The following is a 144,179-nucleotide window of genomic DNA, read 5'->3' on the forward strand; positions in this document are numbered from 1 at the left end:
TGTCTTTGCCCTGAAGCTGAGTCTAATTTAGAATGCTCTCCGTTCCCATAATGCCTTGTGTTCTCCTATTTAATTAATCTCTCATCAAGTAATTTAGCAGTACATTCAGTAAGCTTGCTTCAATTAAATCCACTGGATACAGGATCTATATAGTGGCTTGTCAGCTTTCATTACATGGAGGAGCACTGATCATGTAATAAGTAATAGAAACCAGCAGTGAAACTGTTACATGATGTGTATAGTCTGTGATTTGTGAATGCTGAGGATTAACAGCTCCATGCTCTGTTGAAAGTGCCTGGAGAGCAGAGGCGGGGGGAGCAGGGAGACGGCAGATAAGTATATGACACAGCTTTTGGTGAAGAGAGAGACATTCTGAAGTCTGGGATGCAGGTACTGATAGAGAAGAGGAGATATCTTGTACCTTATTATTCTGTGTAGAAGATTTCTGAATCAATGTATTTACAGTGAAACTGTTCTGTAAACAACTGTATAGACTCACAGGGATAATAAGCACAGCCAAGACATTGACACAGCCATGTACAATGACTTTGTATGTGAGGGGCTCCAATTTCTAACAATTCCTTCACTTTTGATGGCAGGTGGTTTGTCCATAAGACCAGTACCACCATGAGTACTCCCGTTGCGTGTTCCCTTGCTAACATCTTTTTGGTCTGTTTTGAGGGCGGTTATGTATTCTACCTGGACAACCCATACGCCACATACGTGAAGGTGTTCCACAGATTTGTGGACAACATATTTATTGTCTGGGTTGATTCCAAACCCACTTTCTTAGATTTTGTTGCTTACCTTAATCACATTAATGAGATGAATATGCGATATACTTGCTATCTTTGTAGGGAACTTGAGTTCTTGGATGTAAAGGTTGAAGAAATAGAAGGCGGATTATGTACTTTGGCTTTTAGAAAGCCCACAGCCACGAACTCCTCCATTCTACAAGCTTCCATCCCAGTCACACAGAAGAAAGCTTACCATCTAGCCAGTTCTTACGGATGAGAAGGCTTAATAGGGAAGAGGCACGATTCCATGCACAAGCGGAGGACCATAAGTCCAGGTTGACCTTAAAATCAGGGTTATCCTTTACCCTAATTAGGGTTGCAACAATATCACAGAATAATCTGTTGAGAGCTAAGAACAAAGAATGGAAGGATAAGTATTTTGCCTTTTCCTTCATGAGATGGCTTTCGGGACGGCAATCAATAAGAATTGGCACATCTTGAGACAGGATCAGCAACTTGCAGATCTTACTGTTTCTAGACCGATAATATAATTTAGGGGATCTACTACCCTACAGCACTGTTTGGCCCATAATAGATATTCTCCCAAACCTAAACCCCCCCCGGTCCCACTGTGATACGTGGCTCCAGAGAGAGACTCCCAAGGGGAATTATAAATGTGGAACGTGTCATTAGTGTAGATTTAACAGTCAAGCAAAAGCCATCAATTTCAGTGGGGTAACTCAGTCAGTTATTGCCTATAACATATAACATGTAGATCCAGCACCTTTGTCTGTATGTTGTATTCTGTCCTTGTGAAAGATAATACATTGGAAAAACGATCAGAAACTTGTTTACCCATTTTAGGGAACATAGCAGGTCTATCACTACGGAAAACGGTTGTCCCTGTTTGATTGAACACGTTAGACAGCATCATAATGGAGATGTACTGTAGATGTGTTAAGATTTGTGGGTATAGAAAAGGCGGACTGTATCCCAGAAGGAGGGGATCGTTCCCTCAATTTATTGGGTTGTGTGATGTGAAGCATCCTTTATGTGTTAGATATATTTGGCTGAATGTAAGGCCACGGGAGCTGAAGAGCTGAAAGCGGGCGTGTTTTAGCAATGTTAGTTGTAACCATGGCAAGGTGTGCCAATGCCGCTATATCCGGCGGCGCACACGCGCCATCACTGCCTTGAGAAAGCTTTGCGGCTCTGTGTACCCCCATATGTTTGCTTCATACCAATAGAGTAGATTTTGTTCACCATCTTGCCCTTCTTATCTTGATTATGCCTTTATGTTGGTTCTATGAAGTTGGCACAACCTAAGTGCATGTTGGCGGCTTCCAATCCCTCTATCCTATCTGCCATATGGTGAAGACTTGTCCGGCTTATTAGCCATGCCCGTACGTTCCTCTATGATATTGATTGAGCCACATATGTGTCTTTAATACCTGTGCAAGCAGTTTGCACATGAAAGAACGTGGAAAGTCCGACAGAAAACTGGTGCAGCGGCCCTTCGTAAATTTGCCCAAATGTGTCAAACACTTACCACAAGGTGTTCCTTTACATTCTAAGATTCCTTATCTCAAGCACCAGTGTAAGACCACATGACCATCTCCGGAAGAACAGTTCAGGTCTTCCCACCTGCCATTATTCCCATTACCTGAGCTATATTCCTGTTCCGTGTTCTTTAAAATGACATATTAGGCAGATAACGCATAATACAAACATTACACAATCTCCATTGGCTCAAAATGTAAAATAAGTGGAGCAAAAACTTTGACAAGAATTAAACTAAGACTGTGTTGCGATACGTTGCCAATGCCGGTGCATAGGAGCAGCCGCCGTGTGCTGTAGCCGGGTTTCTCGCAGTGAAGCTTAGCGTTTCGCCTTTGTGTTATACATTGGCACAGTCCGTGTTTCGTTCCATGCTGGGATCTCTAACTGTAAGCTCTAGAGAAGCATCATCCCTTGTCATCGGCATCATTTGTTGTAATTAAATGCTCTGGCTAAGCCGCCAGCTCTGGGCATCCCAGGAATGTGCGCACTTTCCTTCCAAATAACTCCTCAGGGCTTCCCACAGTTTACAGATCCTCCTGGTGGCCAATGAGCCGGCAACGAGCAGCTGGGTGACAGGACGGGGATGCAGAATCATAATTATTTAATGTGTTCACTCAGCATGTCCTGGAGGAATGTGGCATTATACAGGTGGAGCTGGCATCCCTTCTGTGTTTACTATGCAGACGCTGATCCTCCCCGGATAGAAGAGGGAAAACTGTGACATTTTAGGAAAATTTACACAATTTTATTAAGATGATAAACAAGAAAGTGCTTCTTGTGGAGAACATGGAAGGACGAAGAAAGATGCAGGTAGGGGGTCACATAACAATGCATAGGGTCTTTTTTTTACAAAACTAATATTTCATGAGTAATAGTTTGAGTTGCCACTTTCCTTGAGAGGAAAACTATAACCTAACATAGAATCTTGCCCTAAAACATGACACGCATTTCAAATGTAAATGAGGGAATATCCACTCCATGTAAAACATAGATTCCCATTGAAAGTCTAGACTGATTTGGTATAGGACCACTCCTGAGGGCATTGACTAAGTGGTCTTCTGGTTTCGACCTTGGTCTTCAGTGTGAGGAACCACAAGGTTGTTACCTCAGGAGTAGTGATTGGCGGGTTTGGCACCCATGGACCCAAAGACCCAAAGTGCTGCATTTCGGGATCAAGGTCCAAGTTCAGGAAAAACAGAAACAAACATTAAGAAATCACAAGATGTCCTCTGTAGGTATGCCTGTGATGGCCAATTTGGACATTTGACTGCAGTTTTTTATTTTTTGATTATTTTATTTATGTTATTCCCACCAATTTCAGCCCTCTAGTCTTTACTACACCCATTTCACAGCCATTTTTGGATGTTAGAAACATCTGCAGGTCATAAAACACATTTAGGAACTGGGGCATAGGCTTCCCGCTTGGTCTTGGCTACTGGGATCTTAGTTGTTCGGATTCTCTATTAAGAGAACAAAGGAGAGGCATTAGGAAGAACAGATGAGAGACAAAAAGAAGAGCAAGGGAGAGACATAAAGCAGAGGAGAGACACTAAAAGGAGCACAGTAGAAACATTAAGAGCAGCAGAGGAGATCCATTAAGAGCAACAGAGGAGAAACACCAAGAGCAGCAGAGGAGAGACACCAAGAGCAGCAGAGGAGAGACACCAAGAGCAGCAGAGGAGAGACACCAAGAGCAGCAGAGGAGAGACACTAAGAGGAGCAGAGGAGAGACACCAAGAGCAGCAGAGGAGAGACACTAAGAGGAGCAGAGGAGAGACACCAAGACCAGCAAAGGAGAGACACCAAGAGAAACAGAGGAGAGACACTAAGAGGAGCAGAGGTTAGACAATAAGAGGAGCAGAGGAGAGACACCAAGAGCAGCAGAGGAGAGACACCAAGAGCAGCAGAGGAAGAGACACCAAGAGCAGCAGAGGAGAGACACCAAGAGCAGCAGAGGAGAGACACTAAGAGGAGCAGAGGTTAGACAATAAGAGGAGCAGAGGAGACCCACCAAGATCAGCAGAGGAGATCCACCAAGAGCAGCAGAGGAGAGACACTAAGAGGAGCAGAGGAGAGACAATAAGAGGAGCAGAGGAGAGACACCAAGAGGAGCAGAGGAGATCCACCAAGAGCAGCAGAGGAGATCCACCAAGAGAAGCAGAGAAGAGACACTAAGAGGAGCAGAGGAGAGACAATAAGAGGAGCAGAGGAGGGACACCAAGAGGAGCAGAGGAGATCCACCAAGAGCAGCAGAGGAGATCCACCAAGAGAAGCAGAGAAGAGACACTAAGAGGAGCAGAGGAGAGACAATAAGAGGAGCAGAGGAGAGACACCAAGAGCAGCAGAGGAGAGACACTAAGAGGAGCAGAGGAGAGACATTAAGAGTAGCAGAGGAGAGACACTAAGAGGAGCAGAGGAGAGACAATAAGAGGAGCAGAGGAGAGACACCAAGAGCAGCAGAGGAGAGACACTAAGAGGAGCAGAGGAGAGACATTAAGAGTAGCAGAGGAGAGACAATAAGAGGAGCAGAGGAGAGACACCAAGAGCAGCAGAGGAGAGACACTAAGAGGAGCAAAGGAGAGACAATAAGAGGAGCAGAGGAGAGACACCAAGAGGAGCAGAGGAGATCCACCGAGAGCAGCAGAGGAAGAGACACCCAGAGCAACAGAGGAGAGACACCAAGAGGAGCAGAGGAGAGACAATAAGAAGAGCAGAGGAGAGACAATAAGAGGAGCAGAGGAGAGGCACCAAGAGCAGCAGAGGAGAGACACCAAGAGGAGCAGAGGAGAGACAATAAGAGCAGCCGAGGAGAGACACCAAGAGGAGCAGAGGAGAGACACCAAGAGCAGCAGAGGAGAGACACCAAGAGGAGCATAGGAGAGACACTAAGAGGAGCAGAGGAGAGACAATAAGAGGAGCAGAGGAGATGCACCAAGAGCAGCAGAGGAGAGACACCAAGAGGAGCAGAGGAGAGACACCAAGAGCAACAGAGGAGAGACACCAAGAGCAGCAGAGGAGAGACACTAAGAGGAGCAGAGGAGAGACAATAAAAGGAGCAGAAGAGAGAAACCAAGAGGAGCAGAGGAGAGACACCAAGAGCAGCAGAGGAGAGACACCAAGAGCAGCAGAGGAGATCCACCAAGAGCAGCAGAGGAGAGACACTAAGAGGAGCAGAGGAGAGACAATAAGAGGAGCAGAGGAGAGACACGAAGAGGAGAAGAGGAGATCCACCAAGAGCAGCAGAAGAGATCCACCAAGAGGAGCAGAGGAGAGACAATAAAAGGAGCAAAGGAGAGGCACCAATAGCAGCAGAGGAGAGGCACCAATAGCAGCAGAGGAGAGACACCAAGAGGAGCAGAGGAGAGACACCGAGAGCAGCAGAGGAGATCCACCAAGAGCAACAGATGAGAGACACCAAGAGGAGCAGAGGAGAGACACTAAGAGGAGCAGAGGAGAGACAATAAGAGGAGCAGAGGAGAGGCACCAAGAGAAGCAGAGGAGAGACACCAAGAGGAGAAGAGGAGAGACACCAAGAGGAGCAGAGGAGAGATACTAAGAGGAGCAGAGGAGAGACAATAAGAGGAGCAGAGGAGGGACACCAAGAGGAGCAGAGGAGAGACACCAAGAGCAGCAGAGGAGATCCACCAAGAGCAGAAGAGGAGAGACACTAAGAGGAGCAGAGGAGAGACAATAAGAGGAGCAGAGGAGAGACACCAAGAGCAGCAGAGGAGATCCACTGAGAGCAGCAGAGGAGATCCACCAAGAGCAACAGATGAGATACACCAAGAGGAGCAGAGGAGAGACACTAAGAGGAGCAGAGTAGAGACAATAAGAGGAGCAGAGGAGAGGCACCAAGAGAAGCAGAGGAGAGACACCAAGAGGAGCAGAGGATAGATACTAAGAGGAGCAGAGGAGAGACAATAAGAGGAGCAGAGGAGAGACACCAAGAGGAGCAGAGGAGAGACACCAAGAGGAGCAGAGGAGAGACACCAAGAGGAGCAGAGGAGATCCACCAAGAGCAGCAGAGGAGATCCACCAAGAGCAGCAGAGGAGAGACTCTAAGAGGAGCAGAGGAGAGACAATAAGAGGAGCAGAGGAGAGACACCAAGAGCAGCAGAGGAGACACACTAAGAGGAGCAGAGGAGAGACATTACGAGTAGCAGAGGAGAGACACTAAGAGGAGCAGAGGAGAGACACCAAGAGCAGCAGAGGAGAGACACTAAGAGGAGCAGAGGAGAGACAATAAGAGGAGCAGAGGAGAGACACCAAGAGGAGCAGAGGAGATCCACCGAGAGCAGCAGAGGAGATCCACCAAGAGCAACAGATGAGAGACACCAAGAGCAGCAGAGGAGAGACACTAAGAGGAGCAGAGGAGAGACAATAAGAGGAGCAGAGGAGAGGCACCAAGAGAAGCAGAGGAGAGACACCAAGAGGAGCAGAGGAGAGACACCAAGAGGAGCAGAGGAGAGATACTAAGAGGAGCAGAGGAGAGACAATAAGAGGAGCAGAGGAGAGACACCAAGAGGAGCAGAGGAGAGACACCAAGAGGAGCAGAGGAGATCCACCAAGAGCAGCAGAGGAGATCCACCAAGAGCAGCAGAGGAGAGACACTAAGAGGAGCAGAGGAGAGACAATAAGAGGAGCAGAGGAGAGACACCAAGAGCAGCAGAGGAAATACACCAAGAGGAGCAGAGGAGAGACATTAAGAGTAGCAGAGGAGAGACACTAAGAGGAGCAGAGGAGAGACAATAAGATGAGCAGAGGAGAGACACCAAGAGCAGCAGAGGAGAGACACTAAGAGGAGCAGAGGAGAGACAATAAGAGGAGCAGAGGAGAGACACCAAGAGGAGCAGAGGAGAGACACCAAGAGGAGCAGAGGAGATCCACCAAGAGCAACAGATGAGAGACACCAAGAGGAGCAGAGGAGAGACACTAAGAGGAGTAGAGGAGAGGCACCAAGAGAAGCAGAGTAGAGACACCAAGAGGAGCAGAGGAGAGACACCAAGAGCAGCAGAGGAGAGACACCAAGAGGAGCATAGGAGAGACACTAAGAGGAGCAGAGGAGAGACAATAAGAGGAGCAGAGGAGAGGCACCAAGAGCAGCAGAGGAGAGACACCAAGAGGAGCAGAGGAGAGATACCAAGAGCAACAGATGAGAGACACCAAGAGCAGCAGAGGAGAGACACTAAGAGGAGCAGAGGAGAGACAATAAATGGAGCAGAAGAGAGACACCAAGAGGAGCAGAGGAGAGACACCAAGAGCAGCCAGCAGAGGAGATCCACCAAGAGCAGCAGAGGAGAGACACTAAGAGGAGCAGAGGAGAGACAATAAGAGGAGCAGAGGAGAGACACCAAGAGGAGCAGAGGAGATCCACCAAGAGGAGCAGAGGAGAGACAATAAGAGGAGCAGAGGAGAGGCACCAATAGCAGCAGAGGAGAGACACCAAGAGGAGCAGAGGAGAGACACCAAGAGAAACAGAGGAGAGGCACCAAGAGCAGCAGAGGAGAGACACTAAGAGGAGCAGAGGAGAGACAATAAGAGGAGCAGAGGAGAGACACCAAGAGGAGCAGAGGAGATCCACCAAGAGCAGCAGAGGAGATCCACCAAGAGCAGCAGAGGAGATCCACCAAGAGGAGCAGAGGAGAGACAATAAGAGGAGCAGAGGAGAGGCACCAATAGCAGCAGAGGAGAGACACCAAGAGGAGCAGAGGAGAGACACTAAGAGGAGCAGAGGAGAGACAATAAGAGGAGCAGAGGAGAGACACCAAGAGGAGCAGAGGAGAGACACCAAGAGGAGCAGAGGAGATCCACCAAGAGGAGCAGAGGAGAGACACCAAGAGAAACAGAGGAGAGACACCAAGAGCAGCAGAGGAGAGACACTAAGAGGAGCAGAGGAGAGACAATAAGAGGAGCAGAGGAGAGACACCAAGAGGAGCAGAGGAGAGATACTAAGAGGAGCAGAGGAGAGACAATAAGAGGAGCAGAGGAGAGACACCAAGAGCAGCAGAGGAGATACACCAAGAGCAGAAGAGGAGAGGAGGCTACTGGGAACTTAGTTGTTCGGATTCTCTATTAAGAGAAAAAAGGAGAGGCATAAGGAAGAACAGATGAGAGACAACGAGAATAACAAGGGAGAAACATAAAGCAGAGGAGAGACACTAAAAGGAGCAAAGTAGAAACATTAAGAGCAGCAGAGGAGAGGCACTAAGAGGAACAGAGGAGAGACACCAAGAGCAGCAGAGGAGAGACACTAAGAGGAGCAGAGGAGAGACAATAAGAGGAGCAGAGGAGAGACACCAAGAGGAGCAGAGGAGAGAAACCAAGAGCAGCAGAAGAGAGACACCAAGAGCAGCAGAGGAGAGAAACTAAGAGGAGCAGAGGAGAGACAATAAGAGGAGCAGAGGAGAGACACCAAGAGGAGCAGAGGAGAGAAACCAAGAGCAGCAGAAGAGAGACACCAAGAGCAGCAGAGGAGAGACACCAAGAGGAGCAGAGGAGAGACACCAAGAGGAGCAGAGGAGAGACATTAAGAGCAGCAGAGGAGAGACATTAAGAGCAGCAGAGGAGATCCATTAAGGGCAGCAGAGGAGAGACACTAAGAGGAGCAGAGGAGAGACAATAAGAGGAGCAGAGGAGAGACACCAAGAGGAGCAGAGGAGAGAAACCAAGAGCAGCAGAAGAGAGACACCAAGAGCAGCAGAGGAGAGACACCAAGAGGAGCAGAGGAGAGACATTAAGAGCAGCAGAGGAGAGACATTAAGAGCAGCAGCGGAGATCCATTAAGGGCAGCAGAGGAGAGACACTAAGAGGAGCAGAGGAGAGACAATAAGAGGAGCAGAGGAGAGGCACCAAGAGGAGCAGAGGAGAGACACCAAGAGCAGCAGAAGAGAGACACCAAGAGAAGCAGAGGAGAGACACCAAGAGGAGCAGAGGAGAGACAATAAGAGGAGCAGAGGAGAGAAACCAAGAGCAGCAGAAGAGAGACACCAAGAGCAGCAGAGGAGAGAAACTAAGAGGAGCAGAGGAGAGACGATAAGAGGAGCAGAGGAGAGACACCAAGAGGAGCAGAGGAGAGAAACCAAGAGCAGCAGAAGAGAGACACCAAGAGCAGCAGAGGAGAGACACCAAGAGGAGCAGAGGAGAGACACCAAGAGGAGCAGAGGAGAGACATTAAGAGCAGCAGAGGAGAGACATTAAGAGCAGCAGAGGAGATCCATTAAGGGCAGCAGAGGAGAGACAATAAGAGGAGCAGAGGAGAGACACCAAGAGGAGCAGAGGAGAGAAACCAAGAGCAGCAGAAGAGAGACACCAAGAGCAGCAGAGGAGAGACACCAAGAGGAGCAGAGGAGAGACATTAAGAGCAGCAGAGGAGAGACATTAAGAGCAGCAGAGGAGATCCATTAAGGGCAGCAGAGGAGAGACACTAAGAGGAGCAGAGGAGAGACAATAAGAGGAGCAGAGGAGAGACACCAAGAGGAGCAGAGGAGAGACACCAAGAGCAGCAGAAGAGAGACACCAAGAGTAGCAGAGGAGAGACACCAAGAGGAGCAGATGAGAGACACCTAGAGGAGCAGAGGAGAGACATTAAGGGCAGCAGAGGAGAGACACTAAGAGGAGCAGAGGAGAGACATTAAGGGCAGCAGAGGAGATCCATTAAGGGCAGCAGAGGAGAGACACTAAGAGGAGCAGAGGAGAGACAATAAGAGGAGCAGAGGAGAGGCACCAAGAGCAGCAGAGGAGAGACAATAAGAGGAGCAGAGGAGAGACACTAAAAGGAGCAAAGTAGAAACATTAAGAGCAGCAGAGGAGAGACACAAAGGGCAGCAGAGGAGAGACATTAAGGGGAGCAGAGGAGAAACATTAAGGGGAGCAGAGGAGAGACATTAAGGGGAGCAGAGGAGAAATTAAGAGGAGCAGAGGAGAAACATTAAGGGGGAGCATAGAAGAAACATTAAGAGCAGCAGAGGAGAGACATTAAGAGGAGCAGAGGAGAGTCAATAAGAGCAGAAAAGTAAAGACAGTAAGAGCAGCATTAAAAGGAGAAGTAAAGAGAAAACAAAAATGAGGAGAGACATTATGAAAGAAAAGGAGAGACATTTGGAGTGGAGGGCTATGGATGAAAATAAAATCAAGCACTGCTAAAAAAAAAGTTAAGTATGGTAACAGGTATGCCTAACAAAAGTCTCACCCATACTAGACTATACATCAATCTTCTATGTTCATTGCTGGCTTCAGATGTTCTGGGTCTTTTGCAGTTTAGATCATTTCATAGAACTGAAGGAGACATTTATGAGATGTTTTAGTTAGTGATGTAAAGGAGATAACTACATATACTCAGTCATTGTCTTTTCCATTTGAATGGAAGAGTTAGATCCATTTATGACCCTTTCAAAGGAACATTAACCTTTATTTTCTTAAGGGCACTTAGTAGTTTCTTAATGAAATTTATAGAGATTTCTCTTATACTCTAAATGCTTGTAAAAGACCTTCCTGTGAATGCCAGCGCTTGTCTAGCTTACACCTTCCCCGGCTCTCTGGAAATCTTTCCTCTGTTGGCAGTGCAAGGAAAGGAAATCTCATGCATTTGTGAGATTTCAGAGAGAGCTGGTGACATCACCGGCTCTCAAAGCGGGCCCTAGGGGGTGCGGCCTGTTTGGGTGGAGCCTCGTAGAGCTCTGCAGCTGATTAGCATATTTTTAAAACTCTAATTTTTAAAACTGAGCACTGGACGGGGAAGTGAGCAATAAACATCTACCATCAGGCAATCTGATGTCCTTTAAATATTTACTTTTGCTAAAATATTAGATCTGGCGTGTTGCCATCATATGGAAGGGAATTGCCTGCCAGAATCTTTGGGGTTCCACACTACAGACACTTCTGTGTTTTGGCTTTCTATCTGTAGGATACAGTTTTCCTTATGTTGCACCCTAAACTGTCCCTACTTACTGACCTATCCTATGAAAAGGTCATTAATAGACTTTGTCTCTTTTAAGGGACGGACATTAACATCCTGAGAAACTGACTCATTGTGGCAGATTTACTTACCGACGAGGATTCGGGTCCGACGCGATTCATGAAGATCGTGCGCCCGAGTTCATGCATCTGTCGCTTCCCCGCCAAGGTCCGCCGGAGTTCACCTTCTTCTTCCTGGTGCATGTGAGTGCTGAGCTTGCAACACAATTGCGTTTTTAAATTCTGCATTTTGTCCAAATCCATCGGGTTGTCCAACGGCCCGCCCCTCCATTTCTGTCGCGTGCAAGCCGACGCCGACGCAATCCTATCGTGTGCGCCAAAATCCCGGGGCAATTCGGAGCAAAACCGAAACCGTTGGGAAACCAGACGAAAATGCGTCCGACGGACCCTTAGTAAATGGGCCCCATTGTGATACTACTATGTGAGATTATTTTCCTCCTTTTGGAGAAGACAACAGTGGCTCGGAGAGAAGGAAAAATCTATGAATTTGCAGCTCGAACATTTTCAAATTGAATTTAACTATGAATTGACAGAAGATTTCTCCTCTACCAGTCTTGTTACCGGTCTTGATAATGAGACAGGAATGGGAGAGAAATTTCCTATGCAGATCAGCTGGAAAATTTACCCAAAAATAGCTAATTTTTATCCCAATTTAACTGTGGATCCTCAGAGGACTCTTTTTGGTGCAAAAACAAGTTGCATTGAGAGAAGAAAACTGTTTTATAGCTTTAACCATAGATTCTTAGAGGATGTGAATCATCAGGTTTTAGGTATCTTAAAGGGGTTGGTTATTTACTACTTAATCAAGGGGGTAAATGGAATGAACAACTTGCACGGAGGGGAGAAAAACTCTGCTAAGCCACGGTAAAATGTAGCGCTGCACAGACCCAATCAGTCCCTGTCCCCATGGGGCTCACAATCTAAAAAACCTACCAGAATGTTTTTGGAGTGTGGGAGGAAACCCATGCAATCACGGAGAGAACATGCAAACTCTTTGCAGATGTTGACCTGGGTGGGACTTGAACCCAAGACACAGCGCTGCAAGGCTGTAGTGCTACCCACTGAGCCACCGTGCTGCTCATTGACTTTTCCTCATACTTTAAACATTTACAAGTGGTTGGACGTTTACTTACGTAGAAACTACCTCCAGTTTTTATCCTATTGGTGAAGAAATGAATTTAATGGAGCAAAGAAAACTGTAGATTTTTGTTATCAACCATAGATTCACAAAGGATTTTTTTTCTACCGGTCATGTTTCAAGGCATTTTTATGGGTCGGACATTTACTTACAGAAATGCTACAAGTTACAACTTTCTTTCTTTTGGAGGAGAGATAAGTTGCATGGGGAATAACTGTTATCAAGTAGATCTGGGGACGGCAGAGGAATGGAAACCTTTAGAGGGTAACGCTACCATCGTATTATATCGCTGTACATCTCCGAACTGGTCTAAAAGTCATTGTATGGTACATTCACCTGCCCTAGATCTTAAGGGAACAACAAAAGTTCTCAGGTCAAATCCTGACAAAATGAACGATCATCGGTTGGCAGATTCCAGTTGTTTTGTTGCTCCATATTCTATTCAATTTCCTCTCTGATTATGATAGCGCTGTACCGGAGTATTATACAGCGACTGGAGCCGCGCCAGCTGTCTATTCTAGTTTACTATTCTGTGATATTATGTTCTCTTCTCCCTTGACATGTTGTGGGTTTTTGAGGACGGATTCCGCCACTCCTTATTCCGAGAATATTAAATGAATTGCGGAAGGTGTCCCCGGCAGACAGCTGCGCCGGCACGGCAGGTAATATCATTTCATTATTCGCCTTGATAGAAGAATATATTTCATATAGGGGGAACGCTGCGAGCTTACAATAATATGGCACCCAGACGGAGGATCTGACGAGACGTACAAAAAATATACTTCAAAAAAACACGCCCCGCCGCTTCGAGACCTCCAAAAAAGATAGAATCTCCTCCTCTACGTTATCTTGTCTTCGGCACCTAGACGAGCCAGACGGGTGGGGCGCCGCTCGTGTCATACCGTCACAGTGTAACAAAGACTGCTTCGGGTTTTTTTTCCCAATTTTTTTTCTGTTCTGAAAACTTCACCGTGGGAGAAAGCAGACGGAAAGCGAAATTGTTGAGAAATGATATTGCTTTTCTGTCAAAGAGCAATAGATTAAGAAGCTTGTTAAAAATTCATCTAAAGGAGGCGAGGTAGATGGGGCATATCTGAATGAATATTTATAAAGTGCGCGGCTTTTCTGTGTCACTCATTAAAAAAAAAAGCACAGAAGCAAAATGCAAAGGTGTCACCAGCAAGTGGGACAATGCGAGCCGGTCTGCCGCGTGGAAGTAGCTGGGATTTCCAATCAGAGGCTCGGTGCAGATAAGGGCAGGCTAAACTGCTTCAACTTCACTTTCCATGCCTGGGTAAGCAGAACGAGCAGTCACTTCTCCACTATCAAGGAAAGAGGAAGGAGAATTACCATCTGCTCTCGCTGTCATCAGGCATAGTAACTGGAGGAATGTATAACGCTAACGGGTCTATGCGCTGCCCAATCCGGGCATATTCCAAGCTGGTGGCCATATTCCCATGTGCCCTATTAGGGTGATAAGCGGCTCTTGCTTCAGCATTGCTGCCCTACTGACTGGGGTGAGCCTAAACTCTCCACTGCCTGAGGCGAACTATAAAACGGCGCCCTCTCTGTCCCATCCAATAGAAATATATCAGGTTATTTATTTTACTAAGTGAGTTCTCCATGAAGTGTCTCATACCCATATTGGGTATATCAGGTGTAAAGAAACAATATTTTTAAGCAGAAGATCCTGCTTTGAATCAGATAACTACACCCCCTGATGCTGCCCCACCCCAATCTTGCTGCAGGTGGTGCCGCCTGAGGAGAAAGGCTCAACTCACATTATGGCTCATGCACCCCTAGTACAGGATTGGCCATTCATCTAGCTGTTCATATATAGTTGGTTGTTCTGCACATTTGGTTGCACAGTAACACTACTATACTTTTCAATAAAGTAAAAAAAAATTTCTTTACCCATGGTGATGATTTTTGAAAATGTTTGCATTCATTCCTACAAATGTGCAGATACTGTCCATGCAAAAGTGAGAAATGGGATTATTCATTCTATTTAATCAATTTTACACATATGGCAGGCAGCAATGTTATTTGGTCTTAAGGGGGTATACAGGAACAACAATCAGTTTGGACAGATTCTATCTGGACCCCAACTGAATATTTTGTCCAAAAATTGTCAAAGTTTCCATACTGCTGACACCTGACAGCTGCCGACTCCGTTCATGAGGTGGTGCCAGAAGCAGGACATATAGCGCCTTCCCGCACGGATGTACTATTATGGGACATACTATAGGAAGGGGTTAATAATGCTCAGAGAGAAGAAGAAGTGAGTTAGTAATAATGTTAAAAAAGCACTGAGGTCCAACCTCAACAGTGCCAATGCCATGTACTTCTTCTATTTTCTAATAATTGCGCCCACAGTTGTCTTCTCACCAAGCTGCTGCCTATCCCAGTCTTTTGCAATTTAGTCCCTGGTGTCCTTAGACAGCTCTCTGCTCTTGTCCTTGGTGCAGAGGTTGTAGTGTGATTTATTGTGTGGACAGATGTCTTTTATACAGGTGACAAGATCAAACAGATGCAATTAGTACAGGAAATAAGGGCAGAGTAGGAGGAGCTTCTTAAAGCAAAAGTGAGGGGGCGTCCACACGTTGCAGTTGAAACTGCATCGATATCAGTTTTGAGGGGGTTTGAGGTGCAGTTTGTTATTTTAACAAGTGACAGACATGAACTGAATAGGTTAAATTAACAAAACTGCAACTAAAACCACATCAAAACTGATATTGATTTCCGTTTTTAACTGCAATGTGTGGACGTAACCTCAGAGGTCTGAGAGAGACAGAATTCTTGCTGGTTGGTACCACCGTGAGCGATGACATAAGCCGACACCTGGGACCGGAGTTTAAGTGGCACCTGGTTTTCACCAGAGCCCGCAATGTGGGACGGACTTGCTGCGGCAGGGTACCACCAGGGCGCGACTTTGCCTGCGGTGGTGGCCAAGGCATGGTACAAACTCGTCAGGCAGAATCGTGGTCAGGGACAGGCAAGAGGTCAAAGCAGGCAGCACGGAGTCAAAATCGGGAACGGAACTGGGGTCACAACAGGAAATCAGCAGGAAGCACAAGGTAACAAAGCTTTCTCTGAGGCATGAAGCACAAAGATCCAGCGGGGAATGCAGGAAGTGGCCGGCTTTTATAAAATTCCTGGAAATGGCCAGTACCAATTAGCGGTGCACTGGCCCCTTAAATCTTCGAGTGTCGGCGAGCGGGATCCGTAGGTCTGCTCCTTAGATGAAGACTCCTCACTCCATTTTTTACCATATCTTACTCTAAACCCACAGTCTCCCCAACCCATGACTATTTCTTGGACAAATCCCACTTTCTTTTTCAAGATGATCTGGCATTGCTAATGAAGAGCAAGGTCTTGGTGATCTGCATACATCGTTGGGAAACTTCTTAAAGTCTCCTTGGCTTACTTGATGACCAACGACTATAAAGTTAAAAAATCCATGACCCAATGTAACCCTTGTCATTCTTCAGGGCATACTAAATCTGTCTTGAGTTTCAATTAAAAGAAATTTAATTTTATCAAATGTTGGATGTTGTCTTTTAAATAGAGATGAGTTGACTCATGGGGGCAGTTTTACTTACCCGGTCCATTCGCGATCCAGCGGCGCGTTCTCTGCACTGGATTCGGGTCTGGCCGGGATTCATTAAGGTAGTTCCTCCGCAGTCCACCAGGTGGCGCTGCTGCGCTGAAAAGCATTGGAATGCGCTGGAGTTCACCGAGTCGGGCTGAGTGAAGGTAAGTGCAAGCTTCGCAACAGATTTTTTTTTTAAAATGCGGCGGTTTTTCCGAATCCGTCGGGTTTTCGTTCGGCCATGCCCCCCGATTTCCGTCGCGTGCATGCCAGCGCCGATGCGCCACAATCCCATCACGCGAAACACATTTTATAATCTAATCCAGACAAGCAATTCATAGAACACATGGATCTTCCTATTTAGAGTTCAATTAAAGGGGATCTACACTCCTGCAGGGAAGAGGGAATAATTTGGAAGAAGGAACACTACACAAAGCCAACACAATCTCAAGTTCTTTGTTTAGTATTGAGCAGACAGTGTGGGGCATCAACGACTTAGGGAAGTTCCCTCAAAGTCACAAAGTTTTTGGACCAGGATGAAGTAATGTGATCTTGATCAGTGTATTTTGACTGCTAAATTGGGGATCAAAATTTAGGAGCATGGAGAGGTAAGGAAATACCGGGGGGGGGGGGGGGAGCTGGTAGCCGCAGGGGAGCTGGGGACCAGAGTGAAGCACGGGTGTGCCCGCGACCCAGGATGTGGGCCTCGGGTACACCAGTGACAAATTATTTAGTGCAATATTTGTCTTTTAGATTATGTCTTTCACGGTTGTAATGTGCCTACGATAAAAATGACAGACCTCTCCATCCTTTGCTGGCGGGAAAACTTGAAATCGTCAGTCAAATACTTATTTTCCTGACTGTAGCTCATGGGAGATAGAAGATAGAAGACACCTGAAGGAGACATTTCGCGACAGCTCTAAGATGGTGCGAGGGCCATTGACTTTCTGGAGTACATCACTCCGGAGTGAGTTTGCTGAACATCTTGTCTTCTACAGCGATTCATCTTCTCACTGAATTCTTGAAGGGCTCTCTCGTCTATCCAAAGAACATCACTTCAGTCGGAGAATTCACTCCACTTCTAGGCAGGATTTCTGAGCAGTCACATGGAAGAGAGTGCTTATCATTACTTGAGATGTACCATATGGCTCCCAAGTACAATGGCATTGCCAAAGCAAGGAGCGCTCCATACATGGACACTCTTTGTTCCTGTTCCCATATGGTGCTGTCAGTTACGTTGTTCCTGCCATTGTAAGTTGTAGTGAGGAGCCACTTAATATCTGTTAATGTTATCCAAGAGGGCCATATGGTGCTGTCAGATACAATGCTACCCCCAGGGCAGAAAGTGCTGTTCATATCGTGCTAAGGGGCTATTAATATGTTAAGCCAAGCCTTGAATATCCGTATGTATTATAATAAATGATCACGAGGAGATGACAATACATCTTCGTAGTTGAGTCCCGTCAGCGGAAAGCATCGTTCTGTTTGGTGTCATTTCTAAGAGACAGAACAGCTGGTGAAAACTTTCTGGAAGATCTGAAGTTATTAGGAAAATCCAAAAATTATTTAATTAATAGAAGTTATAGGGGAAACTTTGGTTCTCGGGTTCCCAGAGAAAACCTCTTTAAAGCCCACAAAGCCAAGATTCTTAAATATACTCAGGATAACAAAAACACATTCTCTAATTCACTGTTATTAACAATATCTATCTATCTATCTATCTATCTATCTATCTATCTATCTATCTATATCATCTACCAATATCATCTATCTATCTCTTATTGTCACGGGTGACCCCACGATCCATGTCTCAGATCGCGGGGGCACCCGTGTCCCTGTCTGCCGCGCGTTCCCTGGTCCGTTCCTGTCATAGGTGTCCCCGCGATCCATGTTACGGATCGTGGGTGCGCTCGTGCTCTGCTGCCGCAGCCCCGCTGCCCCCGGGTCAGTACTTACCTGTCCTGGCTCCTGATGGCTCCATCGCTGTCCCGTCCAGGCTGCAGGTCTGTCTCCTGTGTAGGCCGCACACTTCCGCTGCTAGGCCGATCTCGCCAACTAAGAATTTAAAGGGCCAGCATCCTCCTTATTGGCGCTGGCATTCCTGGCTCTGCTATATAGCTTGGCTACTCCCAGCACCCCCTGCCAGATCTTCATGTCCTGTTACTGAAGAGAAAGCCCTCCATGTTCCCGAGCGTTTCCAGACGCCTCAGTGTATTCTGTGATTCCCGTGTTCCGTGGTGTTCCTGTGTTCCATGGTGTTCCCGTGTTCCGTGGTGTTCCCGTGTTCCATGGTGTTCCCATGTTCCGTAGTGCCCGGTGGTGGTCTTGGTGTCCTGTGGTGGTCCCAGTATCCTATGGCGATCCTGGTATCCTGCAGCAGTTCCGGTATCCTGTGGCGGTCCGGTAATCCTTCCAGCCATCCGAGATCCTGCCAGCCATCGAGGTCCTGCCAGCCTTCCTGTGGTCCTGCTTTCCCATGGTCCTGCCTTCCTGTGGTCCTGCCTTCCTTAGTCCCCGTGTCCCTACCTTGGCTGCCACCACGGGCCTAGTCGCACCCACGGAGCGACCTGGTGACTCCCCGCCGCAGCAAGACCATCCCACTTTGCGGCGGGCTCTGGCGAAGACCAGGCGTTCACTAAGACTCTGCTCCCGGGTTGCGGCTAGTATTGTTATCTCCTGCGGTGGTCCAGGGAGTCCACTGACTTAGTCCTGAGGGACTATCCCCGACATTGTGACAGTAAGATCTGCCATGGACTCCCCCAAGGTCATGATCTCTGCAAAAGCCATGGACAGTGTCAAGGATCCGTACCAGCTTCTGGGTGACCTTCCCAACACTATTGCCCAGCAGTCCCAAGAGATTGCTGCGCAAAAAGAACTCTTGGATAAACTCTCTGCCACCCTGAGGATTCTTGCCTCTCAGCAGCAGGCTCCTGCGACTCCTCCTGTTGCTTCTGTCTCCCAGCCATGTTTTTCAGCAGCAGACTCTGGACCAGATTTTTTGATGCCTAACAAATTTGATGGCAACCCCAATTTTGCAGGAGTTTTGTTGTCCAATGCTTGTTGTACATCAAACTGATGTCCTCCCAGTCCACCCCCGAACGCACTACTCCCGTGGCTCCGCAGCTTGCCAGTGCTGCTCCCGTGGCTCTGCAGCTTCCTAGTGCTGCTCCAGTGGCTACTCAGCTTCCCAGTGCTGCTTCAGAGGCTCCGCAGCTTACCAGTGCTGCTTCAGAGGCTCCGCAGCTTACCAGTGCTGCTCCAGTGGCTCTGCAGCTTCCCGCAGCTGCTCCAGTGGCTCCGCAGCTTTCCAGTGCTGCTCTCATGGCTCTGCAGCTTCCCAGTGCTGCTCCAGTGGCTCCGCAACTTCCCAGTGCTACTTCAGAGGCTCCGCAGCTTCCCAGTGCTGCTCCAGAGGCTCCGCAGCTTCCCGCAACTGCTCCAGTGGCTCTGCAGCTTCCCGCAGCTGCTCCAGGGGCTCCACAGCTTCCCGCAGTGGCTCCGCAGCTTCCCAGTGCTGCTCCCATGGCTCTGCAGCTTCCCATTACTGCTCCCATGGCTCCGCAGCTTCCCAGTGCTGCTCCAGCAGCTCCGCAGCTTCCCAGTGCTGCTTCAGAGGCTCCGCAGCTTACAGTGCTGCTCCAGAGGCTCTGCAGCTTCCCTCAGCTGCTCCAGAGGCTCCGCAGCTTCCCAATGCTGCTCCAGTGGCTCCACAGCTTCCAGCAGTGGCTCCACAGCTTCCCGCAGTGGCTCCTCAGCTTCCCAGTGCTGCTTCCGTGGCTCCGCAGCTTTCCAGTGCTGCTTCCGTGGCTCCGCAGCTTTCCAGTGCTGCTTCAGAGGCTCGGCAGCTTCCCAGTGCTGCTCCAGAGGCTCTGCAGCTTCCCACAGCTGCTCCAGTGGCTCCGCAGTTTCCCTCAGCTGCTCCAATGGCTCCGCAGCTTACCAGTGCTGCTCCCGTGGCTCCGCAGCTTACCAGTGCTGCTCCAGTGGCTCCGCAGCTTCCCAGTGCTGCTCCAGAGACTCCGCAGCTTCCTAGTGCTGCTCCAGAGACTCTGCAGCTTCCCAGTGCTTTTCCAGAGACTCCAAAGCTTCCCAATGCTGCTCAAGAGACTCTGCAGCTTGCCAGTGCTGCTCCAGTGGTGCCCCAGCCTTCGCAGCTCCCCTGAGGCCACTCCAGAGTCTCCACCGGCCTCCCCTGAGGCCGCTCCAGAGTCTCCACCGGCCTCCCCTGAGGCTGCTCCGGTGTGCCAAGAGCTGACCCAGCCTGCTGCTTCCCAGGTCTTCTCGGTGCCTGCTTTTCTCCTAAGGTGTCTTATCACCAAGAAGAATTGGAGGAGGCAAAGAAGCAAGAACAGCAGGCTGAAGAAGAAGAAAAGAGGGGCCCTAAGGAAGGGGGGGTTCTGTCACGGTGACCCCGCGATCCATGTCTCGGATCGCAGGGACACCCGTGCTCTGCTGCCGCAGCCCCTCTTCCCCCGGGTCAGTACTTACCTGTCCCAGCTCCTGATGGCTCCATCGCGGTCCCGTCCAGGCTGCAGGTCTGTCTCCTGTGTAGGCTGTGCGCTCCCGCTGCTAGGGCGCGCACGCGCCTACTCTCTAAGAATTTAAAGGGTCAGCGTCCTCCTTATTGATGCTGGCATTCCTGGCTCTGCTATATAGCCTGGCTACTCCCAGCATCCCCTGCCGGATCTTCATGTCCTGTTACTGAAGAGAAAGCCCTCCGTGTTCCCAAGCGTTTTTAGACATCTGCCGTGTTCCGTGCTGTTCCCGTGTTCCATGGTGTTCCCGTGTTCCATGGTGTCCTGTGGCGCTCCTGGTGTCCTGTGGCGGTCCTGGTGTCCTGTGGCAGTCCTGGTATCCTGTGGCGATCCTGGTATCCTGTGGCGATCCTGGTATCCTGTGGTGGTTCCGGTATCCTCTGGTGGTCTGGTAATCCTGCCAGCCTTTCGAGGTCCTGCCAGCCATCCGAGATCCTGCCTAGTCGTACCCGTGAAGCGACCTGGTGACTCCCCGCCGCAGCAAGACCATCCCGCTTTGCGGTGGGCTCTGGCGAAGACCAAGAGTTTACTTAGACTCCACTCCCAGGTTGCGGATAGTATTGTTATCTCCCGCGGTGGTCCAGGGAGTCCACTGACTTAGTCCTAAGGGACTATCCCTGAGATTGTGACACTTATCTATATCATCTACCTATATCAGCTATCTATCTATTTCATAAATGACTATCTATTTGCCTGTTTACCTATCTAGGTATAATTTCAACCTGTCTCTATCCCAATGTATACAATTTCGATCGCATCGGGATCAGACCACAAATCTTCTGACTATGGTCGGGCAGGGAAGATTTTTTTCATAAATAGCTTTTCCTATCTGCACAGTGTAGTGCTCTTTGCCTCCTGCCCTTCCCCCCTGCCCTTACAAGACTAGCTCAGACACAGGCACTTCCTGCCGGAAAGCAACAGTGTGCAGAGTTTACTCTACAAGCTACAGATAAGGTCTTTATCCAGGTTGCACTCCAGACAGAGGAAGGCTGTCTGTATGTGTTATAGCTGAGATGTAGCAGGGCTGACAAAGTGTCATTGTGTGTTAGATCCATCTTATGGATCTCTCATCTCTCTTTTTCTATGTATCAGATAATAGTAGAATGTTCAGAAACTAAATAAAATTGTAGATAAACCCTGTACCCTGATAATCTAAGTACATTGTCAGCACACAGCATCTCATTGCACAGAGGGATCATAAACGTGAGAGAGTCTCCACCCACATTTTACACTGACCATCAGTGAGTGATAGCAGCTAAAACAGCAATAACACTGAGTAATATTGTGAAGTAAGGGGTTAAAATGATCTTTATTTGGGGAACATCACTAGGGGATTGAAATTTCAGAACTTTCTTTCATGGGCAAATCTTTTTTTTAAAGGAATATATTTTAAGAGGTTATGTTGTCTCTCATAATATGTAAGTCATAACTAGTCATGGGGGGCAAGAGTAGGGCTGAGCAACTATATAGGGAATTTTTGAAGTTGGGCTACAGAAAATAGGAGACGATAAGTAGAAGGGCCAACAAAAAGTAAGGTATGGTAAGGATAGGGCTTATAAATTATAAATAGGGGTATTATGAAAGGGGTAGCTACAGGACAAGGAGTATTAGTGGGGGGGGGTGACTGCAGAAAATGGTGGCAATATGTGTGGGGGCTAAAATGAAGTTGGGGCCTTATAAATGATTGGTGTCCATGTGACTGGTGGCATTATACAGTGGGGGCCATAAGTAAGGGGCAATATACAGTGAGGGGTATTACAGGAAGGGGAATTGTATAGTTTGGGGGATAGTAAAGGAGTATTATACTATGTGACCCATTAAGGGGCGGGGTAAGGGGTGTGGCAAGGGGCATGACTCAGCATAACACTTCTGTCCTTCTTGCTATTCAGTGCTAAGAGGATTGAAAGGGGCACCACAGAATAGACATCTCAAGGTGCAAAAAAACCAATTTTTGGAAAATTCAACTCCAGTTTTCAAAAAACAAAAAAGGAAATAGATAAAAAAAAAACCCTGGTATTCTGATGTCACCAAAGGGTAAAACCATCAGCATGAAAGTGAGTGAACTTCTCGGCTCTTTGTGACGGTAATCTATTGACATCTGTTACTTCGCATGTTACCGTCTCCCGAACTGTCTGCGAGCATTTAAAAAGGCGATCCGAACCATCCGCCACGTCTCCAGCCGCCGGGGGCCGGGAACACCAACAATCTGGAAGTTTATTGGACAAATAATGAAATTCCCCTATAATTTAGCACTAATTAAGGTGCAGGATTTTTCTACAAACACATCGTCATGCTCTCAGCAAAGGCAAAACACAGCTGTGCCGGGATGTGAGCAGCGACACAACGGGGGTCTTATTGCTTATCTACGTGTATATCTATCATTTCATATCTAATTATCCATCTTTCATCTCTTCTCATATCTATCTATTTTCTATCTATCTCTCTCATTTCTATCTATCTATCTATCTCTATCTATTTATCTATCTCTCTCATATCTATCTATCAACTGCCTAAAGCAGATAAGACCGCCTGATGAGGGTGAAGCTTCTATCAGAAACCTAACTAATGGACCCTAGGAGACCCTACAAGGATGATGGAGCAGACAGGTAACAAGAAGTCATAGATAGACCAGAGTACACACAAGGCCACAGAGGGACAAACAACAAATACAGACAAACAAGCAAAGTCAGACAGAGTCGGGTCAAAACCAAGATGGCAGCGAAGGCACAGAATCAAATCATTGGAGAGAGGTTGAGTAAACATAGCAGAAGATGGATACACAGAAAGTAATAACACAACGTAAAAGGGAACCGGTATGTGGAGACTAGTAGAACCAGAAAGGTGTAATGGTATATAAAGGAATTCCTGGACGCCGCCCCCAAGCTGATTGGAATGGCTGTCCATCACTTTAGTAACTCTTGCCGGGCTGCAGAAGAACGGCTTGTGGGTCAAATAATCCCAACTCAAGTAATCAACGCCTTTTAAGCCTAAATCTTCAGTGGACAAAGGACGATGCCGAGACAGATGTAGGACGCAGGATGGGTTGTAAAGTGGAGACCTATGCGAGTGACATGCCTCACATTACAAGGAGAGAGTAATATGCATGAGCTCGCTGGCACATTTTATACGCCGTAGCTGCATGCATTACAATAAAGCGCAGACGTCAAACCACTTGATATGGAAATAGCTCACACAGGGTTATTACAGTGAAGTTTATTAATGCGGAGTGGAGCGTAATCTTAGGATTACAGAACAAAGATGCTTTACCGTCCTGGAATCTAATAAATGATTTACTGTCCAGATGACGAGCATTGCTCTGCACGACGCCTACTGCTCTGGAAGTTGTCATGAAATGTAATGTAATATTACCATCAATATCCCTATAACATCCAGGACCTTATGGATTACATACTGTATTAGCCTTCTAATTTCCTTTCCGAAGGGGATGCAGGGGTAGCCATCCTACCATGTGGAGCTCTGGAGCCACCTCCGAGATGTAATGTTGTAGGTGAGGGATCTTATGTATGTTTTGTATGGGGTTCCAAAACTTTGATTTACCTCTTGTGAAATTTAGAAATTTGCTCGAAAAGTATTAATATAGACCCTACAGGAAATGAGTATTAGGAGCATATGGAGGATCTGTGTGCCACATAAAAGAGACCATTGATTTTGAAGGAGAAGGTGTAGGGCCAAAATTGTTTCACCGGATGAACAACAGGTTCTCTTCAAGTCTAACTGTTTGCCTGAGGTTCTAGAAATAAGTCCTTCAGCAAAGTCTATGCACTGTCCAACTCTTCATGGTCCATGCAGGTTCATGCACTCTTTCAGACAGAATAGCAACTGAACCAAAGGAAGCAAAGATGATTTGAAGAATCTGATCCTTAAATGTAAGCAGTTCTGGTTGGTTAGTTTGCCCGAATTCTCAAATCAGGTTCCTTTTTAGTTATGGAACCACTCTGCTTCATTGAGAGTGAATAACATGTCTCTAGGGGAAACGTCATGGTAGAAGAGGTTGTCCAAAACAGTCAACTTCTTGGAGATGACTCAACAAAAATGCCTTAAGAAGTGGTCTACTAGAAAAGAAGGGTGTGGTCTCATCAAATACATAATATATGGTGTTAAGGTCAAAGGAATTTTTTGGATGTTAAAAAAAATGTTCTCTATCCAGAGGACTGGGATAAATATCTGATAACTAGGGGCACATGCACAGAAACCCTCAATGGTCATGAGAAACCAATGTATAATCCCTTTGACTATGATCGGCTACCCCTTAGATAACATGTATGGGTCTTCTAGGGTTGTGATCTTCAGTAGTCCCATCAAAGTGAATGGAGTAGAATACGTGCCACGTTTCCAATAACATAGAACATTCATGAGCCTTTTGGTTCTGGGGTCCCAAATTCCAAATAAACGTACTCTTTTAATGAAATCAGTAGGTAGTAGAGGTGACCTCTATCCACAAGAGTGGGATACATATTTGTGTTAAACTGCAGGGACCCCCAATGATCATGAGACTCATGAGTGGTGGACAATCAATAGAGTGGTGGAAAGCAATGGAGGTGGAGATATGGGGGCAGATCATGAGATCTCAACTCAACTTCATTTAAGAGGTTTTACTAATGGATTCTTGGGGGTCTAAACACCAAAGTTCACAAGAACAAAAGCCCACAAGTGACATAGATTGTCCTCCCGTTAACTGACTGGTGGTTCCTTTGCTAAGCCACCACTTCACTCACTGATGATCACCTTAGCAGAACTATAGAAGTAGATTTAGTAGAAGTGGCCTAGTGTAGGCAACACCAATCTATTCAAAGCGTGGGAAATTCTATGTCTCTTATGGCCTCTTGTTCTTGGTAACCTTGGAGCTTAAAGTGGTTAGACCTCCAGCCAACCTTTAGGGGACCTTTTGAATGATCCACCCTCAGGGGCGGATTAAGGTTGCCACAGTCCCTGAGCTGTATGAATGTTATAGCCCCTACAAATCTGGAGTCAATTCCTACATCTGGTACCAGAATAAAGCTTCAAGGAGAACCTTGAAGGTCCTAAAATGGCTTCATGTGTATTGAGATCATGAAATGATGTACAGAATTTCATGGCTGAAAATTAGTGGGTGAGCACCAAAAGTTGGGCACCCAAACCCCTCCCTTATATTGTAACCCACTAATGTCCCCCCAACACCTCTGCCTCTGTTCAGATACGGAGACAAGTGTAAAATATAAGTAAGTAAATCTGCAAAAATTGAAACCGGTATAAATCTCCTCCGACATGGTGGTGAGCGCTGCGCGATGGAAAGTCACCGTAGGGACGTCTGTGCTAAATGGCGCCACCGAGGGCAATGAATATTTTTTTAAATCATGTTGCACTGTGTAACAGCAAATAATAAGCCTCGAGGCTTCCAGTATTAACAGCGAGCGGCTTGGCTTAGTCTGACTGTGATCCTCCTCATGTGGAACTAATTGTAATTGTACAACCCGCCAGCTCGATTTTGTGATCTGCACTTTCTCAATTGTGGTGGTTTTTTACCTGTTTTCATGATTTTTTTTTTTATGATTTGGTTTTTGCAGTTTGTACCCCACTGCAATGTGGGCTGAGAAAATCCCTTAAAGGGAACCTGTCAGCAGAAATTGACCTTATAAACCACTACAGGCATGTTGTCCAGCAGATTAACCCCTTCTAGATCATGTTTCTTTCATGGCCCAGTGTAGTGGCACCATGCAGAAAACCATCTTTGAAGTGAGATTTGAATTGGTTATAAAGAGGAGGATAATTTAGCACTGAAGTCAAGCTCTCCTCACATCAGAACAAGCAAAGTACTGTGATTGACATCTTGAATCAGATATTAAGAGAGACATTCAATGATCTTATGTGACAACGGGCTGTCAATAACAGCAAAGGGGATGTTCTAGGTAAGGGAGAGCTTGACTTCAGTTCTAAACTCCCCACCCCCAAGGCTTTATATAATCTGTTTTCAAGCGTGATTTTATGGATGATGCCACCACGCTGGGCCATGAAAAAAATGTGGTCTGAATGTTCTTAGCAGCGTAGAGTTTTACAAGGTCAATTGATGCCAATAGGTTCCCCATAAAGAAGACCTTCAATAAATCCTTGCAGCCTTGTAATGACCCAGTGGGCTGTAATGACCCAGCGGGCATTGCTAAATTGTTATAATTATTGTGATGTAGTGTATGGATATTTAATGCAATAGTCATGCCAAATGTAATATTTACCCCTAGTGGCTGCTTATTATTACTACAGGCTGATGAGATTTGAATGGATGGGTACCACATTCTTATTGGCTGAGTCCAGAAAGTGGGAGGGGTTTTTACGAAGCGATACTGCGTGGGGGGTTTTAATGAGAGGATGGGGGGCGGGTGATAATGGCTCCTGTATATATTAAGGGGATTGGGGTGGAGGGTTATGTCTCCAATATATAATTAGGGAATGGGGGAGGAGGTAGTGGCTCCTGTATATAATAAGGGTGTGTGTTTGGGGGGATAATGGTTTCTGTATATAAGGGGTTGCGGGGGGTAATAATGGCTCCTGTATATAAGAGGTAAGGCTGCTGAACAGTGTATTAACTAAATAAACTAGTAAGAGGATCAGCCACTAGTATAACCACCATCATCCTCATCACCTCATTCCTGATTATACCATCGCCCCTCTCTGTGCTGTTGAGGCATAGCTGCTGCGCCTCACTTGTCTCTATGTGAAGCCCTGCACTTCTATTACACTTTCTTTACTAAATACAACCTTCACTCTGCTTTCTTTTTTTTTAGAATTGTGTCGCAAGACATGAACTTACAAGCACCGGGAAGAAGCAGGTGAACTCCTGCGAACCTCAGCGCAGAAGCAACGGATGCAGTAACTCGGGCACACGATCTTAGTGAATCACGGCAGACCCGAATCCTCGTCAGACAACGCACCGCGGGATCGCAACAGGACCGAGTAAGTAAATCTGCCCCAATATGTAAATTATGGTGCACATTCTCCATTCTTTGGTATTTCAGGTTAGATGCTGGGGCCCCCTGACAATGTGGGCCCCATAGCAGCCACTATGGGCCACCACCATTCCTATGGAATTATTGCTATTAGTTGTCACACTGTGTATATTTCTATAGTCAGGGGGCAGTGTTGAGCTGACGGTCGCAACCCAAGAGTAACCAATTGACAGTAGGGAGTCTAATAAGAATTCGGGGGTTGCAAAACTAACTACCTCGATTGCAGGGAGTTGGTAAAGGCTAGAGGAAAAATTCTAACTGCACTGAAATCAGAGGAGCAGCACCGAATAAAAGAGTTGGAATTCGCAACATTGATGAATAACCTGCTTTAGGCCTTTGTTATGTGGCCCTAAAGTGAAATTATTCATATTTATATGGATCAATATAAGTAATATCCCTATGATCAGGACCCCTGAAAATATAACAATTGTCCCCAGTCACTACCTGCCAGGTCATCCATGCAAAAGAGTCTTAAGACTCAGATTATGATTATCCCACTTCTGCAAAATTTCATTCTTGAGTACATCTTCAAGGCTATTTTCACTTAAAGGGAAGTAAAACTGCGACAAAACCAAAGTGTTACTTGGGAAAAGTGATAATTAACTTGTAACTTGTGTGTTCTGCTCTGTGGGTGTAATCAGATGTAGAGGCGAAGGCAAATTAACAACACAAAAAGTTTATCATGAGTAAAACTGGAACATATAGAAGTTTAATGTTAAAAGCTTAAAGGAACAGTCCAGGTAAAATTGGTTCATTGTGATGCAATGTGCCCATCACCAACACCACCAACATAATATAGGAGCCAAGACAATGCTAAATACATTTCTCGCAGTCCACTCACGGAAGGTGAAACTTGACTAGAGATTCTAGGCTCCTCCCATGCTTAGGGGACCTCCCATGAGGATCCAATCACTGTACATTTACAACACACTATACAAAGATACATGACTATGATATGATTTCCAGCTATAGAATCTACCCAATCGAAGCAGCTTCATTCAGTCTATTCAATTATACATAAAGGACTTAGATGCATGCTAAAATATCTGAAGGAAATGATATTAGAAGATATCGGATTGCTAGAAGTTGACAACCAGCACCAACAACACATTGTGGGTCATTTACTAAGGGCCCGAATCAGTATTTTTCTTCGGGTTTCCCGAAAATTACCGGATTGTAGCGCATCGGCATCGGCATTCACGTGACAGAAATCGGGGGGCGTGGCCGTCGGAAAATCCGACAGATTCGGAAAAAACGCCGTATTTTTTAAAAAAATGTGTTGCTCGACACGCGCTTACCTGCACCCAGCAACGGATGGTGAACTCCAGTGAACTCTGACAGACTTCAGCGCAGCAGCGTCACCTGGTAGACATCGGGCGCACTACCTTAGTGAATCGCTGGAAGACCCGAATCCTCGACGGAGAATTCGCCGCTGGATTGCGAATGGACCGGGTAAGTAAATCTGCCCCATTAACTGTACTCAGAATCTGATAAACAGAATCAGTAGGTAGATAGTGCCAAGCTCTTTGTAGTGGATTATCTGAGTCACTGTAGATTATTTCTTATTATAATAAAATGCACTGACCACTACATAGACAGTGGAGCTGTCTACTCCCTGTTTTATTTTCTATTTAGCAGTTGCTGGGAACTGCTGGTCTGCAGGGGTGCTTGGTGTTGGACTCCCACCATTTTGATATTGAAGAACGATTCTATAGATATCACATTAATATCTTTAACAGGCACCCCCCCCTTAAATAGGGAATTGCAAAGTTTACAAGTACTAACAGGTGGTGTTGTCAGAGGGATGTTTTATGATGGACTAAACTTGTAAGGAGTCTATAAATATCCATGCACAGGTCCATCCATCCGCAGTCCAAGTCTACCAATGGGTCTCATCTATAGGGTAGAGGTTGAATGGAGGATAAGAGGATATGTTGGACTCCATTGTCCCATCTTCGATTTATTTCAGTACCTAAGATGGGAAACCCCTTTAATGATGATGTCATCAGGTTTGTGTTCGGCAGAGTTGGTACCAGAATCCAGACGCTTGACCCTACTGTTAATCTTCAAATGCTACTGACAAATCCACAATCCTCTGGAAAATTCTGGTGCACCCCAACACCGATCATGGGGGTTAAGGGTGAGGGGGTGAGCCAAATCACAAGCCAGGAGACTCTGCACTCCACCCAGCATGACGTGGTACCCTTACACGTCGATAGCAGTGGTTGGCTGGCCAGATCAGGTGACCCTGGGATAGACTAGCCGCTGCCCGCGCTGCTCGGATCATTCTGTGTCTGGATGCCGCTAGGGAGAGAGCTGCTGCTGGTCAGGGAAAGCGTTAGGCTGTTATATTAGAATAGTGTTAGGCAGGAGTGAGTCTACAAGAACCCAACAGCCCTTCTTAGGACTACAATAACGTTATACATTTTTTTTTTAATTTGCTTGTGGCTGGGCTTGCTGGCACTAGTAGTGCAGCTAGTACCATATTGTGAGGAATTTGCAGGGAGACTTGCGACCGTTGTGTTTAGCTCTTAGTGACACACATATCCACCTCAAACACCGAAGTGGGACAATTTATTAGGGGTTTGATTTGAATTAGGCACAGTCTGCTGATTTTTTTTTTTTTTACGTTTATTTACTTTTATAACTCAAACTCATCAGGCACAGCACAAAATCCAGTTGTGTGCTGTCAGTGTAGGTTAGAAACTAGCCATAGCAATAGGATAGCATCGTTTTGTTTAAAAAAAAAAAACACAAAAAAACAAAAAAAAATGTACAGTTTACACTTTAATTTTGAAAATGTTTAACCCGAGGGCTAGGGGTAGAGGACGAGGGTGTGGACGTGGGCGTCCAACTACTGCAGGGGTCAGAGGCCGTGGTCCTGGGCGGGGTGAGACACCACCTGCTGATGAGGGAGCAGGGGAGCGCCGCAGAGCTACACTCCCTAGGTTCATCATGTCTCAAGTTACTGGAACTCGTGGTAGAGCACTGTTGAGGCCAGAACAGTGCGAAGAGGTGATGTCGTGGATTGCGGACAATGCTTCTAGCCATTTGTCCACCAGTCAGTCTTCCACGCAGTTTACCCATGTCACCGAAATCAGCACTCCTCCACCTCAGCCTCCTTCCCCCCAGTCTGCCCCCTCCCAGCAAAATTTGGCATTTGAACCGGCATACTCTGAGGAACTGTTTTCTGGACCCTTCCAAGAGTCACAAACCACCTGTCCGGTTGCTGCTGAGCTATTTTCCGATGCCCAGGTTTTCCACCGGTCGCAGTCTGTGGGTGATGATGACATTATTGACGTAGTGGAAGAAGTGTGTAAAGAGGTGTCGGACGATGAGGAGACACGGTTGTCAGACAGTGGTGAAGTTGTTGTCAGGGCAGGAAGTCCGAGGGGGGAGCAGACTGAGGGATAGGAGGATGATGAGGTGACAGACCCAAGCTGGGTTGATAGGCCGGGTGAACACAGTGCTTCTGAGACGGAGGTGAGACCTATACCAGAACAGGTTGGAAGAGGCAGTGGTGGGGCCAGAAGTAGAGGCAGGGCCAGAGCTGGTGCATCAGCGCCAAATGTTTCACGCAGTCAAGCTCCCGTGGCAAGGGCTAGATTTTCAGAAGTCTGGAGGTTCTTTAAAGAAACACGGATGACGGATGACCGACGGACTGTGGTGTGCAACCTGTGCCAAACCAGGATCAGCAGGGGTTCCACCACTACTAGCTTAACTACCACCACTATGCGCAGGCATATGAATGCTAAACACCCCACTCAATGGCACCAAGCCCGTTCACCTCTGGCCTGGCACACCACTGCTCCTTCCCCTGTGTCATCTGCTAGCCAGCCCCCTGCCCAGGACCACGGCCCAAACACCTCCCGTGCGAAAACCCCATCTTCGCCTCCACGATCCTCCACAGCATCCACCAGCGTTCAGCTCTCCATACCCCAGACGCTGGAGCACAAAAGGAAGTGTAGTGCAACCCACCCACACGCCCAAGCCCTCAACGTCCACATCTCCAAACTGCTTAGCCTGGAGATGCTGCCCTATAGGCTGAGGCCGTTCAAAACCTCATGGCGGCGGTCGCCCCTCGGTATTCGGTCCCCAGCCGCCACTACTTTTCCCGATGTGCCGTCCCAGCCCTGCACAAGCACGTGTCAGACAACATCATCCGTGCCCTGACCAACGCCGTTTCTGACAAGGTCCACCTGACCACGGACACGTGGACGAGTGCTGCCGGGCAGGTCCACTATATATTGCTGAGGGCACATTGTGTTAGCTTGGTGGAGGTTAGGACCGAGTCTGACCCTGGGGCTGGTCATATACTGCCGACGCCGAGGATTACGGGGCCTACCTCGGTCCAGGTCTCATAGGCCTACTATGCCTCCTCCTCCTCCCACCCCTCCTCCACCCCCTCCTCCGAATTACCATCCGTGGGCATGGCGCCATCAGTCGGTAGCTCTAGGCACAGCAGCAGTGCCATCGCTAAGCAACAGCAGGCGGCGCTCAAACTGCTGAGCCTAGGCGATAAAAGGCACACCGCCCAAGAGCTATTACAGGTCATCACGGCGCAGACTGATCTGTGGCTGGCACCGCTGAACCTGAAGCCAGGCATGGTTGTGTGTGACAACAGCCGTAACCTGGTGGCGGCTCTGCAACTCGGCAGACTGACACATGTGCCATGCCTGGCCCATGTGTTAAATCTCATAGTTCAGCGGTTCCTCAAGACATACCCCAATCTGTCTGATTTGCTCACGAAGGTGCGCCGCATCTGTGCGCATTTTCGGAATTCCAACACAGATGCTGCCACTCTCAGGGCAGCGCAGCGCCGCCTTCAACTCTATGCTCACCGACTGTTGTGCGACGTGCCCACGAGGTGGAATTCAACATTACCATGTTCTCCAGAGTTTACCAGCAGCGCAGAGCGATTGTAGACTGCCAGATGTCAACTTCCACCAGAACTGGTAGTCAGGTCAGTCAGCTTCCTCAAGTCTACAATGAGGAGTGGACGTGGATGTCTGATATCTGTCAAGTGCTGAGTAACTTTGAGGAGTCAACACAGATGGTCAGTGGCGATGCCGCCATAAACAGCCTCACCATCCCGCTGCTTGGCCTGTTGAAAAACTCTCTGGTCAGCATGAAGTCGGAAGAGACGGGGGAAGAAGATTCCCTTGTTGATAGCCAAAGCACCCTCAGGTCTGTTTCTCAGCGCATATCGGAGGAGGTGGAGGAGGATGAGGAGGAAGAGGAGGAGAATGTTGAAAAGACAGAAGAGGGGACCATTGTTCAGTCCATCACTGTTCAGCGTGTATGGGCAGAAGAAGAGGAGTTGAAGGAGGAGGAAATGGAGAGTCAGGCCAGTGAGGGGAGTGAATTCTTGCGTGTTGGTACTCTGGCGCATATGGCAGATTTCATGCTAGGCTGCCTATCCTGTGACCCTCGCGTTCAAAGAATTTATTCCAGCACCGATTACTGGGTATTCACTCTCCTGGACCCACGGTACAAGCAAAATCTTTCCACTCTCATCCCTGGAGAGGAAAGGAGTGTGAGAATGCATGAATACCAGCAGGCCCTGGTGCACAAGCTGAAACAGTATTTCCCTTCTGACAGCGCTAGCGACAGAGGGCGTACTTCTGCGGGACAAGTAGCGAGGGAGAGTAGGCGAGCAGGCAGCTTTTCCAGCACTGGCAGGGGTACGCTTTACAAGGCCTTTGCCAGTTTTATGTTACCCCAGCAAGACACTGTCACCTGTCCCCAGTCTCGGCAGAGTAGGGCTGATCTTTACAGAAAGATAGTGAGGGAGTACGTAGCTGACCATACCATCGTCCTAAATGATCACACAGCTCCCTACAACTACTGGGTTTTAAAGCTGGACATGTGGCACGAACTGGCGCTGTACGCCTTGGAGGTTCTTGCCTGCCCTGCCGCTAGCGTGTTGTCCGAGCGGGTTTTCAGTGAAGCTGGTGGCATCATCACCGATAAGCACACACGCCTGTCGACTGACAGCGCTGACAGGCTGACGCTTATCAAGATGAATAAAGCCTGGATTTCTCCGGATTTCCATTCTTCACCAGGTGAAGGAAGCTCAACCTGAATAATTTATGCTCTCCTCCTCCTCATTTTCCTCCTTCTCCTCCTCTTTGTACACTAAAGCAGAGGAAACTGGCTATTTTTTGCCAGGGCCAACTGGCTCTAGCTACAGTACTCTATGTATTTAATTTTTCTGGAGGGCCACCTACCCGGTCCTCTGTTTTAAACAATTTTTGGGAGTGCCACATACAGGCACTCAATCTATTTAATTTTTATGGAGAACCACCTACCTGCTCCTCTGGTTTGAAAACTTTTTTGGACTGCCACATACAGGCACTCGATCTATTTAATTTTTCTGGAGGACCACCTACCTGCTCCTCTGGTTTGAAAACTTTTTTGGACTGCCACATACAGGCACTATCCAAATTAAATTGTCTCCATAGCAGCCTCCACACGTCGTCTTTTTAGCTGGCTCCACACGTTGTCTCCATTGCTACCTCCACACGGCATCGCCATAGCTGCCTCCAAAAGTCGTCCATATAGCTGCCTCCATACATCGTCCCCTTAGCAAACGAGCTGTGTCAGGCAGAATTCTGGGTTGTTTTCATGGATTCCACATCAAACTTGTTAACTTTGTCGCCACCCTGCTGAGTTATCCACAAAATATACTGGCAAACTTTTATCATTTACCGATATTATTTCAGCGCTTCTTGCGCATCTGTTTACATTCCCCTCACCCGCCATAACCCAAACTTATAAGAACTCTACTACACCTGATCTTATACAAAAGGTTCTTAGAAGTGCTGTTTGGGGAGTAGCCGAGAGACAGGGGCTTGGATTGGCGAAATCTCGCCTGGCAGCGGAGCGCCAGCTCCATCCCAACATCCAACTAACATAGTTTTAACGGCAGCACCTTTAATCTACTACTAGTGCACTGCCTCCATACATCGTCCCCTTATCAAACGAGCTGTGTCGGGCAGAATTTTCAGGTGTTTCACCAGATACATAGTGGAACTCGGCCCATCTGTCGCCGCCATGCTGGAGACCTGAAGTTGCAATCATAGCAGCGCAATATGGATGCCCCATACTGTCGCTCTTAATAATGGAAGTCCTCTCCATGGCTGCCTCCACATGTCGTCCCCTTATCAAAAGAGCTGTGTTAGGCTCATTTTTCGGGTGTTTCACCAGACACGTTATGGAACTTGGTCACTATGTCGCCACCATGCTGTGTTATCGACTAAATATACCGTCAACCTTTTGTTCACATAGGAAATCATTTCAGCGCTTCTTGCTCACCTCCTTTGGTTCCTCTCTGCCACCCATTGGTTTGAAGCCTGAGTCCATTTAGGGTATGTCGCCATGAGACTCTCTAGCCTGCCGCTGCTGCCGCTGCCTCTGCATGCCGTCCCCTATAGTGTCAGGGTCAATTATTGGATGTTTTAGATGCTATCTAGCCTCATTCGGTCACTCTGTCATGGCCATGCTGTTGCCCATAGTTTTGGCATAATGGTGCGATTAAGCAGCCTCAGAGGCATCCATGCATGCTGCCCCTGCTGTTTCCTGTCCATTTCCGTGGTGTTTCCATCCTTTTCTGAGGTTTCCAGGTGTTTGGCCAAGCTTCCCTGTGCAGATCCTTGGTCCCCTTGAAAAATGCTCGAGTCTCCCATTGACTTCAATGGGGCTCGTTATTCGAGACGAGCACTCGAGCATCGGGAAAAGTTCGTCTCGAACGAGCACCCGAGCATTTTAGTGCTCGCTCATCTCTAATAAATACTCGACGTTCCGATCCTTCATGGCCGACCATTATCCGGCGTTGCCAGGGCCATCTGCTGCCGGTAGCCACGTGGCCCCCAGATTAGCAGCGCACGGACCACTCTGCTGCTGCTGCGCCGGCTGCTGCTGCTGACAAAGTGGCTTCTACCCGTCCGGTATTTACAATCTGCTTATGTTAAGTAAGGATCCGACAAGCGCTGCCATCTGTGAAGATCCGCTCTCCGCAGCCCCTGTAAAGCTCTTATCCGAAATATGTGTCATACAAACAGCTTTACCGAAAAAATCCCCATTTATTTCTTTATTTCTCGTTGCTGAGCTAAATCTACAATATTTCTCTGTGTTCTCTTTATATCGTGAATAAATTTCGATGGTTTTTTGAGCACTTTGTGTCATTTCTTTATATTTTTATTTATTTTATTTATAAAACCTCGGTGTTTGTTCTTGAGATGTACAGTATGTAATTTTTATACCTTTATTAATTTTATTTATAGAATTTACAGATCTTTTGCTTTATGCGCAGTTTCTTTTGTTTCTACTATTTTTATTTGCAGATTTTACGTATTTGAATTTTAAGTCGAGTTTTCCCGCAATTGTTATTTATTTTCTGATAACTTTTTTAACCTGTTATTGTCCTGTAAGTTGTTTCTATAATTTAGTTTTATATCAGATGTAAAATATTTGCCAATTTTTATTGTTTCACACTTTATTTTGTTTATTAGAAATTTATTTAATTTAAATATTTACATATTTATTTTTATAGCTTTATTATTGATGTACACAATGGATTATGACTTTTTTTTTCATTTAGTTATATGAATTTTATATATTTTAATTTTAGCATTTTATTTCTTGCGCTTTTTTTACATTTTATTCAATTTATTTGTTTTCTGTCCTTTAAAAAAATAATTCTGTTGTTTTTTGTTATTTTTTTTTTCATTTTTTTAAAATAAAAAATAGGAGGTTACATATTTTGTGACATATTTAAAACTTATTCTTACATGACAAAGGGACTTATTTGGAAGCCATTTTCAACCATATACAGACTTCCAAGGTGAAACTTGCAGTGCAGTGTGTACAGGAACCCATATAATAGTTATAGTGGAGCTAAATGTATCTTTGTGTATGTAATTAGTAGCAGCAGGACTGTGAAAGATGGATTTATACTCCAGGATTATAATAGGGGTGTGTCCTCACACTGCTGTGCTCTTCCCTCTCTACATGGGCTAGTTTTACAGATCCTCTTCTGCTATGAGGAGCAGCTGCAGCACATTATACTAAAGTAGTCACTCATAGCACAAGGTGATAGACTGTGCAGCAATCATAAAGCGCAATAGTGTGAGGACACTCCCCCAGTAAGATCCTGGAATATAAATGCATTGCTCAAAGTCCTGCTGCTACTAACAACATACAAAAAGGTACAATAACACATTTCTCCGGGGATAATAACTAACACTGGTGGCAGAGAGCACGGAGCACAGCAGTGTGAGGACATTTCCCTTGGTAAAATCCTGGGATATAAATCCATATTTCACAGTCCTGCTGCTACTAACAATATACAAGAGGTATGATAACACATTTCTCCAGGGATAATAACTAACACTTGTGGCAGAGAGCACAGAGCACAGCAGTGTGAGGACATTTCCCTTGGTAAAATCCTGGGATATAAATCCATATTTCACAGTCCTGCTGCTACTAACAATATACAAGAGGTATGATAACACATTTCTCCAGGGATAATAACTAACACTCGTGGCAGAGAGCACAGAGCACAGCAGTGTGAGGACATCCCCGTCTGTAGAATCCTGGAATATAAATCCATATTTCACAGTCCTGCTGCTACAAACAACATACGTAAAGATGGGGTTTAACAGCTATCCCTAACACAGTCTGCATTGTGCATGGTCAAACATGCTGACAGACTCCCTTTAAATGAACCAGGAAGATCTGGCTGTATTTTGCATAAAATCTGCAGTAGCACCCAATATTTTTTAGACTCCACCACGTGACCCTCGTCAGTGATTGCTGTTACATCTGTGCAGATCCTTTGATGAATTTGTCCTATCTGCAGTAATAACTAGTTGGGGGTTTCGGGGCCCTCACCCTGACACTGTGAAGATTCATGGTGCTGTGTGATTAGGCGCCTCCTGGATGATGAAGCGCTTAGTTTGACCTATCGGCTATTACACTGATCCTTGGAAGTCGACGGCACTTTGTCCCAGATTCACTTGCTTGAAACAATTCATCAAAACTCATTTTGGAGACTAAAAGTTCTCTAAATAGAGTTATTATATTCCTCGCGGCTTCACTTCTTCTCGCCCTTTTCCACATCTTCATCTGTCATCTGTAACCATCTATTTCTGCTTAAACGTGCTTATAAGGTGGATCCTGTTCTTTTAGATGGAGTGAGCCCCATCCACGGAGTCGGTGGTGGCACTGAGACGGAATCAAAGGGTTAAAATTGATCTTATGTGCCAAAGGGGCGGTGTCAGACAATTATATAGCATTGGCCCTCATGTACACATGTCTGCACTATGTGTACCCCAATGACTATGGGTAGAGCCAGTTAGGGTGACATGGTGGAGTTGCACCCTTAGGTTGAGTGTGAAAAGGTCCAAAGATCTAGGGAGGGGGGGCAGGGAATACTGATGGACCAGACATTGAAATTGCAGCCAGATCACAGAACAGGGAAGATATTGAGAAGTGGACGGACTTAGAGGACTTAGGTGACCTCCCTTGTTTCATGTCACCAAGGACAATGATTGATGAAGGCTGGGTTGAAAATTCCCTGGAACAGGGTCACCAATTTGCTACCCCCCAAAGTATGCAACCTCGACAGGTTAGGAGACACATGAACAAGGTCCTGCCTTTACAGGAGTCTCTAAACCTGTCCGGGTCAACTGTCACCTACTTTGGGGGATAGCAAATTGGTGACCCTGTTCCAGGGAATTGTCAGCGGTCATGGGACCCACAGAGGACAATCAGTGGCCTTGGGGACATGAAAAAAGTGATATCACCTGGGTCGTCTAAGACCATCAGTTCCCCATCTCTTCCCTGTTCTGTGATCTGGCTGCAATTTTGGAATCTGTTCCAACATTATTCACTGACAGGAACCAAAGTAATAGGGGCACATTTACTTACCTGTCCCATTGCGATCCCCGCCGCGCGTTGTCTGATGGGTATTTGAAGCTGTCGCAATTCACTAAGATCGTGCGTCCAATTTCCTGCATGTGTCGCTTCCCCGCTCAGGTCCGCCGGAGTTCACCTTCTTCTTCCCGGTGTATGTAAGTGCTGATCTTGCGACACAATTTGCTTCTTAAATTAAGCGGTTTGTCCGAATCAGTCGGGTTGTCCGACGTCCACGGCCCCCGATTTGTGTCGCATGCAACCCGGAGCTAATGCGACAATCCGATCACAGGCGCCAAAAACCCGGGACAATTCAGGGCAAATTTTTTAAAAATCGAGAAACCAGACGAAAATGCGGCGATTATTTGCCCCGATCCGCCACCTTCACTCCATCCATGTATACTGGTTGTGTATAGAGGATAGCCCGGGCAGCGATGGTGATTGCTCCTCGGTCCCTGTATACTTGTTGTGTATAGAGGATAGCCAGGGCAGCGATGGTGATTGCTCCTCCATCCCTGTATACTGGTTGTGTATAGAGGATAGTCCCGGCAGTGATGGTGATTGCTCCTCCATCCCTGTATACTGGTTGTGTAGAGAGGATGGCCCGGGCAGTGATGGTGATTGCTCCTCCATCCCTGTATACTGGTTGTGTATAGAGGATAGCCCAGGCAGCGTTGTTGTCTCCTCCTCCATCCCTGTATACTGGTTCTGTATAGAGGATAGCCCGGGCAGCGTTGTTGTCTCCTCCTCCGTCCCTGTATACTTGTTGTGTATAGAGGATAGCCCAGGCAATGTTGTTGTCTCCTCCTCCGTCCCTGTATACTTGTTGTGTATAGAGGATAGCCCGGGCAGCGTTGTTGTCTCCTCCTCCGCCCCTGTATACTTGTGTATAGAGGATAGCCCGGGCAGCGTTGTTGTCTCCTCCTCCGTCCCTGTATACTTGTTGTGTATAGAGGATAGCCCGGGCAGCGTTGTTGTCTCCTCCTCCCTCCCTGTAGACTTGTTGTGTATAGAGGATAGCCCGGGCAGCGTTGTTGTCTCCTCCTCCGTCCCTGTATACTTGTTGTGTATAGAGGATAGCCCGGGCAGTGGTGGTGATTGCTCCTCTGTCCCTGTATACTGGTTGTGTATAGAGGATAGCCCGGGACAGGCGCCAAAAACCCGGGACAATTCAGGGCAAATTTTTTAAAAATCGAGTAACCAGACGAAAATGCGGCGTTCAGACCCTTAGTAGCTTTTGCGATTATTTGCCCCGATCCGCCACCTTCACTCCATCCATGTATACTGGTTGTGTAGAGAGGATGGCCCGGGCAGTGATGGTGATTGCTCCTCCATCCCTGTATACTGGTTGTGTATAGAGGATAGCCCGGGCAGCGTTGTTGTCTCCTCCTCCGTCCCTGTATACTTGTTGTGTATAGAGGATAGCCCAGGCAGTGTTGTTGTCTCCTCCTCCATCCATGTATACTTGTTGTGTATAGAGGATAGCCCGGGCAGCGTTGTTGTCTCCTCCTCCGTCCCTGTATACTTGTTGTGTATAGAGGATAGCCCGGGCAGCGTTGTTGTCTCCTCCTCCGTCCGTGTATACTTGTTGTGTATCGAGGATAGCCCAGGCAATGTTGTTGTCTCCTCCTCCGTCCCTGTATACTTGTTGTGTATAGAGGATAGCCCAGGCAGTGTTGTTGTCTCCTCCTCCATCCATGTATACTGGTTGTGTATAGAGGATAGCCCAGGCAGTGTTGTTGTCTCCTCCTCCATCCATGTATACTGGTTGTGTATAGAGGATAGCCCAGGCAGCGTTGTTGTCTCCCTCCTCCATCCCTGTATACTTGTTGTGTATAGAGGATAGCCCGGGCAGCGTTGTTGTCTCCTCCTCCGTCCGTGTATACTTGTTGTGTATAGAGGATAGCCCAGGCAATGTTGTTGTCTCCTCCTCCGTCCCTGTATACTTGTTGTGTATAGAGGATAGCCCAGGCAATGTTGTTGTCTCCTCCTCCGTCCCTGTATACTTGTTGTGTATAGAGGATAGCCCGGGCAGCGTTGTTGTCTCCTCCTCCATCCCTGTATACTGGTTGTGTATAGAGGATAGCCCTGGCAGCGTTGTTGTCTCCTCCTCCCTCCCTGTATACTTGTTGTGTATAGAGGATAGCCCGGGCAGCGTTGTTGTCTCCTCCTCCGTCCCTGTATACTTGTTGTGTATAGAGGATAGCCCGGGCAGCGTTGTTGTCTCCTCCTCCCTCCCTGTATACTTGTTGTGTATAGAGGATAGCCCGGGCAGCGTTGTTGTCTCCTCCTCCGTCCCTGCATACTTGTTGTGTATAGAGGATAGCCCGGGCAGCGTTGTTGTCTCCTCCTCCGTCCCTGTATACTTGTTGTGTATAGAGGATAGCCCGGGCAGCGTTGTTGTCTCCTCCTCCCTCCCTGTATACTTGTTTTGTATAGAGGATAGCCCGGGCAGCGTTGTTGTCTCCTCCTCCGTCCCTGTATACTTGTTGTGTATAGAGGATAGCTCGGGCAGCGATGGTGATTTCTCCTCCTCGGTCCCTGTATACTGGTTCTGTATAGAGGATAGCCCGGGCAGTGGTGGTGATTGCTCCTCTGTCCCTGTATACTGGTTGTGTATAGAGGATAGCCCGGGCAGCGATGGCGGCACATCTGCTTTTCTATCCTTAACAACAAACTGTAATAATTAATTCAGTAGGAGACAAACAAAGCTGGAGGCACAATCTTCATTACAAGGAAGTATAAACCCCTCACTAGAAGAATTATCTGAGCCTCATGAGAGTAAAGGTGGATCAGAGTGTTGTAATACCCCCCTCCGGGGTGGTTCACGCCAGTTACCGGCATCCAACCCCCGAGCGAGGCATAAATATGTAATGGATGAATCAGAAAGTGAGCGGATCAATACCGGAATGGCAGAAATGTGAAATGATGCCCCTGTATAACATACTAAGGGTTAATCTTTCTGTCTTTGTACTTACTTATCAATCTACAGTGTCTATTTATCTATCTATCTGTTTGTCTTAAAGTTATCTACACCCTCAGCTGACAAAAAAAACAAATTAAGATTGTGAAGAGCACAACAAAAATGAATCTAAGTTGGGAAAGCCATGAAGAAACAAATAAGTGCACCCATTAATCCATAGATTGCAGAATCTGCTGTATATAGCATCAGTCTCTGTGTACAATATACAGTATAGAGTGCCTTCTAATTTCTGTCAATCTACCATATGCTACATAGTGACACGTTCTGCACAGTAAAGCAGGTGCATTCTACACATTGGGGCACATTTACTAAGGGTCCGAATCGCGTTTTTCCACCGGGTTTTTCCGATTTGGGCCGAATTGCCCCTGGATTTTGGCACACGCGATCGGATTGTGGTGCATCAGCCCCAGCTTTCACGCGACAGAAATTGGGGGGGAGTGGCCGTCGGAAAACCCGACGGTTTTGGAAAAACTGCAGAATTTTTAAAAATATTTGTGTCGCAAAAATAGCACTCACATACACCGAGACGGAGGAAGTGAATTCCGGCGGAATTCAGCGCAGCAGCGACACCTAGTGGACGTCGGGCGCACGACCTTAGTGAATCCCGGCAGACCCGAATCAGCGTCGGAGAACTCGCAGCTGGATCACGACTGGACCGGGTAAGTAAATCTGCCCCAGTATATCTGATAGTTTCTCTACAGTGAAGCTGACACATTCTACACAGTAAAGCTGATACTTTCTCTACTGTAAAGTTGACACATTTTACACAGTATAGCTGACATGTTCTCTACAGTGAAGTTGACACATTCTGCACAGTAAATCTGACAAATTCTACACAATAAAGCTGATACTTTCTGTGCAGTAAAGTTCACATGTTCTGTACAGTAAACAGAGTAAATCTGGCATGTTTTAGAGAGTAAATCTTACACATTCTACAAAGTAAGGCTGACACGTTATGCACAGTAATTCTGACAAATTCTACACAATAAAGCTGACAAATTATGCACAGTAAAACTGACACATTCTATACGGTAAAGCTGACACATTGTACACAGTATAGCTGGCACGTTCTATACTGTAAAGCTGGCATTCTACACAGTATAGCTGAGACATTCTATAGAGTAAAGCTCACACATTCTACAGAGTAAAGCTGACATGTTCTGCAAGGTAATTCTGACACATGCTGTAGAGTAAAGCTGACAAATTCTACACAAGAAATCTGACGTGTTCTACACAGTAAAGCTGGCATGTTGTACAAAATAAATCTGACAAATTCTGTGCAGTAATCTGACACATCCTACACAGTAAATCGGATTGTCTTTCCCTAGCTCCCACAGTATATCTGTCTGTAGTTCAAGCTTTTGGATTACAATGGATCGCTTAGACTTAATTGTCACTAACTTTGATATTAGGTAACAGCAGTACTTTCAGCTTCTGGCTATAAACACTTGCTAGATTCATCTTTTCTTTCTTCTTTTTTGTCCATGCAGGACTCACTGTATTTCTCTTATTATTATTTTAGATATTTAGTTGTATGTTCATTGTATTGCCTATCTGTGATTTTTTTTTTTAATTCCTTAAAAATTGTACAAATTCTTGCCTTGTCTAACTAGTCTCACTAGGCATGGAGAGACAGACTATGATCAAAAGTCACACGGTCCCCACCAGACAGGTTAGACTCATAAGCAGAAGCTTCTATTAACACAAGGAAAAATTACTTAAAAAAATTAGACGCAGAAATAAGCCCAAACAGAAAGCAGACTGTCGGAAAAACTACTGTAGAATGAGGAAAGATAAAACTCCCCCAATGTTTCTGTAGAAACTCCAATCCCCGCCTCCCCCGTTATAGTAGTCTATGCCAAAATGTGGCTTTTGGTCTTTAGGTACTTACCTGTAGTGTAACCCCTGCACCTGTTTATGGACCCAGATAAAGGGGTGGTGATGGTTGGGGGTGATGGAGTTGTAAACACCATTGTAAGTAACCCCAACTCTTTACACCCCTTAATAGTCTTTGTTCTACTGATTCCAATGCATCTGGAACGTCCTCTCCAGTCACCACTGTTACCTGAGGAATCACTGGCAACATTTTCGGCTCTCTACTGTCAGGTGGGTGGAGCCAGGCTGCCTGCTGACCCATCTGACAGTAGAGAGCCCAATTAGCATATTGCAGAGTAGTTTCTGTACCCTATGGGCCAATTGCCAGATTATCTACAGTCACATGGATGGTCTTGATCTAGGGAAGACAATATAGTTCAGACATTAGAGACATTAATTACTCAGGAACATTGAAGATTTGTAAGAAAATTGCTACAAACTACAAAGAGATGAAGGTGATTGAGGTGGTGAAAGGTCTTCTTAAAGGGGTTGGCCACTTTACCTCAGGTTTTGTATAATGTGAGTGTATAATTGGGGGGGCAGGGTATTAGGTAATTTACCAATATACATCTAGTAATAGTTCTGCTCTGCTTTCTTGAAGCCTCCTGTCTTTTACCTCATCAGCCAGAGATTCCTGACCATAAAATGGCCGCAGATAGGGGGTCATGTGATCTCAAACCGTCTGTGAACAATCGCCCTGCCAGGACCTTAATCTTATATCCATGAATAGTATCATAAGGTCCTGGCAGGGTGATTGTTCATAGACGGTTAGAGATCCCATGACCCTCCATCTGCGGTAGTTATGGGAATTCCGGCTCTTCTTAGTGAGTTGGCTCATTAGGCTCCACTCATTAAAAAGAGCCGGCTCTTCTGGCTCCTGAACGGCTCCCGATTTCATCGGTAAAATACAGGAGGCTTCTCATTACATATCAGGAAAGTGGAGCAGAACTATTAATAGATGTATATTGGTAACTTGCCTCATATCCTGACCCCCACACACACACATTACAAAAAACAAATGGAAAGCAATTGGGAAGGGGGGAATCAGCTGAATCTTCTGTACTTGTGTTACACTGTATTGACATCCTGTGGCTGCTGCTACAGTTGCTGATACATTGTAGCCATTAGAACAGTAGACTAACTGCTCTGTTATGCTGAGCCGTGCATGAGGGTGTATCCAGAATGTGTCCCTGGGTGCACTGCGGTGACGGCCATTACAGAGTTAATCCCTCTCCATCCATCTCCGCTCACCAGTGTCATCGTACCAAGCAGCAATAATAACAATTTAAAACAAATATGGAAATTTCGCCACCTTAAGAGCCCTCCGTGTTGCCTTTTATCTCCTGCAAAGCATCGGATAATGCAGGCTGACACATTACTCATAATGAAATCTCCTGATTTTGAATTCCTTTTCACACAACTTGGCGAGAGAGGTTTAAAAATTAATTTTCTATTGGCATAGCGGCCGCGTGTCGCGCAGCCGAGGCGTCTTATAAGGTCCTGCTGAGACTGCCGGGCATGAATAAGCAATTAGCGGCAGATCTGCTGCAACTAAAAGAAGCATCTGAGTGTGAAATACAAAATGCTGAAGATTCCGGGGAGTTTAGTCTTCTCCGGGAGTGCGGGAGCGGGAAGGGCGTTAACTCTTTACTGATCGCCAAGGTCGGGAGACTTGGAGAGTGGCCACACCTGGTCACCAGATGTAGAGAAGACATTTCATCACCTTCCCCAACCCTCCCCCCATAAAACTAGGAATATGCCATGTTATTATCTCATCATTGATCCTCGGGGGCGTGGACAACATCTCCATTGGGTCCTCTAATAGCAAAGCCTTCAGTTACAAGAACAAGTGTCCAAGGCTACTACCTTCCACCACCGCCTGTTTTTCTTTCTATCCCCGGACAAATGGGGCACATTTACTTATCCGTCCCGTCGCAATCCCCACTGTGCGTTGTCCAACGAGGATTCGGAGCTGCCGCGATTCACTAAGATCGTCCATCCAATTTCCCGCTGAGGTCTCCCGGAGTTCACCATCTGCTTCCCAGTGTATGTTAGTGCTGATCTTGCGACACAATTTCGTTTTTAAATTCTGCGGTTTGTCCGAGTCGGGTTGTTCGACGGTCCGCCCCCCGATTTATGGCGCATGCAAGCCGGCTCCGATGCGCCACAATCCAAAAACCCGGGGCAATTCAGGGCAAAGCGGTCAAAAGTTGAGAAACCCGAAGGAAATGCATCCAATGGACCCTTAGTAAATATGCCCCAATAAGTGTGTTTTACTGTCAGATAGGTGGAGACTAGTCTGATTCAGTTCAGCACCACCCATCTGACTATAATAAGCCCCATGAGTAGTTACAGTATGCAATGGGGGTCATTTATCTTATCTCCCCCTTCCCTGAGCTCTTTTTGTGCCTCTTGTCTATTTTTTTGCACTTCCTTTGTCTTTGTCGTTTTGGCTCTGTGTCAAATGCAGGGCTTTTTATGGCCTTATAGGGCACAAGGTTTAAAGAAGGCGCAAATTTTTGGGCAATTCATAGCATTGGCTTTCATGGTCAGGACTGGCATGTTATTGTGCAATTATTTCCGCCCATATAAGAGCAAATCAATGTTAAAGTAAAAAGGAGCAAAGTAATGACAAATACAGCGCAACATCACACAAGGGTCAAGCAGGAAATTGAGGCATAACATTCCAAAAAAATGCAAAATAGGCGCAAAACAGCCATTACACAACAAAAAGGAGCAAGACCACCAACAGGAGGGGGGGGGGGGAATAAATGACCCCCAATATGCTAAGGTTCTTTACTGTCAGATGGGTGGTTATAGGAGGAACCAAAAAGCCTGGCTCCGCCCATCTGACAGTATCTATCCAATATCTATCTATCTATCTATCTATCTCATATCTATCTATCTATCTATCTAAAAAAGAAGGAGAGTCTGGAGTGCTGCCTCTTTCCTACATATCTATCTATCTATCTATCTATCTATCTCATATCTATCTATCTATCTATCTACTTGAAGAAAGTGTAAGCAGCACACAAACAATGTAGGGGAGGGTGGGTGCAGGCACAACGGGACCAGGCCTCAGGTCTTTCAAAGGTAAAGATAGGAGAAAGTAGGCAGCACTCCAAAACGTCCAGTTGGTGGTATAAAAGGTGAGTTCTTTATTCCATGTTGACAGGTACAATAAAGTGCAACGTTTCGGCTCAACATCACCACCCTTCGGCCAGGCTGGTTGACCTAGCACATTGTACTTACCTGATACACACTTAATTTGCTGGTTGCCCTTAATCAAAATGGTGCTCGCAACCATGTTCCAGCATATGCGCATGTCTATACCGGGTGGTTGGTTCTCCACACCCATGATGGAGGTTTATGCTTCCTGACACGGCAATACGCCTGCGTGACTGAATCATACCCTTGGCTGGATAGTGCGAGCATGCGCAGTACATCCATGCTTGGAAGTATGCCTGCCCATGCCCCGGTAATGTTTTTAAGAATCACCTGCACTTTACACATATTAATTACCTTGTTAAAAGGTTTTGAATTGTTTTACACTTATATAATGTTGTATTATGTATTTATATGCTCCCACAATATGTTGTAATCATGTACTATTTAAATGTACTAACATGAAGCACTGCACTTTCTTGATTATGCACTTTATAATGAATTTTGTATTAATTACTATGTTGCACAGATAGAGTATATATATGTTCACTCATTCTTGTAACCTCACTTGGGAAAGGCTCACGTGTATACGAGCCGAAACGTCGTCTTTTATGGATTAAAACCACCGTTTTTTTCACTTATTTTTTTGTGCTGCCTTTTTTCATCATTTGTTATTTGGAGGGTCCTTCCTCTTGCCCGGACCCATTACATAACTACATTTTGCTGTTTTCCTGGGATAACTGCTGTGCTGCTTGGACTTTCCTTTTCTTTATCTATCTATCTATCTATCTCCTATCTATCTATCTATCTATCTATCTCCTATCTATCTATCTATCTCATATCTATCTATCTATCTATCTAATATCTATCTATCTATCTATCTGTCTATCTATCTATCTATCTATCTATCTATCTATCTCATATCTATCTATCTATCTGTCTATCTATCTATCTATCTATCTATCTATCTATCTCATATCTATCTATCTATCTATCTATCTATCTATCTATCTCATATCTATCTTCTATCTATCTATCTATCTATCTATCTATCTATCTATCTATCTCATATCTATCTCCTATCTATCTATCTATCTATCTATCTCCTATCTATTTATCGATCTATCTATCTATCTATCTATCTCATATCTATCTATCTCCTATCTATCTATCTATCTATCTATCTATCTATCTCATATCTATCTATCTATCTATCGATCTATCTATCTATCTATCTATCTCATATCTATCTATCTCCTATCTATCTATCTATCTCCTATCTATCTATCTATCTATCTATCTATCTATCTATCTATCTATCTCCTATCTATCTATCTATCTCATATCTATCTATCTATCTATCTATCTATCTCATATCTATCTTCTATCTATCTATCTATCTATCTATCTATCTCATATCTATCTCCTATCTATCTATCTATCTATCTATCTATCTCCTATCTATTTATCGATCTATCTATCTATCTATCTATCTATCTATCTCATATCTATCTATCTCCTATCTATCTATCTATCTATCTATCTATCTATCTATCTATCTCATATCTATCTATCTATCTATCGATCTATCTATCTATCTATCTATCTCATATCTATCTATCTATCTATCTATCTATCTATCTGATATCTATCTATCTATCTATCTATCTATCTGATATCTATCTATCTATCTATCTCATATCTATCTCCTATCTATCTATCTATCTATCTATCTATCTATCTATCTCATATCTATCTCCTATCTATCTATCTATCTATCTATCTCCTATCTATTTATCGATCTATCTATCTATCTATCTATCTATCTATCTATCTATCTCATATCTATCTATCTCCTATCTATCTATCTATCTATCTATCTCATATCTATCTATCTATCGATCTATCTATCTATCTATCTATCTATCTCATATCTATCTATCTCCTATCTATCTATCTATCTATCTCATATCTATCTATCTATCTATCTATCTGATATCTATCTATCTATCTATCTATCTCATATCTATCTATCTCCTATCTATCTATCTATCTATCTATCTATCTATCTATCTATCTATCTCATATCTATCTATCTATCGATCTATCTATCTATCTATCTATCTCATATCTATCTATCTCCTATCTATCTATCTATCTATCTATCTATCTATCTATCTCATATCTATCTATCTATCTATGTATCTATCTCCTATCTATCTATCTCATATCTATCTATCTATCTATCTGATATCTATCTATCTATCTATCTATCTATCTATCTATCTATCTCATATCTATCTATCTAGCATGCTTGATAAAGGTGTAACAGTACACCGAAACGTCGCTTTTTATGGAATAAAGCTTCACCCCTTTCACTACTACAAGGAGTGCTGCCTCTTCACTGAACCTATATTGGAGACCCTGGCCAAGGGATCACCGGCTTCTGCATCCACCGCTAGCTGTGCTGCTCTGGATCTTCTACTTTTTATCTATCTATCTCATATCTATCTATCTATCTATCTATCTCATATCTATCTATCTATCTATCTACCCATCTATCTATCTATCTCATATCTATCTATCTATCTATCTATCTATCTATCTCATATATATCTATCTATCTATCTATCTATCTATCTATCTATCTATCTATCTATCTCATATCTATCTATCTCATATCTATCTATCTATCTATCTCATATCTATCTATCAATAATCTATCTATATATCTATCTCATATCTATCTATCAATAATCTATCTATATATCTATCTCATATCTATCTATCAATAATCTATCTATCTATCTATCTATCTATCTATCTATCTCATATCTATCTAATATCTATCTATCTATCTCATATCTATCTATCTATCTATCTATCTATCTCATATCTATCTATCTATCTCATATCTATCTATCTATCTATCTATCTATCTGATATCTATCTATCTATCTATCTATCTATCTATCTATCTGATATCTATCTATCTATCTATCTCATATCTATCTCCTATCTATCTATCTATCTATCTATCTATCTATCTATCTCATATCTATCTCCTATCTATCTATCTATCTATCTATCTATCTCCTATCTATTTATCGATCTATCTATCTATCTATCTATCTATCTCATATCTATCTATCTCCTATCTATCTATCTATCTATCTATCTATCTATCTATCTCATATCTATCTATCTATCGATCTATCTATCTATCTATCTATCTATCTATCTCATATCTATCTATCTCCTATCTATCTATCTATCTATCTCATATCTATCTATCTATCTATCTATCTGATATCTATCTATCTATCTATCTCATATCTATCTATCTCCTATCTATCTATCTATCTATCTATCTATCTATCTATCTCATATCTATCTATCTATCGATCTATCTATCTATCTATCTATCTATCTCATATCTATCTATCTCCTATCTATCTATCTATCTATCTATCTATCTCATATCTATCTATCTATCTATGTATCTATCTCCTATCTATCTATCTCATATCTATCTATCTATCTATCTGATATCTATCTATCTATCTATCTATCTATCTATCTCATATCTATCTATCTAGCATGCTTGATAAAGGTGTAACAGTACACCGAAACGTCGCTTTTTATGGAATAAAGCTTCACCCCTTTCACTACTACAAGGAGTGCTGCCTCTTCACTGAACCTATATTGGAGACCCTGGCCAAGGGATCACCGGCTTCTGCATCCACCGCTAGCTGTGCTGCTCTGGATCTTCTACTTTTTATCTATCTATCTCATATCTATCTATCTATCTATCTATCTATCTATCTCATATCTATCTATCTATCTATCTACCCATCTATCTATCTATCTCATATCTATCTATCTATCTATCTATCTATCTATCTCATATATATCTATCTATCTATCTATCTATCTATCTATCTATCTATCTATCTATCTCATATCTATCTATCTCATATCTATCTATCTATCTATCTATCTCATATCTATCTATCAATAATCTATCTATATATCTATCTCATATCTATCTATCAATAATCTATCTATATATCTATCTCATATCTATCTATCAATAATCTATCTATCTATCTATCTATCTATCTATCTATCTATCTATCTATCTCATATCTATCTAATATCTATCTATCTATCTCATATCTATCTATCTATCTATCTATCTATCTCATATCTATCTATCTCATATCTCTCTATATCACATAACTATCACTTGTCTATCAATCTATTCTCTATCTTTGCATCTATTGTATCTATTTATCTTTCACATATATATATTTTTTTCCGTCTGTCTCCTTCCGTCTTTCTTTCTCTGCATGTAATTGATTATTTGTGCTGTCCCCTATACTGCCCTACATGACACCAAAACCAGAACAGTAAAATATAATGCATTGCAGCCCGGCACACAGCGAATAGGTTAAGAACAGGTTAAATAGAGCGTTACATGGGTGATCGCTCTGCGGGTGCTGCGCCAGGCCGGGAATAGCTGGTATTAGCAGAGCGTGTTTTTCCTTGACGCCGCGCACTGAATGGCGGATTTAACTCCGTTTTTCTATTATTCCTTTATTCACTTGTCAGCCCCCGGGGCACTGATCAATAAGGCGTCCGCTCCAGTGTATTGCCCTTCTGTGTGACCTGCAGGAAGGGCTCGGGAGGCAGCACAACCACAGAATTTCTTATCACACGTTATTTCCTTTACTAAGAGGGAGGATTTACAAAAGGACTCAATAAATCATGAGGCAGAGCTCCGCAGTAGACTTATCACCCAGATCAGCTTCTAATTACTACAAGGTGCTCCTATACAAGGCCTTCTGGAGAGATGCAAACAGATATGGCGGCTCTGGGTACATGTCCTACCCGCTGCGCGTCTCCATCACATCCAAACTCTGATCTATACAACGTAGAGGCAGAGAGGAGCCCATACACGTTACAACCGCGTCTACCAAACCCGCACCCATTCCCCCACCTGACCTTCCATACCCCACATTCAAGATCTTATGTTCTTGCTCAACTGAGCTGAGCGTGCATCTCTATGGGAAGGTGGAAGGGAATGATTGTCAGCGAACAATGGTCATCACCAGATTTACATATATCTACCATTAACCAAGAGCATTGTTACGGACAGTGGGAAAGCTTTGGAGCTGGTGCAGCCAGGAGTCTTCTTGGGAAGATGCTACAAGTTTCTCACCCCTGGATTTGGGAATCCTCTGCCTCTTCCTTGCAGATCCTCCCCAGTTCCCTCAGGTTGGATGGTGAACATTGCTGGAAACCAATTTCCAGTCTCTCCAGAGATGCTCCATTGGGTTTAGGTCCGGGCTCTGGGCTGGGTCCAGTCAGGAATGGTCACAGAGATGTTCTGAAGCCTCTGCTTTGCTATTTTAGCTGTGTGCTTAGGGTCATTTGGGGCATTTATTGGCAGGTAAAAGGTTTAGAACCTCCTAGGCTTACTTTTAGCTAGTCTAATTTTGCGCCAAACAATGTGCCACAAAACGAGTTGGAAAAATAGAAGCACCAAAAAACTGTTGAATTCAGCGCCAAAAAACACCAAAATTGTGGTGCCGACACTTTGTAAATTAAGGTGCAACAGGCCCAAAAAGGGAATAAAATAAATTGACTGCCAGTTTTCCATCTGAAAGTCAATCGTAAATGATCCCAATTGTCTTGTTGGAAGGTGAACCTTCGGCCCAGTCTGAGGTCCAGAGCATCTGGAAGAGGTTTTCATCCAGGATATCTCTGTACTTGCCCACATTCATCTCTCCTTCTATTACACCCAGTGCTCCTGTCCCCCCCCATAGCCTGATGCTGCCCTCACCATGTGTCACTGCTGGGATTGTATTTGGCAGGTGATGACCTCTTAGAATTAACACCAAAAAGTTCAATCTTCGTCTCATGACACCAGAGAGTCTTATTTCTCATATTCCGGGAGTCCTCCATGTGCTATGCACACTAAATGTGGCTTTCATATGTCTTGCACTGAGGAGAGGTTTCTGTTGGCAGATTCTGCCATAAAGCCCCGACTGCTGGAGGCTGCAGTGATAGGTGACTCCCATCTCCCTACTGCATCTCTGGAGCTCAGCTCTTGGGGTTCTTCTTTTCCTCTCTCAAGGCTTTTCTCCAACAATTGCTTGATTAACTCAACGACCAGTTTGAGGAAGAGTTGTGGTCGCCTCAAACTTCTTCCATTTAAGGATTATGGAGGCCACTATGCTCTAGGGGACCTTGAGTGCTGCAGAAATTCTTTTGTAACCTTGGCCAGATCTGTGCCTTGCCACAATTCTGTCTCCGAGCTCCTTGGGCAGTTCCTTAGACATCATGATTCTTATGTTCTCTGACAAGCACTGTGAGCTGTGAGGTCTTATAAAGACAGGTGTGTGCCTTTCCTAATCAAGTCCAGTCAGCTTCATTTAACACAACTGGACTCCAATTAAGGAGTGGAATCATCAGAAATGGACAGCGAGAGAGTTGAGTTAAATGTGAGTTAAATATGAGTGTCACCGCAAAGAGTCTGAATATCCTTCAACACCTTTCAAGGATTATGTCTGACAATATGTATATAGGAACATAAGGATTATATATCATATTCCATCAATGGCCATCTAAAGTATATAGCCAGCATTACACATAATCCACCTATAACCAAGAGCATTGTAAGAGATATTGGTATTTACCCTTTAACACAATTTTGGGATTTATTCTGATATTCTCTGAGGGAAACAGTTTCATATAGGTTTTATGTTACAATATTTTAAATTGATGTATAAAGTGTGTAACCAGCATCATATAACAGCTGCCCTATAGCTAAGTGGAATGTAAAGCACAATTGTTTGTCACCACCAGGTAGCTACCTCTTGGTGATGATTGGCCCAGGTTGATGAATACAAGGAAAGACAAGCACTACCAAAAGCTTACGTCCAAAATCACATACAATGCAAGAAACTGAGAAAAAGAGAGGACAAAAATGTACTAAATCACATGCAATAAAAGCACTAAAAACACAAACTGGCCCAGGTCGGATGGGGTACACTGGTTTAAAGAATTAGATGTCATGTAAGGAATAGTCAGGGACAAGCTGAGGTCAGGGCATGTGGAGTACACTAGGGTTATTTTAGTTTTGCATGCTTGTTTTTCTAAAGCACCCATACACGGTTACGCCTCGTGCCCGCCCTCTATGCTCCCTCCACGCTCCCTCCTCAATGCTTCCTCTTCCCTCTATGCTCCCTCCCTCCCTCTATGCTCCCTCCTCCAGAAAACCGCAGTAGAAGTAGTGGTAAATCTCCCCCCATGTGTGTATTTTATCTCTACAACTATTTCTAAATGTAAGGTTTAGGACCTCACTTGCTGGAGTAGAAGGATCCCACCCCCCAGTAAGAAAGGAATAGAACTGCCCAACCATGATCCCTATACCAAATACAATGGGCCACCTTTATCATTAGTGGTGCAGTCTGCCTCACTATTCTGCAGAGGGCGCCAGATTCGTAAAGACCAGAGCGCGGTCTTCATGAATCTGGAGAACTATGCGGTCGCCCAAGGTGCATAAGAATAAGTGCACGCTTTTTTTCCCAGTGCATTTAGTATAAAGGGCGTGCGACACAATAATGTTGGACTTCCGCCATAAAAGTGGTGGCCAGTGCGAATGTCCAATGGAGCGCCACTTTTTTGTAACTTTATTTCTGTTGGTTTTTATCCTAAATACGGTGTGTATAGTACAGCCACAACAAAATACTAGCGCACACACTACATAAATACGGTGTGTATAGTGCAGCCACAACAAAATACTAGCGCACACACTACATAAATACGGTGTGTATAGTACAGCCACAATACAATACTAGCGCACACACTACATAAATACGGTGTGCATAGTGCAGCCACAACAAAATACTAGCGCACACACTACATAAATACGGTGTGTATAGTGCAGCCACAACAAAATACTAGCGCCCACACTACATAAATACGGTGTGTATAGTGCAGCCACAACACAATACTAGCGCACACACTACATAAATACGGTGTGCATAGTGCAGCCATGACACAATACTAGCGCACACTCTACATAAATACGGTGTGCATAGTGCAGCCACGACACAATACTAGTGCACACACTACATAAATACGGTGTGCATAGTGCAGCCACAACACAATACTAGCGCACACACTACATAAATACGGTGTGTATAGTGCAGCCACAACACAATACTAGCGCACACAATACATAAATATGGTTTGTATAGTACAGTCACAACACAATACTAGCGCACACACTACATAAATACGGTGTGTATAGTGCAGCCACAACACAATACTAGCGCACACACTACATAAATACGGTGTGTATAGTGCAGCCACAACACAATACTAGCGCACACACTACATAAATACGGTGTGCATAGTGCAGCCACGACACAATACTAGCCCAACCACTACATAAATACGGTTTGTACAGTGCAGCCACAACACAATACTAGCGCACACACTACATAAATACGGTGTGTATAGTGCAGCCACAGCACAATACTAGCGCACACACTACATAAATTTGGTATGTATAGTGCAGCCACGACACAATACTAGCACACACACTACATAAATACGGTGTGTATAGTGCAGTCACAGCACAATACCAGCGCACACTCTACATAAATACGGTGTGTATAGTGCAGCCACGACACAATACAAGCTTTTCTAAAGCACCCATACACGGTTACGCCTCGTGCCCGCCCTCTATGCTCCCTCCACGCTCCCTCCTAAATGCTTCCTCTTCCCTCTATGCTCCCTCCCTCCCTCTATGCTCCCTCCTCCAGAAAACCGCAGTAGAAGTAGTGATAAATCTCCCCCCGTGTGTATAGTGCAGCCACAGCACAATACAAGCGCACACACTACATAAATATGGTGTGTATAGTGCAGCCATGACACAATACTAGCACACACACTACATAAATACGGTGTGTATAGTGCAGCCACAGCACAATACTAGCGCACACTCTACATAAATACGGTGTGTATAGAGCGGCCACGACACAATACTAGTGCACACACTACATAAATACGGTGTGTATAGTGCAGCCACAACACAATACTAGCGCACACTCTACATAAATACGGTGTGTATAGTGCAGCCACGACACAATACTAGCGCACACACAACATAAATACGGTGTGTATAGTGCAGCCACGACACAATACTAGCGCACACACTACATAAATCCAGTGTGTATAGTGCAGCCACAGCACAATACTAGCGCACACTCTACATAAATACGGTGTGTATAGTGCAGCCACGACACAATACTAGCGCACACACAACATAAATACGGTGTGTATAGTGCAGCCACGACACAATACTAGCGCACACACTACATAAATCCAGTGTGTATAGTGCAGCCACAGCACAATACTAGCGCACACTCTACATAAATACGGTGTGTATAGAGCAGCCACGACACAATACTAGTGCACACACTACATAAATACGGTGTGTATAGTGCAGCCACAACACAATACTAGCGCACACACTACATAAATCCAGTGTGTATAGTGCAGCCACAGCACAATACTAGCGCACACTCTACATAAATACGGTGTGTATAGTGCGGCCACGACACAATACTAGTGCACACACCACATAAATACGGTGTGTATAGTGCAGCCACAACACAATACTAGCGCACACACTACATAAATACGGTGTGCATAGTGCAGCCACGACACAATACTAGCGCACACACTACATAAATACGGTGTGTATAGTGCAGCCACAACACAATCCTAGCGCACACACTACATAAATACGGTGTGCATAGTGCAGCCACGACACAATACTAGCGCACACACTACATAAATACGGTGTGTATAGTGCAGCCACAACACAATACTAGCGCACACACTACATAAATACGGTGTGTATAGTGCGGCAAGACACAATACTTGCGCACACACTACATAAATACGGTGTGTATAGTGCAGCCACAACACAATACTAGCGCACACACTACATAAATACGGTGTGTATAGTGCAGCCACAACACAATACTAGCACACACACTACATAAATACAGTGTGTATAGTGCAGCCACGACACAATACTAGTGCACACACTGCATAAATACAGTGTGTATAGTGCAGCCACAACACAATACTAGCGCACACACTACATAAATACGGTGTGTATAGTGCAGCCACAACAATACTAGTGCACACACTACATAAATACGGTGTGTATAGTGCAGCCACAGCACAATACTAGCGCACACACTACATTAATATGGTGTGTATAGTGCAGCCACAACACAATACTAGCACACACACTACATAAATATGGTGTGCATAGTATAGCCACGACACAATACTAGTGCACACACTACATAAATACGGTGTGTATAGTGCAGCCATGACACAATACTAGTGCACACACTACATAAATACGGTGTGTATAGTGCAGCCACAACACAATACTAGCGCACACACTACATAAATACGGTGTGTATAGTGCAGCCATGACACAATACTAGCGCACACACAACATAAATACGGTGTGTATAGTGCAGCCACGACACAATACTAGCGCACACACTACATAAATACGGTGTGTATAGTGCAGCCATGACACAATACTAGCACACACACTACATAAATACGGTGTGTATAGTGCAGCCATGACACAATACTAGCGCACACACTACAAAAATACAGTGTGTATAGTGCAGCCACAACACAATACTAACGCACACACTACATAAATACGGTGTGTATAGTGCAGCCACAACACAACAATACTAGTGCACACACTACATAAATACGGTGTGTATAGTGCAGCCACAGCACAATACTAGCGCACACACTACATAAATATGGTGTGTATAGTGCAGCCACAACACAATACTAGCGCACACACTACATAAATACGGTGTGCATAGTATAGCCACGACACAATACTAGTGCACACACTACATAAATACGGTGTGTATAGTGCAGCCATGACACAATACTAGTGCACACACTACATAAATACGGTGTGTATAGTGCAGCCACAACACAATACTAGCGCACCCACTACATAAATACAGTGTGCATAGTATAGCCACGACACAATACTAGTGCACACACTACATAAATACGGTGTGTATAGTGCAGCCATGACACAATACTAGCGCACACACTACATAAATACGGTGTGTATAGTGCAGCCATGACAAAATACTAGCGCACACACTACATAAATACGGTGTGTATAGTGCAGCCACAACACAACAATACTAGTGCACACACTACATAAATACGGTGTGCATAGTGCAGCCACAGCACAATACTAGCGCACACACTACATAAATATGGTGTGTATAGTGCAGCCACAACACAATACTAGCGCACACACTACATAAATACGGTGTGCATAGTATAGCCACGACACAATACTAGTGCACACACTACATAAATACGGTGTGTATAGTGCAGCCATGACACAATACTAGTGCACACACTACATAAATACGGTGTGTATAGTGCAGCCACGACACAATACTAGCGCACCCACTACATAAATACGGTGTGCATAGTATAGCCACGACACAATACTAGTGCACACACTACATAAATACGGTGTGTATAGTGCAGCCATGACACAATACTAGCGCACACACTACATAAATACGGTGTGTATAGTGCAGCCATGACACAATACTAGCGCACACACTACATAAATACAGTGTGTATAGTGCAGCCACAACACAATACTAGCGCACACACTACATAAAAACAGTGTGTATAGAGCAGCCACAACACAATACTAGCGCACACACTACATAAATACAGTGTGTATAGTGCAGCCACAACACAATACTAGCGCACACACTACATAAATACGGTGTGTATAGTGCAGCCACAGCACAATACTAGGGCACACACTACATAAATATGGTGTGTATAGTGCAGCCACGACACAATACTAGTGCACACACTACATAAATACGGTGTGTATAGTGCAGCCACAACACAATACTAGCGCACACACTACATAAATACGGTGTGTATAGTACATCCACAACACAATACTAGCGCACACACTACATAAATACGGTGTGTATAGTACATCCACAACACAATACTAGCGCACACACTACATAAATACGGTGTGTATAGTACAGCCACGACACAATACTAGTGCACACACTACATAAATACGGTGTGCATAGTGCAGCCATGACACAATACTAGTGCATACACTACATAAATACGGTGTGTATAGTGCAGCCATGACACAATACTAGCGCACACACTACATAAATACGGTGTGTATAGTGCAGCCATGACACAATACTAGTGCACACACTACATAAATACGGTGTGTATAGTGCAGCCATGACACAATACTAGCGCACACACTACATAAATACGGTGTGTATAGTGCAGCCATGACACAATACTAGCGCACACACTATAGTGCAGCCACAACACAATACTAGTGCACACACTGCAGACGATGTCTTATCTTCTATACTTCACACTATTTTCTTCTTCCTATGTTCTAGTAATGGTTTCCTATCTCCTCCTCCTGCCTCCTAAGTGTTCCCGATACCTGCTCATTAATCACTCGTGTTGCATTTTAATCACGCACACGGAAAGGACTTGGCATTTGGGTGATATATGGTCCTATAACACGGGATTTAGTCTGACATTATATATACAGGGACAGCCGGATTATATATCAAAAGATTTGCCGTATCATAAAAACACAAAGAGACAGGACAATCTATATGTATGGTAATGGCGCTGTATATTCATGAGCCTCAGGACGGTCACACTCGGCAGCGCACCCAGCCGCAGACTGTCACACTGATACCATACATTGGGGCGCGCCCCAGGCAGGGGCACAGGTAATAGGTCACGTTACTCTTCAGCACTACGAGACATTCAGACCCCCGTGTGTAGGAAAGATGTCACAGTGTGAAGCAGTACATAACCTCCAGCCTAACGCAGGCAGGACTGCAGATCAGGTGTACGATTATATATATATATATATATATATATATATATATATATATTGTATATAGAGGAGCTACGGGGGCCAGCAATACACAAACATGCATACAGATATTATACACATTTATACACAAGATAAGATATAATGTACAATGCAATCAGCTTCTACTGCTCTATATCATGCTGCCTGCAGATAGGACACTATGTACAATCTGCTCAGCTCCTCCTGCTCTATAACATGCTGCCTGCAGATACGACACTATGTACAATCTGCTCAGCTCCTTCTGCTCTATAACATGCTGCCTGCAGGTAGGACACTATGTACAATCTGCTCAGCTCCCCCTGCTCTATAACATGCTGCCTGCAGAAAGGACACTATGCACAATTTGCTCAGCTCCCCCTGCTCTATAACATGCTGCCTGCAGAAAGGACACTATGCACAATTTGCTCAGCTCCCCTGCTCTATAACATGCTGCCTGCAGATAGGACACTATGCACAATCTGCTCAGGTCCCCCTGCTCTATAACATGCTGCCTGCAGATAGGACACTATCTACAATCTGCTCAGCTCCTCCTGCTCTATAACATGATACCTGAAGATAGGACACTATGTACAATCTGCTCAGCTCCTCCTGCTCTATAACATGCTGCCTGCAGATAGGACACTATTTACAATATGATCAGCTTCACTGCTCTATAACATAGGGCCACATTTATCACTTTTGTGCGCCTAAGTGTAGTAGTTGCACCTAAATTCTGGCGCACTGTTTTGCCAGAATTATCACAAGCTACAACCATCTGTGATAAGGTAATTTCCTGCCTCTTATTAATCACTTTACTTTAACACAGTTTAGCCGCAATTTTGGCGCAGTTTTAGATTCAGGCACTTACATGTGATCCTGCTACAAGCTCCTCTCTGCTTCTCCCAAAGCCCAGAATGAAGATAACACTCACAGCAGCACCCAGGTGTGTGACACCCAGCACCCAGTGACCTCCTCAGCAGGGGCTTCTCCTGGAGGGGATCCCCCAGTGCTGGTCTCCTGCTGCACCCCTGTAATTCTGCACAGTATCCCCCTCAGACACTGTGCAGAATTACATGGGGGACACTTGTATGTAGTATCTGCAACATTCTGCAAGCTTCTGCAAACTTGTGCAAACTTCTCTTGCTCTTGCTTTGAGCTCAGGTTTTGCAGAATATTTTGTAAATAGAAGGTGATGAACTGTAAATAGAGTCTGCAGCTCCTGTCTGTAATGTATCTAATGTATCTATTATATGTTCCAGTGTCTGGCTGAGCTCTGCTGCTAGAAATGAGCTGTTCTGCAAAGGGGCTCAGTGCTTTCTTCTCAGATAACGCCACCTTCGGGCTGGAGTGTTTTTGCGCCCGTTTTTGCGCCTAAATGCAAAAGTCGCACGTGATGAATATCATTAGGCGCAGCAAAACATCTGGAATTGAACGATAGATGAGGGAAAGGTGGTTATTTTAGCTGCGCGGCTAATTTGACGTTTAATCGCAAAAATGGCGCAAAAACGGTGCGCCTAAACGAAAAGGCGCAAAAACAACAGAAAAAACAAGTGATAAATGTGGCCCATTGTGTCTGCAGATAGGACACTAAGGGCCACATTTATCACTTGTTTTTTCTGTTGTTTTTGCGCCTTTTCGTTTAGGCGCACCGTTTTTGCGCCATTTTTGCGATTAAACGTCAAATTAGCCGCGCAGCTAAAATAACCACCTTTCCCTCATCTATCGTTCAATTCCAGATGTTTTGCTGCGCCTAATGATATTCATTACGTGTGACTTTTGCATTTAGGCGCAAAAACGGGCGCAGAAACACTCCAGCCCGAAGGTGGCGTTATCTGAGAAGAAAGCACTGAGCCCCTTTGCAGAACAGCTCATTTCTAGCAGCAGAGCTCAGCCAGACACTGGAACATATAATAGATACATTAGATACATTACAGACAGGAGCTGCAGACTCTATTTACAGTTCATCACCTTCTATTTACAAAACAATCTGCAAAACGCTGAGCTCAAAGCAAGAGCAAGAGAAGTTTGCAGAAGTTTGCAGATACTACATACAAGTGTCCCCCATGTAATTCTGCACAGTGTCTGAGGGGGATATTGTGCAGAATTACAGGGGTGCAGCAGGAGACCAGCACTGGGGGATCCCCTCTAGGAGAAGCCCCTGCTAAGGAGGTAACTGGGTGCTGGGTGTCACACACCTGGGTGCTGCTGTGAGTGTTATCTTCATTCTGGGCTGTGGGACAAGCAGAGAGGAGCTTGTAGCAGGATCACATGTAACTGCCCGAATCTAACATTGCGCCTAAACTGCGCCTAAACTGTGTTAAAGTAAAGTGATTAATAAGAGGCAGAAAATATACTTATCACAGATGGTTGTAGCTTGTGATAATTCTGGCAAAACAGTGCGCCCGAATTTAGGCGCAACTACTACACTTAGGCGCACAAAAGTGATAAATGTGGCCCTATGTACAATCTGCTCAGCTCCTCCTGCTCTATAACATGCTGCCTGCAGATAGGACACTATGTATAATCTGCTCAGCTCCTCCTGCTCTATAACAAGCTGCCTGCAGATAGGACACTATGTACAATCTGCTCAGCTCCTCCTGCTCTATAACATGCTGCCTGCAGATAGGACACTATGTATAATCTGCTCAGCTCCTCCTGCTCTATAACATGCTGCCTGCAGATAGGACACTATGTATAATCTGCTCAGCTCCTCCTGCTCTATAACATGCTGCCTGCAGATAGGACAATATGTACAATCCGCTCAGCTCCTCCTGCTCTATAACATGCTGCCTGTAGATAGGACACTATGGGGCTAATTTACTTACCCGTCCCAATCGCGATCCAGCGGCGCGTTCTCTGCTCTGGATTCGGGTCCGGCCGGGATTTATGAAGGTAGTTCCTCCGCCGTCCACCAGGTGGCGCTGCTGCGCTGAAAGTCATCTCATCGCGCCGGAATGCACCACCTCGGACCAAGTGAAGGTAAGCGCTCCCCAAGCGACACTTTTTCGGTTTTTAAATGCGGCGGTTTTTCCGAATACGTCGGGTTTCCGTTCGGCCACGCCCCCCGATTTCCGTCGCGCGCATGCTGGCGCCGATGCGCCACAATCCGATCGCGTGCGCCACAATCCCGGGGCAATTCAGGTACAATCGGCGCAAATCGGAAATATTCGGGTAACACGTCGGGAAAACGCGAATTGGGCCCTTAGTAAATGACCCCCTATGTGCAATCTAATAAGCTCCTCCTGCTCTATAACATACTGCCTGCAGATAGGACACTATGTACAATCTGATCGGCTCCTGCTTTGTAACATGCTGCCTGCAGATAGGACCCTATGTACAATCTGCTCAGCTCCTCCTGCTCTATAACATGCCGCTTGCAGATAGGATACTATCTACAATCTGATCAGCTCCTCCTGCTCTATAACATGCTGCCTGCAGATAGGACATTATGTACAATATCCTCAGCTACTCCTGCTCTATAACATGCAGCCGGCAGATAGGACACTATGTACAATCTGCTCATCTCCTCCTGCTCTATAACATGCTGCCTGCAGATAGGATACTGTGTACAATCTGCTCAGCTCCTCCTGCTCTATAACATGCTTCCTGCAGATAGGACACTATGTATAATCTGCTCAGCTCCTCCTGCTCTATAACATGCTGCCTGCAGATAGGACACTATATACAATCTGCTCAGCTACTCCTGCTCTATAACATGCTGCCTGCAGATAGGACACTATGTACAATCTGCTCAGCTACTCCTGCTCTATAACATGGTGCCTACAGATAGGACACTATATACAATCTGCTCAGCTACTCCTGCTCTATAACATGCTGCCTGCAGATAGGACACTGTACAATCTTCTCAGCTCCTCCTGCTCTGTAACATGCTGACTGCAGATAGGACACGATATACAATCTGATCAGCTCCTGCTCTATAACATGCTGACTGCAGATAGGACACTATATACAATCTGATCAGCTCCTCCTGCTCTATAACATGCTGACTGCAGATAGGACACTATATACAATCTGATCAGCTCCTGCTCTATAACATGCTGACTGCAGATAGGACACTATATACAATCTGATCAGCTCCTCCTGCTCTATAACATGCCGCTTGCAGATAGGATACTATCTACAATCTGATCAGCTCCTCCTGCTCTATAACATGCTGCCTGCAGATAGGACATTATGTACAATATCCTCAGCTACTCCTGCTCTATAACATGCAGCCGGCAGATAGGACACTATGTACAATCTGCTCATCTCCTCCTGCTCTATAACATGCTGCCTGCAGATAGGATACTGTGTACAATCTGCTCAGCTCCTCCTGCTCTATAACATGCTGCCTGCAGATAGGACACTATGTATAATCTGCTCAGCTCCTCCTGCTCTATAACATGCTGCCTGCAGATAGGACACTATATACAATCTGCTCAGCTCCTCCTGCTCTATAACATGCTGCCTGCAGATAGGACACTGTACAATCTTCTCAGCTCCTCCTGCTCTGTAACATGCTGACTGCAGATAGGACACGATATACAATCTGATCAGCTCCTGCTCTATAACATGCTGACTGCAGATAGGACACTATATACAATCTGATCAGCTCCTGCTCTATAACATGCTGCCTGCAGATAGGACACTGTATACAATCTGATCAGCTCCTGCTCTATAACATGCTGACTGCAGATAGGACACTATATACAATCTGATCAGCTCCTCCTGCTCTATAACATGCTGACTGCAGATAGGACACTATATACAATCTGATCAGCTCCTGCTCTATAACATGCTGACTGCTAGGACACATGTGACTTATTTGCTCAGTTTTCCACAATTTGGTTTCCTCTTGTGTAGTGATTTATGGATATTATAATTTGCGGTTGTTGGACATATGTAAATGTATATGATAATAAACACATCAATCAATAGCGGCAGGACTTCGGTCGGCTGACTCTGGCCCCTGTTTTTATAGACATGCCAATAAATCAGATTCCCTATTATCTTATTAGCATCTCATCCAGTTGTGTATGAATATTGATATTATCGAATACTTCATCACCTGTGCAGGAGATACTGACTACGTCCTGCTGCTTGTATATATTGATTGTATACTTAAAGGGGCTTTCCAGTTTAGTTATATGGTAGTCTATTACAAGGGATAGATCCTCAATATCAGTTTAGTTCTGACCTCCACCGATGGGCCTTTGGTGCCAGAATATCATCATCAAAATGGAGACAGAAGTACAGCTCCGTTCCTAGAGTAGTGGCCAACCCCTGTAACTGCAGCTGAAAATCGATTCAAAAAAGCTGCTGTTCCTCCACTTCCTCTATGACTCCAGTGTCGCAACTCATCATTGGGGGCCATTTACCACACTGGAATCCCACGTGGTAGTGTAACCTATGAGACCCCCGCAAGCCTCAAATTCTGGTCGTAACTTCACCTTCTCCAGCGACACCTGGACAACATTTGTCTCTATTAAGGCTTCATTGCTTTATAGTTCAATAAAAATTTTCTTCCGTGTATGGAAACGCCATAACCAATGGGACACTTGGAAAATAAGAACAATTTGCAACGTGCTGTAAAGCAATCTGTTCTTTGCAGCAATTCTCTCACTCGCTGCTCTTAAAGGAAATCAACCATTTAATTTCATGCATTATGAAGCAAACATACTTTGAGAATGCTGTAGATACACTGATGCAGAAACATATCTTGTTCAATCCCTGAACTGGATTGGAGTGGTTTTGCTGAAAAAAACAATTATACAATTATGATAATGAGGCTCCGTCGCTCCTGTGGCTGCCCCAAAGCTTATACTCTTGCCCTAATTATGAACTACTCCAGTCTTGGCCTGCCCTGCATAGGCCGAGAATCATCATCACCGTGTTGTCCCTGACAGGAAGAAGTAATCAATCGCTGCACCAACCCCCAGCTGCTTTGTATGAGTCATCCAGCTCAGGTTGATTAGTCCTGTCTGGACAGTTCAGGCAGCTCCTGTGTATGTGTAAGTAATGGGGCTCATTTACTAAGGGTCCGAACGCCGCACTTTCGGATTCGGATTTCCTGAATATTTCCATTCTCCGCCGAATTGCCCTGGGATTTTGGTGCATGCGATCGGATTGTGGCGCATCGCCGGCTTTCATGCGACAGAAATTGGGGGGGGGGGGGCGTGGCCGTTGGACAACCCGATGGATTCGAAAAAAACGCTGAATTTAAAAAAAAGTTTTGTGTCGCAAGATCACGCACTTACATGCCCCAGGAAGAAGAAGGTGAACTCCGGCGGACCTTGGCGCAGCAGCGACACCTGCCGCATGTTGGGCGCACGACCTTTGTGAGTCCGGCACAACCAGAACCAGTCGGAGAACGTGCCGCGGGATCGCGACTGGACTGGGTAAGTAAATGAGCCCCACTGTGTTTATGTAGGCAGTCAGTCTGCACCCAGCTTTCCCAAGGTCCTGAATTTTATAATTGTTTTTTGAGCAAAACCACACAGCTCAAAACCACACAGCTCAAAACCACACAAGATATGTTTCTGCATCAGTGTCGCTACAGCTTTCTCATGGTATGTTTGGTTCATAATGCATAAAAACAAATGTTAGATTTCCTTTAAACGGGATCATTACACATAATTAATGGAACCGTTCGACTGATCAGGATCAGTTTTTTTTTTTGGATAATCTGTCCTTTATGATCGCAGCGTATATCCCGGAATGTGGCGCGTTTCGCTGTCATGGTTTCATTCACTTAAGTTGGCAACACTGTGATGTCTATTAAGTTAAAAAGGTTTATCTAACGTAGCAGACGCCATGCGCCCGCGCTCCCTGCTCACTCACTTGTCACTTTGGTCTACAGTAATGATGAATCTGTTCCCAGAAAAAGAATGAAAAAAAAAAAAAAAAACCCGACGGAAGTATTTTTGTTCCTAGACACCATTATAATCCGGCTACACTATGAAGGACGCCGCTCGTCTGACAACACAACTGTGATGCCACTCAGGGCGAGACGCTCGCTCCATCTTAGTATCTTATGTGCAAGTTGAAAGAGGCAGAAAAAACAATTCTAGATCAAGTCGCTGTAAAGAGCGCGACAGATATGTGAGGAAAAACACTAAAAAACAACAAAAAACTAATATTTAGCAATAATTTTTCCATGAAATGATCACATTTTTTGATAAAATTATAAAGTTCTGTATTTTTTGAATATTCCTGACAAGTCATACATTGTAAAATAAGCTAAAGTCTATGAGGATGAGGGGGTGACACAAGAGCTTACAGTCTATGAGGGGGGGGGGGGGACACAAGAGCTTACAGTCTATGAGGATGAGGGGGGACACAGGAGCTTACAGTCTATGAGGATGAGGGGGTGACACAAGAGCTTACAGTCTATGAGGATGAGGGGGGACACAGGAGCTTACAGTCTATGAGGATGAGGGGGTGACACAAGAGCTTACAGTCTATGAGGATGAGCGGGGGACACAAGAGCTTACAGTCTATGAGGATGAGGGGGTGACACAAGAGCTTACAGTCTATGAGGATGAGGGGTGGCACAAGGGCTTACAGTCTATGAGGATGAGGGGGTGACACAAGAGCTTACAGTCTATGAGGATGAGGGGGTGACACAAGAGCTTACAGTCTATGAGGATGAGGGGGTGACACAAGAGCTTACAGTCTATGAGGATGAGGGGGTGACACAAGAGCTTACAGTCTATGAGGATGAGGGGGTGACACAAGAGCTTGCAGTCTATGAGGATGAGGGTGTGACACAAGAGCTTACAGTCTATGAGGATGAGGAGATGACACAAGAGCTTACAGTCTATGAGGATGAGGGGGTGACACAAGAGCTTACAGTCCATGGGGATGAGGGGTGACACAAGAGCTTACAGTCTATGAGGATGAGGGGGTGACACAAGAGCTTACAGTCTATGAGGATGAGGGGGTGACACAAGAGCTTACAGTCTATGAGGATGAGGGGGTGACACAAGAGCTTACAGTCTATGAGGATGAGGGGAGACACAAGAGCTTACAGTCTATGAGGATGAGGGGGTGACACAAGAGCTTACAGTCTATGAGGATGAGGGGGTGACACAAGAGCTTACAGTGTATGAGAATGAGGGGGTGACACAAGAGCTTACAGTCTATGAGGATGAGGGGGTGACACAAGAGCTTACAGTGTATGAGGATGAGGGAGTGACACAAGAGCTTACAGTCTATGAGGATGAGGGGGTGACACAAGAGCTTACAGTCTATGAGGATGAGCGGGTGACACAAGAGCTTACAGTCTATGAGGATGAGCGGGTGACACAAGAGCTTACAGTCTATGAGGATGAGCGGGTGACACAAGAGCTTACAGTCTATGAGGATGAGGGGGTGACACAAGAGCTTACAGTCTATGAGGATGAGGGGGTGACACAAGAGCTTACAGTCTATGAGGAATGACACAAAAGCTTACAGTCTATGAGGATGAGGGGGGACACAGGAGCTTACAGTCTATGAGGATGAGGGGTGACACAAGAGCTTACAGTCTATGGGGATGAGGGGTGACACAAGAGCTTACAGTCTATGAGGATGAGGGGGTGACACAAGAGCTTACAGTCTATGAGGATGAGGGGGTGACACAAGAGCTTACAGTCTATGAGGATGAGGGGGTGACACAAGAGCTTACAGTCTATGAGGATGAGGGGGTAACACAAGAGCTTACAGTCTATGAGGATGAGGGGGAGACACAAGAGCTTACAGTCTATGAGGATGAGGAGGTGACACAAGAGCTTACAGTCTATGAGGATGAGGGGGTGACACAAGAGCTTACAGTCTATGAGGATGAGGGGGTGACACAAGAGCTTACAGTCTATGAGGATGAGGGGGTGACACAAGAGCTTACAGTCTATGAGGATGAGGGGGGACACAAGGGCTTACAGTCTATGAGGATGAGGGGGTGACACAAGAGCTTACAGTCTATGAGGATGAGAGGGTGACATAAGAGATTACAGTCTATGAGGATGAGAGGGTGACACAAGAGCTTACAGTCTATGAGGATGAGGAGGTGACACAAGAGCTTACAGTCTATGAGGATGAGGGGGTGACACAAGAGCTTACAGTCTATGAGGATGAGGAGGTGACACAAGAGCTTACAGTCTATGAGGATGAGGGGGTGACACCAGAGCTTACAGTCTATGAGGATGAGGGGGAGACACAAGAGCTTACAGTCTATGAGGATGAGGAGGTGACACAAGAGCTTACAGTGTATGAGGATGAGGGGGTGACACAAGAGCTTACAGTCTATGAGGATGAGGGGGTGACACAAGAGCTTACAGTCTATGAGGATGAGGGGGTGACACAAGAGCTTACAGTCTATGAGGATGAGAGGGTGACATAAGAGATTACACTCTATGAGGATGAAGGGGTGACACAAGAGCTTACAGTCTATAAGGATGATAGATGACACAAGAGCTTACAGTGTATGAGGATGAGGGGGTGACACAAGAGCTTACAGTCTATGAGGATGAGGGGGTGACACAAGAGCTTACAGTCTATGAGGATGAGAGGGTGACACAAGAGCTTACAGTCTATGAGGATGAGAGGGTGACATAAGAGATTACAGTCTATGAGGCTGAGGGGGGACACAGGAGCTTACAGTCTATGAGGATTGACACAAAAGCTTACAGTCTATGAGGATGAGGGGGGGCATAAGAGCTTACAGTCTATGAGGATGAGGGGGGACACAAGAGCTTACAGTCTATGAGGAATGACACAAAAGCTTACAGTCTATGAGGATGAGGGGGGACACAGGAGCTTACAGTCTATGAGGATGAGGGGGGACACAAGAGCTTACAGTCTATGAGGAATGACACAAAAGCTTACAGTCTATGAGGATGAGGGGGGACACAGGAGCTTACAGTCTATGAGGATGAGGAGGTGACACAAGAGCTTACAGTCTATGAGGATGAGGGGTGACACAAGAGATTACAGTCTATGAGGATGAGGGGGACACAAGAGCTTACAGTCTATGAGGATGAGAGGGTGACACAAGAGATTACAGTCTATGAGGATGAGGGGTGACACAAGAGATTACAGTCTATGAGGATGAGGGGTGACACAAGAGATTACAGTCTATGAGGATGAGGGGGACACAAGAGCTTACAGTCTATGAGGATGATGGGGTGACACAAGAGCTTACAGTCTATGAGGATGAGGGGGGACACAGGAGCTTACAGTCTATGAGGATGAGGAGGTGACACATTCTGGACATCTTCCTGAGATGCATGGGACAAGAGCGAGCAACAGATTGAATATGGAGAATATGGTGAAAAGGAGAGGTCGGAGTCCAGCACAACCCCAAGACATTGGATCCTGCTGCCCCGGGGCTATAGTCATCCCACAGACCGAGACAGAGAGGTCAGGGTTGCTCATGACACTACAGTCTCATCGTCCAGGCACACTTCATTTAGTCCTGCTTTTCCCTATAGCAATCCGATGAGAATTATTCATCTCATCACACCTCTGTCTTTGAATACTAAACTGTTATCATTAATGAACTAGTATTCCTTTGGTATATATGTTTTCTTCGTGTTTGTGTGGGTTTCCTCCAGGTCCTCTGGTTTCCTCCCACACTCCAAAACATTCTGGTAGGTTGATTAGATTGTGAGCCCCATGGGGGCAGGGACCAATTTGGCAGCTCTGTGCAGCGCTGCGTAATCTGTGTGCGCTATATAAATAAAGGAATTATTATTATACTGTATATGATGTGTTAACACACTGTGAGGGTCGATTATCTACTTCTCTGTACCACGTGCTAGTTTGTTTCTAACCATTGTATCACTTTTTTATACTCCAGGCGATACCTTATTTGCTTTCCAAATGTTTGGCTTCTCTGTGATCCTCTTTCTTCTGTTAGGCGACTCCTGATATTGTGCTATATACATACATATGGATCAATTACCTATACTCATCAAATACTCATGAAATTTTGCATATGATGCTTTGTAACTTTTTTTGATTTGTGAATCTTTGTTATAGTAACTGGGGAAGGTTTGGGCACAGACCGAAGCATTTTACTTCTCTTTGGATTGTTAAAAACTTTTTATTCAAGTAATCGAACCTTGAGTGCCAAGTTTTGCTTCCTATGTATACTAAGTGGTGGTTCCCCTACTTGTGCACCATATATGCAATAATTCTTACAAGGAGGGACATGTACTAAGTGCCATTGATCTCTGTGGTTGGCTCTCACACCATTTATCCCGTCTTATATATCAGCAATATGCAAGAGGTAGGGAAAAAAGGAAAAAGGACGGCGCCTAGGGTGATATCATATCGTAATGAGATGATCAGGGATGCTCACCTTTGTCGCTCTTGGTGTCAAGGCATATACATATACAGTAGGTCCACATCCAAGGTGCGATGGTCCTCAAGTCCAGACTGGTGGTGTCTTTTAGAGGTAGGTATAGTGGTAGGGTAGGCAACTATACTGAGCAGCTCACACAACTCCAAAGACCGGACTCCCAAGGGGCCGGTAGTAACAATGTATACAGGAATGTGGAAAAGAACGGAGTGCACGTGGAGCGCTTACAGTACCAATGCCCAAAAAGAATTTTCCAAAATACTTGAGCAGAAACGTTCTAATATTTTTTTAAAAATTTGCAGTTACAAACACGATTAAAAATGTCCAATATAACGCGTTTCGTGTTCTAGACCCTTTTTCAAATAACGGACAAAGCAATACTTTGCAAAGCACTCCGTTCTTTTCCACATTCCTGTATACTGTACATTATATATCGCCAACACTGTTTATTTCCTTCTTGGCCACCATGCCAATGTGGTCTTCATTCTTCTTCTTCTACCGGTTCCTATAGTTCATGTACCATTAGCTCAACAAAATCACAATCAGACCCTTAGTAAATGAGCCCCAATGCATCCCTAAGAGATAAATCCCTACCAGACCCACATATTTCAATGTAACTGATGTCTATCTAAAGAATTTGGAACCTCCTGAGAGGAAACAACATACCTGAAGCTCTCACGGCAGATAAGTCACCACTGGAGGTGTTTGGCTGTGGCTTTCTCCCTACATGGTCAACTGAGATGATTGTGTAGGAGTGTGTGACCTCAGAAGAAAGTTTTTGGTTGAGAGATCTCTAAGATTTGAGGTCATATTCCTGGGATAGTTGTTGCCCGGATGTTTTTCTTAGCCATCTAATCTGACTCCTTCATACACACGTATGATTGGCTTGGCTAAGACAACATGGGGCAGATTTATCAAGCAGTCTGAAAGTCAGAATATTTCCAGTTGCCCATGGCAACCAATCACAGCTCCCCTTTAAAATATTCATGAGCACTGGTGAAATGAAAGCTGAGCAGTGATTGGTTGCCATGGGCAACTGGAAATATTCTAACTTTCAGACTGCTTGATAAATCTTCCCATGTGTTGTTAAGAGAGACGTCTAGCCATGGTAGACTGGATAACAAAATCCAATATGTCGAATTCTTTTCTTCCTTGATGTCTTCCATCAGAGAGAGCCAGGAGGTCCCATATACATCAGAAGGTTGACCGGACCAGACGCAAATTGGTGAATGAGCATGATTTTAGTCTAACATATATGAGGGGCTTTAGACTCTGCATTATAGTCATAGTTATAGTAGGTCAACACTCTGTCCCCAAAGTTATAGTTATAGAGGGCCAACACATGCCGTCTTAGTTGTAGAGGGTCAACACTCGCCCTCACCGTCTTAGTTGTAGAGGGTCAACACTCGCCCTCACCGTCTTAGTTGTAGAGGGTCAACACTCGCCCTCACCGTCTTAGTTATAGAGGGTCAACACTCGCCCTCACCGTCTTAGTTATAGAGGGTCAACACTTGGCCCCCACAGTAATAGAGGGTCAAAACTTGGTCCCATAGTTATAGAGGGTCAATGTAGTGCCCTGGATCAGAGGAACATTGGACTTTAGACATTTGAATGTTTCCCCTATACAAAGTCAGCACTTCTTACCTTATTTTACATCAACAGTTAACTTGCATTAATCTATAGCGTTTTGTTATATCCATTCTGTGTATGAGTACTGCACCTGTATAGACCCGTAGAAAGGGTTAATCTACACTGAAAGACATTTCTGACTGCATATCTGTAACTAAAGAGAAGATTATTTTCCACAGCTATAGAAGAATTTTTTTTTTTTTTGCAGGAGACTTGTTTACCAGTCTGACTTTTAGAATGACAGGTGCTGTCTGGAAAGTTGTTTACCAGTTTAGAACCTTATTGCCATAGAATATTATGGTGACTCAATGTAAGTTAATGGGAGAATGCTTTGTCATTGTTTGGGCTGAAACAGAAGGTATATAAAGAGAACAGTCCCAATTTCTAGTGTCTTGCAGTTAGGGAACAGAGCTCGGAGGAGAGAACTACTGGTACTCTGCCATAGACCCTGGGCTTAGACCCAGGCTACCAGCCTTCTGAGAAAGAGAGGGACAGCCAGTCCAGACCTTCTGCCAGGGAAGAGACTTACCATACCTTACCATCCCTCCCGGAGAGTAACAACATGTGGTGACACCTTGACGGTACCTGGCGGACCCCGCATAGTTTTGGGTCCACCTCTAACCCTAGCACTGCACCAACACTCAACCCCACAATCCTAGTTACAGAGGGTCATCACTTGGCCCCCACATACACTGCAGCCCGGATCACAACCTTGAGACATTCCTGGTGCTGAGCTAAGTACTTTCTGATGTAAACATAAAAGCCGGTCCAGTGGACAGCGCCATTAATCAAGCAGCCGGTAGTGTCGGAGACGCTTAGATTATTCAATTTAGGTCATTTTCACTTCGCTTCTCCGAGAAAACACATTTATGTCAGATTTAAGGGATTTGCATTAATAATGCAATGCGGCACTGGCAAAAGGTAGAGGGTTTGCAAATTCAAGACGCAAAAAAAAAAAAAAAGAACAAAAGACGAATAAATGGCCGTCTGATCCCTCCAGTAATTTAATGTAAGACTTTTCAAAGTCAGGTCATTTGTTTTGCTGTTTCGTGTCGACTTTTTATGTCTGTTTTAGGTTTTTATCTTAATTGATCTGTTTAAATGGAAAAACTTCAAAAACACAAAAAAATTGAGCCTGTGTTTTGGGAGACCGTATTGTGGATCTGCACTGGAGTTACCTTTTTCTGGATTACGCCAGAGTTACCCAACTATCTTCAGGACCTGTCATGTTTAGAGCTGGCATGGAAGACTACTTAAAGGGATTGTCCTAAGTATCATCCTGGATTGTCCTGGAGGTCAAACTGCTGGGACCACCAGCTTACGTTCACAAGGACGGGACCTTACTGTTCGTAGGGGCAAGCGATATGTTCTCAGTAATTGAATATAGCAGCAGGTGATCTTGTCGCTGCATTCAGTAGTAAGAGAGTATGAGAAATTACTGAGCAGAGCGCTGGGGTATCTCCTGCAGTTCTATTCACCGATTGCCAGAGATAGTCAAGCGCTGTGCTCTGCAATTCCCGACACCTTAGTAGATTTGCATGGAGAGTTAGATAGATGCCTGAGCTGCTTCATTCTGTTATTGAGAACAGGACTCAAATTCTCATGATCGATAAGGGTTCTAACAATCAGAGCCCCAATGATCAGATTGTTATCCTTTATCCCCCCCCCCCCCTTAACACACTGGGGACAGACGCCTATCAGCAATCACCTGTCAATGCTTGTCAATATTACAGGTAATTATTGCAATGTGTTGCAGATGGAATTTGAACTAGAGGAGATACCCCAGCGCCGTGCTCAGTAATTTCTGACACTCTCTTACTACTGAATGCAGCTGCAAGATTACTACATTGGTACCACTAACGGTATGTCCATGTGGATATCTGATACCGAGGGTCCTGAGGAGAGAGGATTGGATCTGACGTTCCTTTGCGGGTTCAGGCCCGACCCAGAGATACTGGCGAATTGGTGGCCGAACAGCCAATCTGAAAAATTTACAGCCCTAGCTACTAGACATAGCTATAATTGCATAGCATAACTATTCCTGGCCAATCATAACAATGGCTAGTTGGGGGTGTCAATTTGCCGGATTGGCTGTTCGCCCGCCAATCAAGGAATACGTTCAGGTTGGGTGGCCAAACCCGAAAAGGAACGTTTCTCTACTCAGGACCCTTGGTATGAGAGATAGCAACAAGTTAACCTTTTTTAAAATGCTGTTTTTTGCCTAAATATATTTGTTATCCATGGCCTCCTTCCGTCTAAAATCAGGAAGTGCTCCTGCACAGAAACGCCCCCAGAGCCCTTGTGGCTCATTAGCATAATTATAAAAGTTGATTTTAGAAGTAAGGAGGCCATGGATAACACAAATAAGAAGATTACCACAGTCACAGTGCCTGGATCTATGAGTAATGTCCCTGGTTCATCGTGATGGATTTTGATGGTAGATTCCTTTAACATGTCTGGGTATAGCCTGCACTGACTATGATCAGGGCCCTCACACACCCTCTGGCGGTGCTTAAACAGGGAGAATATTTGCAGACATTTGCAGTTCAGCTGAGGCCATTAACCCACGCAGTTCCTGAGAAGCCAAGTACTAATGAGATGATAATTGGTGCTAATTACTCCAAAACATATAAGCAATTAGAACCACATTTCAACTATTCAGTGAACAAACCGAAGACGAGAGGTCTCTTACCCTGAACTTACCATAAACTGGGGAATATGTGCTCATAGAGAGTGTATCCAGCCCCGGCAGCGCGTCACGTCTCATCTGCAGATGTTCTCCTAATGTTAGTGGACCCGGGATGTATCCACACGCCCATCCCTGCCCCTCGCCAGTCCCTGTTCCCAGAAACCCCTTTAAGGGAGACAACTTACCCCCAAATCACCCTACAAGGAAAACCAGCATTGTGTAAGACAGGGTCAACTCTTTCTAGACCTTTACCTTTTCTATATTTATGCAAATGAGTTCTCCGAGTGCTAGGGGCGGAGCCTTAGGGTTCAAGTCTCAGGGTCGACATCTGCAAAGAGTTTGTATGTTCTCTCCTTGTTTGCGTGGGTTTCTTCTGCAAAATGTAAATCTTGGGAATCACATCTCAGGGCACATCCATCCTAGAGGAGAGGTAAGAAGGACACATGTGTATGACCACATCATAAATCTCCAATGACCAACCCTTCTTTCTCCATCCATTCTAATGATTTAGGGTCTTTATGATGATGAATATTAGCCCATTCTTCAAAATTGATTTTTTTTCTATTTAAAGGTGATTTATTTATTTAAAGGTGACCTGTTCTACAATCACTGGTGGCCACCGTCAGTGAATGTATGTGACCAGTGTGTCAGGGGGGGCCATGGGGACAATATAGTCACCACACAAAGGATGATTTTATTTTCTATTATGATGTGTGATGGAGGACCCATCTGTACGGTTATTTCTCAAAATGTCTATTGACATGTGTAGTGTAGTGAACTACTATTCTCTCTCTGGATCTATATATATATATATATATATATATATATATATATATATATAGCAGTAAAATAGCATTATTATTACGGTATATACCAACTATGTGAGCTAAAATCGGAAGTCCCATCCACACAATTCTCTGGTTCCAGTAACGGGAATGGTGGGAGGAAACATGGACCTATTCCCAACCGTACAACTTTGCGTATACCACCTACTGGCTGCTGCCCTTCATTAAGTGTCCAACCCATAAACATGAACTTTTGTTATAAAGCGGCTCTCCAAAGTTTCATTTTTACCCCCAACCTATCCACAAGATCTGGCCGCTTTACTGAAGGTTTACGGAACTACCGGAAATAGCCGAGCCCAGAATTCTGCAATCTCTGTCTGTCCCATAGAGATTTACTGATGTTCCGAAATGACCCATATGTTTATCAAGTCCGTTCCACAAGTCGGGGGCTGGTTAAATTATGATTGCCGACCCCTGCATCTGACCTGTGATCTCAACCCCAGGACAGGGGGAGGGGGGGATATGATTTACTTGGTGTCTGATATCAAGGAGCTGCCACATGGATTTCTGTTCCATCCCTTGCAATTATGTTCTTAGAGATGGATGAGAAGGGCCTGATATAAGCAAGACCCTAGGGTGGAGAAGGAGAGAGCCATGTAGTGAGCAGTCCCTCCTACTACCTGGAAGTTTAGCAGCAGAAGTGGACTGCTTAAATAACCGTAAATCAGACAGGGCTGCTCTGTTTAACTTTTGTAAAGGGCGGGGCCAGCGTTAGGGGAGGCAAACTGGGCATTTTCCCAGGGCCACATGTCCTAAAGGGGCCCCCTGCATGAAGAATTTTGTGGGTAGAGGATGTAATACTCCTTTCATACCCCTCGGTTGAATGTCCGGGTGAAGATAATTATCATCTATCTCCTGTCTATATATCTGTCTAGTTATCTAACTCCTATAATTTGTCTATTTCCTATCTATATATTTGTCTATCTAACCATTTATCTATCTAGCTTCGTAACGTGCACAGTGTTAAAAGTGTCAAAGTGCAGATGTGGCTCAAAAGTGGCGCAAACACATAAACAAGCTCCAAAAACAATTTTTTTAATGCAAATGTGGACAAAAAACTGGCACAGACACAATAATATACCTGGGCCATAGAACGGAATTGGATTTTTTTCTGCTGATCGCATCTCCAACAAAGTCTTTAACTATCAAGCACAAACCAAACTGAAAGATAAGATTCTTATCTTTAATATGACACCAGTCGCATATTTCTAGGTACCACAGGACCAAATATAGTAGATTTTTCTAATCTTGACTCCTCCTCTGTAAATATGACTCTTCTCTGCTCATTGTAACTTGATTTTGAAGATTTTTTATAGGTAAACAGGTGACATTTCACATAACAAAGGGAATAGTAGAAAGGACGTTTCATAGCCGACCTGAGGGGGCAGCAAGTTTAGTGGGGTACAATCTGGAGACAGAAAATGAATCTATGCTTAGAGTATTTCACCGAAAATAGCAGAGGGTCCCTTTAAGACTACACGGTACCTGCAGTAGAGACCTTGGCACGCTTCTCATCAATAAGAGATGAATGGAGGTGGAATACTTAGGATGTGAATGTGGAGCCCATATCCCCCCCACCCCCCACCCCCGGCCGCTGAGCTGCTATAGTCCTGATGCCTGTCAGTCACAGCGTGTCATACCTGGAAGCCAGCATCATTCCAATTAGTCAAGCGGATACTGAGATGTAAGCGGGGAGTGCACTGTACTTTTCCCGACAGAAACCTGCACTTTTGACTTCCCCGAACCATCAGGAGCAGCGCTCACTCTATTTATAAATGCTGAGGCAGCAGAATTAGGACAGTGCGCCCATATCCAGGGGATGTTTGTCAAGTGTCACCCGCTAATGGCACCCTAGCTGCAGACATTTGCATGACTCTGGCAACCCATCGATTTACATGCAAATTCTATGCCAATACGACAACAGTTTGGGAGATTTTAAGATGTTCCCCTGAATGAGTTTCACTGAAATTCTGTAGCCTGTAGAGGAGTCACTTGGCCCAGAGCTATGACTATAGTCACTTGGCCCAGAGCTATGACTATAGTCACTTGGCCCAGAGCTATGGCTATAGTCACTTGGCCCAGACCTATGACTATAATCACTTGGACCAGACCTATGACTATAATCACTTGGCCCAGAGCTATGACTATAATCACTTGGCCCAGAGCTATGACTATAGTGACTTGGGCCAGAGCTATGACTATAGTCACTTGGACCAGACCTATGACTATAATCACTTGGACCAGACCTATGACTATAGAGACTTGGCCAAAACCTATGACTATAGTCACTTGGACCAGACCTATGACTATAATCACTTGGCCCAGAGCTATGACTATAGTCACTTGGCCCAGAGCTATGACTATAGTCACTTGGCCCAGAGCTATGACTATAGTCACTTGGCCCAGAGCTATGACTATAGTTACTTGGACCAGACCTATGACTATAGTCACTTGGCCCAGAGCTATGACTATAGTCACTTGGCCCATAGCTATGACTATAGTCACTTGGCCCAGACCTATGACTATAGTCACTTGGCCCAGTGTTATGACTATAGTCACTTGGCCCAGAGCTATGACTATAGTCACTTGGCCCATAGCTATGACTATAGTCACTTGGCCCATAGCTATGGCTATAGTCACTGGCCCAGAGCTATGACTATAGTCACTTGGCCCAGAGCTATGACTATAGTCACTTGGCCAATAGCTATGACTATAGTCACTTGGCCCAGAGCTATGACTATAGTCACTTGGCCCAGACCTATGACTATAGTCACTTGGCCCAGACCTATGACTATAGTCACTTGGCCCAGACCTATGACTATAGTCACTTGGCCCAGAGCTATGACTATAGTCACTTGGCCCATAGCTATGACTATAGTCACTTGGGCCAGACCTATGACTATAATCACTTGGCCCAGAGCTATGACTATAGTCACTTGGGCCAGAGCTATGACTATAGTCACTTGGACCAGACCTATGACAATAATCACTTGGACCAGACCTATGACTATAGTGACTTGGCCAAAACCTATGACTATAGTCACTTGGACCAGACCTATGACTATAATCACTTGGCCCAGAGCTATGACTATAGTCACTTGGCCCAGAGCTATGACTATAGTCACTTGGCCCAGAGCTATGACTATAGTCACTTGGCCCAGAGCTATGACTATAGTCACTTGGCCCAGAGCTATGACTATAGTCACTTGGCCCATAGCTATGACTATAGTCACTTGGCCCATAGCTATGACTATAGTCACTTGGACCAGACCTATGACTATAGTCACTTGGCCCAGTGTTATGACTATAGTCACTTGGCCCAGAGCTATGACTATAGTCACTTGGCCCAGAGCTATGACTATAGTCACTTGGCCCATAGCTATGACTATAGTCACTTGGCCCATAGCTATGACTATATGGAACTTAATGCAGGCAACAGGCTTTACAGGCTGTTACACTGTACAGGAGCACTTCCCTCTCCTACTGTGTGAGATTACAAAAGGCAGAGGGAGGAGGAGGGGCATGTGAAGCTACAGCACATACGGCCTATGGTAACACCCCCTTTGCCGTTTAAGCTCATCAGCACAATTGTAAAAGTTGATTTAGAAGGAAGGAGGCCATGGATGACATATATAAGAAGAAACCACAGTTCCGATGCCTGGATCTATGAGCAATGTTCTTGAATGTTGATGGATTTTGATGGCAGATTTTTGAACAAATATTGGCTTGACTTTTCTAGATATGACCTAAAACTTGTTATTTAGAGAAAATACTTGGAATTTCCTGAAAAATAATCATCCTCTGTAAGGAAGGGATATTATGAGCAGGGTCCCATTTTGAGCTTAATGCACCCAATTTTTGGAAAATGAGAAACACCTCCTTAATCCTTAATGGATTGACAAGTATTTTAATAGTTCTGTGCACAAATCATTTATGAACCCCCCAAGATCGTTGCATCTTTTCATGGACAGTATTTTACTGATTCCATTGTGGCTGGAAATGTTTCTGTAGTTCCCACAGTTCTCAAGTCATTAGTGTCGATATTTAAGCTCCCTATTGTCAAGTGGGTGGAGTGAAGGTGTCTAGTCCACCCATTTGACCATAAGCTTTTTTAACACACTGATGAAGGTGAGGGTCTGACAGCCACCACTCATCACTAGAATCCTGTCACCCCAAATCAGCTTTTAGCACTCACTATCCCATTTTATTCAGCATTATCTCCAGTAGTGCCCCAGAACACTTTGGGGCTCTATTTATTAGGGGTGACATGACCCTTCTTTATGTGATCGGTGCAGATATCACTCAGTGACCCCTCACTATCGGTTTGTTAGTAACAGCTTCTCTTTGAACAATCCCTTTAAGACCCTGTGTCATTCCTACTATTTGCACTAATGATATAAGGTCTCCCAGATCCGGTGTGTACTGGACTAGTACATGAGCCCAGAGGAGGTGTAATGATGAGGCTATTCCTGGACTGACATGGCAGTGCCCCCCCCCCCCCCCTCCTGTTGCGCCAGTCACGGTGGCGGTTTTTGAAGTTTTTGTCACATTGAGACCCGGAGCCGCAACAACTGAATGCAGTAAATGGCTTTAAATAGAACTGTCACCCTGCAGGAGCGCGGCGCATGTACCTGACACCTGACCTGCGCACAGATGATGACTGACAACCCAGCCGCAATAATCCCTCCTCTGGACACAGGGTAACGCGCCCGTCACCAAACAATTACCAAAACAGATAAGTGATATTAACCCTTATACTGCCGACCGCTCCAGAAGTATCACTATATACTAGATAGATATGAGATAGATATGAGATAGATAGATAGATAGATAGATAGATAGATAGATAGAATGATATGAGATAGATATAGATATGAGATAGATAGATAGATAGATAGATATGAGATAGATAGATAGATATGAGATTGAGATAGATAGATAGATAGATAGATAGATAGATAGATAGATAGATAGATATAGATATAGATATAAGATAGATAGATAGATAGATAGATAGGAGATAGATAGATAGATAGATAGATATGAGATAAATAGATATGAGATTGAGATAGATAGATATGAGATAGATAGATAGATATGAGATTGAGATAGATAGATATGAGATAGATAGATAGATAGATAGATAGATAGATAGATATAGATATGAGATAGAAAGATAGATAGATAGATAGATAGATAGATAGATAGGATCGGTAGGATTTATCAGAAGTTTCTGAGAGCAGAACTGTTCTAGTTGCCCATGGAAACCAATCAGAGCTCAGCTTTTATTTTCCCACAGCCGATTATAAAATGAAAGTTGAGCTCTGATTGGTTTCTATGAGAAACGAGAACGTTTTACCTCAGACTTTTCAGATAAATCTCCCCCATAGAGGAGATTTATCAGAGCTTGTGCATCTGAAATCAGGCAACAGGCCTATCTATCTATCTCATATCTATCTATCTATCTCATATCTATCTATCTATCTATCTATCTATCTATCTATCTATCTATCTATCTCATATCTATCTATCTATCTATCTATCTATCTATCTATCTATCTATCTATCTATCTATCTCATATCTATATCTATCTATCTATCTATCTATCTATCTATCTATCTATCAGTAATGTCACCTTAGTGATATAGTGATTCCATGTTTCCATACACCCCACCACCATGTTATCAGTCTCAGTGGTCATACGGTCCGGTACAACCTTCTATGCTGTGTCATCCTGATCCGTGGCCCCGTGGCGTGTGCCTGCCGGCCTCCATCAGCTCTTAGGCCCTGTAATGAGCATACCTTTGGCCAATTATTGTTCGTGTCAAGGATGTGTGAAAACACAGTTAGCTGTAATGTCAGCGCGGAGTGTTTTCATCCGAAATCGTTCTCGCTTGAGTCCTTCTCCACTCGGCTGCGTTCTTCTAGAGGTGGGGATTCAGCAGCAGCAGCAGAGGAGCCACGTGACCCCCTCCTGGTGTCAGTCTCAATCCTTTCTCACAGCTCAGTCTTCCGGAGCGGGATCCCGCGTCTCCTCGCCCTGATCTTTTTTAATTGGCGCTTGTTTTATGGCCCGGAGTCCTCCTGCGAGCGCTGCCTTCACTGAGGACTCAGACAGACATTGCATCTGATTTGTGATTGTTATGGCGGCTGCGGAGAGTCGCAGCAGATGTTGGTGAACATGTGTTTAAGAAACCTCCGTAATTGTCTCACAAATAACAAAAAAATCCGAGCCGGGGCTGGAATTAACGTAATTCTGCCCTTGACAAGACGTGATTGAAGTGTGTGGAGGAACCTGCCGAGATGTGGTCTTCACCCCGGGGAATTACTCGTCCTGTCTTCTCAATCGCTTTCTAAGCCGCCGAGAATGAAATCCCATCGAACAAATAAGGAAGGTTCTTCAGACAAGCCGAGGGGGATTCAGTTTACCAAAATCCTGACGTGTAGCGGGATTTCTGAAAAAATGACTTGTTTTTTTAGATTTTTTCCTGGGCTTTTGGATCTGGATGGGACGGGGGAGGGTGATAAGATAAGGACGGGTCAAGAAGGGGATTAATAAAGTTGAAATCAAAAATTCAATTGTGTGAATTTAAGATTTTCATTGTCTACAATGGATAGAAATTATTATATTACAATTTAGAGGGAACCTGTCACCACGTTTTTCACATATACAGCTGGTGGCAGGTTCCCATAGAGCCCTAGTAGGTAACTGACACCCCTTTTGCTAGCTAAAAATTGTTCATCTCAGATTCCCATATAATTCAACTTTATAACTTTACCTGGTGTACAAGGATGTCTATAGCGAGTCTATAGGTGGGTGTGGCCTCCTTGGGCAGAATCCAGCAGCTCCTCCCCATGCTTTCTCTGCTGGTCATGAGACCATGGTGACATCATTGCAGGTCCTTTAGCCTCCTAACATTAGCAAACTGTACACCAAGCATATATCTCATGAAATCAGATCACATCATATCACATGGAATCACAGCAGTCTGCATAGAGATGAGAATAAGTCCTTGCAAGCTGCTGTAATTTTTATGAGAATTAAGTGATAATTGGGGAGTGTTGGACCCTCAAAAATATAAAATTAATGGATAAGTCCATAACCCCTTCACAGTGCACTCTGTACTATAACAGCACAGCATGGAGAAGCGGGTATGGAGAGGGCTCATGGCCGTACCCGATCGTCAACCCATGTGAGGTCATTGGGGAGGAAATTGGTTGCTACGACAGCTGGTAGTCTATGCTAAACTCCCAGGCCTGTCATTCAGCCTGATCTCTAAGCATCTGGTAGCTAGAAGACCTGTCATATATGCAAATCCTGCAGTACATGGTGGAAGCCTACAGGTTTGAAGTAGGGAATCTACCACATGGAGTTTTTGAGAAAACCATATTATTCAAGTTATTCTATCGAGCCTCAGGGGCTCCTGTCTTTGTCACAGAAACCTCTTCTGGCTCCATCATCTGATAATTATTCAAACCTCAATTCAGCTTTCTGGGTGGGGAGGGAGGAGGCGGCAGAAACGCTGAATGAAGGTGGAAGGTGGACGATGGAGCCAGACAAGGCTTCTGTGATGCATTCAGGAGCCCCAGAGCCTCATTTGCATAATGTTAAAAGACAGTTTTCTCAAAAACTAAGCCATTTTAATTTTAAAAAAGAGAGCTTGTAAGTGTACTTGGTTTAGAAGCACTGCATCCATGTGTTAGATTTTCTATAGTGTATCCTCAGCCTAAAAAATAGAATTTTTTTTTTAAGTTCAAAAACTATTAAAAGTTAAAATTTCTAGCCCCCCCCCCCCCTTTTTCTTAGAACAAAGCAGTGATAAAAAAAAACTTGTTAGGTATCAACTATCATTGATAGTCTCAATCAAAATATAAAAACGGCCATTCCCAGTGTCAAATCTCATGACCGTAAATACCACCCAAATGTCCGACCGGCCACTTTTTAAAATGTAAAGTGATAAAAAAGTTGTACAGTACACTAGATGGCAGCAATAAAAACATTATCAGATCCTGCAAAAAGTAAGACCAAACACAGGTCTGCGAGCTGTAGTGTGACAATGTTATTGGAGTCAGACCGTGGCAAAATGAAGACTTTTTTTCATACAGTTTTAATTTTTAAAAATCTATTAAAATATGCTAATACCTATATAAATGCGGTATCCCTGTGATCGTACCAACCCAAGAAATAAAGAGGAGGGGTTATTCTGAACCAACACCAAAAGGCAGAAATGCTGAACCCAACAGAAAATTGCGCAAATGTGTTTTTTTTTTTTGTCAATTTCACCATATTTGGATTTTTTTTTCCTGTTTCCCAGCATGGAATATTAAATGCTGTCACTGGAAAGTACAAATTTGTTATGCAAAAAACAAGCCCTCATAAAGCTTTTTACATGGAAAAAATGAAAATTAAGGATTTTTTTAAGGTAATAATAGTAAAAAGATGAATCTTTTTCTGTCTGCCGCCACCACTAGGGGGACACACAACCTCACTGCATACAGTATTAGGTCTATAGCTCCCCTAGTGGTGGCTGATGGCAGTTTATCCTTTACTATAAAAATCTAAACAAATATGAAATATAGAAAAACATAACAAATCCCTCCATTTCTATCATAAATCACTGCTTGATTCCGATTTCTTCTACCCGGAAGTCTGGATACAAATGGATCTCAGCATTGTGGGTAATAAGCCAATCTGTTTATCTGCATCTATCTGTGTGTGTTAGGGGATGATCAGTAAATCCCAGGTTCGGAGCGCTGCTGATATCACTCTGCTGGATGCAGCACATCCTCATAATCCTTCCCACTGAGAGACGCACCGAGCCTCTGTGTCAGCAAGAAAACTTAATTTTATGCCAAAAAGTGGGTTTTATATATAAATCGATAAAATAAGTTATCACTATGTAAAGGTCGTACAATGTGTTACACTCAGAACTTTAAGGAGGCTCCAGGAAGGAGGGGAGACCACCCTGGGCCCTAGAGTGGACTCCATCCATGACTTGTTACAAATTGGTCACTTCACCAACTATTACAAGGCTCTTATGCTAGACATGTGCCCTGACAGTAACATACAGCCCACCATGCTTTAGCTTTACAGGTTGTTACACTGTGCAGAAGCACTTCCCTCTCCCATTGTGTGCGATAACATCAAGCAGAGGTATGAGGAGGGAGAGACAGTGTAACATCCTGTGAAACTACAGTACAGAGGGGCTTTGGTATCACCTTCATAACCCTTCAGGCTTATTAGCATAGTTTTAAAGGTTGATTTTAGAAGGAAGGAGGCCATGGATAACAAAAATAAGAAGATTCCCACAGTCACGGAGCCTGGAGGAAGTGTCTCTGGTTTTAACCGGATGGATTTTGATGGTAGATTTAATTTAAGTCTTTAATAAAGGTGATGAGTTTAGCTTAGTTTTTTGGCCAATGTATTCTGTATGGAAAGAAGACGTGTCAGTTCAGTGTTTTTTTTAAGGCATAAATAACCTTAATCTGTGTCCAGATCTGTTTGTTGTCAATAATCAGGGTCCCTAGAGAAGCACCAGGAAGAGGTCAGGGAGTCACTTCATATCTCCATAACAATGTATATTATATAACTACTGACAACCTTCCCACCTGAGACATTACTTATCCGGAGATACATCCTATATTATACCCCAGAGCTGCACTCACTATTCTGCTGGTGCAACAACTGGGGCACATTTACTCATCCTGCGCGATCTCCGATCCGGAATGTCCGATGATAATGCTCTGTGCAGCGATTCAAGAAGATCCTGCGACCAATATCCTGCATGTGTCGCTTCCCCACTCAGGTCTGCCGGAGTTCAACTTCTTCTTCCCGGTGTATGTAAGTGCATGGCTTGTGACACAAATTTAAATCCCACTCTTAGTCCGAATCCATTGGATCCCCCCCCCCCCCCCCACGATTTGTGTCGCATGAAAGCCGCCGCCGATGCGCCAAAATCCGATTGCGTGTGACACAATCCCCGATGCGATCCCCGAAAAGTTGACAAAAATGGGGCTTAGTAATTAAGCCCCACTGTGTATGACATTACTTATCCTGTACTGATCCGGAGTTACATCCTGTTACATCACACTATTTTGTACAAGAAGGTTATGGGTGGGAGAGCTCAGAGGGGCTACTGAGATGGCCCTAGTAAATCACTAAGGTAATATAAGAAAGGAGTACAACTAGTGATTAATGAAACTATTTAAGTGTGCGTTTATTTACAGAAATTAATATAGACACATAAAATTAAATCTTTGCTGTAAGGATGTAGAGTTCCACGGCAGGGGTGACCAATCTACAAGTCAAGGAGAAAATAGGGAGTATGAGAGTAGGCCTGGGGTGTCCTCGGCTATGTGGGTAGCTTAATGAAAATTAATGCAGAAGAGGGCTCACCTCAGGAGTAGAATACAGCTCAGATCTCCCAATAGGGGCATTTGTGTAACTCCTTTGAAGATGGTGTCCAAAACGCTGGTGCTCCAGTGTGCGACGGAGGTCAGTTTGTGGACATAAAAGGGTACAGGAAGGACCCGTAGGGAGTACACATAGAGATGCGCAAAGAAAGAACAGAGTAGTGAAGAGATCATGTCCAGTAGGGTTTAGGGTGTATAAGACTCAGTGGTCGTGCAATGTTACCCTATACAAATCCCTGATATGGACTATAAGTCTATCACACCCTGAAGGCCTATCCTCGGAACTGGGGTCCTTATTAACCGCAGTCCCGACTGGAACCTGACCCTGCAATAGCTGGCCCTGTTATTGGCCTATTATAGCAGGTAACGTCAGATATAGCGTCAGAGGAGAGTCAATATAGTATATATTCTGACCCCCTGTGATTTATGAAAAGTATGTCATGGCTGAGATCTGAATCCCATGTCCCGACAAGACTTGTTTCGCCCTTTGGGCTCATCAGGGGATTTTTGGGTTCATGCAGAAGAAACAGCCTGAAAACAAGCGATAAGGAATACATACAGTGTAAGACCATCATAACCTGTGTGTACAATATAGACTCAGTACATGTTTAGTAAGTGATCTTACCTTGTCCCTCGTGGGGGCAAGTGCGTGGTAGCCAGGCAGTGGATGGCTTGTGAGGTGTATAACCTCTCGGTAAGAGCCTAGGGAGGCCAGTGGGTTCTCTAATATGATCCCTAGTGCCGCGGCTTTTAAAGAGCGTGCGCCTTACAGCAAAGATTTAATTTTATGTGTCTATATTAATTTCTGTAAATAAACGCACACTTAAATAGTTTCATTAATCACTAGTTGTACTCCTTTCTTATACTACCTTAGTGATTTACTAGGGACATCTCAGTAGCCCCTCTGAGCTCTCCCACCCATAACCTTCTTGTATGTTCATACTCCTCTGGGGATGGCAGGCTTCCTAAAAACGGGACTTGACACATCCCAGTGGTTGACAGAGGCCAGTGAAGTGTTTTCAGACAAGGCATTCACTTTAAAGAAATACACACCCACAATTAAAGGAGCCTTTAGGGAATTACATCAGACCTACAGGGATCAGATCAGTTCCTGGTGGGAAGTACAAGGGCTTGAAAACTATATCAAACATAATATAGTGCCAAGAGGCCTGAGAATTCCCCTGATTCCAGCAGCCCGCTACCAAGGGTCAGGCTTCATTAATAAGTGGGAAAAAGAGGTCACAGGGTGTTCTATACGTCTTATGCAACTTCTACTACAAGAAGAAAAGACTAGGTTAGACACCCTTACCACCAAATTAAAGGAACATATCGAAATCACAGATAAATTCTCTACAGACCCCGAATTCTCCACTCTCGAAAAACAGCTGCAGAATAATTTAGAAAGATTCCAGTAGCACCTCAAAGAGAGGAAATATAAACAATTCAACAGGGACCTTAACGATTTTAGGGATAAAAAGGCATATTCCCGTATAAACGTAAGACCAGCCCCCGTTGATACAGACCTGACAACTGACACCGACACCGACACTGATCGTTCAGACACCAGCCAGGGTTCGAGAGAGAGAGGAAGGGGCAGACGCGGGAGAGGCAGAGGAACCAATAGGAAAGATACACTATGTCCAGAAAACACGTCCATGAACTCTGCTCCACACACTACCGCGTCCTCATCCTCATCATCATCTTTTTTAGTACCAGGTCCGGTGTATCCGCTAAGGAGCCGGAACCCCAGGGCTCGGACTTAGACTCCCTTATTGTTAACCTATCAGACAGAACACTCACACCCGCAGAAGTTTCTGTCTTGAGGAAGGGACTAGCCTTCGTCCCCACAAACAAATGCGATAAATTTAACTGGCATAAAGACATACAACTATTCCTACGGAAACTACGCTGGCATAAATTTTTCAAAATTAAGGACAGGAAAGAATGCCAGGACCTAGGTATCCCGAGTGACATCCTCACTGATGTACATCTATTAGATAGTCTATCTGAACCCCTAGCAAACACGTCGGGCAAAGGTCCCTTCACGGACCTAAAAAATCGGAGCACTAAAACCCCTCCGATAGGTGACATATCCAGCATTGACATTTTTGCTAAACTTGTACTAGACGACTTAGAAACCGCAGACGTTAGACCCAAATTCATGAACTGCAATAGGGAGGAAATCGAGGCATTATTATCTCTTGAAGAGGATCACAATATAATTATCAAACAGTCGGATAAAGGGGGGAACATAGTCATACTCCAATCAGAAGATTTCCGTAGAATGTGCCTCAGTCTCCTTAATGACAGAGAGGGCTACTCCATACTTACAAACAACCCCACAACACAATATCTAGCAGAACTAGAAGGTATCCTAAAAAAAGCCCTAACGCAGGAATTGATTACCCAAGAGGAATACGACTTCCTCCTACCCCGATTCCCGGTCTTAGCCACTTTCTATGGGCTTCCTAAACTACACAAGGGTACCAGTCCACTCAAAGGGCGTCCAATTGTATCAGGAGTAGGCTCACTCTGCCAGAATGTGGGCATCTACATTGACAAAGTGTTGGCCCCCTTTGTCGCCACTCTCCCTTCCTACACCAGAGACACCACCGATTTACTTAGGAGATTGGATGGCCTAACCATTGGACCCAACACTGTTTTGGCCAGCATTGACGTGGAGGCCCTTTACTCCTCCATCCCCCATGACCAGGGGTTAAGGGCAGCTGAATTTTACCTCAGAACTAGAGGAAGTCAATGCCAAGCACACAATATCTTTATACTGGAATTGTTGGAATTCTCCCTTACCCACAACTATTTCACCTTTGACGGCGCAGTGTACCACCAGCTCAGGAGCACGGCAATGGGTAGCCCGTGTGCACCCACCTACGCCAACTTGTTCCTGGGCTGGTGGGAACACTGCTGCGTCTTCGGTGAACCCGACCCCAGTAGCATTGGTATGGCGAGCCTCTGGGCTCGCTATATTGATGATATTTTCATAACATGGGAGGGCACTACGGACCAATTTAGACAACTAGTACAGGACCTTAATAATAACACCATGGGGCTCAGATTCACGTCCAAAATACAGACATCCTGTATCCCCTTCCTGGATGTTAAAATACAAAAAAACTCCAGGGGGGAATTAGAGACATCAATCTTTAGAAAACCAACTGCTACCAATTCATTACTTAGATGGGAGTCGAACCATCCCCCCGCCCTTAAGCGTGGTATCCCGTTTGGCCAATACCTTAGGGCCCGTAGGAACTGTTCCACTTTGGACAAATTTTTTAAGGAGGCCAAAGTACTCCGGTCCAGATTCCTAGCATGTGGATACCCAGATGCTGTTCTTAAATCAGCCTACAAGAGGGCACTTTCTTTGGATCGATCCAATCTCCTCACGACGCATCCGAAACCGGAAACATCACAGACCATCAGACTTATAGGGACTTACGATGGAGGTACCGACACCATACGCAAGATCCTATCAAAACACTGGCACATTTTAAGAATGGACCCTGATATATTTTCCGTGACGTCAACATACCCCACGATTACTTTTAGGCGAGGTCGTAACATAAGAGACAGAGTAGTCCAGAGTCATTTTGTAAGACCTAAACCTGCCCACACTTGGATGAGTCAAACCATCAAAGGATGCTACTGCTGTAGTGGCTGTGTGGCTTGTAAAGTGATGAAGAGTTGTAGGCAGTTTACCAGCAACACCACAGGACTCACTTACGACATAAATCACTTTATCAATTCCAAGTCCCTAGGAGTTATCTACCTGGCCACGTGTCACTGCGGAAAGCAGTACATCGACAAAACGTTCCGTGAATTCCGTAGGAGGGTAGGGGAACACCTAGGTGACATCAAGCATAACCGGGACAAACCACTGGCTAGACACATACACGACGAACACCAGGGTAATTCCATAGGCCTATCCTTTATTGGTATCGACCTGATCAGACCCCCTGAAAGAGGAGGTGACTGGGATCGCCTCCTCAGACAGAAAGAAACACGATGGATTTTCAGACTTAAAACTGAATCCCCACTGGGCCTCAACGAACAGTTAAGTTTTGCATGTTTCCTGTAAACCTTTATGCCCCTACGCCACTTATAGTTCAGCACTTAAACTGGTCCTCTGTCCTCAACACACGATGACTGTCACGCCATAAAATCCCCCCTCCCCTTATTACTTCTTTAACACCAGGTTCCACGGGGGACTATTATATCCACTGTGCGTCCTAATAACCAATGCGGGGTTTAGCTATACTGGCCACCACGCACAAAGAGTTAACTCGCAGCCGATCACTGTCATAGTGCTTATCTCAGAACTCTGCCCCGCTACCACCAGGTTCGGCCCTCCCCTGGGCTGACGCCGCGCCTCCTCCGGCGATCCCCTAAGTGGTAGTGCGCACGCGCTGGGAGCGCGCGCATGACTTCCGGTGATACGCCGGTCGCACGCGCTTGCAGGCCGCGCCACTTTTGGGCGCGGCCACACACGGGCACTACGGTGCCGGCATGTTCTCATCGCGTGCGCCTGCGCCGCACACGCGCCAATTTATTGAGATCCCTCTCCGATTGGCTTACCTAAGTGGGCGGCTCCAGGCGGGCGGCACTCTACCTGCACAATCTGACATCACGGCGCGCGCTCTTTAAAAGCCGTGGTAGTAGGGATCATATTAGAGAACCCACTGGTCTCCCTAGGCTCTTACCGAGAGGTTATACACCTCACAAGCCATCCACTGCCTGGCTACCACGCACTTGCCCCCACGAGGGACAAGGTAAGATCACTTACTAAACATGTACTGAGTCTATATTGTACACACAGGTTATGATGGTCTTACACTGCATGTATTCCTTATCACTTATTTTTCAGGCTGTTTCTTCTGCATGAACCCAACAATCCCCTGATGAGCCCAAAGGGCGAAACAAGTCTTGTCGGGACATGGGATTCAGATCTCAGCCATGACATACTTTTCATAAATCACAGGGGGTCAGAATATATACTATATTGACTCTCCTCTGACGCTATATCTGACGTTACCTGCTATAATAGGCCAATAACAGGGCCAGCTATTGCAGGGTCAGGTTCCAGTCGGGACTGCGGTTAATAAGGACCCCAGTTCCGAGGATAGGCCTTCAGGGTGTGATAGACTTATAGTCCATATCAGGGATTTGTATAGGGTAACATTGCACGACCACTGAGTCTTATACACCCTAAACCCTACTGGACATTATCTCTTCACTAATCTGTTCTTTCTTTGCGCATCTCTATGTGTACTCCCTACGGGTCCTTCCTGTACCCTTTTATGTCCACAAACTGACCTCCGTCGCACACTGGAGCACCAGCGTTTTGGACACCATCTTCAAAGGAGTTACACAAATGCCCCTATTGGGAGATCTGAGCTGTATTCTACTCCTGAGGTGAGCCCTCTTCTGCATTAATTTTCATTAAGCTACCCACATAGCCGAGGACACCCCAGGCCTACTCTCATACTCCCTATTTTCTCCTTGACTTGTAGATTGGTCACCCCTGCCGTGGAACTCTACATCCTTACAGCAAAGATTTAATTTTATGTGTCTATATTAATTTCTGTAAATAAACGCACACTTAAATAGTTTCATTAATCACTAGTTGTACTCCTATCACACTATTTTGTGTCACTATTTTGCTTGGGGCGACCCATCCTGCCCATTCATACCAATAACTGCACTGTGCAATTTATAATGGACAGCCAAAATACCGATTGGTTTATGGTAGAAAAAAATAAGCACACATGAGTAGAGGAGCGGTATATTTTTGGAGCATTACCTACAGGTATTTTTCTTTGCTTTGCTTTTTGGAGAATGATCAGAGGACTTACTTGTCTCTTATATATGAGGTTAGGTGATACCTGCAGAGCACCATATGGCAGTTCTATCTATAAGACCACCATAGTTACACTATACATCCATAAGAAGTTAATTAGTGGCGGTAATTAGCCACGTCAGTGTAATGGCGGTATATCCTCAGCATCACCGCGAGGCAGAACAGGACCAGCAGACATTGTCTAATTGCTGAGGAGTAGCTTACGGCAAGGGGAGGATGCTTTGAGGTCTCGGCAGCGGGATTTTTATGACAGCTCCTCTCTCCCTCTCGTAGTTTGACAGCTTCTTGACACTCTGTTATTTCTGGGCTTTCACCTCTCCAAGACTTCAAATCGAGTTTCCCGGTCTTGTAGTGCGGAGGGCGTCTTAAGATCAATACCGGGTTTTATTTGCAAAGTGCACTTGTCAAAAAAATTGCTTCCCTGGATTAAGGGAGGGGAGAGAGTTTTTTTCCCCGCAGCTTTGAGAAGGAAATGGAACTTAATTCAGAAGCGTGGATTTCATTGCCTAATGGGTGAGAGAAAAGAAGCAAAATATCATTAAATCTGCTTGGTGGCCGGTCTGCATAATTCATCTGAATGGCATGAAATATGGATGTTACTAAGAAGCGGCTGTCAGGAGGGAAAGAGACAGAGATGCTGCGCTGTACAGAACAGGATCGGATCTCACCCGGTGATTGTCAGGACTCTGGAGGTCAGGACCTGGCGCCACTCCCTCCTATCCGGAGATTCACAGTCACTCACTGCGATAGTCTTCATGTCGCATGTGCGGACTACAGTGATACAATCTCACACCCCTCTATTCATTCTCTCTCCTCCTTTCTTTCTTTCTTCACTCACTTTCCTGCTTCTACCCATCCTCTCTTTCCTTCCCTCCACACTAGGATTTTCATCTTTCTTTAATGTTTCTTACTTTCCTGGTATTTTCTTTCTCTTTATGAATGTGATCTACGGCTCCATAGAGCAAAGCATCTTCCTTCCTATCCTTCCCTAACTCACTCTATTCCTTCCTTCCCTTCCATTATTGCTTCCGTCCCCTTATTTTGTTTCTTAACTCTATTCTTACGTCCTTTTTCCTTCCCATTACATTTCTGCCTCTTTCTCCTATTCCTTCCTTTATTTAGACTTCTTCTTCTCTACTGAACTGTGCAACCACTAAATCTAATATTCTCCCTCACAACTTTCCACCCCAATCCCTCCTCATTCCTTCCATCTTCCCTTTGTTCCTTCTTTCCTTACTTCAGCCTTCCTTCCTACAGTCCTTTTTCACATTCTCTCTTTACTAACAAACCTCCTTCCTTCCTTCCTTCCTTCCTCAATTCCTTTACTTCCTAACTTTGATAACAAACCTCTTTCCTTTGCTTTCTCCCTCCCTTACTTCTGTTCTTCATCCTTCCTTTCTGTCCTTCCTTCCTTCCTTCCTTCCTCCCCTCTTATCTTATTTACTTTTTTCCTTATGTCTTTCATCCTTCCTTCCTTCCTTCTGTCTTTCATCCTTACTTTCTGTCTTTCTTTCCTTCCTTCCTCCCCTCTTATCTTATTTTCTTTCTTCCTTCTGTCTTTCATCCTTCCTTCCTTCCTTCCTTCCTTCCTTCTGTCTTTCATCCTTCCTTTCTGTCTTTCTTTCCTTCCTGCGATTTTATCTTATTTTCTTTCTTCCTTTGTTGCCTCCTTCTTTCCCCTTAAACCTTTTACTTTACTTTCCATTCCTTTTATTTCCTTTTCATTTCTTTCTTTTGCTCCTCCTTCCTTTTAATCTTATTTCCTTCCTCTCCTGAAATCCTATATCTCTTCTCTTCTTTTCTTCATTACTTCCTTCATTCCTCTCTTCATTAGTGATGAGTGGTCCCAAACTGGAATGTTCAGGTCTGTGCTGAACTCGGGGGGTACAAATCCCCAAACCTGAACCTGGACATCACCCAGATGTTTGGTGTTCAACTCAGCTCAACTTTGCCCGCGGCATTTACAGGGTGATAAACACAATGGTAGCAGCACCAAAGCAGGACACTCGTGGTGGTGAGCATTCCATTTTGATCCCCGAACCCAAATCCGAACATAGCGGGTCTGAACCTGAACATGGATGGGTCCGATCCTCCTTACTCTTCACTAATATATCCCATTCAATTCCTTTCTTCTCCATACCTCTCCAGCCTTTCTTCCTAATAATCTTTTTTTCTTCCTTCCTCCATCCATCCTATTAATAAATTGACATACTCTCCCTTCTTCTTTACTCATATGCCATCTCTTTTATCTCCCTTCAATATTTCATCCCTCCTCTCTTCATTCTAAATCAGGACAACTTAAAATGTAAGGAAAGCAAATTCTCCTTCCCTTCTTCCCCTCCTTTCTTCCTTTCTTCCCTTATTCCTCGTTCTTTACTTCCGTAACTTCTTCCTTTTTAAACCTTTAATGGAGAAGATTTATGAAATGCATCTTAAGTGTCTGATGCTGAATGATGAATCTTTCTTGTCTTATACTTTATATAAATTGCCTTTCATTGCCTATAAATTGCAATTCATTTTTGGCCCAAATAGACCCCGCCCCCTTTTGAGGAAATTCCAAAATCCTTGTGCAACATCCCCCACCGGGGCCTAGCCCTTTGAGGAGAGGCCTGGTGACAGCCGGGGCCCGCGGTACCGGAGTGGCTGGCGGTTGCGGCCTAAGCACGCTATTGTCACGGTGCTTGGTACGGGGGAACCGGAGGGCTGTCCTACAGCCTGGCAGGTCTCCAGCAGGGTGGTGTTGGCAAGAAAAGATGAGGGAGAGGCTGCTATAGCGGATCTCCCTGGGGCAACCCCTTAATGTCCCGAGTGTGAGTCTCTGGGTGATGGACAGGGTGCCGGTGATGAAGGCAGCCGTATTAGCAGGGACCAGACGGAGACAGAAGTTGAAGAAAACAACTTACAGTTCTTTATTTGAACCGGCAGATGTGAGTTGGAGGGAGCCTCAGGAGATAGTTCACCAGCCTGGATGTAGAGGGCAGGCTGGGAGGCAGCTGTGTCCTGGTAGGAAGCTTCAGCTTGTCCTGTAGGGCTTCAGGTATCACCTTTAAAGGTAAGATGATACCCCTTTTCCTCACTATACTACTCTAGTCTTATTGCTCCACTCTTCAGAGGCAGGGGCTAGGCTCTTCCTGCTCTGGTATGGGCTAGACAGAGATTACTCACTCACTCACTGATCTCTAGGATTCTCCTACACTGGAATCTCTCTGGAAGAAGATCTCCAATTCCTCTAGAACATTCCTGGCCAGGGGGTTTTATTACCTTCCTTTGGTCAGGTGGTGGCTGCTCCTCCAATCACATCTCAGCTTAAAAAGCACAGGATGTAACACATATCATTGGACAACAGCATCTTGCATCATACAAAATACTTAACCTCTGCCTTGCCAGGCAGGATTCACCACTGCAATATCCCTATGTCCTATCAGGAGCATGTAGTGTGATGTGGTTACATGCAGGTGGGACGTATTCGCAAACACTCCCTCGCCATTGCATCGGCGAGGGTGTTGCACTTGATATACATGGCGCAAGGCGTATTGAACACACATTTGCAGAAACTCTGACAGATTTGTGTAGTGAACAGACTGATGCATCTTCCCCCATATGTTTTCATCTTTACCTCTGGCTACAATGTAACACAAGTATCGATCCTTGAAAGACATCGATTTGTCTTAATCAATATCCTGATTTGTAAATTTGTGCTTTAAGGTAGAACAGATCCACGTTGGAGGTTGAAGTGTTAACATCTGGCTGAGGGGTCGGCTGTGGAGATCCTTCTATAGAGGTGGATCAAAGGAAACGGCCAACGTGGCATTTTGGGACAACCAGACGCACCTCAAGATCCATCCCATTCGCTGGCGTTGGCATAATCTTTGGGCAGCTTCACTTTTCCACATCATTTTTTCCATCCCAGAAGAATTTTGTACATTAAACTTAAATTTAAGACTGGAGGCTATTTAACTACAGTCCATACACAATACATTGGGCCACATTTATCACTTTTGTGCGCCTAAGTGTAGTAGTTTCAGCTATATTCTGGCGCACTGTTTTGCCAGAATTATCACAAGCTACAACCATCTGTGATAAGTATATTTTCTGCCTCTTATTAATCACTTTACTTTAACACAGTTTAGGCGCAATTTTGGCGCAGTTTCGGCGCAATGTTAGATTCAGGCACTTACATGTGATCCTGCTACAAGCTCCTCTCTGCTTCTCCCACAGCCCAAAATGAAGATAACACTCACAGCAGCACCCAGGTGTGTGACACCCAGCACCCAGTGACCTCCACAGCAGCACCCAGGTGTGTGACACCCAGCACCCAGTGACCTCTTCAGCAGTGGCTTCTCCAGGAGGGGATCCCCCAGTGCTGGTCTCCTGCTGCACCCCTGTAATTCTGCACAATATCCCCCTCAGACACTGTGCAGAATTACATGGGGGACACTTGTTTGTAGTATCTGCAACATTCTGCAAGCTTCTGCAAACTTGTGCAAAGTTCTCTTCTCTCTTGCTGTGAGCTCAGCGTTTTGCAGAATGTTTTGTAAATAGAAGGTGATGAACTGTAAATAGATTCTGCAGCTCCTGTCTGCAGTGTATCTAATGTGTCTATTATATGTTCTAGTGTCTGGCTGAGCTCTGCTGCTAGAAATGAGCTCTTCTGCAAAGGGGCTCAGTGCTTTCTTCTCAGTTAACGCCACCTTCGGGCTGGAGTGTTTTTGCACCCGTTTTTGCGCCTAAATGAAAACGTTGCAAGTGATGAATATCATTAGGCGCAGCAAAACATCTGGATTGGTAAGATAGATGAGGGAAAGGTGGTTATTTTTGCTGCGCGGCTAGTTTGGCGTTTAATCGCAAAAATGGCGCAGAAATGGTGCGCCTGAATGAAAAGGCGCAAAAACAACAGAAAAAACGAGTGATAAATGTGGCCCATTGAGTCTTAAAGGGCTTCTACAAGACCCCCAGGTCACCCCACAAGTAAACCCAGCACTGTATAGGGCAGCGATGGCGAACCTTTTAGCGACCGAGTGCACAAACTGCAACCCAAACCCCCCTTATTTATCTCAAGGTGCCAACCAAAAATTAAAGCAGTAACTTATTGCTCCCTGTTCTTCAACAACTTTCTATCAGATTGGCCTCCTGAGGACAGCAACACAGTAGAAAGATGGAAAATTTGCATCATTTTAGCTTCTTTCCAGTGTCCCTCTGTACACAGAGAATCGTGGGGCCAGCAGGAGGTCCTCCAAAGATAATTTGGCCCTGTCAACTCATTCTCCCTCTTCTTACAGTTCTAAGTAGAGAAGCAAGTATCAAAATATGTCTGAAAGCAGCATCTTTTAAGTGGCTTGTAACTGCAGGAAGATTCTTTGATTTCTGTCTGGTGTGCTGGGGTGATGGCCTGGGTGCCCACAGAAAGGGCTCCGAGTGCCGCCTCTGGCACCCGTGCCATAGGTTCGCCACCACTGGTATAGGGCAATGTATAAGCTTTCTAGAAATACCTTCCCTGCTTTCCAATGATCTATCATTTAAAAGAAATTTCAGTTTTTATCTTTATGCAAATTAATGCCTCAGTGCACCAGGGGCGGGGTTGTGTTTGCTGACATATGTTTCTTATATTCCTATGGTTGATTTGTGTAAGTGATGGGGCTGGTAAGCCAATGGTAGCATATAAATAAATTAACCTCTGCACATGCAGACATGGACACACCCCTTGTGCATCAAGAACCTCATTTGCATAAAGATAAAATTTAATTTTCTCTAAAATAACTCATTATGGGGAAACAGGAAAGATATATCTGGAAGGCTCATTAAGTGCTGTAAACATGTTTGGTTTTACTTGTGGGGGGACTGTGGAGCTGGGGAACCCCCTTTAAGTATTTCTTGGGGAACCCCCTTTAAGTAATATCTTATAAATTTAAACTCATCCTTAAAGGGTGGAATTTGGTTTTAAATATCAGTTCAAATTTTCCATTTTCTTCACATTCTGTATACGGTACATGGAATCTCTTTAATATGTCCGTCCCTTTACCCTTTGTCTTTCCATATCTGGAAATATTTTCTCTGCCTTTCATACATAAAATTGAGTGGGTATCCATGGTAACGCATGACATCATGAACTTTATTCCAATGTATGACACAAGCAGAGTATAAACCCATCATATCAAGAGCTTCTATGGAACGACTTAGAAGGAGAACATCATTGTATCCTGAAGGATTCAAGGATGGGAGGTCATGGGGTGAGAAGAATCCTGCATCGAGTCCCTTTCAGGTGGAGAACATCATCAATATATCAATAAACCCTCTCAATCACCATGGAAGGTGAAGGACCATCTCCTGGACTTCCATCATCTCCATCCTCCATTGTGTAGCATTGACCAGACAACAAGAGGAGGGGGAACTCGTTCTCAGAAAGCCCATTCTAGTCCACTTCTCTGTATTATTATATAGTTATGGCTGCCATTGTCTGTACATGTTCTAAGTGGTCATTGTGTAGGACAAACCTGCGCAGCATGACCCATGACACCGATGTGCTGTAATGGAGTAATATAGAAATCTATAGGTAGTGCGAGAGGTAAAACTAAGAGGTCTGTACATCTCATATTAATATGAGACATCAATATGTACATCTCTGTCCTGTCTGCAAAATCTTACAAACTGCTCTGAGCGGAGGCTTCTGAAGATTGTTTGTAAATAGAAGGTCTTGAACTATAAACAGAGGCTGCAGGTAGTGTCTGTAATATCTGTAGTGTCTGTGGTGTCTGCTGGGCTCTGCTGCTGGGGATAAGCTGCTCTGCACAATAGCAAAGTGTTGCCTCTCAGTTTACGCCACCTTTAGGCTTGAGTGTTTTTGCGCATAAATTGCGCCTAAATAAACAAGTTGTTAATAATGAATATTATTAGACGCAGCAAAACATCTGGATTGGTAGGATAAATAAGGGAAACATGGTTATTTTAGCTTCACGGCTAATTTGGTGTTTAGTTGCAAAACTGGTGCAAAACAGCAGAAAAAAAATCTATCTACCTATTTATCTCATATGTATCATCTACCTATCTATCTATCTATCTATCTATCTATCTATCCATCTATCCATCTATCTATCTATCTATCTATCTCATATCTATCTATCTATCTATCTATCTATCTATCTATCTATCTATCTATCTCATATCTATCTATCTATCTATCTATCTCATATCTATCTATCTATCTATCTATCTATCTATCTATCTATCTATCTATCCATCTATCCATCTATCTATCTCCTATCTATCTCATATCTATCTATCTATCTATCTCATATCTATCTATCTATCTATCTATCTATCTATCTATCTATCTATCTCCTATCTATCTATCTATCTATCTCCTATCTATCTATCTATCTATCTATCTATCTCATATCTATCTATCTATCTATCTATCTATCTATCTATCTCATATCTATCTATCTATCTATCTCATTTCTATCTATCTATCGCATTTCTATCTATCTATCTCATTTCTATCTATCTATCCATCTATCTATCCATCTATCTATCTATCTATCTATCCATCTATCTATCTCCTATCTATCCATCTATCTATCCATCTATCTATCTATCTATCTATCTATCTCATATCTATCTATCTATCTCATATCTATCTATCTATCTATCTATCTATCTATCTATCTATCTATCTATCTATCTATCTATCTACCATATCCATCTATCCATCTATCCATCTATCCATCTATCTATCTCATATCTATCTATCTATCTATCTATCTATCTATCTATCTATCTACCATATATATCTATCTACCATATCCATCTATCCATCTATCCATCTATCCATCTATCTATCTCATATCTATCTATCTATCTATTTATCTATCTATCTATCTATCTATCTATCTATCTCATATCTATCTATCTATCTCATATCTATCTATCTCATATCTGTCTATCTCATATCTATCTATCTATCTCCTATCTATCTCATATCTATCTATCTATCTATCTATCTATCTATCTATCTCATATCTATCTATCTATCTATCTATCTATCTATCTATCTATCTATCTATCTTCTATCTATCTATCTATCTATCTATCTATCTATCTATCTCATATCTATCTATCTATCTATCTATCTATCTATCTATCTATCTATCTATTTATCTATCTATCTATCTATCTATCTATCTATCTCATATCTATCTATCTATCTATCTATCTATCTATCTATCTATCTATTTATCTATCTATCTTGCTTTATCTGACTTCTGTCTCTATGTATAAGTCTATCAGAGGCTCCGGCTGGGTGGGTGTAATAGCTGGACATCATGCTCCCATCTCAGTTCTACACCAGGTCCTGCATGTGCTTTAGCCCAGGGCCTGAGTAGGTCCCCTTTCCGGTTCTGTGCCAGGAATTGCGCCTAAATCAGAGGATGTACACCTATTTTCACCTGTGCAGCCACATCTATCTGTGTATCTATTGTTGTATCTATGTCTGATTTATGTCCCACAACAATCCGATGTCACATATAATGCAGAGGATACAACCGCCTAATGTCTAAGGAAACATCTTTCAAACAGCAGCATAAAAAAGCTAATAGTCGCTATGGACGCCGCTGCTGACAGCTCCAATAAATATCTCACACCTTCCCCATTCTCTCCGGCCTCATGTGTGGGAATGATAATGAGGTTTTCATATAAGAGGCTGAAAAGTTCTTCTACCACATATTGGGCCTCATTGCATAAAATGTATATGAAACGTATCATTGCATTTATACGAAATGTTGTCATTCTATTGCTCCAGAATGTTCTATACAGAATTTTCTGCTCTGTTGTTTTAGATCATTTAATTAGGAAAAGTTTTATTTTTTGCTATAGAATATTCTATACAGTTCTATACTGGTTATATGGAATGTTCCATTCCAATGCTATAGAATATTCTATACAGTACTATACTGGTTATATGGAATGTTCCATTCCAATGCTATAGAATATTCTATACAGTACTATACTGGTTATATGGAATGTTCCATTCCAATGCTATAGAATATTCTATACAGTACTATACTGGTTATATGGAATGTTCCATTCCAATGCTATAGAATATTCTATACAGTACTATACTGGTTATATGGAATGTTCCATTCCAGTGCTATAGAATATTCTATACAGTACTATACTGGTTATATGGAATGTTCCATTCCAGTGCTATAGAATATTCTATACAGTACTATACTGGTTATATGGAATGTTCCATTCCAATGCTATAGAATATTCTATACAGTACTATACTGGTTATATGGAATGTTCCATTCCAATGCTATAGAATATTCTATACAGTTCTATACTGGTTATATGGAATGTTCCATTCCAGTGCTATAGAATATTCTATACAGTTCTATACTGGTTATATGGAATGTTCCATTCCAATGCTATAGAATATTCTATACAGTACTATACTGGTTATATGGAATGTTCCATTCCAATGCTATAGAATATTCTATACAGTACTATACTGGTTATATGGAATGTTCCATTCCAATGCTATAGAATATTCTATACAGTACTATACTGGTTATATGGAATGTTCCATTCCAATGCTATAGAATATTCTATTGCACTTCCACGGAATGTACTATTTTATAGTAAAAGAAAGTTCTTTCCCAGTGCTATGCAATGTTATATTCCATCTCCATGGATCACTTTATTCAGCTATATTCCATTGTATGATTATGCTTTGGAACATTCTATGACAGTGCTATTGACTGTTCTATTTTGGTGCTATAGTATTTTATATTATAGCGCTTTTGGAATGTTCTAGTTCAGTGATGGCTAACCTATGGCACTGGTGCCAGAGGTGGCACTCAGAGCCCTTTCTGTGGGCACTCAGGCCATCACCAGAGAGGACTCCAGGTATCTTCCTGCAGTCCCAGACAGCCCAGGACTTGCTGTGCACAGAGCTATATTAAAGTGACAGCTCTACCTGGGACTATTTTCTGCTTTATTGGTGTCCTCAGGGGCTGGTATCAATGAAAACTGTGACAGAGAAGGGAGTATAAATCACAAATAGAATTTCTGTGTTGGCACTTTGCAATAAATAATTGGGTCTTGGTTGTAGTTTGGGCACTTGGTCTCTAAAAGGTTTGCCATCACTGTTCTAGTGTAATGCCATGGAACATTCTATTTCAGCGCTACAGATTATTCTATTACAGTCCTATGGAACATTATATTCCGGTGCTACAGAACACTCTATTACAATACAATGGAACATTCCATAACATTGCTACAGATTGTTGTATTGCAGCACTATGAGAGTTTCTATTCCAGTGCTACATAGGGGCTTATTTACAAAGGGTTCCAAGGCTGCATTTTCGTCGGTTTACCCGACTTTTCGGCGATTGCACCGGGGATTGTGTCGAATGCAATGGTTTTGTGGCGCAATCGCGCCGGCTTTTACGCAACACAAATTTGGGGGGTGGGCCTTCGGACGATCCACGGGATTCGGACTATGCCTGGATTTAACATTTAAATTTGTGGCACAAGCCAAGCACTTACATGGACCAGGAAGAAGAAGGTGAACTCCGGCGGACCTGAGCGGGGAAGTGACACATGCAGGAAATCAGGTGCAAGATCTTGGTGAATCACAGCAGAGTTCATCCTCGTCGGACATTCCGGATTGGGGATCGCGCAGGGACCGGGTAAGTAAATGTGCCCTATAATGTTCTATTCCAGAGCCATGGGACAGTCTATTACAGTGCTACAGAACATTCTATGATATTGCTATGAAATGTTCTATTTACAATGCTATGGAATGTTCTATTCCAGCTCACAGAACAATCTTACAGTCCTATGGAATATACTATTACAATGGCTATGGAACAGTGTACTATAGTCAAATGGAATGTACTATAAACAATGACTATGGAACAGTCTATTACAGTGCTATGGAATATACTATTACAATGGCTATGGAACAGTGTACTATAGTCAAATGGAATGTACTATAAACAATGACTATGGAATACTCTATTACAGTGCTATGGAATATACTATTACAATGGCTATGGAACAGTGTACTATAGTGAAATGGAATGTACTATAAACAATGACTATGGAATACTCTATTACAGTGCTATGGAATGTACTATTACAATGGCTATGGGACAGTCTACTATAGTGCTATGGAATGTACTATAACAATGACTATGGAACAGTCTATTACAGTGCTATGGAATGTACTAATACAATGACTATGGAACAGTCTATTAAAGTGCTATGGAATGTACTATTACAATGACTATGGAACAGTTTACTACAGTGCTATGGAATGTACTAATACAATGACTATGGAACAGTTTACTACAGTGCTATGGAATGTACTAATACAATGACTATGGAACAGTTTACTACAGTGCTATGGAATGTACTAATACAATGACTATGGAACAGTCTATTACAGTGCTATGGAATGTACTAATACAATGACTATGGAACAGTCTATTACAGTGCTATGGAATGTACTAATACAATGACTATGGAACAGTCTATTACAGTGTTATGGAATGTACTATTACAATGACTATGGAACAGTCTATTACAGTGCTATGGAATGTACTATTACAATGACTATGGAACAGTCTATTACAGTGCTATGGAATGTACTAATACAATGACTATGGAACAGTTTACTACAGTGCTATGGAATGTACTAATACAATGACTATGGAACAGTCTATTACAGTGTTATGGAATGTACTAATACAATGACTATGGAACAGTCTATTACAGTGTTATGGAATGTACTATTACAATGACTATGGAACAGTCTATCACAGTGCTATGGAATGTACTATTACAATGGCTATGGAACAGTTTACTACAGTGTTATGGAATGTACTAATACAATGACTATGGAACAGTCTATTACAGTGCTATGGAATGTACTAATACAATGACTATGGAACAGTCTATTACAGTGCTATGGAATGTACTATTACAATGACTATGGAACAGTTTACTACAGTGTTATGGAATGTACTAATACAATGACTATGGAACAGTCTATTACAGTGCTATGGAATGTACTAATACAATGACTATGGAACAGTCTATTACAGTGCTATGGAATGTACTATTACAATGACTATGGAACAGTTTACTACAGTGTTATGGAATGTACTAATACAATGACTATGGAACAGTCTATTACAGTGCTATGGAATGTACTATTACAATGACTATGGAACCGTCTATTACAGTGCTATGGAATGTACTAATACAATGACTATGGAACCGTCTATTACAGTGCTATGGAATGTACTAATACAATGACTATGGAACAGTTTACTACAGTGCTATGGAATGTACTATTACAATGAATATGGAATGTTCTATTCCAGTGCATGGAACAATCTGCCAGTGCTATGGGATGTGCTATTACAATATCTAGGGCTACAGAACAATCTCTCCCAGAAACTCCCAGTAGAAAGCCAGTAATACAGGGCGGACCCCGAGTCAGTGAGTGACTTTGATGGACGTCCATTAATCATGGAGTGTCAGGGAGAGGGACGGAGTGACCCCGCTCCTGATCATTTCCTGTCGTTTTTGTAATACATTTTACTATATTTTTTCCTCTCCTTTAAAAGCGCTGAGATTATGATATATAAATTCTTTATTGCTCGCTGCTCGTGCCTGAACTCTGATTAGTCTCCGCCTGACCTTAATTTCATAGGCATCACTCACGTGGAGGAGGGGAAGCGGCGCTAATCTGCAGCATCCTGCACTGTCCACATACACAACCTGTTACATTTTAATTGTTTGCAAAATATTACAAATAAAATATTAAAAAATATATATTTTTTAAAGATATGTGGTTTTTTTTTTCTCTCCAGTTCCGCAGTATCTCAGAATCTTATATAACTAAACTCAGGGCAGGTACAATGTGATCTGATCCAGAAATGTGCATTTTATTTCAGATTATTAAAAGATTTTGCGCTAGATTTATTTTGCAATTTTGCTCTTAAAGGGAAATTTTCACCCCCTCCATCAACCCTCCCTCTCAGCATCCTTTTAATAGCCCCATTTCACTGATTCCAGGATAGTTGGAATTTTTCCTCTAGCCTCCACCGTTCCCGAGTAATTAATGTCAATATTTGTATTATCCAATATGCTAATCTGTAGCCTGGCTCCACCCATCTGACAGCAAATATCTGAAAATAATAACAGTGATTGCTCGGGAACGGTGCGGGCTAGAGAGGAAATTGCAACTAATCTGGAATTAGTGGATGATGATGGGAATGATGATAATGATGAAATAATAATAGTAATAATAATGGTAATAATAATATAATGATACAAAATGTATAAAAACAGTAATATTAAGAACTACTAAATGAAAAGGCTGATGAAAAAGATTTTTGGAAATAATAAGCATTTTTAATAGTTTTTGTTTAGTTTTGTTTGAGGTTATCATTAGAAAAATATATTGTTATTAGAGATGAGCGAGCACTAAAATGCTCGGGTACTCGTTATTCCAGACAAACTTTTCCCGATGCTCGAGTGCTCGTCTCGAATAACGAACCCCATTGAAGTCAATGGGAGACTCGAGCATTTTTCAAGGGGACCAAGGCTCTGCACAGGGAAGCTTGGCCAAACACCTGGGAACCTCAGAAAAGGATGGAAACACCACGGAAATGGACAGGAAACAGCAGGGGCAGCATGCATGGATGCCTCTGAGGCTGCTTAATCGCACCATTATGCCAAAACTATGGGCAACAGCATGGCCATGACAGAGTGACAGAATGAAGCTAGATAGCATCTAAAACATCCAATAATTGACCCTGACACTATAGGGGACGGCATGCAGAGGCAGCGGCAGCAGCGGAAGGCTAGAGAGTGGCATGGCGACATACCCTAAATGGACTCAGGCTTCAAACCAATGGGTGGCAGAGAGGAACCAAAGGAGGTGAGCAAGAAGCGCTCAAATAATATCGGTACATGATAAAAGTTTGCCATTTTGTGGATTACACAGCAGGGTGGCGACAAAGTTAACATGGAAGCCATGAAAACAACCCAAAATTCTGCCTGACACAGCTCGTTTGATAAGGGGACCATGTATGGAGGCAGTGAACTAGTAGTAGATTAAAGGTGCTGCAGTTAAAACTATGTTAGTTGGATCTTGGCATGGAGCTGGCGCTCCGCTGCCAGGCGAGCTTTCGCCAATCCAAGCCCCTGTCTCTAGGCTACTCCCCAAACAGCACTTCTAAGAACCTTTTGTATAAGATCAAGTGTAGTAGCGTTCTTATAAGTTTAGGATATGCCGGGTGAGGGGAATGTAAACAGATGCGCAAGAAGCGCTGAAATAATATCGGTAAATGATAAAAGTTTGCAAGTATATTTTGTGGATTACACAGCAGGGTGGCGACAAAGTTAACAAGTAATGCCCTGTAATAGCTCTTGGGCGGTGTGCCTTTTATCGCCTAGGCTCAGCAGTTTGAGCACCGCCTGCTGTCGCTTAGCGACGGCACTGCTGCTGTGCCTAGAGCTACCGACTGATGGCGCCATGCCCACGGATGGTAGTTCGGAGGAGGAGGTGGAGGAGGGGTGGGAGGAGGAGGAGGCATAGTAGGCCTGAAACACCTGGACCGAGGTAGGCCCCGCAATCCTCGGCGTCGGCAGTATATGACCAGCCGCAGGGTCAGACTCGCTCCCAGCCTCCACCAAGTTAACCCAATGTGCCGTCAGCGATATATAGTGGCCCTGCCCGGCAGCACTCGTCCACGTGTCCGTGGTCAGGTGGACCTTGTCAGAAACGGCATTGGTCAGGGCACGGGTGATGTTGTCTGACACGTGCTGGTGCAGGGCTGGGACAGCACATCGGGAAAAGTAGTGGCGGCTGGGGACCAAATACCGAGGGGCGGCCGCCGCCATGAGGTTGCGAAAGGCCTCGGTCTCTACTAGCCTATAGGGCAGCATCTCCAGGCTAAGCAATCTGGAGATGTGCACATTAAGGGCTTGGGCGTGCGGGTGGGTTGCACTATATTTGCGTTTCCGCTCCAGCGTCTGGGGTATGGAGAGCTGAACGCTGGTGGATGCTGTGGAGGATCGTGGAGGCGACGATGGGGTTTTTGTGGCAGGGTCCTGGGCAGGGGGCTGACTATCAGCTGACACAGGGGAAGGAGCAGTGGTGTGCACGGCCGGAGGTGAACGGGCTTGTTGCCACTGAGTGGGGTGTTTAGCATTCATATGCCTGCGCATACTGGTGGTAGTTAAGCTAGTAGTGGTGGAACCCCTGCTGAGCCTGGTTTGGCAAATGTTGCACACCACAGTCCGTCGGTCATCCGGTGTTTCCTTAAAGAACCTCCAGACTTCTGAAAATCTAGCCCTCGCCGCAAGAGCCCTCGCCACGGGAGCTTCACTAGTTGACACATTTGGCGCTGATGCACCAGCTCTGGCCCTGCCTCTCCGTCTGGCCCCACCACTGCCTCTTCCAACCTGTTCTGGTCGAGAACTCTCCTCCGTCTCAGAAGCACTGTGTTCACCCGGCCTCTCAACCCAGCTTGGGTCTGTCACCTCATCATCCTCCGATCCCTCAGTCTGCTCCCCCCTCGGACTTCCTGCCCTGACAACAACTTCCCCACTGTCTGACAACCGTGTCTCCTCATCGTCGGACACCTCTTTACACACTTCCACTACGTCAAGAAGGTCATCATCACCCAGACTGTGACTGGTGGAAAACCTGGGCATCGGAAAATTGCTCAGCAGCAACCGGACAAGTGGTTTGTGACTGTGGGAAGGGTCCAGAAAACAGTTCCTCAGAGTATGCCGGTTCAAATGCCAAATTTTCCTGGGAGGGGGCAGACTGGGGGGGAGGAGGCTGAGGTGCAGGAGCTGGAGGAGTGGCGATTTCGGTGACATGGGTGGACTGCGTGGAAGACTGACTGGTGGACAAATTGCTCGAAGCATTGTCAGCAATCCATGACATCACCTGTTCGCACTGTTCTGACCTCAACAGTGCTCTACCACGAGTCCCAGTAACTTCAGACATGAACCTAGGGAGTGTAGCTCTGCGGCGTTCCCCTGCTCCCTCATAAGCAGGTGGTGTCTCACCCCGGCCAGGACCACGGCCTCTGACCCCTGCAGTAGTTGGACGCCCACGTCCCCGCCCTCGTCCTCTACCCCTAGCCCTCGGGTTAAACATTTTTAAAATGAGAGTTATAACTTTAATTTTTTTTTAACTTTTTTTTGTGTTTTTTGTTTTTTTTTGTGTTTTTGAGTTTTTAAAACCAAACGATGCTATCCTATTGCTATGGCTATTTTCTAGCCAAGTATGAAAGCACACTACTATGCCAGATGAGATGACACTGAGTTATTAAACAAAATAAACGTAAAATAAAAAAGGACAAATGGCAGACTGTGCCTAATTGAAATCCAACCCCTACTAAATTTTCCCACTTCGGTCTTTGCAATGGATATGTGCGTCACTAAGCGCAAAACACAGCGGTCGCAAGTCTCACTACAAATTGCTCACAATTGGCTAGTAGATGCACTGCAGCAAGTACAGCCACCAGCAGATCAACCAGAAATCAAATATATAACGCTACTGTAGGCGTAAGTAAGCCGTTTGGATTCTCCTATGGCTATTTTCTAGCCAAGTATGAAAGCACACTACTATGCCAGATGAGATGACGCTGAGTTATTAAACAAAATAAACGTAAAATAAAAAAGGACAAATGGCAGACTGTGCCTAATTGAAATCCAACCCCTACTAAATTTTCCCACTTCGGTCTTTGCAATGGATATGTGCGTCACTAAGCGCAAAACACAGCGGTCGCAAGTCTCACTACAAATTGCTCACAATTGGCTAGTAGATGCACTGCAGCAAGTACAGCCACCAGCAGATCAACCAGAAATCAAATATATAACGCTACTGTAGGCGTAAGTAAGCCGTTTGGATTCTCCTATGGCTATTTTCTAGCCAAGTATGAAAGCACACTACTATGCCAGATGAGATGACGCTGAGTTATTAAACAAAATAAACGTAAAATAAAAAAGGACAAATGGCAGACTGTGCCTAATTGAAATCCAACCCCTACTAAATTTTCCCACTTTGGTGTTTGAGGTGGATATGTGTGCCACTAAGAGCTAAACACAACGGTAGCAAGTCCCCCTGCTAATTCCTCACAAAATGGTACTAGATGCAAATAAAAAAAAAAAAAAGTAGAACGTTATTGTAGCCCTAAGAAGGGCTGTTGGGTTCTTGGAGAATCACTCCTGCCTAACACTATTCTAATAGAACAGCCTAACGCTTTCCCTGACCAGCAGCAGCTCTCTCCCTAGCGGCATCCAGACACAGAATGATCCGAGCAGCGCGGGCAGCGGCTAGTCTATCCCAGGGTCACCTGATCTGGCCAGCCAACCACTGCTATCGACGTGTAAGGGTACCACGTCATGCTGGGTGGAGTGCAGAGTCTCCTGGCTTGTGATTGGCTCTGTTTCTGGCCGCCAAAAAGCAAAACGGCGGAGCTGCCATTTTCTCGAGCGGGCGAAGTATTCGTCCGAGCAACGAGCAGTTTCGAGTACCCTAATGCTCGACCGAGCATCAAGCTCGGACGAGCATGTTCGCTCATCTCTAATAGTTGCCAATTGTTCAGGAGAAGACAATGCTGTACAAAATCACTATGCAAATGGATAGTCAGAGAATCAGGCAAAGGGTCAAGATACTTGTTACAAAATGAAGAAAGCTAACTTACAATACTATAGCAAGCAAAGAGAACTGATCTACAAGTTGATCTACCTTATATGAGAATCCATAGCTCTGGTCTGGAAGGTAATTTTATCAGTACTCTGACGTCAGACAGGATAGCAATGGAAATGGAGATTCATTGTTGTGATGATGAATCTGTCCCAGTCCAAGACTGTCCTGTTCCACTTTTCGGCCTGCTTTCATAGTATCATAGTATCATAGTATATAAGGCTGGAAGGAGACGCAAGTCCAACCTTTAAGAATTAAATAAATGTTTTATCCCCGTAAAGCGTGATATTTTTTCTCTCCAGAAAGGCATCCAGGCCTCTCTTGAACATGTACATAGAGTCCGCCATAACAACCTCCTGCGGCAGAGAGTTCCATAGTCTCACTGCTCTTACAGTAAAGAACCTTTGTCTATGGTGATGGTAGAATCGCCTCTCCTCTAGGCGTAGAGGATGCCCCCTTGTGCTGGTCACACGCCGAGGTATAAAAAGATCTTTGGAGAGATCCTTGTACTGTCCGTTCAGGTATTTGTACATTGTAATGAGGTCTCCCCTCAGTCGTCTTTTTTCTAAACTGAATAATCCCAAATTTTTTCATCTGTCATTATATTCTAGTCCCCCATTCCCCTAATAATCCTGGTTGCTCTCCTCTGCACCCGTTCCAGCTCTACTATATCCTTTTTATACACTGGTCCCCAAAACTGTACACAATATTCCATGTGTGGTCTGACCAGGGATTTGTATAAGGGCAAAACTATGTCTTTATCATGAGAATCTATTCCTCTCTTGATACATCCCATTATTTTATTTGCTTTAGCAGCAGCCGCCTGGCTCTGGTCACTAAAATTAAGTTTACCATCCACCAATACCCCCAAGTCCTTTTCAGCTTCAGTTTTACTAAGTAATTGACCGTTTAGAACATAATTATACTTTTTGTTTCCATGGCCCAAGTGCATAACTTTACATTTATCTACATTAAACCTCATCAACCATTTCTCTGCCCACCCCTCAAGCTTCCACAAATCCCTCTGTAATGCTAAACTATCGACCTCAGTATTTATTACTTTACACAGCTTAGTATCATCTGCAAATATTGAAACTTGACTGTGTAAACCCACTACAAGGTCATTAATAAAAATATTAAAAAGAAGTGGCCCCAATACTGACCCCTGTGGCACTCCACTGGTAACATCAACCCAATCTGAGAATGTGCCATTAATGACCACCCTCTGTTTTCTATCACTAAGCCAATTACTTACCCAAATACACAGATTTTCTCCTATTCCCAGCAGTCTCATTTTATATACCAACCTTTTATGTGGCACGGTGTCAAATGCCTTTGAAAAGTCCAGATATACAACATCCACAGCGTCCCCCAGATCCAGTCTTGAACTTACCTCCTCGATCTCTCATAAACCCATGCTGACGCTGGGTTATAAGGTTGTGCACAGTGAGATACTCCAGGATAGCATCTCTAATAAACCCCTCAAATATTTTCCCCACCACAGCAGTTAGACTCACGGGTCTGTAGTTTCCATGATCGCTATTTGATCCTTTTATGTATATTGGTACCACATTTGAGCTGCACATTGTGGCACACCCTCCTTATTTTGTGCATGTACTATTTTTGGCACGCTCACTTTGTGGAGACCACGCCCCTTCACCAAGGCCACACCCCTACAAGTCGGTACAGTGCCAAAAATGGTCTAAAAATCTTCATAAATGTGTTTTTTATTGGCGCAAATCCACCAGAAATCTGAATTAGGAGATCAATGCATAGTTTTGGATGATATTTTGGGTTGATGGGAGTGAACATTTTTATTTTCTTCATTTGGCGAGCTATAGTAATGTGCGTTTGTGTGTTTATTAATAATAAATTAATAAAATACTGATAATAAAGCCTCTGTGTCCACCTCTAGGTCACACAATAGGATTTTCTCCACCTGATGAGTCTGTATATGACAATGATTCTATAGAACACAAAACATGACTACATTGTATAAGATTAGTTCTGTACCCGGTGCCGTCCTCTGGGTGTCAGAATCACTGGCGGAAATGTCAGACATCTATACAAACCCGTCTTTTTTTCACATCAAGAGTCCTAAAAACATCAATGGATCCTCTGAGATAGACATCTGCAGCTTTTCAGGGCCGAGATAAATATCCGCAGCGCAAAAGTTTCATTTCACACGGACTCCTGTCCTTTGAGGCTGACGGAACGGCTTCCCTTCTATTATATACGACCCATTTCCGGCCCCGATAAAGGCTCCGCGTGTCAGGCGGCTTCGCTATCTATTTGGCACCAGTCGTATCAAGGTTAAAATATTTCAAAAATGTTTTCTTTGATTTCACTTCTTGCCGACACTGTCGAGAGGCGACTCTTGAAAATCGGGAAATTTGTTGTCTGATCAGCAGTATGATAGGATAATTTTGCCCAAGGTCATGAAACGATGGGAGCCGAATTCAGCCTTTCCGCATTCAAAGTAGATGTGTTTTCCAGCGGACGTGTCCCCCCCCCCCCCCTCCAGCAGCTATTACCGGGATGTTAAAACATTATTACTCCGGGACGGTAATTCTTGCCAACAAGGTGGTGTCTGAAGCAGAAGAACATGGACTGATTTGATTGGCGAGGGCCTACAGGGACAGGACGTCGGATCCCACCACCTGACAGATGCCTGTAATACCGCAGACATCACACAGCAAGATAATCCGACATCTAATAACTTTAATGCAATTCTGCATTTCCACCGAGCAGGTAGTGTCACCTTCCCTCCCCGATGTCCTCCACCAGCCTCCAGCAAAGTCTGTGCACTAGAAAACTCTTCTTAACCCATGAAGGCATAACCAGAATACCTGCAGAAGTTAGCAGAGACTAGATGAAGAATCAGGTTCTTTGCTTGGATACTTCAATTTTAATCTCCATTAACAAAATATTGGTCGCTGCCTCTGCCCTGACCAGTGGCACAGCCATAGAGGTTTCATTGGTCACCGGGAGGCCCACCAGCTCAAGTACAGCACTTTGATTGCCATAGACTTCCCATAATTCAAGCATCATAATTAGAGATGAGCGAACACTAAAATGCTCGGGTACTCGTTATTCGAGACGAACTTTTCCCGATGCTCGAGTGCTCGTCTCGAATAACGAACCCCATTGAAGTCAATGGGAGACTCGAGCATTTTTCAAGGGGACCAAGGCTCTGCACAGGGAAGCTTGGCCAAACACCTGGGAACCTCAGAAAAGGATGGAAACACCACGGAAATGGACAGGAAACAGCAGGGGCAGCATGCATGGATGCCTCTGAGGCTGCTTAAACGCACCATTATGCCAAAATTATGGGCAACAGCATGGCCATGACAGAGTGACAGAATGAAGCTAGATAGCATCTAAAACATCCAATAATTGACCCTGACACTATAGGGGACGGCATGCAGAGGCAGCGGCAGCAGGCTAGAGAGTGTCATGGCGACATACCCTAAATGGACTCAGGCTTCAAACCAATGGGTGGCAGAGAGGAACCAAAGGAGGTGAGCAAGAAGTGCTCAAATAATATCGGTACATGATAAAAGTTTGCCAGTATATTTTGTGGATTACACAGCAGGGTGGCGACAAAGTTAACATGGAAGCCATGAAAACAACCCAAAATTCTGCCTGACACAGCTCGTTTGATAAGGGGACCATGTATGGAGGCAGTGAACTAGTAGTAGATTAAAGGTGCTGCAGTTAAAACTATGTTAGTTGGATCTTGGCATGGAGCTGGCGCTCCGCTGCCAGACGAGCTTTCGCCAATCCAAGCCCCTGTCTCTAGGCTACTCCCCAAACAGCACTTTTGTATAAGATCAAGTGTAGTAGCGTTCTTATAAGTTTAGGATATGCCGGGTGAGGGGAATGTAAACAGATGCGCAAGAAGCGCATGATGCGCATGGAGCTGGCGCTCCGCTGCCAGGCGAGCTTTCGCAAATCCAAGCCCCTGTCTCTAGGCTACTCCCCAAACAGCACTTTTGTATAAGATCAAGTGTAGTAGCGTTCTTATAAGTTTAGGATATGGCGGGTGAGGGGAATGTAAACAGATGCGCAAGAAGCGCTGAAATAATATCCCTAAATGGTAAAAGTTTGCAAGTATATTTTGTGGATTACACAGCAGGGTGGCGACAAAGTTAACAACTTTGATGTGGAATGCCCTGTAATAGCTCTTGGGCGGTGTGCCTTTTATCGCCTAGGCTCAGCAGTTTCAGCACCGCCTGCTGTCGCTTAGCGACGGCACTGCTGCTGTGCCTAGAGCTACCGACTGATGGCGCCATGCCCACGGATGGTAATTCGGAGGAGGAGGAGGTGGAGGAGGGGTGGGAGGAGGCATAGTAGGCCTGAAACACCTGGACCGAGGTAGGCCCCGCAATTCTCTGCGTCGGCAGTATATGACCAGCCCCAGGGTCAGACTCGGTCCCAGCCTGCACCAAGTTAAGTGTAGTAGCGTTCTTATAAGTTTGGGATATGGCGGGTTAGGGGAATGTAAACAGATGCGCAAGAAGCGCATGATGCGCATGGAGCTGGCGTTCCGCTGCCAGGCGAGCTTTCGCCAATCCAAGCCCCTGTCTCTAGGCTACTCCCCAAACAGCACTTCTAAGAACCTTTTGTATAAGATCAAGTGTAGTAGCGTTCTTATAAGTTTAGGATATGCCGGGTGAGGGGAATGTAAACAGATGCGCAAGAAGCGCTGAAATAATATCCCTAAATGGTAAAAGTTTGCCAGTATATTTTGTGGATAACACAGCAGGGTGGCGACAAAGTTAACAACTTTGATGTGGAATCCATGAAAACAACCCAAATTTCTGCCTGACACACCTCGTTTGATAAAGGGACGATGTATGGAGGCAGCTATATGGACGACTTTTGGAGGTAGCAATGGAGACAACGTGTGGAGGCTGCTATGGAGACAATTTAATTTGGATAGTGCCTGTATGTGGCAGTCCCAAACATTTTTCAAACCAGAGGAGCAGGTAGGTGGCCCTCCAGTAAAATGGAATAGATTGAGTGCCTGTATGTGGCAGTCCCAAAAATTGTTCAAACCAGAGGAGCAGGTAGGTGGCCCTCCAGTAAAATGGAATAGATTGAGTGCCTGTATGTGGCAGTCCCAAAAATTGTTCAAACCAGAGGAGCAGGTAGGTGGCCCTCCAGTAAAATGGAATAGATTGAGTGCCTGTATGTGGCAGTCCCAAAAATTCTTCAAACCAGAGGAGCAGGTAGGTGGCCCTCCAGTAAAATGGAATAGATTGAGTGCCTGTATGTGGCAGTCCCAAAAATTGTTCAAACCAGAGGAGCAGGTAGGTGGCCCTCCAGTAAAATGGAATAGATTGAGTGCCTGTATGTGGCAGTCCCAAAAATTGTTCAAACCAGAGGAGCAGGTAGGTGGCCCTCCAGTAAAATGGAATAGATTGAGTGCCTGTATGTGGCAGTCCCAAAAATTCTTCAAACCAGAGGAGCAGGTAGGTGGCCCTCCAGTAAAATGGAATAGATTGAGTGCCTGTATGTGGCAGTCCCAAAAATTCTTCAAACCAGAGGAGCAGGTAGGTGGCCCTCCAGTAAAATGGAATAGATTGAGTGCCTGTATGTGGCAGTCCCAAAAATTCTTCAAACCAGAGGAGCAGGTAGGTGGCCCTCCAGTAAAATGGAATAGATTGAGTGCCTGTATGTGGCAGTCCCAAAAATTCTTCAAACCAGAGGAGCAGGTAGGTGGCCCTCCAGTAAAATGGAATAGATTGAGTGCCTGTATGTGGCAGTCCCAAAAATTGTTCAAACCAGAGGACCGGGTAGGTGGCCCTCCAGAAAAATGGAATAGATTGAGTGCCTGTATGTGGCACTCACAAAAATTGTTTCAAACAGAGGACCGGGTAGGTGGCCCTCCAGAAAAATTAAATGCATGAAGTATAGCAAGAGCCAGTGGGCCCTGTCAAAAAATAGCCATTTTCCTCTGCTTTACTGTACAAAGAGGAGGAGAAGGAGGAAAATGAGGAGGAGGAGGAGGAGTGGATCAATTATTCAGGTTGAGCTTCCTTCACCTTGTGGAGATTGGAAATTCTGAGAAATCCAGCCTTTATTCATTTTAATAAGCGTCAGCCTGTCAGCGCTGTCAGTCGACAGGCGTGTACGCTTATCGGTGATGATGCCACCAGCTGCACTGAAAACCCGCTCGGACAAGACGCTAGCGGCAGGGCAGGCAAGAACCTCCAAGGCGTACAGCGCCAGTTCGTGCCACATGTCCAGCTTTGAAACCCAGTAGTTGTAGGGAGCTGTGTGATCATTTAGGACGATGGTATGGTCAGCTACGTACTCCCTCACCATCTTTCTGTAAAGATCAGCCCTACTCTGCCGAGACTGGGGACAGGTGACAGTGTCTTGCTGGGGTGACATAAAGCTGGCAAAAGCCTTGTAAAGCGTACCCTTGCCAGTGCTGGACAAGCTGCCTGCTCGCCTACTCTCCCTCGCTACTTGTCCCGCAGAACTACGCACTCTGCCGCTAGCGCTGTCAGAAGGGAAATACTGTTTCAGCTTGTGCACCAGGGCCTGCTGGTATTCATGCATTCTCACACTCCTTTCCTCTGCAGGGATGAGAGTGGCAAGATTTTGCTTGTACCGTGGGTCCAGGAGAGTGAACACCCAGTAATCGGTGCTGGAATAAATTCTTTGAACGCGAGGGTCACGGGATAGGCAGCCTAGCATGAAATCTGCCATATGCGCCAGAGTACCAACGCGTAAGAATTCACTCCCCTCACTGGCCTGACTGTCCATTTCCTCCTCCTCCAACTCCTCCAACTCCTCTTCTTCTGCCCATACACGCTGAACAGTGAAGGACTCAACAATGGTCCCCTCTTGTGTCTCGCCAACATTCTCCTCCTCTTCCTCCTCATCCTCCTCCACCTCCACCTCCTCCGATATGCGCTGAGAAACAGACCTCAGGGTGCTTTGGCTATCAACAAGGGAATATTCTTCCCCCGTCTCTTGTGACGAGCGCAAAGCTTCCGACTTCATGCTGATCAGAGAGTTTTTCAACAGGCCAAGCAGCGGGATGGTGAGGCTGATGATGGCGGCATCGCCACTGACCATCTGTGTTGACTCCTCAAAGTTACTCAGCACCTGACAGATATCAGACATCCACGTCCACTCCTCATTGTAGACTTGAGGAAGCTGACTGACCTGACTACCAGTTCTGGTGGAAGTTGACATCTGGCAGTCTACAATCGCTCTGCGCTGCTGGTAAACTCTGGATAACATGGTCAGTGTTGAATTCCACCTCGTGGGCACGTCGCACAACAGTCGGTGAGCGGGCAGTTGGAGGCGGCGCTGCGCTGCCCTGAGAGTGGCAGCATCTGGGCTGGACTTCCTGAAATGCGCACAGATGCGGCGCACCTTCGTGAGCAAATCAGACAGATTGGGGTATGTCTTGAGGAAACGCTGCACTATCAGATTTAACACATGGGCCAGGCATGGCACATGTGTCAGTCTGCCGAGTTGCAGAGCCGCCACCAGGTTACGGCCGTTGTCACACACAACCATTCCCGGCTTGAGGTTCAGCGGTGCCAGCCACAGATCAGTCTGCGCCGTGATGCCCTGTAATAGCTCTTGGGCGGTGTGCCTTTTGTCGCCTAGGCTCAGCAGTTTGAGCACCGCCTGCTGTCGCTTAGCGACGGCACTGCTGCTGTGCCTAGAGCTACCGACTGATGGCGCCGTGCCCACGGATGGTAGTTCGGAGGAGGAGGTGGAGGAGGGGTGGGAGGAGGAGGAGGCATAGTAGGCCTGAAACACCTGGACCGAGGTAGGCCCCGCAATCCTCGGCGTCGGCAGTATATGAGCAGCCCCAGGGTCAGACTCGGTCCCAGCCTCCACCAAGTTAACCCAATGTGCCGTCAGCGATATATAGTGGCCCTGCCCGGCAGCACTCGTCCACGTGTCCGTGGTCAGGTGGACCTTGTCAGAAACGGCGTTGGTCAGGGCACGGATGATGTTGTCTGACACGTGCTGGTGCAGGGCTGGGACGGCACATCGGGAAAAGTAGTGGCGGCTGGGGACCGAATACCGAGGGGCGGCCGCCGCCATGAGGTTGCGAAAGGCCTCGGTCTCTACTAGCCTATAGGGCAGCATCTCCAGGCTAAGCAATCTGGAGATGTGCACATTAAGGGCTTGGGCGTGCGGGTGGGTTGCACTATATTTGCGTTTCCGCTCCAGCGTCTGGGGTATGGAGAGCTGAACGCTGGTGGATGCTGTGGAGGATCGTGGAGGCGACGATGGGGTTTTTGTGGCAGGGTCCTGGGCAGGGGGCTGACTAGCAGCTGACACAGGGGAAGGAGCAGTGGTGTGCACGGCCGGAGGTGAACGGGCTTGTTGCCACTGAGTGGGGTGCTTAGCATTCATATGCCTGCGCATACTGGTGGTAGTTAAGCTAGTAGTGGTGGAACCCCTGCTGAGCCTGGTTTGGCAAATGTTGCACACCACAGTCCGTCGGTCATCCGGTGTTTCCTTAAAGAACCTCCACACTTCTGAAGATCTAGCCCTCGCCGCAAGAGCCCTCACCACGGGAGCTTCACTAGTTGACAGTGGCGCTGATGCACCAGCTCTGGCCCTGCCTCTCCGTCTGGCCCCACCACTGCCTCTTCCAACCTGTTCAGGTCGAGGACTCTCCTCCGTCTCAGAAGCACTGTGTTCACCCGGCCTCTCAACCCAGCTTGGGTCTGTCACCTCATCATCCTCCGATCCCTCAGTCTGCTCCCCCCTCGGACTTCCTGCCCTGACAACAACTTCCCCACTGTCTGACAACCGTGTCTCCTCATCGTCGGACACCTCTTTACACACTTCCACTACGTCAAGAAGGTCATCATCACCCACAGACTGTGACTGGTGGAAAACCTGGGCATCGGAAAATTGCTCAGCAGCAACCGGACAAGTGGTTTGTGACTGTGGGAAGGGTCCAGAAAACAGTTCCTCAGAGTATGCCGGTTCAAATGGCAAATTTTCCTGGGAGGGGGCAGACTGGGGGGGAGGAGGCTGAGGTGCAGGAGCTGGAGGAGTGGGGATTTCGGTGACATGGGTGGACTGCGTGGAAGACTGACTGGTGGTGGACAAATTGCTCGAAGCATTGTCAGCAATCCACGACATCACCTGTTCGCACTGTTCTGGCCTCAACAGTGCTCTACCACGAGTCCCAGTAACTTCAGACATGAACCTAGGGAGTGTAGCTCTGCGGCGTTCCCCTGCTCCCTCATCAGCAGGTGGTGTCTCACCCCGCCCAGGACCACGGCCTCTGACCCCTGCAGTAGTTGGACGCCCACGTCCCCGCCCTCGTCCTCTACCCCTAGCCCTGGGGTTAAACATTTTTAAAATGAGAGTTATAACTTTTTTTTTTTTTTTACTTTTTTTTTTTTTTTTTTTGTGTTTTTTTGTGTTTTTTGTTTTTTTTTTGTGTTTTTTGTTTTTTTTTGAGTTTTTAGAACCAAACAATCCTATCCTATTGCTATGGCTATTTTCTAGCCAAGTATCAAAGGAAGCACACTACTATGCCAGATGAGATGACACTGAGTTATTGCCTAATAGAAATCCAACCCCTACTGAATTTTGCCACTTCAGCCTTTGCTATGGATATGTGCGCCACTAAGCGCAGAACACAGCGGTCGCAAGTCTCACTACAAATTGCTCAGAATTGGCAAGTACATGCACTGCAGAAACTACAGCCACCAGCAGATCAACCAGAAATCAAATATATAGAACGCTACTGTAGGCTTCAAGAAGCTATTTGTATTCTCCTATGGCTATTTTCTAGCCAAGTATCAAAGGAAGCACACTACTATGCCAGATGAGATGACACTGAGTTAGTGCCTAATAGAAATCCAACCCCTACTGAATTTTCCCACTTCAGCCTTTGCTATGGATATGTGCGCCACTAAGCGCAGAACACAGCGGTCGCAAGTCTCACTACAAATTGCTCAGAATTGGCAAGTACATGCACTGCAGAAACTACAGCCACCAGCAGATCAACCAGAAATCAAATATATAGAACGCTACTGTAGGCTTCAAGAAGCTATTTGTATTCTCCTATGGCTATTTTCTAGCCAAGTATCAAAGGAAGCACACTACTATGCCAGATGAGATGACACTGAGTTAGTGCCTAATAGAAATCCAACCCCTACTGAATTTTCCCACTTCAGCCTTTGCTATGGATATGTGCGCCACTAAGCGCAGAACACAGCGGTCGCAAGTCTCACTACAAATTGCTCAGAATTGGCAAGTACATGCACTGCATAAACTAAAGCCACCAGCAGATCAACCAGAAATCAAATATATAGAACGCTACTGTAGGCTTCAAGAAGCTGTTTGTATTCTCCTATGGCTATTTTCTAGCCAAGTATCAAAGGAAGCACACTACTATGCCAGATGAGATGACACTGAGTTAGTGCCTAATAGAAATCCAACCCCTACTGAATTTTCCCACTTCAGCCTTTGCTATGGATATGTGCGCCACTAAGCGCAGAACACAGCGGTCGCAAGTCTCACTACAAATTGCTCAGAATTGGCAAGTACATGCACTGCATAAACTAAAGCCACCAGCAGATCAACCAGAAATCAAATATATAGAACGCTACTGTAGGCTTCAAGAAGCTGTTTGTATTCTCCTATGGCTATTTTCTAGCCAAGTATCAAAGGAAGCACACTACTATGCCAGATGAGATGACACTGAGTTAGTGCCTAATAGAAATCCAACCCCTACTGAATTTTCCCACTTCAGCCTTTGCTATGGATATGTGCGCCACTAAGCGCAGAACACAGCGGTCGCAAGTCTCACTACAAATTGCTCAGAATTGGCAAGTACATGCACTGCAGAAACTAAAGCCACCAGCAGATCAACCAGAAATCAAATATATAGAACGCTACTGTAGGCTTCAAGAAGCTGTTTGTATTCTCCTATGGCTATTTTCTAGCCAAGTATCAAAGGAAGCACACTACTATGCCAGATGAGATGACACTGAGTTATTGCCTAATAGAAATCCAACCCCTACTGAATTTTCCCACTTCGGTCTTTGCTATGGATATGTGCGCCACTAAGAGCTAAACACAACGGTAGCAAGTCCCCCTGCTAATTCCTCACAAAATGGTAAAAGATGCAAATTAAAATAAAAAAAGTAGAACGTTATTGTAGCCCTAAGAAGGGCTGTTGGGTTCTTGGAGAATCACTCCTGCCTAACAGTAAGCTAATAGAACACCCTAACGCTTTCCCTGACCAGCAGCAGCTCTCTCCCTAGCGGCATCCAGAGACAGAATGATCCGAGCAGCGCGGCCAGCGGCTAGTCTATCCCAGGGTCACCTGATCTGGCCAGCCAACCACTGCTATCGACGTGTAAGGGTACCACGTCATGCTGGGTGGAGTGCAGAGTCTCCTGGCTTGTGATTGGCTCTGTTTCTGGCCGCCAAAAAGCAAAACGGCGGGAGCTGCCATTTTCTCGAGCGGGCAAAGTATTCGTCCGAGCAACGAGCAGTTTCGAGTACCCTAATGCTCGACCGAGCATCAAGCTCGGACGAGCATGTTCGCTCATCTCTAATCATAATCCTTAAAGTTTACACTGAGCACTGAGATTTATGATGCAAGCTGCCCAATATTCATATCGGTCGCTGCCTCTGCCCTGACCAGTGGCACAACCAAAGAGTGGTCACAGTAGGCCCACAAGTTCACATACAACACTTTGATTGCCATAGACTTCCCATAATTCAAGCATCTTAAATCTTTCAAGTTTATACCGTGCACTGAGATTTATGATACAAGCTGCCCAATTTTTATATTGGTTGCTGTCTCTGCCCTGACCAGTGTACACAACCATAGAGGTCAGAGGGAGGCCCACAAGTTCACATACAACACTTTGATTGCCAAAGACTTCCCATCATTCAAGCATCATAAATCCTTCAAGTTTACACTGTGCACTGAGATTTATGATGCAAGCGGAACTTTTAACAATAGTTTAGGATGTAGTCAAGTAACTATTGAGATGTAAAAACAGGCAACAATCTAGTAGTAGCTAGCAGAGACTAGATGAAGAATCAGGTTCTTTGCTTGGATACTTATGCGTGATACTCAATTTATTCCACCCAACATTTCAATCTCCATTCGCAAAATATTGGTCGCTGCCTCTGCCCTGACCAGTGGCACAGTCTCATTGGTCACAGGGAGGCCCACAAGCTCACATGCAGAACTTTGATTGCCGTTGACGTCTCATAATTTAACTATCATGAATCCTTAAAGTTTACACTGTGCACTGAGATTTATGATGCAAACTGCCCGATATTTATATTGGTTGCTGCTAGAGATGAGCGAACACTAAAATGCTCGGGTACTCGTTATTCGAGACGAACTTTTCCCGATGCTCGAGTGCTCGTCTCGAATAACGAACCCCATTGAAGTCAATGGGAGACTCGAGCATTTTTCAAGGGGACCAAGGCTCTGCACAGGGAAGCTTGGCCAAACACCTGGGAACCTCAGAAAAGGATGGAAACACCACGGAAATGGACAGGAAACAGCAGGGGCAGCATGCATGGATGCCTCTGAGGCTGCCTAATCGCACCATTATGCCAAAATTATGGGCAACAGCATGGCCATGACAGAGTGACAGAATGAAGCTAGATAGCATCTAAAACATCCAATAATTGACCCTGACACTATAGGGGACGGCATGCAGAGGCAGCGGCAGCAGCGGCAGGCTAGAGAGTGGCATGGCGACATACCCTAAATGGACTCAGGCTTCAAACCAATGGGTGGCAGAGAGGAACCAAAGGAGGTGAGCAAGAAGCGCTCAAATAATATCGCTACATGATAAAAGTTTGCCAGTATATTTTGTGGATTACACAGCAGGGTGGCGACAAAGTTAACATGGAAGCCATGAAAACAACCCCAAATTCTGCCTGACACAGCTCGTTTGATAAGGGGACCATGTATGCTTACAGTTCATGCCAGTCGCTGCACTTGCTGCCAGTCTCCTTTCGAATAGTTTAAAATAATAATAACCCTCATCCATAAAGCTCTGTATAATGCTGCACCCCCCTACCTCTCCTCTCTTATCTCAGTCTATCGCCCAACCCGTGCTCTTAGATCCGCCAGTGATCTTAGATTAACCTCTACCCTAGTGCGGACCTCCCACTCGCGTCTCCAAGACTTCTCTAGAGCTGCACCAATTCTATGGAATGCTCTGCCCCGGACTATCAGACTAATACCTAACCTCCAAAGTTTCAAACGTGCTCTTAAAACCCATTTCTTTAGGCAAGCCTATAACACTCATTAACTGCATGAAGTTTTAACTCTTCTACTAACCCGTCCTGTGTCGTCCTCCCATCTGTTATCCAGCAACCAACAGGCACCAGACTTCTCTGCAGTCCCATTCACCCTGGACCTGGTATATAAGATGACGGCTGAGTGTTTCAAGCGACAGCAATTCCATTTATTATATTTTTTTCTATTCCCTAAGAAGAATGGCTTGACCATTAAATATTCTTTTACCTCGTGTTACCCCATCATCTTCATAAACCGTAAGCTCTGGCGAGCAGGGACCTCACTCCTGTTGTTCCATACAAATGTTGTGCTCTGTTACATTACATTTGTATTTGTTTCCTATGATTTGTAAAGCGCTGCAGAATATGATGACGCTATATAAATAAAGATTATTATTATTATGGAGGCAGTGAACTAGTAGTAGATTAAAGGTGCTGCAACTATGTTAGTTGGATCTTGTGATGGAGCTGGCGCTCTGCAGCCAGGCGAGCTTTCGCCAATCCAAGCCCCTGTTTCTAGGCTACTCCCCAAACAGCACTTCTAAGAACCTTTTGTATAAGATCAAGTGTAGTAGCGTTCTTATAAGTTTAGGATATGGCGGGTGAGGGGAATGTAAACAGATGCGCAAGAAGCGCTGAAATAATATCCCTAAATGGTAAAAGTTTGCCAGTATATTTTGTGGATAACACAGCAGGGTGGCGACAAAGTTAACAACTTTGATGTGGAATCCATGAAAACAACCCAAATTTCTGCCTGACACACCTCGTTTGATAAAGGGACGATGTATGGAGGCAGCTATATGGACGACTTTTGGAGGTAGCAATGGAGACAACGTGTGGAGGCTGCTATGGAGACAATTTAATTTGGATAGTGCCTGTATGTGGCAGTCCCAAACATTTTTCAAACCAGAGGAGCAGGTAGGTGGCCCTCCAGTAAAATGGAATAGATTGAGTGCCTGTATGTGGCAGTCCCAAAAATGTTTCAAACCAGAGGAGCAGGTAGGTGGCCCTCCAGTAAAATGGAATAGATTGAGTGCCTGTATGTGGCAGTCCCAAAAATTCTTCAAACCAGAGGAGCAGGTAGGTGGCCCTCCAGTAAAATGGAATAGATTGAGTGCCTGTATGTGGCAGTCCCAAAAATTCTTCAAACCAGAGGAGCAGGTAGGTGGCCCTGCAGTAAAATGGAATAGATTGAGTGCCTGTATGTGGCAGTCCCAAAAATGTTTCAAACCAGAGGAGCAGGTAGGTGGCCCTCCAGTAAAATGGAATAGATTGAGTGCCTGTATGTGGCAGTCCCAAAAATTCTTCAAACCAGAGGAGCAGGTAGGTGGCCCTGCAGTAAAATGGAATAGATTGAGTGCCTGTATGTGGCAGTCCCAAAAATGTTTCAAACCAGAGGAGCAGGTAGGTGGCCCTCCAGTAAAATGGAATAGATTGAGTGCCTGTATGTGGCAGTCCCAAAAATTGTTCAAACCAGAGGAGCAGGTAGGTGGCCCTGCAGTAAAATGGAATAGATTGAGTGCCTGTATGTGGCAGTCCCAAAAATGTTTCAAACCAGAGGAGCAGGTAGGTGGCCCTCCAGTAAAATGGAATAGATTGAGTGCCTGTATGTGGCAGTCCCAAAAATTTTTTAAAACAGAGGACCGGGTAGGTGGCCCTCCAGAAAAATGGAATAGATTGAGTGCCTGTATGTGGCACTCACAAAAATTGTTTCAAACAGAGGACCGGGTAGGTGGCCCTCCAGAAAAATTAAATGCATGAAGTACTATAGCAAGAGCCAGTGGGCCCTGTCAAAAAATAGCCATTTTCCTCTGCTTTACTGTACAAAGAGGAGGAGAAGGAGGAAAATGAGGAGGAGGAGGAGGAGTGGATCAATTATTCAGGTTGAGCTTCCTTCACCTGGTGGAGATTGGAAATTCTGAGAAATCCAGCCTTTATTCATTTTAATAAGCGTCAGCCTGTCAGCGCTGTCAGTCGACAGGCGTGTACGCTTATCGGTGATGATGCCACCAGCTGCACTGAAAACCCGCTCGGACAAGACGCTAGCGGCAGGGCAGGCAAGAACCTCCAAGGCGTACAGCGCCAGTTCGTGCCACATGTCCAGCTTTGAAACCCAGTAGTTGTAGGGAGCTGTGTGATCATTTAGGACGATGGTATGGTCAGCTACGTACTCCCTCACCATCTTTCTGTAAAGATCAGCCCTACTCTGCCGAGACTGGGGACAGGTGACAGTGTCTTGCTGGGGTGACATAAAGCTGGCAAAAGCCTTGTAAAGCGTACCCTTGCCAGTGCTGGACAAGCTGCCTGCTCGCCTACTCTCCCTCGCTACTTGTCCCGCAGAACTACGCACTCTGCCGCTAGCGCTGTCAGAAGGGAAATACTGTTTCAGCTTGTGCACCAGGGCCTGCTGGTATTCATGCATTCTCACACTCCTTTCCTCTGCAGGGATGAGAGTGGAAAGATTTTGCTTGTACCGTGGGTCCAGGAGAGTGAACACCCAGTAATCGGTGCTGGAATAAATTCTTTGAACGCGAGGGTCACGGGATAGGCAGCCTAGCATGAAATCTGCCATATGCGCCAGAGTACCAACGCGTAAGAATTCACTCCCCTCACTGGCCTGACTGTCCATTTCCTCCTCCTCCAACTCCTCCAACTCCTCTTCTTCTGCCCATACACGCTGAACAGTGAAGGACTCAACAATGGTCCCCTCTTGTGTCTCGCCAACATTCTCCTCCTCTTCCTCCTCATCCTCCTCCACCTCCACCTCCTCCGATATGCGCTGAGAAACAGACCTCAGGGTGCTTTGGCTATCAACAAGGGAATATTCTTCCCCCGTCTCTTGTGACGAGCGCAAAGCTTCCGACTTCATGCTGACCAGAGAGTTTTTCAACAGGCCAAGCAGCGGGATGGTGAGGCTGATGATGGCGGCATCGCCACTGACCATCTGTGTTGACTCCTCAAAGTTACTCAGCACCTGACAGATATCAGACATCCACGTCCACTCCTCATTGTAGACTTGAGGAAGCTGACTGACCTGACTACCAGTTCTGGTGGAAGTTGACATCTGGCAGTCTACAATCGCTCTGCGCTGCTGGTAAACTCTGGATAACATGGTCAGTGTTGAATTCCACCTCGTGGGCACGTCGCACAAAAGTCGGTGAGCGGGCAGTTGGAGGCGGCGCTGCGCTGCCCTGAGAGTGGCAGCATCTGGGCTGGACTTCCTGAAATGCGCACAGATGCGGCGCACCTTCGTGAGCAAATCAGACAGATTGGGGTATGTCTTGAGGAAACGCTGCAGGCATGGCACATGTGTCAGTCTGCCGAGTTGCAGAGCCGCCACCAGGTTACGGCCGTTGTCACACACAACCATTCCCGGCTTGAGGTTCAGCGGTGCCAGCCACAGATCAGTCTGCGCCGTGATGCCCTGTAATAGCTCTTGGGCGGTGTGCCTTTTGTCGCCTAGGCTCAGCAGTTTGAGCACCGCCTGCTGTCGCTTAGCGACGGCACTGCTGCTGTGCCTAGAGCTACCGACTGATGGCGCCGTGCCCACGGATGGTAGTTCGGAGGAGGAGGTGGAGGAGGGGTGGGAGGAGGAGGAGGCATAGTAGGCCTGAAACACCTGGACCGAGGTAGGCCCCGCAATCCTCGGCGTCGGCAGTATATGAGCAGCCCCAGGGTCAGACTCGGTCCCAGCCTCCACCAAGTTAACCCAATGTGCCGTCAGCGATATATAGTGGCCCTGCCCGGCAGCACTCGTCCACGTGTCCGTGGTCAGGTGGACCTTGTCAGAAACGGCGTTGGTCAGGGCACGGATGATGTTGTCTGACACGTGCTGGTGCAGGGCTGGGACGGCACATCGGGAAAAGTAGTGGCGGCTGGGGACCGAATACCGAGGGGCGGCCGCCGCCATGAGGTTGCGAAAGGCCTCGGTCTCTACTAGCCTATAGGGCAGCATCTCCAGGCTAGGCAATCTGGAGATGTGCACATTAAGGGCTTGGGCGTGCGGGTGGGTTGCACTATATTTGCGTTTCCGCTCCAGCGTCTGGGGTATGGAGAGCTGAACGCTGGTGGATGCTGTGGAGGATCGTGGAGGCGACGATGGGGTTTTTGTGCCAGGGTCCTGGGCAGGGGGCTGACTAGCAGCTGACACAGGGGAAGGAGCAGTGGTGTGCACGGCCGGAGGTGAACGGGCTTGTTGCCACTGAGTGGGGTGCTTAGCATTCATATGCCTGCGCATACTGGTGGTAGTTAAGCTAGTAGTGGTGGAACCCCTGCTGAGCCTGGTTTGGCAAATGTTGCACACCACAGTCCGTCGGTCATCCGGTGTTTCCTTAAAGAACCTCCACACTTCTGAAGATCTAGCCCTCGCCGCAAGAGCCCTCACCACGGGAGCTTCACTAGTTGACAGTGGCGCTGATGCACCAGCTCTGGCCCTGCCTCTCCGTCTGGCCCCACCACTGCCTCTTCCAACCTGTTCAGGTCGAGGACTCTCCTCCGTCTCAGAAGCACTGTGTTCACCCGGCCTCTCAACCCAGCTTGGGTCTGTCACCTCATCATCCTCCGATCCCTCAGTCTGCTCCCCCCTCGGACTTCCTGCCCTGACAACAACTTCCCCACTGTCTGACAACCGTGTCTCCTCATCGTCGGACACCTCTTTACACACTTCCACTACGTCAAGAAGGTCATCATCACCCACAGACTGTGACTGGTGGAAAACCTGGGCATCGGAAAATTGCTCAGCAGCAACCGGACAAGTGGTTTGTGACTGTGGGAAGGGTCCAGAAAACAGTTCCTCAGAGTATGCCGGTTCAAATGGCAAATTTTCCTGGGAGGGGGCAGACTGGGGGGGAGGAGGCTGAGGTGCAGGAGCTGGAGGAGTGGGGATTTCGGTGACATGGGTGGACTGCGTGGAAGACTGACTGGTGGTGGACAAATTGCTCGAAGCATTGTCAGCAATCCACGACATCACCTGTTCGCACTGTTCTGGCCTCAACAGTGCTCTACCACGAGTCCCAGTAACTTCAGACATGAACCTAGGGAGTGTAGCTCTGCGGCGTTCCCCTGCTCCCTCATCAGCAGGTGGTGTCTCACCCCGCCCAGGACCACGGCCTCTGACCCCTGCAGTAGTTGGACGCCCACGTCCCCGCCCTCGTCCTCTACCCCTAGCCCTCGGGTTAAACATTTTTAAAATGAGAGTTATAACTTTTTTTTTTTTTTTACTTCTTTTTGTTTTTTTTGTGTTTTTTTTTTTTTTTTGAGTTTTTAAAACCAAACAATCCTATCCTATTGCTATGGCTATTTTCTAGCCAAGTATCAAAGGAAGCACACTACTATGCCAGATGAGATGACACTGAGTTATTGCCTAATAGAAATCCAACCCCTACTGAATTTTGCCACTTCGGCCTTTGCTATGGATATGTGCGCCACTAAGCGCAGAACACAGCGGTCGCAAGTCTCACTACAAATTGCTCAGAATTGGCAAGTACATGCACTGCAGAAACTACAGCCACCAGCAGATCAACCAGAAATCAAATATATAGAACGCTACTGTAGGCTTCAAGAAGCTGTTTGTATTCTCCTATGGCTATTTTCTAGCCAAGTATCAAAGGAAGCACACTACTATGCCAGATGAGATGACACTGAGTTATTGCCTAATAGAAATCCAACCCCTACTGAATTTTCCCACTTCGGCCTTTGCTATGGATATGTGCGCCACTAAGCGCAGAACACAGCGGTCGCAAGTCTCACTACAAATTGCTCAGAATTGGCAAGTACATGCACTGCACAAACTACAGCCACCAGCAGATCAACCAGAAATCAAATATATAGAACGCTACTGTAGGCTTCAAGAAGCTGTTTGTATTCTCCTATGGCTATTTTCTAGCCAAGTATCAAAGGAAGCACACTACTATGCCAGATGAGATGACACTGAGTTATTGCCTAATAGAAATCCAACCCCTACTGAATTTTGCCACTTCGGCCTTTGCTATGGATATGTGCGCCACTAAGCGCAGAACACAGCGGTCGCAAGTCTCACTACAAATTGCTCAGAATTGGCAAGTACATGCACTGCAGAAACTACAGCCACCAGCAGATCAACCAGAAATCAAATATATAGAACGCTACTGTAGGCTTCAAGAAGCTGTTTGTATTCTCCTATGGCTATTTTCTAGCCAAGTATCAAAGGAAGCACACTACTATGCCAGATGAGATGACACTGAGTTATTGCCTAATAGAAATCCAACCCCTACTGAATTTTGCCACTTCGGCCTTTGCTATGGATATGTGCGCCACTAAGCGCAGAACACAGCGGTCGCAAGTCTCACTACAAATTGCTCAGAATTGGCAAGTACATGCACTGCAGAAACTACAGCCACCAGCAGATCAACCAGAAATCAAATATATAGAACGCTACTGTAGGCTTCAAGAAGCTGTTTGTATTCTCCTATGGCTATTTTCTAGCCAAGTATCAAAGGAAGCACACTACTATGCCAGATGAGATGACACTGAGTTATTGCCTAATAGAAATCCAACCCCTACTGAATTTTGCCACTTCGGCCTTTGCTATGGATATGTGCGCCACTAAGCGCAGAACACAGCGGTCGCAAGTCTCACTACAAATTGCTCAGAATTGGCAAGTACATGCACTGCAGAAACTACAGCCACCAGCAGATCAACCAGAAATCAAATATATAGAACGCTACTGTAGGCTTCAAGAAGCTGTTTGTATTCTCCTATGGCTATTTTCTAGCCAAGTATCAAAGGAAGCACACTACTATGCCAGATGAGATGACACTGAGTTATTGCCTAATAGAAATCCAACCCCTACTGAATTTTGCCACTTCGGCCTTTGCTATGGATATGTGCGCCACTAAGCGCAGAACACAGCGGTCGCAAGTCTCACTACAAATTGCTCAGAATTGGCAAGTACATGCACTGCAGAAACTACAGCCACCAGCAGATCAACCAGAAATCAAATATATAGAACGCTACTGTAGGCTTCAAGAAGCTGTTTGTATTCTCCTATGGCTATTTTCTAGCCAAGTATCAAAGGAAGCACACTACTATGCCAGATGAGATGACACTGAGTTATTGCCTAATAGAAATCCAACCCCTACTGAATTTTGCCACTTCGGCCTTTGCTATGGATATGTGCGCCACTAAGCGCAGAACACAGCGGTCGCAAGTCTCACTACAAATTGCTCAGAATTGGCAAGTACATGCACTGCAGAAACTACAGCCACCAGCAGATCAACCAGAAATCAAATATATAGAACGCTACTGTAGGCTTCAAGAAGCTGTTTGTATTCTCCTATGGCTATTTTCTAGCCAAGTATCAAAGGAAGCACACTACTATGCCAGATGAGATGACACTGAGTTATTGCCTAATAGAAATCCAACCCCTACTGAATTTTGCCACTTCGGCCTTTGCTATGGATATGTGCGCCACTAAGCGCAGAACACAGCGGTCGCAAGTCTCACTACAAATTGCTCAGAATTGGCAAGTACATGCACTGCAGAAACTACAGCCACCAGCAGATCAACCAGAAATCAAATATATAGAACGCTACTGTAGGCTTCAAGAAGCTGTTTGTATTCTCCTATGGCTATTTTCTAGCCAAGTATCAAAGGAAGCACACTACTATGCCAGATGAGATGACACTGAGTTATTGCCTAATAGAAATCCAACCCCTACTGAATTTTCCCACTTCGGTCTTTGCTATGGATATGTGTGCCACTAAGAGCTAAACACAGCGGTCGCAAGTCTCACTACAAATTGCTCAGAATTGGCAAGTACATGCACTGCAGAAACTACAGCCACCAGCAGATCAACCAGAAATCAAATATATAGAACGCTACTGTAGGCTTCAAGAAGCTGTTTGTATTCTCCTATGGCTATTTTCTAGCCAAGTATCAAAGGAAGCACACTACTATGCCAGATGAGATGACACTGAGTTATTGCCTAATAGAAATCCAACCCCTACTGAATTTTGCCACTTCGGCCTTTGCTATGGATATGTGCGCCACTAAGCGCAGAACACAGCGGTCGCAAGTCTCACTACAAATTGCTCAGAATTGGCAAGTACATGCACTGCAGAAACTACAGCCACCAGCAGATCAACCAGAAATCAAATATATAGAACGCTACTGTAGGCTTCAAGAAGCTGTTTGTATTCTCCTATGGCTATTTTCTAGCCAAGTATCAAAGGAAGCACACTACTATGCCAGATGAGATGACACTGAGTTATTGCCTAATAGAAATCCAACCCCTACTGAATTTTGCCACTTCGGCCTTTGCTATGGATATGTGCGCCACTAAGCGCAGAACACAGCGGTCGCAAGTCTCACTACAAATTGCTCAGAATTGGCAAGTACATGCACTGCAGAAACTACAGCCACCAGCAGATCAACCAGAAATCAAATATATAGAACGCTACTGTAGGCTTCAAGAAGCTGTTTGTATTCTCCTATGGCTATTTTCTAGCCAAGTATCAAAGGAAGCACACTACTATGCCAGATGAGATGACACTGAGTTATTGCCTAATAGAAATCCAACCCCTACTGAATTTTGCCACTTCGGCCTTTGCTATGGATATGTGCGCCACTAAGCGCAGAACACAGCGGTCGCAAGTCTCACTACAAATTGCTCAGAATTGGCAAGTACATGCACTGCAGAAACTACAGCCACCAGCAGATCAACCAGAAATCAAATATATAGAACGCTACTGTAGGCTTCAAGAAGCTGTTTGTATTCTCCTATGGCTATTTTCTAGCCAAGTATCAAAGGAAGCACACTACTATGCCAGATGAGATGACACTGAGTTATTGCCTAATAGAAATCCAACCCCTACTGAATTTTCCCACTTCGGTCTTTGCTATGGATATGTGTGCCACTAAGAGCTAAACACAACGGTAGCAAGTCCCCCTGCTAATTCCTCACAAAATGGTAATAGATGCAAATTAAAATAAAAAAAGTAGAACGTTATTGTAGCCCTAAGAAGGGCTGTTGGGTTCTTTGAGAATCACTCCTGCCTAACAGTAAGCTAATAGAACACCCTAACGCTTTCCCTGACCAGCAGCAGCTCTCTCCCTAGCGGCATCCAGACACAGAATGATCCGAGCAGCGCGGGCAGCGGCTAGTCTATCCCAGGGTCACCTGATCTGGCCAGCCAACCACTGCTATCGACGTGTAAGGGTACCACGTCATGCTGGGTGGAGTGCAGAGTCTCCTGGCTTGTGATTGGCTCTGTTTCTGGCCGCCAAAAAGCAAAACGGCGGGAGCTGCCATTTTCTCGAGCGGGCGAAGTATTCGTCCGAGTAACGAGCAGTTTCGAGTACCCTAATGCTCGACCGAGCATCAAGCTCGGACGAGCATGTTCGCTCATCTCTAGTTGCTGCCTCTGCCCTGACCAGTGTGCACAACCATAGAGGTCTCATTGGTCACAGGGAGGCCCAAAAGCTCACGTACAACACTCTGATTGCCATAGACTTCCCATAATTCAAGCATCATAAATCCTTAAAGTTTATACTGTGCACTAAGATTTATGGTGCAAGCTGAATTAAATTTTCCCAACATTCAGAGAAGAGGTAACTGGATATAACTGGTGTCTAATCCCTTTTTTATTCTGTGCAGCTGGTAGACATACAATATTATAGAGGTGTCTACTATAGAGCTGAGCTGCTGTATCTAAGCTGTCATTATATATGCACCCAATATACATAAATCTGAGCTGCTATATCTAAGCTGCCATTATATATGCACCCACCATACATAGAGCTGAGCTGCTGTATCTAAGCTGCCATTATGGAGGTATCCACCATTCTGTCCGGTTTTGCACATAACTTTCTTCCAGTAAATTGAATACTATCTGCAATACCAGACACAGCCTGTAGACTAAGTGGCGCTATTACCAACGTTCTTTAACAATGACTACATTTCAGCTGATACAACTACAGCAATGATCTTCTGCTACAAAGTTTTATTACTATAAGTCCGGGATAGAAAACTTTTCATGACTCAAATAACAGGGGATCTTATATTAAGGCTGAAGTCCCAGCCAGGAAGAAGTTTGCATACGCACACAGTTTAACATCACACAGGAGCCACGGGGTCCGCTCTTCTTGCACTTTCGGTGATTTATAAGCTCAGGTTCTTTGGATCTCGTCTTTTTTTATATCCCGTATGACCTTAAAATAAGTCTGTGCCAGGAATATCTTAAATCCCTCACTATATTAACCTTTACCATTTCCAATGAATCTGTACAAGTCTACACTCCCCCTTCTGTAATGTAATATTCTGCCGTTTCCCGAATTTCTCCAGGGTCTTTCTCCAGCCTTCAGCGTGGTCTCCTGGTGACCCCTTCTTCGGCAGAATTTCCTAGGATGAAATATATCTCCCTCCTTGACACTCAACCTCTGGATGACAGAGTCCCTGAAGGATGTTCTTCAAGTTACTCAACATTGTAATATTTAGGAACAACAATAAACTAAACTCCATTTTTTTTATTTTGGAATTGTTTTCAGGACACAGGTCACTACCATCCATGGTCTCCAAACATCTACCTGGAGGAACCCCCCCCCCAAAGGAAGGGTAAGAGAAAAGAGCTACTAAGAAGTGCATGAGGAACGTACCAACATCCCTGAACTGGGGTAAATCCCTAGTAACAGAGGGTTCAGAGGTAAGTCACCCTGGAGACCAGTTCCCTGGTGGAGTCCATAAGGTCTGTCCAACTCGAGACTGCACCATTTACATTGAAATGGGGCCTACAACAGATTTTATACTTGGGCTTTAGTGCCTTGAGATACACAACAATATAAACCAGGAATGTACATCACTGAATAACACCAGGGCCAGACTCATGCTATTTGAGGTCAGAGGTGTAACTACAGGGGTAATAGCCATAGCAGCTGCTATGGGGCCGACAGCATCAGGGGGCCCACATCTAAGGTATTGGGTTTGACTATGCTGTGTGTATGTGCTCTGTGTATACTTTATTTGTATGTTTGTGTATACGCTGAATGTCTATATACGGTATTGTATGTGTGTGTGTCTTTGATGAATGTGTGTATATGTGATATGTAAATTCTGTATGTATGTATATACTGTATTTGTATATGTGTGTATGTGCTGTTTGTATACAGTGTACAAGGTGTGTATATACTCTATTTGTATGTGTGTGTATACGCTGTATGTTTGTATATGGTATTGTATGTGTGTGTGTATATTTGATGTATGTGATCTGTATATGCTGTATGTATGTATATATATATATATATATATATATATATATATATATATATATATATATTAGTTTTTTTTGTATGTGTGTGTATACACTGTGGAGCACATTTACTTTACTTAACGATTCGGAATGTCCATGGGGATTTGGGTCTGCGCGATTCACTAAGATCGTGCGTCCCATTTCCTGCATGTGTTGCTTCCCCAGCTGTCCGACGTCCAGGCCCCCCCGATTTGTGATGCATGCAAGCCGACGAAAATGCGGTGTTCGGACCCTTCGTAAATGTGCCCCTGTATGTCAGTATACGGTATTGTATGTATGTGTGTATTTGATGTATATGTGATGTCTATATCCCTTATGTATGCATATACTGTATTTGTATGTGTGTGTAAACGCTGAATGTCTGTATATGGTATTCTATGTTTGTGTGTATTTGATGTATGTGTGTATATGTGATGTGTATAAGCTGTATTTATGTGTACACTGTACAGCAGCGCCACCTGGTGGACGGCGGAGGAACTACCTTAGTGAATCCCGGCCGGACCCGAATCCACCGCAGAGAACGCGCCGCTGGATCGCGAACGGACCGGGTAAGTAAATCTGCCCCTGTATGTCTGTATATGGTATGGTATGTATGTGTGTATTTGATGTATGCGTGATGTCTATATGCTGTATGTATGTATATACTGTATTTGTATGTGTGTGTATACGCTGTATGTCTTTATATGGTGTTGTATGTATGTATGTGTACATTTGATGTATGTGTGTAAATGTGATGTGTTTGTGCTGTATGTTTGTGTATACGGTGTGTATATACTGTGTGTGATTGTAACACATGTGTGAGTATATAGATATGTATATTTATATTCAGAAGTCTGCTATGGGTCCCTGCCTAGTTATGCCGCTGCATTTGTGCTGCCTATTTTTTAAGGGGTACTCACAACTTGGGTCCAAGTCCACACCTCCAAAAGCGTGAGCAATAAGGTAACTTGTATCTTGTAAATGTTTTTCACCATGGTATGTATTGTGTTTGACCTTTACTGGTTACCTGATTGGATATCTGTTCTGCTTGTCCTGACCTCTTCCTGATTACCACTAATTGTACCTGCCTTGACCTAATCCTGTTCTTTGACCACTTCTTTTCCAGTCCATTGGTTGCTCCATGTCAATGCCTCCACATGGGAGAGCTGTAAATGGAGACTAATGGTAGATCTAATCATTTACCTGCAACAAACTGTGGGTTTCCTCTGGGTCCTCCGCTTTCCTCCCACACTCCAAAACATACTGAAAGGTTGATTAGATTGTGAGCCCCACAGGGACCGATTTGGCAAACTCTGTGCAGCACTGCATAATCTGTATGTGCTATATAGATAAATAATAATAATAATTATTATTATTATATCCTGGTACAGGGGTTAAAGGGTGAATACCAGGGCACAGCTCAAACAATGCCCTTAGAAGTAACCCTAAGTCGGATCTGTACAGTGGCACTGGGTATCCAGACCTGTTTGTTATGTAGGTAAGTGGCCACATATTACCCTTACTGTAAAATGGCTGCAACGTAAATACATAAATTTTGAGCTCAACTATAGACTTCTTCTGATACCTTCTTAGAAATTTTACTAAAACTTAATCCATTAAACATACAGGGGCACATTTACTTACCAGTCCAGAGTTGTTCATTGAAAGTTCAATGTCCGACAATCATGCACTCTGCCGCGTTCCACTAAGATCGTTTGCCCGATATCCTGCATGTGTCATTTCCCCGCTCAGGTCCACAGGAGTTCACCTTCTTCTGGTGTATGCAAGTGCATTGTCTTGCAACAAAATTTTAAAGTTAAATCCTGCGCTCAGTCCGAATCAGTCTGATCGTCCGATGGACCGATCCCCCCCCCCCATTTCTGTCGCATGAAATCCGATCACGTGCGGCACAATCCCCTGCTAAATACCTGTGACAGCCGTGCAATCCCTGAAAATGTCGGAAAATCCGACTAAAGTGCGTCTGCAGACCCTTAGTAAATAAGCCCCAAGGTATCTATGATTGAGTATTGCCTATGTGACAGACTGATACTTAACAGAATTTATTCATTTCTAATAAAAAAAAATTCAAAAAAATTGTTGATAAAAAAGGAAGACGTCTCCAGTGAGTTACCTTCCATTATTCATCACCTGAGCTCCTCTATATCCTCATTCCCCGTGCGCTCAGATCTTTGCCATTCACACTCTAGGGAGAGCTGGAAGGATAATGCCTCCTCATTGTACAAATAGCAGTGATGTTTCATTGAAATGCAATCCTACATTACCAGCGGAAAAACCCTTTAATAGTCTGGAGAGTCTTCCGTGCCCCAGCGGCCGGATGCTCTACATCCATCTCCATGTACCTCCATCTAGATACAAAAGTCAGACTCGTGTGGATACAAAATAAAGAATCTGTGTGAGATTACTGTGTGAACAATGCTTATGTTATCTGACTTTCTATAGGGAGAGGTGCCAGGTACACGATAGTTCTGTATCACAAGTGTCTCTCTCCTGTGACCCGAATGAAGATGAGCTCTTGATCGTACTCAACCGGCTGCACATGAAATATTTATATCTCCCTGCGTTCCCTCTCTGCCTTCAGCTTAGATGGTTTTACAATTCGTTAACAATTTTATTACATTTTATCCCTTTGTTATTATCTTGTTTTCGCCTTCTCCCAAAACAGCTAAATTACCCGCAGAATGTAACCGTAATCGGCAGCTTCGAGGAGGGGGGTGGGTTTAACAACTGCAGTACATTTTTTGAATATTCTTTTTGAGTTTTCTGCCTATGTCAAAAGGGTTTTTTTTTTTTTGCTGAAAATCCAAGAAGGGGCAATATTTTGGGGAATTTGAATAAAACACCATGTTAACCCTTGGTTGGGCAACATTGGCTTCCAAACTCATCAGCGCTTCTGTAACCAATGAACCATCAGTAGTTGCATCATGTTCATTGTGCACCTACGGTCAAGGTTGAGTGAATGGTCACCATGGGAGGCAGGGACACCAAGAGTGCTACCGAGGCTCCAGAAGGGGGGAAGCTTGTATTATTGGTGTTCCAAAAACTATTTTAGTTCATCTAGTGGGTTGTAATTCATAGGACAATGACAATCCATAAACTATAATTTTTTCGGACTGTTCATCTTTTTCGGGGATTGCACAGCTTGGGCAGGTATTTAACAGGTGTCTCTGCTGGAATTGTGTCGCACACGATCTTTTCTTGGCACTGCTGCGCTGCTTCCATGTGACACAATTTAGGTGGCCTGCCATCGGAAGATCCGACTATTTTGCGGGATTTAACTTTCAAATTGTGTCGCAAACCAATGCACTTACATAAACCCAGAAGAAGAAGGTGAACTCTTCCGGACCTGGGAGGGGAAGTGACACATGCAGGATATCGGGCGCACGATCTTAGTGAATTGCGGCACAGGGCATTATCATTCACTTTTGGTGAACTCCAGTGGCCGGGTTGTGGGGTTGTGGAACCATTGTGCAACCAGAAGGGCATTATCAAATTGACCTTGCCAGTCTCACCCTTTAACCTCTAATGGTTGCTGGGTACCATCATGAGGCTACTACCTCTCATAGTTGGAACAGGGGAAAATGTTTTTTAAAAATTTCATGGCGCCTGGTGTAAATTGCGCAACACGGTTGCTGCACCATAGGACCTAGGAATAGTGGCCAGGAGCAGTAAGACACGAGCAGGTTGCAAAGACAAGGAGTGGCACAGACTGGGTCGGCTCCAGGTGTCAGTAGACCACTGGGCGACAAAGCCTCAGTGGGCCCCTTTGCAGTGAACTCGTGATGGCATTACAAAATTCAAAAACTAAAACAGTCTCCTATTCCCTAAAATATTCCCTAGTTTATCACCCCAAACAGCCCCGTCATGGTTAATTTATATAAAGCTCCTCTCACCCTCTGTGGATTCATTAGATACATCCCCCCTAAACCTCATGGATTCCCTATGTACAGCCTTATGTGGGCCCCCTTCCCCAGCAGCTCTGGGCCCCGGTACATGCCCGGTTATGCCCAGGGCTGGCACCGGCCCTAGGCACAGAGGAAAGTAGCCGGTAGCCAAGCAGGTAGTAGAGAAAGTCTTCCTTTAAGAACACCGCAGAAATACAAAGCCAATAAATGAGAACAGAACATCAGTAACACAGAAGCGATTAGACCCAAAAAGGCTACGAGCAGTAGACACAGCATTATTACAGCATGCTCAAATATAGCATTTTTCTTTATGCACTCGCATCGCTGTAAACCTCTCTACACTTCTAATGAAAAAATGGAGCCATTAGATATGTCAGTCTGAAAGCCAGAGGGCCATTCAAGATGAAGGCAGAAGGAAAGTGCCAGCCAAACAAATGGAGAGGAATCTCAGTTATGTGGCTATAAATAGGTAAGACATTAGGATTATTGTGAAATAGGCGACGTTCTAGCGTATTCTTAGGAAGGGCAAGGAGAGATTACAACACTTGCTATAATACACTGTAATAAATTATATATCATGTTTAGAAACCATCAGCAGGGAGGACATTGTGACTGCCTACTGCTCCAGGACCTTGATGTGAGCTTCAAGCACCATATTTGGATGTGTCCTGTCCAGTTGTGATTCATAAAATAAGAGGTTTTCTATAGTATTTCATACCTTAGCTATGTATCAATCTATGGAACACATTTGAATCCCAAATCGGAGGATGTTATAAGTCTTACCTTGTCTTAACTTAAAGGAAATCTTCCACCAGGATGAAGGATTGTGAACCAAGTACAATGACATACTGGTGTGTGGCCCCTCTGGCAGGATCTGCTCTTCTTTTATCTTCTTCTGCCCTTGGTTTTTAAAAAAAGGGCTTACAAATTATGCACATGAGCCTGAGGGGCTCTAGGTTCCATTAACAGCTATGGAACATTTGCATAACTTTAAAGCCTTTTTTAAAAAACAGGATATAAGGAGCTAAAATAAGAGTGGATCCTGCCAAAGGGGGCACACACCAGCATGTTAGTGTGCTTAGTTTACAGTTTTTGATCCTGGGGGAGGATTTCCTTTAAGAACTATTTTAAAGGGATATTCCACCCCAAAAAAATGTATGACCTCTGGGGCTTCTCTAGAAGAGTCACCCTGAACCCTACGAGTGAGGTAAGTGCCAGTGCATGGCTGGTTCTTAATTCACTACTATTGGGCTGTGGAGGATATCCCTTCTGGCAGCCCATAGAAGATAATGGAGTAGGTCAAGCATTTGCAGTCGCACCTCATTCCCGCTGAAGATTCACCCTTTCTCTTGATTTTTGGAAGTCAAATCCACTGATTAATAATAATAATTATAATTCTTTATTTCATATAGTGTACCCAGATTACGCAGCGCTGCACAAAGCATGTCAAATTGGTCCCTGTCCCCAATGGGGCTCATACTGAAAAAAAACCTATCAGTACGTTTATGGAGTGTGGGAGGAAACCGGAGGACCCGGAGGAAACCCACACAAACACGGAGAGAACATACAAACTCTTTGCAGATTAGACGGGGATAGAAACTCATCTCAGAATGTAAAGTAAGGACATCTGTACATGTAAAGTCCACTTTCCAATGAAAAAGCCTCCAATATTTTCCAGGACCCGCTGATAAATCGCAGAAGTACCTGTAATTTTATATGTTTATACACCCCCTAACCAAAAAATACATTTGACATTCACATATTCGTAGACGGAGCTAAATTTATCCCAATTTTAAAAACCTTTTATCGCCTGTAGTTTAGGTGCTGAAACACTACAGAGTGTATGTCAACACAGTAATCCATGTGATAACAACTGGTAATGAATGCGGCATGACGATCCAAATGAGCGCCTACGTAGAGTCTCCAATCTAAACACGGTGTAAGTACTAAGTCAACAAGCGCGAAAATCACCGGAATAAGTGAGAGTCATCAAAACATTGTGGCATGGATCAGTGGAGAAACCTTGATGGCATCTGTGAGAAACAAGTTGGTGTCTTTCCATGGTGGGAAGAAGGGGTCGACATCCCGAGGAGTCGGTAATGAAAGTTTCATGTACAAAAATAAATATATTGTCAAGTTAGTTGGAAGGATTTTTTTTCTCAATACTGTAGACACATATGTTGTTATAAAAGGATGTGCAACTATCTCCAACAATTTTTACCAGCTCGTTGCATCCATGAGTTGACTCCATTGATTTTGACAATGTTGGAATTTTTTCGCACGCCTCCACCGTTTCGGAGCAATCAATGCCGCATTTTTTTTCACCCAATAATAAGAATGTGGAAAGACCCTAACGAAAGAAGGAATGAAAGAGCGCAAAGAACGGAGGGTGTGAAAAATCTTATTTAAGGGGGTAATTTTAAGGGGTGTGATAGTTGCACATTTACTGTACCTGAACCCCAAAATATAACTATAGATTGAGATATCAACAATGTAAATGTAATGTTAGTAAACCATCTTAAAATTTTTTGATAACTTGAAGGCCATGGTCTAGTAGCCAACACATGACTTCACTCAGGGCCGGATTATGGGGAGGGCTACTGAGACGTGCTCCCCGCTTTAAGGGGGGCTGTGTATATATATATATAATATATATATATATATATATATATATATATATATATATATATATATATATGTAATACTGGGGGCTATATATATACTATATACTGCTATATATATACTGCTGCTGTCTGCCAGTCTCTGTCAGTCTCTCTCTGTCTGCCAGTCTCTGTCTGTCTCTTTCTGTCTGTCTGTGTCTCTCTGTCTCTTTCTCTGTCTGACTGTCTCTCTGCCTCTATCTCTATCCATACTACCTCACATATAAGCTGTCTTATACTCATTGCCTATAGCAATCAATCACAGCTCAGATTCTATTTTGCCACAGGTCATTAATATGAGCTCTGAACATTGACTGGTTACTATAGGCTATGAGTATAAGACAGCTTATATGTGACAGAGATAGAGGCAGAGAGACAGTCAGACAGAGAGAGAGAGATCGAGAGACAGACAGAAAGAGACAGACAGAGAGAGACTGACACAGAGAGACAGAGACTGGAGGACAGAGAGAGAGACTGACAGACAGACAAAGACAGACAGAGAGAGAGACTGACAGAGTGAGAGACAGACAGAACGAAACAGACAGAGACTGGCAGACAGAGAGACTGACAGATAGACAGAAAGAGAAAGTTAGATTTAAAATTGCACCAAATTTCGAAAAGCTGTCCGAGACCCTTTAAGTTTTCTAAGGACATTATCCAACCAAATGTGTAATTTAGAGTCGGCTTTTGATACATCCGCCTTCGTGTTCTAGTAATTAAGCTAAGACACATAAGTAAACAAAGTCTCTTTGATATGACTATAAGGCAATGGTCCAAGGAAAAGATTAAAGTGTAAAGAAAACCAGAAGATGAAAGAAGGCGGAAAAGGAAAGAGACAAAGTAAAAGACACAATAAAAAACTGAAGAATGATGATTGATCCTTGATACATTCCCTGCCTGAAAACATAGATAAAACAGAAAGCAGAACTGCCGACACTCAGTAACTTTACTGAGAAGATGCTCGTATATTGTAAATTGACTTGAAATATCTCTATTTCATTCCAAAACAAAAAAATATTCATTCTATTTTCCATCTATAAGAAACAACACTTTTTCTATATCCCCATTAAAATCCTTTTTCCACAAACCCCTTGTGTTACACTGGGGACCCACCGGAGAATATTAAAGGGGTTGTCCGAGTTCTGAAAAACAAATATATGTGGCCGGGAGCGGGCTGCCTAAAACAATAAAGATGTACTTACCTTCCGGTGCCCTCCGCCAGAGCAGCGCTGCATTCAGCTTCCGGCCAGACCCGACAACCTTCCGGCCCGCATTCACAATGCTGTGAATAGGGACGGATAGGCGTACCTGGCCACGGCCGGAAGCTGAATGCAGCACTGCTCCGGCGGCCATGTTTGTTTACATGGCGACTGGCCGGAGCGATAGCAGCGCTGGATACCGGAGGGCACCGGAAGGTAAGTAGGACTTTATTTTTTTAAGCAGTCCGCTCCCGGCCACCTATAGTTTTTTTTTGGAACTCTCAGACAACCCCTTTAATCTTAGAGGCCACCTCTGTCAACTAGATCCTTCAATTTGGTTTGTCTTTTGTTAGGTCCATTATTGGGTTGTTGCGTATCCACATTGAAGAAACTTCTGCCGTTGTGTAGGCACTTCCTACTTTCAGCCCTTCCCTCACCAGACTGGTAGAAGGCGCTTCCCTCATCATTCCTTCATGGCCTATATTTCAGTTGGTGGAGAGCGAGGTTCGGTGGACTCCAGGTCCTGTTGTGGTGTCAAGTCTGGAACTTTACAGTAGATAAAAGCAGGTTCTAAGGGTGGCAAACCAACCTGGTCCTCCTCAACCTCTACTTCCTCGAAGACTGCTTAAATTTGGTAAAGGTTTCATAAAAGGGTATATGGTACCGCTTTTAGTCATACTATCCATATGTAGTCCACAAGCTCAAAGCATTTCAGGAGAACTTCAAACTAAAACTTTATTTATACAGAACATACATGATTGTGGCAACGGGTGGGGACCTTTAAGCCTCCTGACCCTTGCAAATGTGGCATTCAATGGTTATCCATCCAATTGGCCAATAATTTGTAATACCACACATACACGACACACATCTTCTCACATGACCACTTGTCAGAATTTTTGACTAAGCATCTTTTTCGGCATTACAGACAAATCATTGGAGCAATTATTGAACTCCGGTTGGTTGAACACCTAGAAAGTGAGGATTATTACTATATTATTACTATAGAGTGGTCGGCTTCGGGCTCTAATATCGAAATAGTGATTTCTGTACAGGAAAGGTTGCAGGTGCTCATACTCAGTTGGAATGTAATAAGCCTGTAATACGCGCCACGTTTTGCTTCATTAGAGGAGCACAAGTTTCATTGCACTACAGTCATTTCTACTCTGGTGAGTTGTATCTAAAGTCAAGATGCCAAAATGGGGAAAAAAAGACCTGATTCTGAGGTTTGTTAGCATCGAGAGGGAACAGTTTGAACAAAAGACACATTGGGGCTCATTTACTAAGGGTCCGCGGGTTTCCCGAGGATTTGAGATTTGGGGCGAATTGCCCCGGGATTTTGGTGCACGCGATCAGATTTTGGCGCAACGGCGCCAGCTTGCACGCAACAGAAATAGGGGGCATGGTCGTCGGACAACCGAACGAATTCGTACTGCGCGCGGGATTTAACATTTAGAATTGTGTCGCAAGACACGCACTTACAAGCACCGGGAAGAAGAAGGTGAACTCCGGCGGACATCGGTGCAGAAGCGACGGAAGCAGGAACTCAGGCGCACGATCTTTGTGAATTGCGGTAGATCCGAATCCTCGTCAGACAACGCCCCGCGGGATTGTGACAGGACCGGGTAAGTAAATCTGCCCCATCGGGGCATATTTACTAAGGGCTTTGCACGAGTTTGCTGACGGACTTTGCACATCCTTTTATATGGACTTGCACATGTATTTAAGGAGTATCCATGCCACGTGTGCAACACTGACGCAACACACAAATTAGGGGGCGCTCCGTTGCAATGTTGGAGCGTGT

General features: G+C 44.9%; 1 long non-coding RNA gene across 1 annotated transcript; it reads right to left on the reverse strand.

Annotated features, from left to right (window-relative positions):
- Positions 1–3,095: 3,095 nt before the first annotated feature.
- LOC140076038 (uncharacterized) lies at positions 3,096–82,282 on the reverse strand. The gene is made up of 4 exons (XR_011849503.1): positions 81,817–82,282; positions 75,421–75,587; positions 10,486–10,571; positions 3,096–3,757 (listed from the first exon to the last, which is right to left on the reverse strand). It is a non-coding gene; the product is annotated as an uncharacterized lncRNA (long non-coding RNA).
- Between the last annotated feature and the right edge of the window lie 61,897 nt (positions 82,283–144,179).

Source organism: Engystomops pustulosus, chromosome 8, assembly GCF_040894005.1.
Source record: "Engystomops pustulosus chromosome 8, aEngPut4.maternal, whole genome shotgun sequence".
Lineage (NCBI taxonomy): Eukaryota > Metazoa > Chordata > Amphibia > Anura > Leptodactylidae > Engystomops > Engystomops pustulosus.